This window comes from Homarus americanus, unplaced genomic scaffold (assembly GCF_018991925.1).
Source record: "Homarus americanus isolate GMGI-L3 unplaced genomic scaffold, GMGI_Hamer_2.0 scaffold7626, whole genome shotgun sequence".
Lineage (NCBI taxonomy): Eukaryota > Metazoa > Arthropoda > Malacostraca > Decapoda > Nephropidae > Homarus > Homarus americanus.
Genome location: NW_024718273.1, coordinates 16,601,584 through 16,745,762, shown reverse-complemented (window position 1 = coordinate 16,745,762; position 144,179 = coordinate 16,601,584). Strand labels below are relative to the sequence as shown.

General features: G+C 38.9%; 7 protein-coding genes across 15 annotated transcripts in view; 3 read left to right on the top strand and 4 right to left on the bottom strand.

Annotated features, from left to right (window-relative positions):
* The window catches only part of LOC121859594 (vegetative cell wall protein gp1-like), a 24,138-nt gene extending 20,990 nt beyond the window's left edge, over window positions 1-3,148 (bottom strand). Inside the window, exon 1 of the mRNA XM_042356532.1 lies at window positions 2,389-3,148. Within this exon, the coding sequence (XP_042212466.1) occupies window positions 2,389-3,148 (760 nt within the window). The remainder of the gene's footprint in view (window positions 1-2,388) is intronic.
* Window positions 3,149-24,547: 21,399 nt separating this feature from the next.
* LOC121859628 (protein sym1-like) lies at window positions 24,548-37,976 on the bottom strand. The gene is made up of 6 exons (XM_042356560.1): window positions 37,878-37,976; window positions 32,253-33,184; window positions 31,636-31,855; window positions 30,717-30,848; window positions 28,365-28,618; window positions 24,548-24,864 (listed from the first exon to the last, which is right to left on the bottom strand). The coding sequence occupies exons 2-6, from the start codon at window positions 32,303-32,305 to the stop codon at window positions 24,771-24,773; spliced, it is 753 nt and encodes a 250-aa protein (XP_042212494.1). The 5' UTR covers window positions 32,306-33,184; window positions 37,878-37,976; the 3' UTR covers window positions 24,548-24,770.
* Window positions 37,977-39,849: 1,873 nt separating this feature from the next.
* LOC121859475 (histone deacetylase complex subunit SAP30 homolog) lies at window positions 39,850-57,853 on the bottom strand. Of its 3 annotated transcripts, XM_042356307.1 has the most exons (6): window positions 57,366-57,853; window positions 51,871-51,993; window positions 50,360-50,539; window positions 49,451-49,588; window positions 45,596-45,673; window positions 39,850-44,759 (listed from the first exon to the last, which is right to left on the bottom strand). In XM_042356307.1, the coding sequence occupies exons 2-6, from the start codon at window positions 51,907-51,909 to the stop codon at window positions 44,634-44,636; spliced, it is 561 nt and encodes a 186-aa protein (XP_042212241.1). In that variant the 5' UTR covers window positions 51,910-51,993; window positions 57,366-57,853; the 3' UTR covers window positions 39,850-44,633. The 3 variants fall into 3 exon arrangements, with proteins under 3 accessions (XP_042212241.1, XP_042212240.1, XP_042212242.1); XM_042356306.1 differs by lacking the exons at window positions 39,850-44,759; window positions 45,596-45,673 and adding an exon at window positions 47,341-48,095; XM_042356308.1 differs by lacking the exons at window positions 39,850-44,759; window positions 45,596-45,673; window positions 51,871-51,993 and adding an exon at window positions 47,341-48,095.
* Window positions 57,854-58,370: 517 nt separating this feature from the next.
* LOC121859474 (high mobility group protein DSP1-like) lies at window positions 58,371-67,678 on the top strand. Of its 2 annotated transcripts, none has more exons than XM_042356304.1 (5): window positions 58,371-58,498; window positions 61,679-61,838; window positions 62,926-63,083; window positions 66,273-66,447; window positions 66,581-67,678. In XM_042356304.1, exons 1-5 carry the CDS (start codon window positions 58,428-58,430, stop codon window positions 66,707-66,709), a joined length of 693 nt encoding a protein of 230 aa, XP_042212238.1. In that variant the 5' UTR covers window positions 58,371-58,427; the 3' UTR covers window positions 66,710-67,678. The 2 variants fall into 2 exon arrangements, with proteins under 2 accessions (XP_042212238.1, XP_042212239.1); XM_042356305.1 differs by having other exon boundaries at window positions 58,454-58,582.
* Window positions 67,679-70,580: 2,902 nt separating this feature from the next.
* On the bottom strand, window positions 70,581-83,947 carry LOC121859473 (DNA replication licensing factor mcm7-like). Its single transcript, XM_042356303.1, has 14 exons — window positions 83,820-83,947; window positions 81,224-81,358; window positions 80,502-80,611; window positions 79,018-79,142; window positions 78,585-78,765; window positions 78,051-78,197; window positions 77,082-77,255; window positions 75,888-76,397; window positions 75,542-75,723; window positions 74,808-74,919; window positions 72,487-72,651; window positions 72,111-72,196; window positions 71,635-71,755; window positions 70,581-70,911 (listed from the first exon to the last, which is right to left on the bottom strand). Exons 1-14 carry the CDS (start codon window positions 83,854-83,856, stop codon window positions 70,831-70,833), a joined length of 2,166 nt encoding a protein of 721 aa, XP_042212237.1. The 5' UTR covers window positions 83,857-83,947; the 3' UTR covers window positions 70,581-70,830.
* Window positions 83,948-86,873: 2,926 nt separating this feature from the next.
* Window positions 86,874-99,529, top strand: LOC121859472 (DCN1-like protein 2). Its single transcript, XM_042356302.1, has 5 exons — window positions 86,874-86,944; window positions 87,061-87,274; window positions 91,666-91,834; window positions 94,605-94,818; window positions 95,969-99,529. The coding sequence occupies exons 1-5, from the start codon at window positions 86,942-86,944 to the stop codon at window positions 96,140-96,142; spliced, it is 774 nt and encodes a 257-aa protein (XP_042212236.1). The 5' UTR covers window positions 86,874-86,941; the 3' UTR covers window positions 96,143-99,529.
* Window positions 99,530-103,683: 4,154 nt separating this feature from the next.
* On the top strand, window positions 103,684-143,178 carry LOC121859470 (AMME syndrome candidate gene 1 protein homolog). Of its 6 annotated transcripts, none has more exons than XM_042356297.1 (8): window positions 103,684-103,885; window positions 119,910-120,053; window positions 125,089-125,139; window positions 135,967-136,130; window positions 137,315-137,425; window positions 138,365-138,570; window positions 139,732-139,862; window positions 141,090-143,178. In XM_042356297.1, exons 1-8 carry the CDS (start codon window positions 103,832-103,834, stop codon window positions 141,123-141,125), a joined length of 897 nt encoding a protein of 298 aa, XP_042212231.1. In that variant the 5' UTR covers window positions 103,684-103,831; the 3' UTR covers window positions 141,126-143,178. The 6 variants fall into 6 exon arrangements, with proteins under 6 accessions (XP_042212231.1, XP_042212230.1, XP_042212233.1 ...); XM_042356296.1 differs by having other exon boundaries at window positions 135,964-136,130; XM_042356299.1 differs by lacking the exon at window positions 125,089-125,139.
* Window positions 143,179-144,179: the final 1,001 nt, after the last annotated feature.

Below are 144,179 nucleotides of genomic sequence, written 5' to 3'. Positions count from 1 at the left end.
TCTTCCTGCGCCAACAGTTTAATTACTTAATTACCCCCATAAATATTGAGTATATGAGTGAGAGCTGGCCACTGGTATCACCTGAAGATTCCCCAGTATATTTCACCTGAAAATTAGCCCCCCCAGTCTATTTCACCTGTAGCTCCCTTCCTTTAAATCATGTCTAAAAAATATCTATTGTCGAAGTATTAATACTTTTGTAACACTTACTACATTCACAGTACTGCTTTTATTGTACCAATTAAAACCGTTTTATCGGAAATTATCATTTAAATAAATAAGTAATTACCATTGCAATAAAGATAATTGCCAACTAGATATAATCCTGAAAGCTCTGTCCTCTTGTTCAACCTTATTACTGACAACGCAGGTTGTACTATCCATTATACTTATGTTTTTAAATTCCACTTTAATTTATATATATATATATATATATATTTGTGTGTGTGTGTGTATGTGTATATGTATGTATAAATAAATAAATAAACAAAATAATAAAAAAATAAGATAAAATAAAATAAAATAAAAAATAATAAATAATAATATTGAAGTGATAGCGTGGTAACATTATGAGATGTACTAACCACTATGCTATTGTACTATTCCACATGATACTAAATGTTTCATAATATTTCCTTGAGATAAATGTATAGTATATATCAGGTGCCTAAAAGAGAGCTCAGGTTCTCTATTGGCTCAGCCATGTTAATATTGTTATTATCCACTCCGTATCTGTGTTTTTCTGGCCAAATAAACTGTCTCAATCCAATTCAATTCAATTCAATGTCCACTCCTACCTGGCACGAGATCTACCATGGTTAATTAATAACCTCGCCAGGTAATCATCATATATAACAAACTCAGGCTTGGTTAGGTTAGGTCAGATTAGGTCAGGTTAGGTCAGGTTAGGTTAGATTCATTGGTTATCTAGATATTATTGAAGGATCATTACTGGAGTCCATAAGTTGAACGATAGTACGTAGTAGACAGCTACCAAACAGGGAGGTACTACCGCCTGGGAAGATATTGGAAGCATAATGTGTTGTCTAATGGTAGACCCTGCTGCCATATGGCATCACGAAAGTTGTGACCAAGTCCCAGGTTGCTGATGTGTTTTTCTGCCTCATTTACACACAATTGCAGGGTCTCAATTGTTCCTCTTACTTTGACAACACAACATACATATATTGTTTCTCAATTTTTATCTTTTTTTTTTCATTTTCGCAATTCTTTATTGTTATTATTATTATTATATTTTCGCCCCCAGGCCCCGATGTGGGTCGGTGACCTGTGTCCGGGTGGGCTGGTCTCTGTAAAAAAATATATATGTATATACTGCTGTTAGTGCCTCTTAATATTTCATTCCGGATAATGTTAGCGATTAATGAGAGCCATCACTACCTGTCACTGAATCTCTCGCTCTCTCTCTCTCTCTCTTTCTACGTCTGTCTCTCTCTCGCTCTCTCTTTATCTTTCTCTCTCTCTCTCCGTCTGTCTCTCTCGCTCTCTATCTCTCTCGTTCTTTCTCTCTCTCACACACATATAATGCCTGGTAGCGTTGTCAGGATGCCACTAATGCCCCCAACAAGCTCCGGGAGAGAGCATACAGCCGACCCACGCCCCTGGCCACTTTCCTGGAGGCCATGACGGTGGGGGGATAGCCCTTGCCAGCCTTCACATTGGCCACTCTAGACTGACCTGACACATGGCCGCCTCATAGACCCAGAAGCTCCATTATTAACCACTTGTTGGTGAATGACCTAATATGAGGGGGGGGGGGAGGTAGGAGGAGGGCAACTATCCAAGAATCAAGATGGTTACTACTTCCTGTCCTTCGTTCCAGAGGTGTCACTTCCAGATGTCTCACTGAAGGACAAAATCTCACTAATTGGTCATTTAGTTATCGCCCGACAGGTGAGGTGGCCAGCGGTAAAGGATTAAATATCTATTAAGTTCAGTTGGTCGACAAAAATCAGTTGGTCGACAGAATTTGCGACTATTTGGCTGTTGTCTGTCACTTTCCATTTGTTTAATATGACATACTATAATAATATTCCTGTATGAGTTAGTTGTTATAACCTAACCTAACCTAACTCTAACCCACCTAACCTAACCTCACCTCACCCTCACCTCACCACCTCACCTAACCTAACCTAACCTAACCTAACCTAACCTAACCTAACCTCACCACCTCACCTAAACATATCTTAACTAACTTAACCTAAACTAACTTAATCTCTCTTTCACACACACACGGTAAGTAAAGCATGGGAGACTACACAACCAGGGAGAGAGAGAGAAAGAGAGAGAGAGAGAGAGAGAGAGAAGAGAGAGAGAGAGAGAGGGGGCTGTCAAGAATCAGGTGACAGAAAGTGACAGGAGACAGACAGCAGAGGAAGCTGTCTCGCTGATTGTGTATATCTGTCTCTTCTCTGCTCACCACAAAGGCGGGTCGAGGAGGGCTGGAGGGCAGGGGCTGTGAGGGCAGGGGCTGTGAGGGCTGGAGGGCAGGGGTCTGAGGGCAGGGGTCTGAGGGTTGGAGGGCAGGCTGTGAGAGGGTGGGCCAGAAGGTTGGAGGGCAGGGGCTGTGAGGGCTGGAGGGCAGGGGCTGTGAGGGCAGGGGCTGTGAGGTTGGAGGGCAGGGGCTGAGGGCTGGAGGGCAGGGGCTGTAGGGCTGGAGGGCAGGCTGTGAGGGCAGGGCTGTGGGAGGTTGGAGGGCAGGGGCTGGAGGCAGGGGCTGTGAAGGTTGGAGGGCAGGGGCTGTGAGGGCTGGAGGGCAGGGGCTGTGGAGGGCAGGGGCGGAAGGTTGGAGGGCAGGGGCTGTGAGGGCTGGAGGGCAGGCTGTGAGGGCAGGGGCTGTGAGGTTGGAGGGCAGGGGCTGTGGAGGGCTGGAGGGCAGGGGCTGTGAGGGCAGGGGCTGTGAAGGTTGGAGGGCAGGGGCTGTGAGGGCTGGAGGGCAGGGGCTGTGAGGTTGGAGGGCAGGGGCTGTGAGGGCTGGTGGGCAGGGGCTGTGAGGGCTGGAGGGCAGGGCTGTGAGGGTTGGAGGGCAGGGGCTGTGAGGGCTGGGGCTGGAGGCTGAATGACGCACTAAGTGGCATATGAATGAACTCTCATTTGTCGTCGATTGAGAGGATGATGATGTGACCATAATAGCCTCTCCGCCTCACGCCACCAGGAACCTCTTATCTACAACCTAACCTAACATAACATAACAGCAACCTAACATAACACAACATCAACACAACACAACATACAAACATAGCCTGACATAACATACAACCAACACAACACAACCAACATAACAGCACCTAACCTAACATAACATACAACCTAACCTAACATGAGACTTCCCAACCAAAAAAACAACCCAACCTACACAACATGGCAACTAACAGCAACCCAACACAGCAACCTAACACAACACAACACAACATGCAACCCAACAATCAACCAACACTTAACCTAACTCTACAAATGTAACCTAACCTAACATAACAACCTAACCTACCTATCTCTGCCTATGTAACCTAACCTAACCTTCTACCTAACTCTAACTAATACATACTAGCATATATAAGGCTATTCGTGTCTCAGTGAAGCATCGGGTTGATTCGTGTCTCAGTGAAGCATCGGGTTGATTCGTGTCCCAGTGAAGCATCGGGTTCATTCGACTCTCGGTGAAGCATCGGGTTGATTCGTGTCCCAGTGAAACATCGGGTTGATTCGTGTCCCAGTGAAACATCAGGTTGATTCGTGTCCCAGTGAAACATCGGGTTGATTCGTGTCCCAGTGAAACATCAGGTTGATTCGTGTCCCAGTGAAGCATCGGGTTGATTCGACTCCCAGTGAAGCATCGGGTTGATTCGAGTCCCAGTGAAGCATCGGGTTGATTCGTGTCCCAGTGAAGCATCGGGTTGATTCGACTCTCGGTGAAGCAGCATCATTCACCCCTTGGCTCACGTCTTTCACTACAGCTATTCACTTCATCAAAGCCACCCAGAAGACGGCACCTCAATCACCACAGTCGAATCACATTAGAACCAAACTACCACACAGTCTCGATCTGAGGAAATTGTTGACATGACCGATCGGACAAATTGGGCAATTATTACTGGCTGTCTGTGACCTCACTCCACTGACCTTACTCCTCTGACTTCATCCCCACTGACCTCATTCCTCTGACTTCACCACCACTGACCTTTCTCCTTTGACTTCACTGACTTCATTCCTCTGACCTCAAGGCAAGGTGAAATTAGCTGGGGGTGTCTAATCTTCATATGAAATTAGGTTTTTACAGGTTCAGAAGTACACTAAAAGCATTAGTAGTGTGTGGTTATAAGTGAAATATCTCTCTCTCTCTCTCTCTCTCTCTCTCCTTGTATTCATCTCTATCTCTCTCTCCTTGTAGTCATCTCTCTCTCTCTCTCCTTGTATTCATCTCTCTCTCTCTCTCTCTCTCTCTCTCTCTCTCTCTCTCTCTCTCTCTCTCTCTTCTCCTTGTATTCCTCTCTCTCTCTCTCCTTGTAGTCATCTCTCTCTCTCTCTCCTTGTAGTCATCTCTCTCTCTCTCTCCCCTTGTAGTTCTCTCTCTCCTTGTAGTCATCTCTCTCTCTCTCTCTCTCTCTCAATAAGTAAATAACTCACGTCACATCTTGTTCTCTGACCATTAATATCAACCCTTTGTTCATCCATTACTTTTAGTGGGTTAGGTTAGGTTAGGTTTCACCGTCGTGATGAGGTCGCCCCCTCTCTCCCTTTCCTTGTTAACTTACTAGGTGTTTGTTTTTCAGTGTTGCAGTGTGTTGGAGAGTGAGGGACTGTGTTGCAGAGTGAGAGACTGTGTGTGTTGCAGAGTGAGGGACTGTGGTGTGTTGCAGAGTGAGAGCCTGTGTTGCAAAGTGAGGGACTGTGGTGCGTTGCAAAGTGAGGGACTGTGGTGTGTTGCAGAGTGAGAGCCTGTGTTGCAAAAGTGAGGGACTGTGGTGTGTTGCAAAGTGAGGGACTGTGGTGTGTTACAGAGTGAGGGACTGTGTGCAAAGTGAGGGACTGTGGTGTGTTGCAAAGAGTGAGGACTGTGGTGTGTTGCAAAGTGAGGGACTGGTGTGTTACAGAGTGAGGCCTGTGTTTACAAAGTGAGGGACTGTGGTGTGTTAGAGTGAGAGCCTGTGTTGCAAAGTGAGGGACTGTGGTGTGTTACAGAGTGAGAGCCTGTGTTGCAAAGTGAGGGACTGTGGTGTGTTACAGAGTGAGAGCCTGTGTTGCAAGTGAGGACAGTGGTGTGTTACAGAGTGAGAGCCTGTGTTGCAAAGTGAGGGACTTGGTGTGTTGCAGAGTGAGAGCCTGTGTTGCAAAGTGAGGGACTGTGGTGTGTTGCAGAGTGATAAATTCTGTTGTAAAGTGAGAAGAAAAAACTAATGATAAAAAAAATAAACGCCTGTGATCAGTAGATAAGACAACATATAATGATCACATCTTCCATTCTGAGAGGCTAAAACATGACCTTTGCTGGTAAGCATGGCCTGACATAAGAGCGACAGGCAGAAACTGTATGGATACTGACCTGAGAGGCTAGTGCAGGCTGTGTGGCATGGCCTGGTGACAAAGGAGCTTGACTGGCTGAGGCAGTGTGGCCTGACAGGAGCAGCGCTTTGGGTGTGGTGTGGGCTGCGGGTGGGGTGGCCTGGCCTGGGGTGGGGCAGTGGGCGTTGGGGTGGAGTGGGCTGGGTGGGGTGTGGCCTGGGCTGGGGGTTTGGGCTGTGGTGTGCTACCAAGGCAACGTGGCTGTGTGGATACCTGGGCACAAAGGCCGGCTTGTGTCTGTGGCTGGGCCGCAGTGTGTGCAAAGCAACAACCTTTAGCTGTATAACATAACCTAACCTAAAATAACCTAACCTAACCTGCCAAGTCAAAATTAATTATAAAATGTGAACAAAATTGAATGTAAAGTGTGCACAATAAACTAACTACTGTTCGTCGTAATCACACACACACACACACACACGTGCTAGGGTGCACACTAAACTAGCTGCTATCCGGCAAACACACACACACACACATGCTGGGTGCACACTAAACTAGCTGCTATCCCTGGCAAACACACACACACACACACACACACACACACACACACACACACACACACACACACACACACACACACACACACACAACCAGAACAAGAGGTAACATAACGCTGTACAAACCTTTAGTGCTCATATTCACCTAATAAAAAGAAGAATGACCGTTACACTTGTTTTATTGTTCATAAACTGATCCTTGTGTGTGTGTGTGTGTGAGAGTCGAGCTTACTCATTGTTATAGAGGCGTGTTGCAATGGTAAGGTAGTGTTGCAATGACGGGAGTGTTGCAGGGGCCGGAGTCTTGAGAGGCGGCTGGGGAGAGTTGAGAGGGAAGACAAGAGGTTGTGGTGTGTAGTAGACGGAGAGAGGGAGGGACGGAGAGGGGAGGGATGGAGGGAGGGGATGGAGGGGGAGGAGGAGAGGGGGAAGGGAAAGAGGTGGAGAGGCCCTAAGGGGTAGTATAGTGGACTAGAGATGTGTATATGAAGGTGAGGCAGAGTGTGTGTTGAAAGGCCAAGGTGTGTGAGAGAGAGAGAGAGAGGGTAACAGCAGCGAGAGATCAGGGTGACCTTTAACCTTCAGAATGGGTGAAGGAAGGAGGTGTGATGAGGTGGGTTAGGTAAGAGGTGGGTGAGGTGAGAGGTGGATGAAGTGAGAGGTGGGTGAGGTGAGAGGTGGATGAGTGAGAGGTGGGTGAGGGGTGAGGTGGGTGAGGGGAGGTGGATGATGGGGTGGGTGAGGTGAGGTGGGTGAGGGTGGAGAGGTGGGTGGGGTGAGAGGTGGGTGAGGGGAGAGGTGGGTGGGGTGAGGTGGGTGGGTGAGGTGGGTGGGGGTGAGGTGGGTGAGATGAGGAGGGTGGATGAAGTGAGAGGTGGGTGGGGGTGGGGAGGTGGGTGGGGTGGGGGTGGATGAAGTGGGGTGGGTGGGGTGAGAGGTGGGTGGGGTGGGAGGTGGGTGAGGTGAGAAGTGGATGAAGTGAGAGGTGGGTGAGGTGAGGAGGTGGGTGAGGTAAGAGGTGGATGGTGGGGTGGGTGGGGTGAGGGGTGGGTGGGGTGAGAGGTGGATGAGTGAGGTGGGGTGAGGTGGTGGGTGTGGGGTGAGAGGTGGATGAAGTGAGAGTGGGTGAGGGTGAGGAGGTGGGTGGGGTGGAGGTGGGTGGGGTGGGGAGGGTGGATGAAGTGAGGTGGGTGAGGGTGAGGGAGGTGGGTGAGGTGGGGGTGGGTGGGGTGAGAGGTGGATGAAGTGAGGGAGGTGGGTGAGGTGAGGTGGATGAAGTGGGAGGTGGGTGTGGTGAGGAGGTGGGTGGGGTGAGGTGGGTGAGGTGAGGTGGGTGAGGTGGGGGAGGTGGGTGGGGCAAGAGGTGGATGGAAGTGGGGAGGTGGGTGTGGTGGGAGAGGTGGGTGAGGTGGGGTGGGTGAGGGTGAGGTGGATGGAGTGAGGAGGTGGGTGTGGTGAGGGGTGGGTGGGGTGAAGGTGGGTGAGGGTGGGGGTGGGTGGGGGTGGGGGTGGGTGGTGGGGTGGATGAAGTGAGAGGTGGGTGTGGTGGGGGTGGGTGAGGGTAGAGGTGGGTGAGGTGAGAGGAGGATGGAGTGAGAGGTGGGTGGGGTGAGAGTGGGTGAGGTAAGAGGTGGGTGAGGTGAGAGGTGGATGAGTGAGAGGTGGGTGAGGTGAGAGGTGGATGGAAGTGAGGTGGGTGTGGTGAGGGAGTGGGTGAGGTGAGAGGTGGGTGGGGTGAGGTGGTGGGGTGGGGGTGGGTGGAGTGGGGGGGTGGGTGGGGTGAGGTGGGTGTGTGAGAGGGTGGGTGGGGTGGGGTGGGTGAGGTGGAAGTGGATGAAGTGAGAGGTGGATTAAGTGAGGTGGGTGGGGTGAGGTGGGTGTGATGGGGGTGGGTGGGGTGAGGAGGTGGGTGAGGTGGGGAGGATGATGGGGTGGGTGTGATGGGAGGTGGGTGAGGTGAGGTGGGTGAGGGTGAGGGAGGTGGGTGGGGTGGGGAGGAGGATGAAGTGGGGTGGGTGTGATGGGGAGGTGGGTGGGGTGAGGGAGGTGGGTGGGGTGAGAGGTGGGTGGGGTGAGAGGTTGGGTGAGGTGAGGAGGAGGGATGAAGTGGGGTGGGTGGGGAATAGGGGGTGGGTGAGGTGGGGAGGGGAGGGATGAAGTGGGGTGGGTGTGATGAGAGGTGGGTGAGGGTAGAGGTGGGTGGGGTGGGGAGGGTGGGTGGGGGGAGTGGGGGGTGAGGGTGGGGAGGGATGATGGGGTGGGTGTGAGGGAGGTGGGTGAGGTGAGGAGTTGGGTGGGGTGGGAGGTGGGTGAGGGTAGGAGGTGGGTGTGGTGGGGGTGGGTGTGGTGAGGGTGGGTGGGGTGAGGGGAGGTGGGTGTGGTGGGGAGGTGGGTGAGGTGGGGAGGTGGGTGGGGTGAGAGGAGGGATGAAGTGGGGTGGGTGTGATGGGGGTGGGTGGGGTGGGGAGGTGGGGGAGGGGTGGGGAGGTGGTGGGGTGGGTTGTGGGGGGGTGGGGTGGGGTGGGAGGGGGTGGGGGAGGATGAAGTGGGGTGGGTGTGATGAGAGGTGGGTGGGGTGGGGGTGGGTGGGGTGGGGAGGATGAAGTGGGGTGGGTGTGATGGGAGGTGGGTGAGGGTGGGGGAGGTGGGTGGGGTTGGGGAGGTGGGTGGGGTGAGGGAGGTGGGTGAGGTGAGAGGTGGGTGGGGTGGGGTGGGTGTGATGAGGAGGTGGGTGGGGTGGGGAGGTGGGTGAGGGTGAGGTGGGTGAGGTGGGGGGTGGGTGGTGGGGAGGATGGAGTGAGAGGTGGGTGAGGGTGAGAGGTGGGTGAGGTAGAGGAGGGATGGAAGTGGGGGAGGTGGGTGGGTGGGGGTGGGTGGGGTGGGGTGGGTGTGTGTGGTGAGGTGGGTGGGGTGAGGGTGGGTGGGGTGAGGGGTGGATGGGGTGGGAGGTGGGTGGGGTGAGGGTGGATGAGGGGTGAGAGGTGGGTGAAGTAGAGGTGGGTGTTGTGAGAGGTGGATGAGGTGAGGGAGGTGGGTGGGGTAAGAGGTGGGTGGGGTAGAGGTGGGTGTGGTAAGAGGTGGGTGGTGGGGAGGTGGGTGAGGTGAGAGGTGGGTGGGGTAAGAGGTGGGTGGGGTAAGGAGGATGAAGTGGAGGTGGGTGGGGTGAGAGGTGGGTGGGGGTGAGAGGTGGGTGAGGTGAGAGGAGGATGAAGTAAGAGGTGGGTGAGGGCAAGAATTGGGTGGGGTAAGAGAGGTGGGGTGAGGTGAAGGGTGGGGGGGTCTAGTGTTCTGCCTCTGAGCAACTCAAAACAGAAACAATATCTTACCGACTCGCCTAGTAATACAAGTGATCTTTAGTTTGGCTGTCCTTGATCAAGTTGCATTATTTTACCTTTGTTTATATACCTGCAGTGTTTACCATTGTTTATATACCTGCAGTGTTTACATACATGCGGATCTGTGTACCTGTGTTGCCTATGTACTGTACATGCTGAAATAATTGTGAACTTGTATGGTGATGTTTTGAATGTTTATATAAAGCTATGGTGATGGTGAGGTGATGATGTTGAGGTTGTGGTGAGGTGATGATGGTGAGGTTGTGGGAGGTGATGTGGTGGTGATGAGGGTGTAGTGATGATGAGAGTGGGAGATGAGGTGATGGTGGTGAGGATGGTGGAGGTAGCAGTGTGGGTATGGGTGAGGTTTGTTGTCACCACACCCTCCACCCCACCCCTCACCATCACCCCACACCACCACCCTCACCACCACCCTCACCACCACCCTCACCCCTCACCACCACCCCACCCCCACCCCCAACCTCACCACCACCCCTACCACCACCCTCACCCTCACCACCACCCCTCACCACCACCCCTCACCACCACCCCTCACCCCCACCACCCTCACCACCACCCTCACCCCTCACCACCACCTCACCACCACCCCTCACCACCACCCTTCACCACCACCTTCACCACCACCCTCACCACCACCCTCACCACCACCCCTCACCACCACCCTCACCACCACCCTCACCACCCCTCACCACCACCCCCACCCTCACACCTCACCTCACCACCCTTCACCACCACCCCTCACCATCACCCCTCACCCCTCACCACCTCCTCACCACCACCTCTCACCACCACCCTTCACCACCACCCTCACCACCACCCTCACCACCACCTCACCCTCACCACCACCACCTCACCACCCCACCTCACCCCTACCACCACCCCTCACCACCACCCTCACCACCACCCCTCACCACCACCCTCACCACCACCCTCACCCCTACCACCCCTCACCCCACCCCTCACCCCTCACCACCACCCTCACCACCACCCCCACCCTCACCACCACCCTCACCACCACCTCACCCTCCCCCTCACCACCACCCTCACCACCACCCCCACCACCACCCCCTCACCACCACCCTTCACCCCTCACCACCACCACCCCCCACCACTCTTCACCTCACCACCACCCTCTTCACCCCCACCACCACCCTCACCACCACCTCACCACCACCCCTCACCTCCACCCCTCACCACCACCCTTCACCCTCACCACCACCCCTCACCACCACCCTTCACCCTCACCACCACCCCTCACCCACCACCCCTCACCACCACTCCTTCACCACCACCTCACCCTCACCACCACCCTCACCATGGTCTCTCAGGCCTTGACACCGATGCCTCCAGTGCCTACCACACCCCCAGCACCTACCACCACTGCCACCATCCTCCCACCCCCAACACCTCCGCCCTACACCATCCCCCACCACACACCAACACCTACCACCACTACCATCTTCACCACCCCCCATCACCTACCACTCCACCTCCCCACCACACCCCCAACACCTATCACCACTACCACCATCCTCACCACACCCCAACACCTTCACCCTCCACCTCCTCACCACACCCCCAACACCTTCATCACCCTACCACCATCTTCACACCCCAACACCTACCACAACCACCATCCTCACCACATCCCCAACACACCACCATCCTCACCCCCCCTCACTCAGGTCACGACATAATGGTGCTTCAGTTCTGTCTTACATAGTTAATGGGTCACCTGAAGTCACCTAAGATTAGCCACCTTGGTTAATTCACCTTCTAGTTAACCACCCTAACTTAACTAACTCTAACCTTAATGTAACATGGCACTGGTTCAGGTGCATTAAAAACAGTACCTTCTCTGACTCTGTAAGGTGCGTGTGTGTGTGTTCGTGCAGGTGTGTATGTGTGTGTGGGTGTGTGTCGTGCAGATGTGTGTATGTGTGTGTGTGTGTGTGTGTGTGTGTGTGTGTGTCGTGGTAGCGTGTATGTGTGTGTGTGTCGTGCAGGTGTGTATGTGTGTGTGTGTGTGTGTGTGTGTGTGTGTGTGTGTGTGTGTGTGTGTCGTGCAGGTGTGTATGTATATGTGTGTGTGTGTGTGTGGTGTGCAGGTGTGTGATATTTGGTGGAACAACCTCAGGTGGTTGGTTGGGTCAAGTTCAGGGCAATGCGACCACCTCCATCACACACGACTATTTGCGCCACTTAACTTTAAGAGGGACAAGTTATGTTGTTATGGTCATTGAGTACTTTGATGACTTACTTGGGTTACTTCACCAGCAGGCAGGGGGAAGGAGTTGTCCTTAACTGTGGCATTTACCCACCTATTAATCTCTATGTCCTCTTGTGGGAGAGAGAGAGAGACTACCTTCCTCCATCTGTTCTCTACAAGATAACTCGGGGTACAAGGCGTCACCAGGCTGTCCATGACTCTGTACAGGTATTGGTCCATGCATGACGCCACCATCGTTGCCGAAGGTCACTGCAGGGTTTCACAAGCCCTGGCCACCTGCTGCTCTGGTAAACTGTTGTCCCACACGTCGACGACACACGACACACACACACTATGAACTTATTGTGTCCAAACTTGTGTATGTGGTGTGAAGGTGTGTGTGTGTGGGTTACTGGCTAGTGTCTTACGAGGTCTATAACTTTACACTATTTTCATTGTCTTCACTATATCCTCACGCCTTTTACTCTTAACACCACGAATGGTCTTTTATACACCAAGATACAACAGTTCGTGAGTCAGTTTTAGTGTTGGTCTCTCTTATACATGATGTGGTTTTGTTTTATCATGTGAGGATGACATATTGCCTAAGTCACCGAACCAGAGCACTTGTACCGCCATCCTTACCTTCTACAGTGTCTCGGGAAGATGTACCCTACACGCTTTTTCGGGGTCATTTTGAAAGTCAGTGTGTATATAATTTTTTTTTTTTCTGAGACATCCTGTATACCCGAGTGCTAGGGTGTGTGGGAGGGGGGGATGGGAGGGCGAGGAGTAAACCCATCAGCCGGTTAGTCTGTTAACTTCATCGATCATATAATCATCAAACACTCACTCACCCCATCCACCTGCCCTTCCTTCCCAACTCAATTAATTAACTTCATCTCTTATACAACACGCCCCGTGGTGGCTTTCTTTCCCACACTGCCCAGAAGCTTCCATCAGCACTTCTAGCACTTAACCTATACGCGAGACAGTGGAGTAAACGACGTATATTTGAACATTTCTCGAGGCTGTATGGGACTAGGTGGTGGTGGTGGTGGTACCGTCAATAAAGAACCGAGAATTAAGTTTTAAAAATACCGTCAGGAAAGTTAATTTACGTAGACCACAGATGAGAGAACACACACACACACACACACACACACACACACACACACACTAGACACCAAATAAGTGTTAACCTTTAATGACCAATGCAAATGAAGAACCTAATTGGATGTTTTAATTAAGATAATTAATACGTAGCTACAGGGTCCCTCAAAAAAATTACCTTCAATCAACAAGTGAGGAGGACAATGTAGTTATAGGCAGTGTGTGTGTGTACATTTTTCTGAGACACTGTATTTTTCTGAGACACTGTATTTTTCTGATTCACTGTATTTTTCTGAAACACTTTATATTTTTCACTGAGACAATGTATTTTTCTGACTTTTTCTGACACTATTTTTCTGAGACACTGTATTTTTCCTGGACGCACTATATTCTTCTGCGACACACTATATTGTTTCTGAGACTGTATTTTTTCTAGACACACTATATTCTTCTGAGACACACTATTTTTTCTGAGACACTGCAATTTTCTGCGACACACTGTATTGTTTTGAGACACTATATTTTCCTAAACACACTATATTCTTCTGAGACACACTATATTTTTTCTGAGACACACTATATTTTCCTAGACACACTATATTCTTCTGAGACACTATATTTTTTTCTGAGACACACTATATTTAATGTACTTCTTAAAACCATGATCTCCGTCCACACGTCACACACACCTTCAGTTCCAACACCCAGCTCACTAACCTTGGGTCTTGGCTGTCTTGTTTATAAATATTTCTCCGGACTGACCCAGCGAGATGTTTTGTTTCTCTCTCTCTCTCTCTCTCTCTCTCTCTCTCTCTCTCTCTCTCTCTCTCTCTCTCTCTCTCTAAACCTGCTCGTCCGATATTATGTTTTATATTGTTTGTTTAGAGAGAGGGAGAGACAGAGAAAAGAGACAGACAGAGAAGAGAGAGACAGACAGACAGAGAGAGAGAAAATACACAGGCAGAAAAAAAGAGAGAGAAGAGAGATAAACAAGGCAGAGAGAGATGAAAGAATATTAGTTATGGTAGAAGAGTAAGTAAAAGGTATGGTAGTTGAGATATTAAAGACATGGGGGAAGAAGAGGGGAGAAGAGGGGGAGAAGAGGGGGGGAAGGGGGGGGGAGAGGGGGAAGAGGTGAGGGTAGGCTTGGGTCTGTCTTCCTCCTCCTCCTCCTCCTCCTCCTCCTCCTCCAGTAGCACCAGCGGTAGTAGCCCGGCCATCAACACACACCTGAGACTATAGTTTTGGATCACCTTCGCCTTCCTTATTAGTCCCGTCCACAACACGAGCCCTTGTAATATATACTTTATAATACTTCAATAACGCAAAACACTCACAAGTTGCCTCTCTCTCTCACACGCACACACACACACACACACACCCATTCCCCAAGTCCCTCTCCCCGACCCATCCTCCCCACCGGGATATCAACATAATCAAAAGTGACAATTTCGTTTCGGAAAGAAATAGGATCAGTGTTGAACAGTGATGAACAGTGTTTAAGCCAGTGAATTCAGCACCAGACAGTACCAGTGAGAGCAGTGACTCACCACTGAGATAAGCACCCCTGGGAACTGACCACCATCTTCTGACTAGGAGGTGCTAATCCGTCCACCATGGGAACAACAGTGGGTCGGTTTCACACCTGACTACGAGACAACACAACGCCACCCAGCAGAGTGAGGTACTGTGACACCACCCCACACCACACGGTGTCCCCATGACCACGTGAGGTCCTTCATATCAACACCCGAGGACGAGTTACTACACCACGTGAACACCACACCACCCGGTGTCCCATGACCACGTGAGGTCCTTCATATCAACACCCGAGGACGAGTTACTACACCACACACGGTGTCCCCATGACCACGTGAGGTCCTTCATATCACCACCCGAGGACGAGTTACTACACCACGTGAACACCACACCACACGGTGTCCCCATGACCACGTGAGGTCCTTCATATCAACACCCGAGGACGAGTTATTACACCACGTGAACACCACACCACACGGTGTCCCCATGACCACGTGAGGTCCTTCATATCAACACCTGAGGACGAGTTACTACACCACGTGAACACCACACCACACGGTGTCCCCATGACCACGTGAGGTCCTTCATATCAACACCTGAGGACGAGCATTACACCACGTGAACACCACACCACACGGTGTCCCCATGACCACGTGAGGTCCTTCATATCAACACCCGAGGACGAGTTACTACACCACGTGAACACCACACCACACGGTGTCCCCATGACCACGTGAGGTCCTTCATATCAACACCCGAGGACGAGTTACTACACCACGTGAACACCACACCCTACGGTGTCCCCATGACCACGTGAGGTCCTTCATATCAACACCCGAGGACGAGTTACTACACCACGTGAACACCACACCACCTGGTGTCTCCATGACCAGCCCAGGCCCGGGCCATCAACTGTAAACTATAATAATTAGTATGTTCAATCATTGTTCCTTCTTCTTTCAGTGATGAAAGCTTTTGTTAAACGACCCAGGTCAGGTTTGGTCATTGGTTAGGTCAGATCCTTCCATCCAGGCTTGATCATATGAAGATCCTCCCCCCCCCCCAGGCTAGATCATATGGATCCTAGATTATGAAGATAAGTAGGGGGAGGATCTTCATATGATCCTATTTTTTGTCCAATTTATATTTTCAGCCTTCGGACTGGAGAACCTTTTCAATAAACCGTTATTTATTATTATTACACACACACACACTGCCATCGTCCAGCAGTACAACACCACAGCTGCTGCATCAGGAGACGCCAACAGTGTGTCTATATGTATCCACGAGACGTCAATACTATTGACATACATAAGTGATGACGTAGACACAATAAACCATGACGTAAACATAATAAACGATGGCGTAAACATAATAAACGATGACGCAAACAGTAAATGTATGCGTAAACAGGTGACGTACACAAAAGTAAACAAACAGAACAGTGAGATGGTCGGTGATACGTTTATGGGATAGGAGGGGGGGGGGGGTAGGCCTAGCCTGACCATAACTCCCAAAATAATGTTATCAATTACTTGCTTAGAGGAAGATGTTTAAAACTTTCGCTTCTGTTAATGGTCGACCCTTGTGACGTAATGCTGAGGCCACAGGCGCCGTTCTGACCCGGGCTGGCTCTGTGTGTGTGTGTGTGTGTGTGTGTGTGTGTGTGTGTGTGTGTGTGTGTCGTGACGTTCCTTATCTCTTACGTTACTGACTCTACTGTTTTAGGGGTCAAGAGAACCTTTGTCGACTGGCTGAAATGCTCCGTGACGTCAGAACTTTACTTCGATGTCACATTAGATGTAACCTCAGATTGGATAAGGTAAGCCGTGACGTCACAAGATCCCGAAAACTGGTGTAAATGAACCACATACAGCTATTAATCACCGCCTATCCACTGCACCAGGTGTTCTCGCTGCGATGATCAAGTAAACACCTAAAGTGAGCCATCACGTCTGGCTCCTCTGCTCACGGTCTGAGATAATTAAGACATTAGAGGCAGCAGGTGACTGACTCTCCCTCACTACTGCCTGCACGAACGCTTCTGTTGACGTCACATTATTGGACATTTCAAGCGCCGGAGCAACAGACACACACACTGTATTTTTTATGTTACCTGTGATGATATATTGTTAATACCAAGCTTACTGATGATGTAATGGTAGAGAGAGAGAGAGAGAGAGAGAGAGAGAGAGAGAGAGAGAGAGAGAGAGAGAGAGAGAGAGAGAGAGAGCTTATTTATGTGTGTGAACAACATTTTTCAGCCCAAATGGACAGTTGGTGACGTCTGAAGGTCAATAAGTGGCATTTTGGAATTTGAATTGACAGTTGTAAAACCTGAACTGACAGACATAGCAACAAATGACGTAAGGGACATAAACTATGAATTGGAACATTCACTCGGACACCCAACACAGTGAATGATCCAGTTCAAAGTCTCCCACGTCATAGGATGAACGAGTAGACCCACGCTAACGGAGCTTTGATTAATTCTCGACCAATTTATAACCCTAACCTATCCTATCCTAACCTAACCTAACCTAACCTAACCTAACCTAACATAACCCAACGTAACGTAATATAACCAATCCTCTTTGCATTTACAAACTTTATCTTTATTTTTTTCTTCAACTAATTCCTCCTCTTTCTACCCCCTTCTGCCTCCTCTTTCTACCCCTTTCTGCCTCCTCTTTCTACCCCCTTCTGCCTCCTCTTTCTACCCCCTTCTGCCTCTTCTTTCTTTCTTCCCACGACTTTACCCCCATCTCAACTCTCTCTTCCTCCCGGCCAGCAGCAGCAGGACGCCGGCGCTATAATATATCCGGCCCCTCCCTACCCCCCTTCCCCATCCGGCACAGAGACCAGAGCCGCTGCCGGATGCTTTACTCTCTTATTTCACCCCGGGCGCCTGGCACTAGTCCAAGTTGCTCCAGGCTCCAGATGCACAAAGGGTTACAATGATGAATATTGCCCGTAAATGAAAATGAAGCAACGGTGCCCAAAACTGGTTCCTCTAAATGGGGAGATGAGGTTAGGTTAGGTTAGGTTAGGTTAGGTTAGGTTAGGTTAGGTTGGTTAGGTTAGGTTAGGTTAAGTTAAGTTAAGTTAAGTTAGGTTAGGTTAGGTTAGGTTGGGCTGGGTTGGATTGGGTTGGGTTGGTGTTGAGTTGGGTTGGAAGGAATCACACGGGCGGGGAAAGGATGAGTCGAGGACGAGATAAACTAGAGGAATACGAGAGAGAGAGAGAGAGAGAGAGAGAGAGAGAGAGAGAGAGAGAGAGAGAGTTTCCAAAAACAAAACCTCACGAGCTTTGAAGCCTAAAACACATTAGTAAAATTGTCAACATTTTAATTGGTCTGACAAATTGACTTCGATTCGGTTGGATGAATACTATTCCTTCTACAAAATCCCTATATACAATGGTGAGTGTCTATTAAAGCCCGGTTCACACTTTCCCGTTTTGACAGCCTTCTCTGACGTCACATAGCAATCGCTGACGTCATACCGGCCCGTTTGGTGCAAGGACTAAAAAAGGTATTTTATCCTTGGTTTGGTGGACGTCGTGTGTGAGTCTGGGAACGTCCGCCGCCCGTTTCTAACGTCTGTCGACACGGAAAAGATAAACTATTTTCATCTTTCCCATCTAAACGGAAAGTGCTGATGCCCGACTGTAAGTTCTTGAAGTTAGTCAAAGATTCACGTTATAACTTTAGTCAAATAACAATGAAATTCAGCTTAACTAATACAATCACTCTTAAATATATACGGAGTAAACATTCATATTGGAAATTAAATTATTCAATACAGCTGAAGGTAGGGCAGCACTACACAGAAGGCCTGTTTTCTGAAGTTAGTTTTATTCCTCTTATCAAAGGTGATGCTCATATTATGTGGAGATGAGTTTTAACCTAACCTAACCTTAATGAAGAATATATAAATAATAAACAATAACTAGATAAATAAATAATAACAATGAAACAGGCACAATGTCTCTCCCTCTCCATAAAGCTGTCTATATTTACCAACTCAAGCTGTGGAATTAACACAACACTAGACTGAATTATCAAGAACAATGGAGGGATGGGAGCCTACACGTCACTGGCCTCTTTCCCTCCCATGACCCCCTCTAGTGGATGGTCAGTAGGTAAATAAGAAAAAAATTCAACAAAGTGGCCTCTCACTTAGTAATTGCCGTGACCATTATCTCCTAGCTGGGGCCCCTGTAGGTAGCTGCGAGGAAGGCAGAGCGAAGGTTATCATCGTCCATGTTTGTTTACATAACTCCCCCATCTGAGCGGACCATCGTTTTCATGACATCAGAGACGGCGGTCTAAACAGGCTAGTGTGAACCGGGCAAACACAGGCACTCATGATCCACGGTACCTCGTTGGCAATGGTCCGCTGAGCGAAAAAACGTGGTTTTGATGATGTCAAGATGTATTACTGCGCTTCGAACAACTAAGATTTTTAAGCACGTAATTAAAAGTATTTCTACACACTAGACGACAACTACGAAAAATAACGTAGTGTGTTAAGATAGTGGTATTACACGTTGTGGTTTACGAATGAAAAAGTAGCAACAAGCTGGCGGCGACAGTAACAAATACATCGTTCACATTAATCATAACAGTCCTTGACCCAACCACCTGTTCTTAAACAGTACACCTTTTTTACAGTTTTCTGTAAAAGTTAGGTTTCTTTAGGTTTAGTTTTGCTAGTTTTTAGGTCAGGTTTAATTAGGTTTGGTTAGATCGGGTTTCATGAGGTACAGTTTGGTCTTGTTATTTTCTTTTTTACACCACAATTGTCACTTTACTCCAGAGCCCTGCCCACTTTGTGCAATCAAAATTATTGGTACAGTACTGTAATTGGGGGGGGGGACGCAGCATATCGTCATAACTACTCCTTTTCGACTAATATATACAGTACATGCTAAGCCAATGTGACTGCATGACGATTTTTACCTGAATACTGTAGCTATCTATCTATCTATCTATCTAGACAATTACTAGCAGCAGACTACCTCCATTGCATTAAGCATAAAATATTGAGCAAAATGAGACCAAAATTTTCCCCAAAACTATTATCCAAAATACAAAATATATTCTATCGGTTAACGAAAATGGTTTACAACATTCATCACATTGGTAAAGTGCATTAGTATTGCCTAAATATTTGGGGACTACTTACCTTCAACGTTTGATTCCTCGCAAATGTCACAGTTCCTCCTCTATAATTTTCATCACTCATTTCACCATACACTTCATTATCAAAGACGTCATCACCATAGTCCCTCTCCTCATCAGTAAAAACACAGGTATTTTCCATAAATTCATTTTAAGGGGTCATGACACTTCTTCACTACACTGGTCCAACTGACGTCATCACAAAACTACATTAAAAAGAACAAATTCAAGAGTTTCATGCACTCATAACCCTTCATGTATATTTCTTATTATAATTCTTAAAACACTATTGCCTCATCACACCTCTAGTCTGTTATTCAACGCCATAAATCAACGGAAAACGAACTGTACCGCCGGTGGCCACCTGAACAAGACACTTTGTTGATATCACCAGCCTTGCCGCCTACACCTATAGCAAGGCGCTCGTTCATTGGCTGTTATCCGGGATTGAGAGAATATTCAGCCAATAGCAGTGGTTGATATGAAGACCTGCTGTGTGGAGTTATTACCGAGCTGCAGCTGGATAATGATATTCACCAGTACAAAAATCTACAGAACGCGTTAATAGACCTTCGATGATGAAGCACAATAGCGTATTATAATACCAACAAGGAGTACAACGTGACACGGGGAATAATTTGAACTTACAAACCTCGTGTGAACATGAAGGAGGTAACCTCTGTGTACGTGTGTGCGTAAAGATGTCCAAGCCTAGCTTGTTCATGGCCTAAAACTCAGTGTCAATTTAACTTTAATTTCACAAATGTTCGTATAGTTATAAGTTCAGAGGTTCAAAGTTGACATAACACTTATTTTTCGCCCAAGACTCACTATATGAACGTCATCTTTACACAAACAACATGACAACGTAGAACTCGTAATATGGTTCCTTAAACTTTGTGTAAAGGGGTTTGAAAGCTACCACCTGATAGAAAATATCAGCCGGGGGTTGCCACTATTCACGGGGTCGCTTCGAAATAAATTTCCTGCCTCAGTGACCTTCCTATGAGAACAGTAGAAACTGATCTCTTAAAAAATGCAGAGAAGCATGTTGTCAACATGGCCACCACGCTCGCTCACCACACCTTGTTCATGATATCTTGAAGTTTGTCTCATTTGGGAATTGGAAACAAGTAGAAAAAAGAAACATCTGAAGCTCCTTGACTTGTAAGTGAAGGTGTCAGACATAAAGTTCACCATTCGAACACTAGAAAGCACGATGACCGCCTTTCCTGACTGAGTGAGCAACAATGTTTTTCCCCGTGAGGATTTTTTTTTCTTCAATTGCATCTCCCAAAGGATTTTTTTTTTCTTACGGGAATTAGCCCACCCGGACACAGGTCAAACAACCCACAACGGTCCTGGGGGCTGTGAAGAGCCCCGCACCAACCCACCTTTGATCAAACTCTTGTCCCCCGGAAATACGAAAATGAGCTACTTTTCTTACATGCGTATTATGAAGTTTAAAAAGTTTTCATTGTGGAGAGAGAAAGATAGACTCATTTTTCACCATGAATATGAAATACAGTTCTTGTGATGAATAGTTTTTGTCATTATAATAAAGAAAATTTATAACTTGATAATTGATATGAAACTTCAAACTACTTATGCTAGACTTGTCCCCTCAAAGCATGAATAATGAAACTCTTAATTAGGCTTGGCCATCTCAGTAAACATCCCTTCGCTGCCGGGGAAATAATAATACGAGTTTTACGGTAACATTTTATTTTGGAATTCTAACATTCTTATGACCAATCTTTCAGAGCATATATAAACATTACATTATTTTAGATTAAATTTGTCGTGAATATTACAAAATGTATATAAAAAGTTGGAAGATGGAAGGAATAAGATACTAAAATGACTGATATAAGAATGTGAATCACCATTTTTCTCTAAGATGATAATATTGCACTACATAATTATATACATAAATAAAATATACAACCCGTACGTAATGGCGAATATTACTAAACTCCCGCCCAAGCTTTAAACAAAAGTTATATCTGGTAAATAAAATTGGAAAAAGCTAATCATGGAACTTAGTCAAGATATTCATAATACATATATATTCTTAAAGCGTAGACTTATATGGCCGCTCTTTATATTACATAGACATGCAATATAGGTCAAGGTTAGAGAAGGACAGCGAGTGTATCACTATATCTCCCGGCAACTCGATTTCCCTAAATATTATTATAAAATATTCAACGTATTTATGTACGAGGGTTTCCATGTCAGCCTCAGGCAAGCTCAGGGGAATTTTTCTGAATTTTTATACAATCCTCCTTCGATACAATTTTTTAACCTTGCGAAGCTTAAAGCTGATGTGTCAACTTGACGGCTTCCCTGTTCTGTCCTGTCCCAATAAGTGCCGGACTGGCGGGGCACCAGAATTAGCTCGCTTACTAGGCTGTCATCATTATATCTCTGCTTAACGAAACTTTTAATAGAAAATATTTAGCATTTATGCGAATACTATTAAGATATATTACTTTACGTACAAACACTTTGTTCTTTTACTCAATTTGGTAAGAAAATATTTCTCAACAAGCAGAGTAAAAATATTATAGTGAAATTAATTACCAACAATGACGTTCTTACCTTTTACTGAACATTATATCAAATAATGATGATAATAACAAAAATACTACTACCAATAATAATAATCTATTTTGTAAACACAATAACGAAAATACAAAAATACTCGATGTAATAAAGAAGATGCTTCTCAGATACAGGAAGCATTTTACTTAACAATTATATATACTGTATATTTTATTTACTTTCGACTGTGTCATCAAATCAGTGATCTAACAGTAACTGTGACATGATTAACTGACGATAACACATGTACATTTAATTGCCAGATTGTAACTGAGGGCGATTGACTAATATTCTATAATGTACTACTAGTTTGAGGTTCGCGATGCTTATTTTCCTTTGTAAACTCCGATAAATTATTCATAATATCAAACATTATCTTAACCCATGAAAAAATGAATAATACAATATGATGCTGTTAAATATGATAAATAAAAAAGTAAGTGTTGTCCACGTAACAGCTGTAGTCAAAGGGTACTGTATTATTTACATACGAACTGATCCACTCAAACAAGGATTATAATCTCAATGCAAACACCCTCCTTCACACTAAACGAAGCAGAGATAAAATACTGATATAAGGATAATTCTTTGTGCAATCTTTTTATTCATTATTCTTCATCTCAAATCTTAAAAAAAAAATTACGTAATTATCTAGTCCGGGCAAGTTGATTTTGGTTAAGGCTGTGATATGTTGTATTAATTTCGCACTGTATAATTATAATAGATTCAGTTAGGCCTGGATAATACAGTTCAGCTTACAGTAGAGTTTTGAGTTTCCGGATATGGATTTCAATGAATCGCGTTAACTGCAGAATTTTTCTTCTTTTGTTTGATTAAATAATGAACATACGAGTTTGTTAAAGGTAATTTCATTAGAGATTTATGCTTCTACCTGAGAAAGTACAGCCAAACCTCTTGTACAATATTAATAACTGACAAAGATTATAAATTATTTTGCCATACAGTAATTTAGCGGGTTTTCATTTTGACAGAATTATGCAACGTCCATCAGTCGTGACGTCAAAACCAAGCTATCCCAGAATTTATAAACAAAATGCAACAGCTAAATCATATACCTAGTATACGTGAAAAGCTTTACTTGTCGGTTATAACAGTTTGTCAGTTATTACGTACAGAGTATATACTAGGGGTACTACAGTAAATGCAATAGTTGTGTTATGGGAGAAGTTAATAATGACACATCACTCGGCTGTCTCACCGTATTTCTCTGCTTTTCTTAACAACTTAGGTTTATCCATAAACAACCTTACATAAATAAAGAAATTTCATTATTCCTTACCTTCGGTGTATAGTGTAGATATTTAGCCTAAACACCATCAACGGAGGTGTAACATTGCCAACAATTACTGAGCACAACTTAAAATTAGACGTTAATCCAGTTGGCCTACGATAACACCAGTGACCCATCACATATTTTTGGGGGGTAGGAATAATTGACAACGACGGAACTGTTTTCATTAATAATTATGAGTGTGACTTATTATTCACTTTATTGTAAATAGTTTAAAACTCGATAATGATATTTAATTCGTAGATTAAATAAATAACTAGTAATAAAAAAGGAATACACTAATCGGGTTTTAATACAAGGAAAATGAATAATTTTAAAATAACACCAACACCGAATTTTACCAAACCAGTATTCCAACCTAACCAAAACTACCATAGGAGTGTTGTGTAGACTAGACTAGGATCTGGCCGCCTGGTATAAAATAAAGGGACGATTTTTGCCTTCCCTCTCGTGGTATTATACGACTGACCATCTTGTCTGATACAGAATACATGATACTGTAAAAATAAAAAAATAAATGGCGTAATACTGGAAACATTAACTTGAAACTACAGGGATATAATGCTCTGCATTTATAATTTCTAAAAAATACAAAATAAAATATATACAGTATTGTAGTTTGTAACGCACGGGAAATGTTTATGACATACCAAACAAGAAAAACTAAACTAAATTGTCATTAACAAATAAAAATTATGTAAATCATGCAATAGTTTTTTAGTGAATTTTTTTTTATTGTATAATGAGAGTATAATCAGGCAATGTACTCTTTAACACAGCACATATTCTACCAGTGTTGAATTCCTACAGGTTATTCGTAGTCAAAAAATTTAAAATTTAGTCACACGAGTTTTTAAAAATTTTGTGCATGGGTTATATCTCCCTGTGCGCGAATTTTATATTTTATTTTCACTGGTTTTTTATTACATATTGAAGTGCTCTGGACCTCCTGCACAAGAGGGGTTCTCGTGAATGGGTGTGGGTGTTGGTGAGGGAGGGTAGGTGTTGGTGAGGGAGGGTAGGTGTTGGTGAGGGATGGTAGGTGTTGGTGAGGGATGGTAGGTGTTGGTGAGGGAGGGTAGGTGTTGGTGAGGGATGGTAGGTGTTGGTGAGGGATGGTAGGTGAGGGAGGGTGGTGTTGGTGAGGGATGGTAGGCGTTTGTGAGGGATGGTAGGTGTTGGTGAGGGAGGGTAGGTGTTGGTGAGGGAGGGTGCCGGTGAGGGTAGATGGTTGTTAATGAGAGTGGGCGGATAATAGTGAGGGTAGGTGGGTGTTGGTGAAGGTGGGTACTGTTGGAGTGAGAGTGTTGGTAAGGGTGAGGTGGCTGGGTGTTTGTGTCGTGGCGGAGGGGAATAAGGAAGAGGCCGGGGTCACTGAGTTTTCTTGACGACCTCTTCGCCCTGGGGCTGAGTGTTGCTGGGGCTGCAGTGGGCCGTCACGGGGAACACGGACCCGCTCCACACCCTGCAGAAGAAGACTGAGAGTAAGTTAAGTAAGTTACACGTAGTACCTTCAGGAGAGCTACCTTCAGGAGAGCTATTAAGGGGATCCACTCTTTGGGTTAACCTAAGCTAACCGATCCTAACCAAACCTAACCTAGTCTAAATTAACCTAATCTAAATTAACCTAATCTAACTTATTCTACCCTAACTTAACCAAACCTAATCTAATCTAACAACATAACCTATCCTACCTAAACTTGAACTAACCTAACCTATCCTACCCCAATATAACGTAACCTATCCTATCCTAATTTAGCCTAACCTAACCTTCCCAACCCAGTTAGGTTTAGGCTGGCTCATATTTAGGTAATGCACAATATTGGATCCAACGAACTGTGAAAATAAATGTAATGCAAGAAAACACACAAAGGAATATTAAAATTGGTTATAATCCGACAAATTACCATTGCAGAGTTTTAAAATGGTTTTCCCTCAGACAACTAAAACAAAAGCACCGAGACACTATGCTTAAATTAGATTGGATATTTAATCCGCAAAATCATCATTTAAATTTACATTAATATAAGGATAATGTTGATACATATATAGACAGTGCAGATATACAAACAATGTCCATAAACAGTACTGTACAAGTATACAAACAATATATACAGTACTGTATATATTGCAGGTATATAATGTACAACGACAATATACGTATACAAACAATATACATAGACAATACAGGTATACAAACAATATAGAGACAGTACAAACGATATACACAGACAGTGGAGGTACGCAAACAATGGTAAACAGTAAAGTAGTATCAACTAAGGATTACCAACAAAGCAACATGCTTATTTTCCAGGAAGGTAAATTCTCCCGGGTGAAATAAACAGTTCCGCCTTTCGCAAATACCACACGAAATTCTGCCCGTTCACTACAGTATTCCTCTTATCCTATGCAGCAGCTTCATGTAAATACCGCTAATCTACAAAACAGACTGCAGTCAAACTCTCTTTCAATATTTTGCCGCTTTGCTTCAGATGGAATGGCCCCTGATAACGTGCACCATGTGTGTTCGACGAGTGAGTGAAAATGTCCGATGGAGATGAATTGTCACATATTATTCAGAACACAGGCTATATTATATTTCATTTATTACATTCTGGAATATTGGTTGTGTTTTCTGGGTTAAACTGTAAAACATTATGTACTTATTTCATCACTGTGTTAATAACATACACAATGAGAGATGTATTAACACCACATATTGTACTGGTCAAGTTATTGAGGTATTTTGAATCCTGATTTTTTGTTTATCTCGATTAACTCATTATTTGTTGGCGACTGTTGTATTTACTAACCTAGAATAAACGCTTAAATATCTTAGTTGTTAAAGCGTAGTAATACATTATAACATCAACAAGACCTTAGATATTAAACGTAGTAATACATTATATCAACATGGTCCAAATTTACAGAATCATTTTATAAATATTTCTCGTAATTGAAGACGTAAAGATCCAACAAACTAACTTAAACGTAAAAATATCATTAAAATACCACAGAAATGTAATAATACTGCAGTAATTTAAACTAGATTAAACGTTCACGGAACCCCAGACAATATTAAAGTAGTAGCGCTCAACAAGGGCTTTTTAATTTCTCATAAAAGAATTAATGAGACTTAGCTAATGGGAATACTTAATCTCGAATATATTCTCAAAAAATATATCGCCTACGCTTCCACTTTTGTAACAGAAGGAAAAGGAAAGAAAATCAACTTTATAACAGCACAACACTCACACGTCAACATACAACACAGTACATTTGACAGCATCTACACACAACACAGCGTCAACACAACACAACACACGATCAACCAACAGATATTGATTTATCTCTCTCAAAAGCCTTCTGTTCCCACACACACAATCCAACACCAACCTTATTGAGTTGAGTTCTTCTCCTCCGACACACACACACAACATTACCGTAACTTCACCAGTCACATCATTCCACCACAGGATTTTAAAACTCACACTATATAGTAAACTTCTCTGGTTCTTTATTTAACCAAAACTTTTATTTTTATCGAGACCAATACCTTCCCCCACATTCCAATCCCGCCATTTATTTCTTTACGTCTGTTTTTAAATTCTATGTCGGGAACATTGTAGCTGTTCCCCCGCCTGCCTCTCTCTGTCTCTCTTGGCATATAGACTATACAACTCAAACCTTAAATTTATACTATATATTGTTTCAGAGTCATATAATATAAAGATGATATAATTATAACTTATTTATTTATCTTGGAACTAAAATATTAATCATGTTTTTCGGATCACCTGAAGATTAACCATAATAACTTTAAACTAACCTCACAATTTAACCTGACCTAACCTAACTTGATCTAACCTAACCTAAGCTAACTCACCCAAACCTAATCCAAGATAACCTAACCTAACCTAACTCCACCAGGTCAACATTAAGATAAAATAAACTAAAGGAACGTGGTCCTAATCTTCAGGTGACTCAAATATTGGTAAACAAGACGGTAGTTTCCTCCTCCAGTAAATCTCTCTCACGTGAACTAATCCCACGTGAGAAGTAAGAGAGGATTGTATACCTACCTACCTCACCTCACCCTACACACACCCTACCTCCCTCACCCTACACACACCCTACCTCCCTCACCCTAGAGACAAACCTATAACACACCCTCTTCGTCACTCCTTCCTCCTCCTTCCTAATATCCATAAATTATCATCTTTATCTTCCTTTATTCCTACTGTTATTCTAATCATTAATGGCTGGATAATATTCAGTCTATGGTCACCTGGAGTACGCCTCTTTCACACCTAAACCCGACAGTTTCCTATTTAGTATTCCCTTCCTGTTCATAATTAAACTGTCGGAATGCCGTCCATGCAGACTTCATCATCTCTCTCTCTCTCTCTCTCTCTCATCTTGTATTCCTCTCGCCTCCCCCATAATTGAATTTTCTTCTCCCTGAACTTGCTTTCCATAATGCGTCATATAATCTCAAAATGATGGTGGACTGCCTGGGGTGGGACAACTGCATATTGTTACCCAGGTGTACATTGAATGGTTTAGTTTAGCCTAATATAATCTAAGGATCACCTGAACATTAGACGTCCTTGCTTATTTCACCGGATGATTTTAACCACTCTAACGCTACCTGGAGGTTAGGTTAGGTTAGGTTACTGTTAAGGTGAAACAAGTTGGCGGTAAATCTTCAGGTGATCCTTGATCTAACTTAACCTACATTGTATATATATACATACTGAACTGTGTATACTGTATCTGCAATGTTTATATAGTACCGTACAGTATATGCATGCTGAACCAATTGTAAACTTGTATGGCGATCTATCTATCTATCTATTTATCTATCTATCTATCTATCTATCTATCTATTTATCTATTTATCTATTTATCTATTTATCTATCTATCTATCTATCTATTTATCTTCACAAGCCAGCCAGACTTACTTGGCAGCAGCGGTGTGATCAAACTTGTGCCCGGCCACTAGAAACTCCAACACCTCTCTCTGACCGTGTTTGTAGTCATAATGAACCCGACGCGTGGTAAGTTCTTCAGGCAGCTCCTCCGCCTTGGTGTGGTGCATGTAAGAGAGGAAGATCATCCACAGGAAGGACCCACACGATATGGCCATCACGCGGTTCTTCTCTGGCACCATGCTAAAGTTGAGAGTCTGGATGACGGGCCAGATGGAGAGACTTATCTGTTGGGGGACGTCTTGTGTGAGTGTTGATACTGACTGGTGAGTAATGTATAACAGTATTTGTTATGGTTCACTCTGATGAATCGGACAACTGATGATTATATACCCTAACGTTATACCTAGAGGGGTTTAGGTTAAGTTAGGTTAGGTTAGGTCAGCGTTCAGTTAGGTTAGGTCAGCGTTAAGTTAGATTAGGTCAGCGTTCAGTTAGGTTAGGTCAGCGTTAAGTTAGATTAGGTCAGCGTTCAGTTAGGTTAGGTCAGCGTTAAGTTAGATTTGGTCAGCGTTCAGTTAGGTTAGGTCAGCGCTAATGTTAGTTAATCTTAAGGTGAAATAAACTGAGCTGGGATGTCTAATCTTCATGTGATGCCGTAAGCGTGGCACACACAGAAACACAAACAAGAATTCTAAACTTAGATATGTGGGTCAATGTCGCTGAGGAAGGAAGGGGGGTGGGAGGAGGAAGAGGGAGGGAGGGAGGGAGGGGAGGAGGGTAGAGGAGGGAGAGAAGGAAGTAGGTGGGAAGGAGAAAGGAAGACAGGTAGGGGAGGGACAAAGAAAGGGAAGATGGGGGAGGGGGGAAGGTTGGGGAGGGAAGGGAGGATTGGGAAAAGAAGGGAGGAAGGAGGGATGGAGGGGAAGGGAGGTAGGGGGGAGGGGGGGAAGGGGGGCAATGGTGGGGGTGCTCTACCACGGGTCATTGAATCGCTGCCAAGAATTCCACCATCACCTGGGAACGCTGCTTGTGTCACTTGTACCGTACTGTACTATCTGCAGCTGATGGTCTAACCTAACCTAACCTAACCTAACCTAACCAAACCTAACCAAACCTAACCTAACCTAACCTAACCTAACCTAACCTAACCTAACCTAACCAAACCTAACCAAACCTAACCTAACCTAACCTAACCTAACCAAACCTAACCTAACCTAACCTAACCAAGCCTAACCTAAAGCCTAGCAAGCCTAACCAAACCTAACCAAACCTAACCTAACCTAACCTAACCAACCAAACCTAACCTAACCTAACCTAACCTAACCTAACCAAACCTAACCAAACCAAACCTAACCTAACCTAACCTAACCTAACCTAACCTAACCTAAAGAAACTTAAAGAAACTTAATCTAACCTAAATAAGTAAATAAATAAACAGACTTATCAAAAACAGATTACTAGCTTGTTTATATAATAGTGTTAGAGATGTGTTAGAGATGTGTTAGGTTTATTAGTAGTGTTAGATATGTTTTAGAGATGTGTTAGGTTTATTAGTAGTGTTAGAGATGTGTTAGGTTTATTAGTACTGTTAGAGATGTGTTAGAGATGTGTTAGGTTTATTAGTACTGTTAGAGATGTGTTTACAGTGTACAAGAGATGCCCTGTTCACTTCAGCTCACCTCCCCGCCTATCCGCCAACACAGTCAAGTTTACCCTGTGAATATTTTACGGTGTTTCCCACTCATTCTGTCTTCCTCCTCCTCCTCTCTCTTCCTCCTCTTACTCTTCTCTCTCTCTCTTCCTCCTTTCCCTCCTCCACCTCCTCCTCCTCCTCTTCCTCCTTCTCCTCCTCCTCCACCACCTCCTCCTCCTCTCTCTTCCTCCTCTTACTCTTCTCTCTCTCTCTTCCTCCTTTCCCTCCTCCACCTCCTCCTCCTCCTCTTCCTCCTTCTCCTCCTCCTCCACCACCTCCTCCTCCTCTTCCTCCACCTCCTCTTCCTCCCTCCCCTCTTCCAAACACTGATGTAAGCTTGTATCGTGTTGTCATATATATAGTGTCTTGAGGTGGAACAAAGGCGTCTGACTCCAGGTATGTGTGTGTGTGTGTATGGATGTATCTGTGTGTGTATGTGTATGTGTGTGTGTGTGTATGTATTGTCACAACACGGACACTAACCCTTGGCACTCTACCACCACCTGCCTCTGATCTGTGACGTCATACCAAACTACACGTGACGTCATCCCTGCCCCCCCCCACACAAACACTCCATGAAACGAGAACGAACACACACACACACACACACACACACACACACACACACACTCCAGAGAATTTGTCAAGGGCACCACAAGACAGAGAAAGAGGGTGGGGGGGGAACTGACCATCCAGGTAGGTAACATCTTGTCCTGCCATTCCTGTACGGTCTCCTCTAGCGGGCGGCCCTCCAACAGCGACATGCCCAGGTAGAACTGAGAGATGTTCAAGGGAGCGAACACCAGCTGGTCCACGTAACCCTGTGTGTGTGTGAACAGTTTGTGTATGGTGAACACTTTTGATGAACACTTTATGGCTGGTGAACACTTTTGATGAATACTTTATGGCTGGTGAACACTTTATTGATGGTGAATATTGTTGGTGAGCTCTTTATGTATGGTGAACACTTTATATATGGTGAACATTGTGAACTCTATGTATGGTGAAAATTTTTTGGTGAACACTTTATGTATGGTGAACAATTTTAGTGAACGCTTTATGTATGGTGAACAGTTTGAGTGAACACTTTATGCATGGTGAACAATTTTAGTGAAAACTTTATGTATGGAGAACAATTTTGGTGAACACTTTACGTATGGTGAAAAAATTAAGTGAACATTTTATGTATGGTGAACATTTTCGTGAACACTGTGAATACTTTATGATGAAAATTTGAATATGATAATTATATGAGGGACAACAGAAAAAAAATAGAGAAAGAGAGATAAAGAAAGAGAGACAGAGAGAGAGAGAACAGCGGATAAAGTAAGAACAAAATTGAGATAAAGAGAGAGATAGAGAGAACACAGAGAGAGAACAGCGGATAAAGTAAGAACAAAATTGAGATAAAAAGAGAGAGAGAGAGAGAGAGAACACAGAGAGAGAACAGCGGATAAAGTAAGAACAAAATTGAGATAAAGAAAGAGAGAGAGAGAGAGAACACACAGAGAGAGAACAGCGGCTAAAGTAACTAAGAACAAAACTGAGACAAAGAAACATAGAGAGAGAGAGAGAGAGAGAGAGAGAGAGAGAGAGAGAGAGACTCACCTTCGCAATGGCGTGACGGAGTGTTGTACCAGGTATGAAGTAACACAACACCTTGATCCACTTGTACAGCAGAGGGGCGGTGAGGCAGGAGCCGTAAACACCGTAGCGTAGGGCCTCCAGCAGGTCATAAGAGGTGCGGGACCCATCCACTGCCTGCTGGAGGAGGTTCCCCGCCGGCCACAACACGGCATAAGTGACCATCCCGCGGGTTACTGGGTACCTGTGAAGAATATAGGGCTTCAATTATTAGGCGCCAGCTTAACCTAACCTAACTTTAATTTAACCTGATCTAACCTAACTTAATTTAACCCGACCTAACCAGGCCTAACCTAACTTTAATTTAACCTAACTTAATTTAACCCGACCTAACCAGGCCTAACCTAACTTTAATTTAACCTAACTTAACTAACCCAACCTAACCTAATCTAACTAACCCAACCTAACCTACCCAGCCTACTGTAACTTTAATCTAACCTAACTTAAACCTAACCTAGCACTAACTTTAACCAGCTTGACAATAACTTTATCCATTTCGTAAAGAGAAAAATATAATCTGCATCTAAAAATAATATCAGTATATGAACAACACAAGAAAGACACTAGCGTTTATTTCTTACTTGTCAAGCACCTTCCAGAACCCCTTGGCGAGCGTTGACAGACAGCCAGCCATGTCTGTCTAGGGTCCTCTTGTTGTTGTTTTTTGTTTGTTTTATATAAATATGTATTTCTTTTAGTTTAATAAATTTGTTATGTATTACTTAAATAATTATATACGGTTTAGTATTAATAGTCCTTGAGGATTCTTTAACAGTTTTTGTGTGTGAAATTGAGTAAGTTCCTGTTGTAGGATTATAGGATGCAGTGGCTGAGTGGATGTAGTTCTTGTTTTTTTGTCCTAAGGGTCACTGGTTCGATCCCGGGACACTCTCAAGCCACCCAGGTGTAAATGGTGTACCTGAATTCACAAGCTGGAGAAGTGGAGAAGGTCGAGTGCAGTACCGACCAGGTTGACTCCTTGTGTACTGAAGGTTTAGGTGTGCAGTATGCTACATCCACACTGTCCTTAACGGGTAGCCAGGTTTATGTGACCCACTTTCAGTTTCGGTGTTAATATAATGATAAGTACGTAATAAATACAATCTGGTGGAATGCCTTAGTTCTGTGTGTGGATGAGTGGAATGACCAACAGACCTAATGTGTGTGGAAGTCAGTAACCGTATTCTGGTGCCACTGAAAATTCTACTCAGTATTTATGATCTTCTGAGCATTATTCTAACAATACCACTACGAGTAATGCAAGAGAGATTTATGATGACGAATATGAGGCATTTTTAAGTTTAATTGACAAGGATATGTATTGTTTAGCAGTATAATAACGTGTGATGGATGTTAATCGTCAAGAGTAATATAATAATGATGTTTAAGATACTGTGTTTATATGAGAAGAACACAGCTATGGTGCTTCCTTAGGCGTGATAAATAATACTAATGATCCAGTTCTGTTCTTGGTTGGGAGTCAGGAGTGGTGAATTGAGGTCGTTCGGAGGTTCTGTAACAAATGAAAATCACATCATTAGAGCTTGTTATTGTTGATGATATATGGTTAGGTTAGGTTAGGTTAGGTTAGGTTAGGTAAAGTTAGGTTAGGTTATATTAACCTAACACTAACCTAACACTAACCTCATCAAACCAAACGCTTACCCAAACTATCACTTAACCTAACCTAACACTAGCCCAACCTATCACTAACTTAACGCTACCACAAACCTAACCTAACCTAACTTAATCTTGCCATGTAGGGATAAACTAACTAATCAGACTGTGTATGTATGAGTAAACAAGACATAATAATAATAATAATAATAATAATAATAATAATAATAATAATAATAATAATAATAATAATAATAATAATAATAATAATAATAATAATAATAATAATAATAATAATAATAATAATAATAATAATAATAATAATAATAATAATAATAACAATAACAATAACAATGTAATAATAATAATAATAATAATAATAGCAATAATAATAATAATAATAATAATAATAATAATAATAATAATAATAATAATAACAATAGCAATAATAATAATAATAATAATAATAATAATACAATAACAATAATGGATACCTAATAACTAATGACCTGCCAATGGATACCTCTTGTCTACATATATAAGTACGACAGCAAGGCACCAGTTTACCCCCCCCCCCACATAACCACGCACACACGCACGCACACACACTGGTAATCCACGCAAGATGGCCGTCGTATTTCACTGTATTATTAACATGGGGGGGAGAGTGTTCCAAGATATTACGTGGCCTCATAATGTCCACAAAAAAATAGATAATTAGATAGATAGATAGATAGATAGATCGATAGACAGTTATATTGTGTATATAGATAGATGAGGTCAGATATTAGGTTAGGTTAGGTTAGGTTAGGTTAGGTTAGGTTAGGTTAGGTTAGATTAGGTTAGGTTAGGTTAATCTGCGGGTGAAATAAGTTAGGTGGGCTAATCTTCAGGTGATCCCAAAATAAAAGGCACAACTCATGGTAAGAAAGAAACACATAATTATCTAGTGAAATACAGTAGTGTGGCGTAGACAACCTTCACAGCTGCCATGTGTAGACTTAATAGTATACTAGTGTGGAAATAAACATCTGACAGCTTTGTTGTTTCTCCTTGGTCGATTTGTCTGACTGTTTATCATTGTTTGTATACCTCCACTGTCTACCATCATTTGTATACCTCCGCTGTCTACCATCATTTGTATACCTCCACTGTCTACCATCATTTGTATACCTCCACTGTCTACCATCATTTGTATACCTCCACTGTCTACCATCATTTGTATACCTCCACTGTCTACCATCATTTGTATACCTCCACTGTCTACCATCATTTGTATACCTCCACTGTCTACCATCATTTGTATACCTATGTACATTGTAGACCTACGTTGTTTTTATATATACTGAATCAACTGTAAATTTATATGACAATTTTACTGAATATTTATCAATCTATTTACGAGTATTTATCTAGGTTCAATATTGCTTGTTCGTCTGGCAGGCCGGGTAAGACACCTACCTCCCGCCAGGCTGTCTAGCACTATTTCTAAGAAGGGCTATGTCACTCTAAATAGCTGATGATATGAATGAAGAATTATATAACTGTGTGTGTGTGTGTGTGTGTGTGTGTGTGTATGTCTTAGTTAGAATGATCGCAAGAAGAACAACGCCAACATAACCATGACTAATGCTGAATCAATGTATACTTGCATGACGACGTTATTGAAGAAATCTATTTATCTATGTGTATCTAAAACTTGCCCAGGTGTAAAAAAAGTGAGTAAGAAACAAATAGAAAATCCAACATCATATACAGGTATATATAATCCTACTTGGCAACACAAATAATGAATAGGCAGTTATGGCCAAAAGTCCAGGACACTTGGCAGCATACACTATCTTGTTTGTGGGTTTTATAATTCTATTCCTAGTAAACGGTATTAGTTATTTATTGTAACTATTCAAATTAAAAAAAAAATAATAATAAATAATACATCCTGAAAATTAGACACAAATTTAAATCAACTAAAGATTATCCACCCTTATATTTCTTAGGGTTTTAAATTAGGTTGTCAGGTTAGATTAAGATAGTTTAAACAGATTTTGTTAGGTTAACTTAGGTTAGATTAGGTTAGGTTTGCATTAAGTTAGGTTAGGTAAAGTTAAGTTTGGTTAGGTTATCATTAGGTTAGGTCTGCTTTGGTAGGGTAGCGTTAAGTTAGGTTGAGTTAGGTTAGGTTAACGTTAGGGTGGTTATGCTTCAGGTGATCCAAAAAGGGCAGAAATAAGAAGCTGTAGAAAGATAAAATGTAAACCTCTTACTAACATGACCCTCAAAATAGTGCCAAACGTTACCGGAAATATCCTAATTTTGTCAACAAGTGAATCTAAAATTATTATTATACGCTGAGCCAGAGATCCCGACAGCTCACACACACACACACGTTATTTTCAGCATTTACATTTTAATTTACGTCACCGCATGCTAAGGCTACACGGGTTTGGTGGCAGGGTATTCCAGGATACAGTGATCATATTTATCAAAGTTAACATAATTTCTGTAACATCTTTAAGCAGTGTTTGGTATAAAAGGTAGGGTATAATGGGTCATGGTACAGGTATATAAAGAACGCAGTAGACTATACCCATGTAAACTGAGAATACAAAATGTGGAGGTGAGGTGAGGTGGTTACGAGGCATAACAACAAACTGTACCCTTGAAATCTGAAATAAAGTCACACTCTGTAATGTAGTGTTGTAAGGCAGGCTAAAATGAGAATATTTTATCATAACGTAACCTGCAAGTTGCATCAGCAGGTGTACGTGTTGGTTTACCTCCCCCAACACTGCCAGACACGCCTTGGCAACATTCCAAGAACTCCCTCTCTTTGTGGTTTTCTTATAGTATATTAAAATCTAAAAACTCGTGGTCATGTTTTTCATTAATAATGACCAATAAAATAAATTAATTACAGAAAATTATTCTATTTGTATTTAATGAAGGGTTCTCATACTGATAGATCTCAAAGTAGCGCGATGACCAAAATAATGTATTGTACAATAAGGTTGTTGGTAAAACTGACTCTGACGTGAGCTTTCCTGTGACGTCACTCAGGACAGCCAAGCAGTCAGCTGAGGGAGGAATGCGGCGTGACTCATCTAACTAACGTAACACAGTACATGACTCGGTGACTCCCATAACTTATGTAACACAAAGTAGTTTTAAAACCACAATACTCTTGTACTAAACATTCTGTGAGTGCATCAGTATATTAAGCAGTCAGAAAGATTGGAAGACATTACATCCTAGATAACCTAGTTTGGCTATCCATAAATTCCAGTAATGCTTCGGAGTACAGTGTTGAATGTTGTAATTGCAAGTTGCCGGAAATCTGGGCCTCCTGAACTTTTACTCATCATCTCTAACATTGTAAATAAAATTTCTATGGAACAACGAGAATATATTGGATGTGTAGAAATATTTTATGGTTGGGTATATGTAGAAATATAATCATACGACCGCTGAACTAAAAACTAATTTATTGGAAATTTAATACTACTGTATTGCACTGAGTTCGCTATATTATACTAGGCTTATAATTGAACTATAAATGGTAGAATATCAACCTTTTTCCTATAACGATCCAACACACTGAAGCAGCAACTATTTAAAACCCAAATTTTATGACAGAATATATACAGTACAGGTAAGTATCGTTAACACACTAGACCACAAAACATTCGTATACTGTTGTACAGTACTTGCTTGGCTGTATAAGTTATATTCCTTTTAGAATTGTGATCTGATATTCCTGTTAGACTAAATGAATGTAGGTATAACTTTTTACAATGATAGTAGTTACTGTGTGTACATACTTACCGTCCATTAAACACCATGACTGTTGTTTACTTGTTGGGAGCACCAGAATTATATCACTTTGACTTTCCTTTGTATGTCTGTGCCCCTCAAACAGCGTCAGTAAAATACTATGGTCAATATATGGAGAAAATGTTCTGTTGGTAGTCAATAAACGGTTTAAGCCGCCGCGCGTAGACAAACTCAGCTGATCTATGACGTCACGCACAGCTCCTAGATTACAGGTATATCATACAAGTTTAAAAATTTATCGGCATTAATAGATAATGCAGGAATATAGTTCGGCGTAAAAAATGTACATTAGGTAATAAATTTATGGGAAATTCTTGAAGTCATCATCGCAGTCATTTCAATTCATTTAGTCACGTATTGTCCACAAACATGAGAGAAGAAACGTTTAACGTTTGTAGCCAGGTGCGCCCAAGGGTGAACCACATCAAACTGTCATAATGGATGTTAAAAACAACTATAGCATGGTTCTTACGGGAAAAATATCGCGATTCTGATCTTAAAGTGTGGTCTTGGCTGGCGGTGGAAGTCCACATACAATAATGCAAATTTGGTAATGAGCAAAGAACAACAAACTTAACTTACAGGTGCTGTGTCGCTCAGTAATTAGTTTGGTTAATTTGTAATACTGGTGAAAAACACTTAAGTGCCGTAGAGTACTTCTGTGTAGCGAATTTGTCAATTGTCAGTCATCTTCAAAAGTTATGAGATGTTCGGGAGTCTTTTCTTCAGAACCATATAATATATTAATAATCACTTACTTGACTTGTGTCAAATCGAGTCGCAATGTAGCACTAGAAGTAGAGAGAAGAAACACTCCTCCTTTAGCTATGTCTCGTCTGTAACAGAGCTTCGCCACGACCTTACACCCATAGTTATCAAACTCACCACCTGGGCCACCTGCCAAGCCCCCTCCCCGCCAGCTATGACGGAAGATAGGTATGTGGGGAACGTCTGTGTAGGAGAAAAATATCAACATTGCCTTACTGTTTGGTTTACCATCGTTTCTTTACCAGCGCTGCCGATGCACATTGTATACCTGCACTGTCTAGGTACATTGTTTGTATACCTGCACTGTCTAGGTACATTGTTTGTATATCTGCACTGTCTAGGTACATTGTTTGTATACCTGCACTGTCTAGGTACATTGTTTGTATACCTGCACTGTCTAGGTACATTGTTTGTATACCTGCACTGTCTAGGTACATTGTTTGTATACCTGCACTGTTTAGGTACATTGTTTGTATACCTGCACTGTTTAAGTACATTGTTTGTATACCTGCACTGTCTAGGTACATTGTTTGTATACCTGCACTGTCTAGGTACATTGTTTGTATACCTACTGTCATCCCTGTGGTACATTGTTTATACCTGCACTGTCTAGGTACATTGTTTGTATACCTGCACTGTCTATACCTGTTGTTCATTTGTCCTGCACTGTCTAGGTACATTGTTTGTATACCTGCACTGTCTAGGGGTACATTGTTTGTATACCTGTACTGTCTAGGTACATTGTTTGTATACCTGCACTGTCTAGGTACATTGTTTGTATACCTGCACTGCATTGTATGTACTACATTGTTTGTATACCTGCACTGTCTAGGTACATTGTTTGTATACCTGCACTGTCTAGGTACATTGTTTGTATACCTGCACTGTCTAGGTACATTGTATACCTGCACTGTCTAGGTACATTGTATACCTGCACTGTCTAGGTACATTGTTTGTATACCTGCACTGTCTAGGTACATTGTTTACCTGTACTGTCTAGGTACATTGTTTGTATACCTGCACTGTCTAGGTACATTGTTTGTATACCTGCACTGCCTTGGTACAGTTTTTATACTCAGTCTATTAAATTTTCATGTAGCTAGGAAGGAAATAATTCAGATTAGAGTGCTGTACAGTGCTAAACTTTAAATGTTTCTGAGATATATGTACACAAGACAACAAGAAAATACACTCAAGTTAAAGGGAACAAAATAAGCATTGAGGCTATCCAAGCATTTCTACAGGGAGAGTTAATATAACTTTGCACTAGGCATCTGCATTCTATATTTCTAAAGCTCTGAACTGTCCTGGGTATAGAAGGTGCTGTGCGCTCAAACTTTCCTTATGTTAGTCTATTTCCCACAATGCAGCCAGATGATGTATATGTTTTATTGAGTCAGCTTAACTTTTTCATCTTTTCCCAGAGTACTGTTACCAGGTGGCACCATTTTGTAAACCTCGCGCTTGATCCTTATTGGCCTGAGTCTCCCTATAGAGGGTGCTCCACCAATAACACCAACAGGTATGCTTACCCCAATTTGAAACATTATAAAAAAAAAAGTAGCATAGCCACTTTTTCTTTCTCAATTTTAAACATTATGAAAAACTGCCATAGCCACATTAGCCTCCGCAGTTATGTCATAAATGAAGTTTGTATTCCACTTCATAAAATTTGAAGGAGTGGATATGTGAGACAGTTAACTTAAATATGATACACTACAAAATATACGAAGGGAAACAGAATACCGCTTTGATATCGGCTGAGCCACAAAAGGAATTCCCATTGAACTTCTATAGCTTGTAAATAAAACTTTTTGAGTTGTTCTTTATAATAATATCTTGATTTTTGCTGACGTTTTGTTAGTCTCCCATGAGGTACAAGCACAATACTATACTGTACAGGTAGATGCAAGACAACATGGATGATATAAAATACGTATTAGGAAATACAATACAAGCCAGAATGTTTAACTCTATTATTAACATAGTCTCTGGTACATATATATATTTAATGTAAAATAAATACCTAACCTAACACAAGCATATTTTTTTTACATATAAATGATATTTGTTGCCAAATTGTACCTTACATGAGGTAAACATACAATACATCTGCAGTTATTTGATTTGTTACTGTTGCATCATTACTGAAATACAAATCATCTAATAGGTATGACAATTATGCATAACTCGTCACTGATTAAAGTTTTATCTTGTAGAACATTGAGCTAATATTACAGTGCAGAAGACATGTTGGATAAGATAGTCACAATATAACTCCCAATGATTTAATTTACTGTAGATTCTGTCATATATGTCTTAATAGCTCTTCATATACCAAATACACTCAGATTTTGTAAGTTATGTCTAAATAGCTCCTCTAACATCATATATAATATCACTCACAAGTACAGGGACTTAGAAATCCAATTGAAACTATAAAGGTTTATATAAAAAATTTCAGCGTACTTTTTACAGGCTAATGCACATCAATGTAGAGTCACGGTCATAGGTCCTGTCACCTGCTGCTTCACAAACCCCGAGATTCAGACTCGTGAGTGTGAAGCATCCGCAGACAGAATAATGCCTCGGCGTCGACTGCTTTGGGCTTACAAGTCTGAATCTCTTGAGTTTGTGGAGCAGCAGGAGAGGTGACAGGACTTAGGACCATGACTGTACAATGGGTGGTGGCATCTTTTAACTGTGTATTGTCAGACACTGAACCATTTCAATAGTTCTCTTTCTCTTAAGGGACTATTTCAGGGATTCTTAAGTTGGCCTGATACTAATTTTCACTCCCATGTGTGTACAATACATGTGATATTGTGTCTACAAGAAGCTGTGTGTATGTAGTGTTTACAAGAAGCTGTGTGCATGTATAAGTGTATCTACAAGTAATAGTGTGTGTATGTGTGTCTACAGGTAACATAAGTGTCAACAGGTAACAATAAGTGTCTACAGGTAACAATAAATGTGTCTACAGGTAACAATAAGTGTGTCTACAGGTAACAATAAGTGTGTCTACAGGTAACAATAAGTGTGTCTACAGGTAACAATAAGTGTGTCTACAGGTAACAATAAGTGTGTCTACAGGTAACAATAAGTGTCAATACATAACAATAAGTGTCCACAAGTAACAATAAGTGTCTCTACAGGTAACAGTAACACTCCCAGGACTTTTGTTCACCTGTAGTGTATCAACTTTTCTTTAGCCGCTTGGGTTTTTCGTGCTAGGAGTGTATGAATGTTTTTTGTTGCCATCATCACATTGTGTCTAAATAAAAGGTTTTGGTTTGTTTTATTGAGAAAATTTGTAGAGAATTCATTCAAGATGATTATGGTACCAAACTCATCTCTCTACAACATTTAGAACAGATGCTATGGGTAAAAGTTTCTACACTTTTTTGCTCGCTGTAAATTGGTTTGTTCTCGACCAGATCTATGGGACCCCAAAATTACTAAAACAAAGGAGGGGTTGGGGGACACACCTGAGTGTTAAGTGTTTACAGAAAACAATAAATGTGTCTACAAACTAAAAATTAGCAATGTACATATACTGATAATCTACATGTACAGAAGAGTTGGGATGACCTTGATTTTTGGTCCATAGACAATACCAACTTTTCTTACACACACACGAGAGATCTAAAATAATACTGTCCCAACTATGAATCCCTCAATCACTCCCTCTGTCCCAGTCATCATCCAGTTCTCAGCACACAAACATCACATCTGATAAACCACATTTCATATAATCAACATCGTATACATGTATTAAATATTCCCCTATCAATTTTCATTAAAATTAAAGATCAAGTACATGTACAGGAGTATAAAACAAGGATTACCATATCTAACTTTAGATAACTAAGACTCTAGGATGTATCAGAAGTATAGAATGGTACTGTTTGACTTGGTTTAACCATATTGCTGTTACAGTATCAATGGATGAATAAGACTTTATTGCACTTATATGAATCTCTTGTGTTAACTGTAGCATATTTTCTCAACAGCTCTGAAGTGTACATGCTCTCACAGGTGTATATATATATATATATCAATGAGTATTATCTATGGTCTTCATGAACAGCCAAATGGACCACACTGCCATATACTAATAAACTAAGCAGTGTTATTTAAGTAATTCATACAGCCAGGTGTGTATGTGAAGTGCACCAACACATCACCCACAGCCTTTCTGAGGATTTTGTAATAATGAAAGTTGTCCTGAACATTAAGAGCTAGTGAAAATTAGTTAAGACTGTAACACAGTTTGGCAAACCTCTATAAAATATTTTGCTCTTAACCCATTTGATCAAGATACAGGATCAATGCTCATCTGTCTGTTGTTAGATACTCTCACAAGACTGCCCCAAGATGTTTAATAATCATATATAATAACAAGGAAGACCATAAAGAACATTTCTAGAGTAATCATTATTGTTATGCTGTTCAAAAAATGAAAATCAAGCCACTAAACTACTTGGTCAAGTATTGGTAAAGTGAGAAACTGTAGAAAAAAGATCAACATTGAAAAGGCTTGATGTTGGTGTTAAAATTGGAATGGTAAATCCACTTGAGAATAGCACACAAGTCTAGTTCTTCAACCATCTATTTTCCGAGTTGTAGAATACCAAATGTCAAAGGCTGACAACTGTAGTACTGTTAAGTTGAGGTAGTAGTCTGAAAAGGTGTTAGCCATGAATGTAAAAAGGATCTTTAAGAAACAATACATCCACTCACAATAAAATAAAGACATTCCAGAAAGATATTACCAGAGTTTTGAGAGACAGAAGCACCAGACAACAGTCTCACAGAGACCAAGAGGCAGCTGCCACTGTGACCTATACTCAAACTCATCTTGCTTTACATCTTCTATGATAGAAAATATTGCTTATGGATGGTGGGAGTTTGTTTGTTGTTTAAAGTCAGCAGACAATTATGTTGCAAGGTGTGAAGAATAAAAGATGAAGAGGAGGAGAAAGAGGAAGGTTTTTAGTTTGGCATATCCAAAGTTTATGGATGAGTTGTTGTAGTAGTACTAAAGTGAGTAGAACAACTGCACTTAAACACAAATGAAAGGATTGTTTAAGTCACATTGGAACAGTGAATGGTCATGGGTTGATTCCCAGTAAGAGTGGAGGACTAAATTTCCTCTTTGCACACTTACATTTGTGCTGTCAGTACACTACTGTATCAGCCACACTTGCCTATGGTGAACAACCCTTTAGTAGACTTGTCATTCTACTGAATGATATGAATCAGATCAACACCAGTTCAAGCCAACCTATGTTAAGGTGGGGAAGGGGATGTGTTGTGAGTTGGATGACAAATATCCATAGTTATTATAATGTTCTTATTATACATGTGTGTACCTGTGAGGTGAGAGTGTGTGTGTGTGTGAGGAACATTCAGCACATCACTTATCTGTTTACCAACACTACTACTGTCACACTTAGTACAACTGCCTATCTAAAATAAGCTATATATAAGTTCAGGTTGAGTTCCTGTAAGATGAATATTGGCCAATCTTCACAAGATCTTTACAATACTGTACTGGGAAAGTATAAAAGCTAGGAGAGGATATCCTTGGGGTCTCGTTTTGGCTTGACATTAAACTCTAGCTACATTAAACTAACAACACAGCAAAACCTCTTTAATTCAACAAGCTTCAAGTCAAGGGGAAGTTGAAGTAACCGAAGTGTCGAGTTATTCATAAAATTACCAATATTATAACAGTTTAAATAAAATAGCATTCAAATGTTATTTATAACAACAATATATACAGTAGAGCTGTTTTTTGCATCAAGAGCATAATGAAAATATGAAAACTTTTCATCGTGTTCAGTCATTACTGCTATATAATTCAAAACTTAAAAAAGTGTTACGTCTGGAATTTAAAATAGAGAACATCAAACTAAAGAAGTTTTACTCTCCAAGTATCTACACAAACAAGCCTATGAGGCATATAATTTCATAATTATAAACCTTGTTTCTGTATCATACAAATCTATATGAAGCAACACTGCACCAGAAATTTGAGCACTTAAAAAAATAAAAAGTTCAGTCACAAACACGGAGACAAATGTCAAATTCCAATGTTAAAAAGGTTTGAATAAATTGGCAAATATAATTAGGAACACATTTCACCGGCCATCCAAAATTGGTGACGATTCAAGTGAACACTGACCATAACACAGCTGTTCAATCTGGGGCACTGAAGAGCAACAAGCACTTATACACACATTCATCACAAGCAAACATAAACGATGACCAGGATACTTCCCCAAACTTGTGTGGAATACTACAGTAGTTGCAGTTTTGATTCTAATGATAAAATTACAATTAAAGATTATGGGTAATTTACAATATTGAATATTGTACCATTTTCTGGATTCAGCCATCAGTAACCAATAACTGAACCCATGACCAGATTTCTTCTCCAGTCACAACTGAACAAGACACACAATTATTTTTACACATCCAACAATGGCTCACTAAAGCTCTATTTACAAAAATAGGTATTTGTCATGAGAATTAGAAAGCCAAATCAAAGTGTAAAACAATAGCAGTTTCTGCGCCGATTCTTAAAGCCATATATCCATGGTGAAGACTTTTTAATTGCTCATTCCTTCCTCTGTGGTAACAGGTCACAATAAGCAGTAAAAATTCTCAAAAGGACTAGATTGATCCAATAAATCTCCAGTCCATCTTACTACTTAGAGCACTCGTTTAGACACCAAAGGTCACATGTCAATACTAGATCCATTCCTCTGGTCGAATTTGGATCGGTTGGCTTTGATCATGTAGATGAAGTATGTGAGACACTCTTTCTCAGCTACTGGTACAGTCTTAAAATGTTTCATAAGAATCTGAAAGAAGAAATAGTTGCTTTAGTTGGACTAATACTCCACATGTAGGGTAAGACTGACTATGGGTAAATGTTCATGAAAGAAAAGCAAGAGACAGTTCAGTACCTTACTCCCAAAAAATTATCATTCAAGGATGAATGATCCCATGAAACTGATAATCAAATTGCTTCTGTGATTTACCAACACATTCCCTTAATGAAAATAATAAGTCAACAAAGTTATCAATCTTACTCCTTTATTTATCTAAACTATACTTAACTAACTTCAAAGTAATTTTCATTATTACTGCCTAACAAGAAATTTTTCTAATACATTACCTCCCGCACTATTTCAGTAAACTAGTTACGTATGGATGGGCAAGAGGGGCAAAATCAGATGACAAACTGGATATTCTACATGAGTGACTACTGCTAATTGTCTTTCTGGGCTAACCCATCCATCTGCTGCCTCTCCTGGACAGATGGTCGTCAGCGAAGCATAAAGTACATACTCGTACAAACCATTGGACACCATCTTGCCAACATATATAGTTTCACATTAACATCTGAATATACAGGTTGTCCATAAACCACCAGACCCATTAAAAAAAAAAGGAGAGAGAGAGAGAATATGTTGGCTTTTATTATAACTGACAAACTCAAATGTGTTTTTTTCTTGTTTTAGTAAAAGTTCCACTTGTGTACTGTACTGTTCCATTTATATTTCTGAGGTTATTAACTTTTAAACTGGATCAGATAATATGTAGACACTGTATTCGGTAATTGCACTCCATTACCTCATGAAGCTGAACATCAAGGTATAATAGTTAATGGTTACGTTAGGTTTTGTAAACTTACATCAACCAACTGTGTTTTATTCAGACCTGGGCGGGTTGGTATCTTGTAATGTCTCTTGTATCTTCTCAATGTGTTCACCTGCCGACAAATCATAGGAAATTAGCGGAAGGAACCACTTATTACTCATAATAAAACAGGAACAAGATAACAAACTAACCATCAAACAAACACAGACAAGAACCACCACTGATTTTTACCCTCCTGTTTCATCTTGCATTTAACTATATCTTGAACATTTGATGCTTTCTTATTTTACTTTTCTACAGGGTGATTCACTTGCTGGTCAATTCAAAGTACAGTGGGGTATGCTATAACGAACGGATCCAACTACGAATATTCCTATAACGAACGGTTTTACCTATAAAATTGAGAATGCTATAACGAACGCGGATGAATACCGGACTATTTCGCCTGGCGCATGAATATTGTTGTACCGCGACCCACAACAAGAGCGTCAGGCGCCATCTTTGTCTCATTGTGTAGCCAGTGCACCACTGTTATTGTTGAAATTTCGTCTTTTGATGTGGAAATTCGCGTTATTTGTATAACTATTTTGTTATACAAGTATACAATTGTAACAATGAGTCGTCCAAAGCGAGTGAGAAAGCTAATAACCCTTGAAACTAAGAAAGAAATTATAAAGAAACGTGAGAATGGAAGAAGCATTGCGAAACTTAGTGATGAATATGGGATGGCTAAATCGACTATATGTACGATTTTGAAGAATAAAGAGGAGTTAAAAACTGTGCAAGTGGCTAAGGGAATCTTTAGACTTAGCAAAGCAAGGTGTAATGTGATTGAAGAGATGGAAAATTTACTCTTAGTGTGGATAAAGGAGAAAGAAATGGCAGGTGGTAACATTAGTGAAGCTATAATTTGTGAGAAGGCTAAACAATTGTTTGAGGACCTTAAAGCCAAGACTCCCAGTGGAAGTGATAGTGATGTGCCAGTGTTTAGGGGTACCTGCATGCTGAATAACACTAAGGTAAGATAAAGTACCGTATTTTTTACATTTTCCACAGAATTTTTTCAGTGTTAAGCGGTTGTATTTGGGGGCCTGGAACGGATTAATCCTATAACGAACGAGATTCTGGAACCAATTACGTTCGTTATAGCATACCCCACTGTACTGTATTGCTAATACAGTAAAAGTCAAAAAATCTGGATGCCAGAAATCCGGACCACCCGAGAATCCGCACTTTTCGAAAACTCACTTTTTTTTTTAGCGGGCTTGTGTGTGTATGTGTGCATGCGTGAGCGCCACAGCTGCACAGCGACAACAGGCGACCACGTGGTCGCCACTTTAAAATGAGCAATCAAACTGTGACAACGTATGTAATTTTGAGTCCTACTCTTTCCATTTACACAGTACTGTACAAGCCCATAATAATGGCTCCTAAAGTAGATAAACGTCGTTGTGTGACGAGAAAGAAGAACACGTTGAAATTGAGTGACAAACTTGAAATAATTAAGAAACTAGAACGTGGTGTGAGCAATACTGTTCTAATGGAAACATACGACATTGGAAAATCTACAATTTATGATATAAAAAAGGCACAGAATAAAATTCTAGAATTCACAGCTTTTTCTTTAAAACTGCTCATTTTGATAAATGAAGCATGCTATATATGCTAATGGCTAAACTATCAAAATGTACCTGTTCATCTCTTCTTTATTCCTCCTTAAATTTGAATTTCAAAAGTACTGCCTGAGAATCCGGAAAATCCGAAAATCCAGACCGACCCAATCCCCAAGCAGTCCGGATTTTTGGACTTCTACTGTATATCCATTATTTATGATATACTGTACTGTATTCATGTTTTGTGTATCTTCAGTAAAGTTTTTGATAGCTGTACTATATTCTCAAATGTTTCTTTCTCTCATGTTCATTGTCTCAGAAATAATGGCTATATCAGTGAAAATTCGGGGCTACCAGCGAGTGAATCACCCTGTACCATCTGCATCTATTCTGGAATCATTACTTTCATTATAGTTAAAACAGGGAGAAAGACTTTACCAATGAGATCCAAGCCAGCTGAGGCAGAAGGCAAAAGGTAAGATCTTGTTCCAAAAGGCTTATCATACAAGAATGTTATCATTGAACTTCCAGCTTCTCTCATGGTTACATTCCAGAGAAAACTTACTTACCGCAACACAGGATGGGTAAAACTTGTGCCAGAAACTACTCATGAAACAAATCACCTAAAAATTGTCACTACCCTACAGTGAAAGTGGGTCCCATAGGCATGACTGCCCATTATGGAGATTACGGATACAGCACACTGTATACTAAGCCTTTGGTACACAAGGTGGCAGCATGGCTGGGACTGCACTCGACTGCCTTCACTTCCCCAAGTTGTAAACTTAGGTACCCATTTACAGCTGGGCGAACTGGGAGCACCTGGGAATCGAACCGTCGACCCCCGAAACAGGAGGCGAGTGCTGTATCCGCTTGACCGCCATACTCCACTACCCTACAGTATTTGAGTCTTAAACCTGCCTGTGTGGTAAGGGAATATCTAATTTGAGAATACATGTTGTAAGATTCTTTATAATAAATAACAAGAAAAAGCTGTACAAACATTGTGACTTCTTTGATGGTCCGTTGTGGTCCACAATTATAGAAAAAAGAAGTCTCATCTAAATATCTCAAGACACCTCAATTTATCAAATATCTAGGCTTTTATCCTCATTGTCTACATCATCTCCACTCCATACACAACACACCAGATACCCCCTTGAGTATTTATGTAGACATGACTCATTAGTACACTGGTTGAAGTGTTTTAAAGACATCATCCACATCACAATATATATATATATATATATATATATAAACCTAAACTGGAAAATTTTACTCAGGTACAAAAATTATCAAGAATGCAGTTCTTTAACACGAAAAAGTGGCCGAATACCAAATCTGAATATAAATAGTATAAGAGTCGTTAAGAGGTTGCTTAAAAAACAACGATCCATCAAGACCAGAATAAAATACAAAGCAACAATACTTCATAACACATTCAAACACACCAAATGTAATCTCATGAAAAAAAAGGCCAAATAACATATTCCTCCATTCCAATAAAACAACGAAAGAATGCGTCCAACAAATGTACTGTACCAGCTGTCTAGTTCCATGAGAAAAGCCAAGACTATATACTGTACACATTTAACCCCCTTCACAAGTGAGTAAGTATAAATTGGTCCTTGACCCCCCATGTGTGAGTTCTTCAAATAAAATCAAACAAATACAACAGCTTTAAAGAGGATTAAATATCACATGGTCAACAGCACGAAACCATTGAACATGAAAACACACATCGGGTTCTGTATATCATTCATAAGTTCAACAGGATGTGGTGAGTGAGTCATATCTACAGGCTGAAGGGAGAACTGTTGAGAGGCTAGATGCTGTATACTACTCCAACACCCATGAAAATATAACCCCCTTGTGCATAACCTCACTCCAGGATAAAAGAGGAGAAACATGTGACCTTGACAACATGAATGGCACTTAAGTGTTAAGTCAGGAGAGGTTTAAAAAGATATTAGGATATGCTATTACACAACTTTTATCCTTTTAGCTTTGACGATTACATGAAACCTCACTGCTATGTTTAGTGACAAAAAGAAGAAAACGAAGATGAAGGAAAAAGAATAAGACGATGAAGAATGAGAAGAAGGAAAATGAAGAATAAGATGTACAATGAGAAGAAGGAAAAAGAATAATAATTGTACTGTACTGTAATAATAAATAGAAGAAAGGCAGAATGTTAAGGTAATAGTAAAGTGTGTAGAAGGCATGAAAACAATCCACAAAGGTGAGACACAAGATGAACCACCACCACCACTCACTTGCAAGTTGTATAGCTCCACCTCAGGATGGTCCCCGTCAAATTCACCAGAATCTTCTTCCGACTCTCGTCTTTTACGCTTGACTCGGACGCTCTGGATGACGCTTTTATGGTGTTCACAGATATAGTTGTGGCTCGACTGCAAAAATTTTCACGTTTTTATATGGATTCAACCAATGACATGAGTGGCAGGTGAATGTTTAACCCTCAACCGCTGGCCGAGGATTCCCTACCCCTCCCCCACGTGCACAAAAAAAAACGGAACGCAAGGAAAAAACACGTCCATTGATGATGGCCACCATCCCTAAAGCTTACTTTCACTGATGATGGGTGCCATTTAAGGGTTAACAAATGAGTGTAATCTTCAAATATTAATGAAACTTCGTAACCTTGTCGTGAAAATACATAAAAACAAGACGTGTACTGTACATTCTTTATATCATATCTAACATCCCTACCCCAAAGGTCCACAGTCTCGACAGGAGGCAGCCCCTCGGAGACAACTTACCTTAGCTTAGGACTCTCACGCACCACTGAATGTCTCCGTGTCTACCACAAAGAGTGCCTCATACCCTGCTCAGCCAGAGGTTCCAATTCATGTCCTGTGGTTGGGCATTCAAGGAGATTACCAAATGAACTATATAATCCTCCATAAAACTGATGAGTCTGGTGTTAAGCATTCAAGGAGATGACCAACTGTGGCACCAGACAACACTACTTCATTTTTTCTTTTCTTAATTCATCAGCTTACTGTACTAGCTGTTTGAGCAGTTGGAGGAAACTGGAGTGCCCGGAGGAAACCTGCCATGTTTGGTTGGGTCACACTTTTGGAGAGATTTCAGACAATCTTCAGAACAAGATTCACCAGTAGAACAAACCTAATTGTCACACAATATCAGCATCAACTAACCGTTGAATCCATGTGGAGTCTCAGTTTTCTCTGTGCTACTGTTTTTTGTATCCGCTTGTTGTATGCAGCATTCCCCGCTGACTGTGTGCATCGCTCCCCGGCGTCCACCAAGCAACACACTTGGTCATGTTGTGATCCAGAGTCTTCCTCCGTGCTCAACCCATTCATTTTGACCGTAATCTAAACCAGACAATGATGTTCATAAGATATATTCGAGGCCATGAACCTTACAAATGTAAATTGTATAACTTCAACAATGTTTAAACAAAGTATCACTGTGGTTATAGATACTTCCTATAGTTACAGAATGTCTCCTGGTAGTGAATGAACACCCCACAAAGAGCAGCCTCATTGGGTAATGCTAAATACTGTATACTCCCAGATGGAGTACTGTACTGTATACATAAAACTCTTTGACGTCAAGAGACTCCTATGACTTCAAGTTCACTAATTTACTACATGATTAACATGTTTTCTAATTTATGTTAAGTTCATTCATAAAAAAGCATGCAAATTTATACACAGTGATATGACAAGTTAATTTATTCTAATTCATCATTTTTGTGTTTGTGTTTGGGAGGGAAGGGGTTAGCTAGGAATTTCTAGGCCCCTAACTTGTTAACTTAAAATATTAAGTACAATATGACATGAAGTGATACTTTGAAGGATGAATTGACCTTTTCTAGTGATATATACTGTACATTATATGAACCTTTGACTCAGTAATAAACCCTTAACTGGCTGTCATGATTTGCAGGAGCCCCCTCACCTTCAGGCCACTCTACTAACACCAACAAGAGTGAAATACAAGTGTAATTTTCTTGGTGTAAAGCCCAGCAAAATTTTTTGTGTTCTTTTCTATGTATTAACACTAATTAATAAATTTACCACAAGTACTTTTTTTTTGCTCTAGCAAGTCCTTTCCCACAGTCATGCAGGGTGGCCTTTAACAGTAGCAACACAGAGTCGCATTCATTCAACCTTTCTTGCTGTCTTACCAGATGTGTTCTGCCATTGTCTCCTCATTTACTATATAGCTACCAAGGTGTCCATCTGACAAAGATACGTAGAGGTAATAACCTGACCCCTTAGCTTTTGACACAGTATGCAAAGTCGAGTGAACACAACAAGACTGTTGGTGAAATTGGGTTGTGTGATGGGGAGTGATGTGAAGCTAAGGCAGAACAACAAACACATATATAGCTAACACTGGGTTATGTGTTGGATTACACATACAACCAACATCAACAGTGACAACCAACACTATGGTGGAGCAGGGCAGGTGAGATCAACACAAGACACTGAATTATAGTCCACAAATGGTTCAGTTAATGGAGCTGCCAGCATTGCATTGCTAAGTGAACTTCCTGCAGTCACTTGGCCACTTGAGAAGTCTCCATCCTTAAACACATCTCAAAACAAGGAGCTCCATCTCAGCCATCCCAAGTATTAGGTAACATGTCCCACTTACTGTGCTACATACATTAAGGTGAACTGGTTTTCTAACTTACCGGTCCCTTAAAGTGGAGATCTTGATTAACCGCACTCATATTAGGCGGGGATAATGGTATGTCTGGCAGTGCTTATGTGTCCAGCCTGATCATATATCACTTTCTCAGCCTGAGATAAGAGTCCTTTTGTCCACGCAGTTATCGAACACAATAATAATAATATTAATAATGACATCAGAGAGTTATATCCACATATGGAACACAAATATAAAAGTATATAAATGAAATAACAAAGGATAATAACAGTGAGAGACAGTGGTAAACCTTGGGATCACCCTCCTAGAGCTTAGCCACAGCACCTGAAGTGGAATTTTCTAAAATATTTTAACTTGCTGCATTTGACCACAATTCAAGTGCTTTTAAGTATTAAAAAACTGCCATGTTGTTTTACAGCAGGTAGTGATAGTGAATATGTTTAGAACAGAAGCTTAACCCTTAACTGGTAGCTAATGATTCTTTTCTCCCCCATTTGCACAAAACAGCACAAGGAACAAGAAACATCCACTGATTATGGCTGCCATCCCTACAGCTATTTTCCACCAGTAAAGGTCACCGTTTAAGGGTTAAAATCCCACACGGTAAAATTAAAACTCATGTGCAAGAATAGAATGGATGGAAGGAGCTACAGCCAGGAAGACAATATGAAACAGCAGGATAAACCAAGTAGTACAGTACTACTGTACTATACATTACTGTACAGATGTACTACAGTTAGAGTAAGGCTTCACTACTACAGGGAGCTTAAGGCAGCCCATATTAATACCTGTACTGTATAGCAGTTGAAAGGCAGCGAGTGATTGCAAATGTCAAGCAATTTTAAGATCTGTGATATCTATGCTTGAATACTATAGCTAATTTTTATTTATGATTTATGATATATGATGTCTGTAAAGACTGAAGGTTGTAGCTAGTTCTGTAGTTCAATAAAAAATCAGCAATAGCAAATACAGTAGATACAAGCTTTCAAATTACTGTTGAAACAAGTACAGAATACAGATCAGTAGTACTAAGTGTGATTCTTGACTACAGCAAAACCATCATTGCAAAAGAACATATCCAAAGAAGAAACCATCAGTGGGTGAAATAAGGAGAGGTTCCTACTCTTTACAAGACCTCTTCATTCTTACAACTGCAGCTATAGATGTTCCATTAGCTACCTATAGTACTGCACTGCACTGTACTGTACTGCACTGTGCTCCCCTTCTCCCATGGAGCCTCAGATTTGGTGTTCATGGTGCTTCACATAAGCTAACATCTCCCATCAGCAATACTGTACTGTCTTCTCAAACATTAACTTAACATGTTGACACACTCTCAACTCACACACACACTCGCCTCTGGATATCCATAAGATAACTGTCTTTAGTAGGAAATTACATGAAAATTTCCTTCAAGTATGCCCATTGCTGGAACCCTTAGAAGAAAGGCATGAACTGATGTTAACAACTAAATATACGATGTTTAAATACCATATAATTAACAATGACAAACCACAAAACATAGCTAAAAAATAAATAAAAATAAACAGACCTTTCAATACACAACTGTATGGTAAGGTCTAAGGAAATTAAATACCGATACTAATGACTAAGAATTTCAAATTGCTGTAAAAGGTTGTGAAACTCCTGAAATACCTGAAGAGTAACGTAATTAATAAAAACACATAAATATCCTTGAGAGGAACACCTACATCGTTAAAGAGAGCAAGAACTATCTCTTGATGGCGATACTAGCTGGAAAAAAAAGATGGAAGACATTACAAGGTGGAGAGAGGGTGAGTAGATGCAGTACTTACCTCCTGTCCTAAATATCACTAGTTTGTGTCTGTCCCTCCACCCAGCTGTGAATGGCTACCAGTACATAACTTTACAGTATGAGAAGTGAAGGTGACAGTGCAGTGCTGGTCACACTGCATCCTTGTGTACTGAAGGCTCAGTGTTCAGTACGTACAGTACAGGTATATACAGTACGTACTGTATATAATTATGCACTGCCTTTTAATGGATCATCTGGCTTTAGGAGTCCCACTTTCACTTATTCACGGGAAATAAGTGGAAGTTAGATTAGATTAAGATACAAATGGTTTCTCATGAAGATTAGGAAACCTACTTATTTCATCTGATGATCATAACCAAAAGCTAAATGGAGGGGTTAGGTTAGAGTTAGCTAAGTTAGGATTACGGTAGTATTTAATCATAAGGTGAAATAAGCAGGAGATCCGACCAATGGGTATCGAGTTCCGATAGACTGATGGCATACCTACAGTATGTACAGGCACAGGTAATTGCAACCACAATTACACAGGTGGTGCCTCTTGTAGGGCACAACCATGTAGCTAAGTGAGAAAGAAAAAAGTGCAAAAATAAGAATCTAAAGTTGAAGTTTTCCACATAAAGTGATCCAAACAGGGAGGCCACCACACCTAGTAAATATAATACAAGACCGTGTTTGACATGAACCACTAAGCACCTTATGGTCAGAAGTTATGTTTGTGCTGCCTGCTGTCACGCATGACTTACCTTGAACCTTTTATGTCTTAATAGTGTTGATACAATTGGAACACTTTGAATGGAGAACTTCAATTTAGCTTTGAAATCTAGTTTACCTGGTCTAACCATCCTCAAGCAGTTTTGTTTGGTTCTTGTATACACTGTAGTATATTGTACCCGTACAGTACAGTACAGGTACTGTAGTTCTGCTTCATAAGTGGTCCATGCATTAAAATAAACAGATCAATGAAGGTAAATTGAAATATTATTAATTTTTTTAAGTACAGTACATATAACGTACACTGATTTTTCTTTTTATTCGCAGCCAAATATGAATCTTATTCTTATGCCTTACAGGTAACACATCAGTAGAAAGTACTGAAGTATATCATGTAAAATAAACAAGAAAGGATGAGACAGTGCTGAACCAGGTACAGGTGCCATACAGTATTTACAGGTGTTTCATAATAAATCATGCATCTTGGGTAAAAGACTATGGCAGGGACTCTCCCTGACTTAACCTCTCTGTCGACAAGATATACTGTACAGTATATCTTATCTTGCTGAACTTATTTACTGTATAAAAGGTTTAGGGTAATAGTTATGGACACTTGAACAAACTTATGGATGGTTCACTATACTGTACTGTAATTTTGTACTGTACAAAGTACTGTATGAAAATAAAGATTATTGAAGTTTTCTCCTCTCCCCAGCATATTTCACCTAAAGAATAACCACCCAATGGCACCCTAACCTACTCCCCCTATAGTGTTAGGTTGGTTAATCTAAAAATGAATAATCTTCAATTGATCCATTAATCTTTATTTCTCATACAGTACCGGCACAGTGCACTACACAGTGTTTACAAGTGAGACTTCATCATCAACCTTTCAATATGCAGATGCCGTTTTTAATATTTTATTTGTTTAATGTCACATGATTGTATTCAGCTCAGAATGAACCCCATACACAAGGAGTTAAAACATTTAAGAAAGATGAAAAGAAAGGGATTAAATGAATTACAGCATAAATATAAGCAAAGGTCATTCACCTCCAGTCATCTTTCATAAATGATTTAATGCTAGCCTCACAGGCCACCATTTGCAAACAACACTTTACCATTGTGTTCCTCGTATGTACCCTTATTCTACTGTATGTATTGTTAAGTTCACAAATACTGTATATATATATTTTTTTTTGGGGGGGGATCACTTCAAAATTAGCCCCCAGCTTATGTCACCCAAAGATTAACCACCTTCATGATAACCTAATATAAACACCCAGGTGGTGATCATTTTTTTTATTACCAACAAAAATAGCTCAAAATTTTAAAATGTTTGTTATTCAATATCCAGCCTAGCTATATCATTAATACAATATGGCAGTAACAAGTGGTACGATACTTTACACAAAGCCTGTCAAACACAAAAGACTACACAACCTAATACAGTATTGGCACCAAATTGATGCAGAAATTTGACTGGTATTTCCTCACCCTGCCAAAGAATTGGAATCTATACCTAGGATGTCAACCGTCTTTATTTTGTAAGGTTATTATTCGTTTTGTACAGGTAGAATATTTACCCAACTTCTTTTCATAATAAGACAGTGTATACCTGCATTGTCCATATACATGTTGAACTGTATACTTGCATTGAATACACCTAATGGGCTGTATACCTGCATTACCTATATACATGTTGAACTGTATACCTGCTTTATCTATATACAGTACATGTTGAACTGTATACCAGTATACCTGCATTGTATATACATGTTGAACTGTATACCTGCATTGTATATACATGTTGAACTGTATACCTGCATTGTATATACATGTTGAACTGTATACCTGCATTGAATATACATGTTCAACTGTATACCTGTATTGTATATACATGTTCAACTGTATACCTGCATTGTATATACATGTTGAACTGTATACCTGCATTGTATATACATGTTGAACTGTATACCTGTATTGTATATACATGTTGAACTGTATACCTGCATTGTATATACATGTTGAACTGTATACCTGCATTGTATATACATGTTGAACTGTATACCTGTATTGTATATACATGTTCAACTGTATACCTGCATTGTATATACATGTTGAACTGTATACCTGCATTGTATATACATGTTGAACTGTATACCTGCATTGTATATACATGTTGAACTGTATACCTGCATTGTATATACATGTTCAACTGTATACCTGCATTGTATATACATGTTGAACTGTATACCTGCATTGTATATACATGTTCAACTGTATACCTGCATTGTATATACATGTTGAACTGTATACCTGCATTGTATATACATGTTGAACTGTATACCTGCATTGTATATACATGTTGAACTGTATACCTGCATTGTATATACATGTTCAACTGTATACCTGCATTGTATATACATGTTCAACTGTATACCTGCATTGTATATACATGTTGAACTGTATACCTGTATTGTATATACATGTTGAACTGTATACCTGCATTGTATATACATGTTGAACTGTATACCTGCATTGTATATACATGTTCAACTGTATACCTGCATTGTATATACAAGTTGAACTATACCTGCATTGTATATACATGTTGAACTGTATACCTGCATTGTCTATACAGTATACATGCTGACCTGTATACCTACATTATATACATACAGGTACATGATGAGCTGTATAGGCTTCCTGCATTATCTATATAGATGGTGAACCAACTGTAAACCTGTATGGTGATTTTACTGAATAAAGGTCTATTTATCTCTCCAGTCCACAACTACCACCCTACAACCTCACCAATGAAACATAACTTACAATATACACTACAGGATTTTGGTTCACTCAGGGGTGTCACATCATAACTCTTTAAAGTAAGATAATCAACCCCTAATAGAGAGGTGTTATAAATAATGCTCTGAGTTAAGACGTTGGGTGTGTCAGGCTCGACCAAACAAAACTATAAGACATAACCAAGTATTTCCTCTCACCTTGAAACAAATGGTTGAGGACGATGATGTGTGTACTCTGGGTGTAATAACCACACTTTTAAACACGGTACATACAGTGTTATACCTCTATTTAACACTTATTGTATTAAATGATCCTATGTAGCGATTTTCAAAAATTTTGTTGGTCTCAATATATAATACTTTTCACCTTATTTAGTATATATTTCAAACGATTACAGTGCAGTTTATAGCTGTTTATTTCTAATGCCATAACCTGTACAGCAGTTTGAAAAATGAATTATTATAAAAATGATCAGAGACATTCAAAGTGTTTGTCTTAATTTAATGTTATTTTTCACCTCATTTAATATATAGTTCAAACAATCATCGTTCACCATCTAGTTCTTCTTCATGATTCATAAAACCGGTCCAATATTCACCGACAGGACACAGCAGGACACAGGACACAGCAGGACACTCAGCACCAGGGAACAAGTCTGACACAACCTGCCTCCTCCGCTTTCCCTTTCACATCTGTTTACACCAAGTTCCAATAACAATAAATCAGGTGGCTTTGTAATATATATCAACAGAAATTAAATATATACTCAATATAAATACTAAATAATAATTTCATTGAGATATTTATTTTTTATATATTTCATATTTACTAATAACTTGAAGATATTACCATTAATTTAATTTTCTTAAGTCTTTGGTGTCACAGTATATCCTAGACGGTATAGAGGAAGCGTGTTGATTGGTTGGCACACCCGAGAGAGTAAGCAGCTTATTAATTTATTGTATGCATTAATCGTGTTAATTTTGACAATTCTTTCATATGTGATAATAATAAATTAGTTTATTTATAATTTATGTGCACCTTAAGTAAGCGCCATAACACAAGAGACCGTGTACTCTTATCAGACAATTAAATATCAGCTTCACAAGTCGGAAAAACCCAGTTTGTCAACTCTTTAAGAATTTCTAAATTTTCATTGGTTGGTTTTTCTACATACCGGTTGACTAACCTGAAATATGATTGGGCAATTTTTGCGGGAAACACAAAATGAACCAATCAGCAGCTGAGATTGCCTTCCTATGCTTTCTCTATGGAAGAACGCCGTCGACTCGCCCGTGGATCCTTTACGTCGAAGTGTACCCATCCACAGGTGAAGTATTTTTAGCAATATCTCAGTGTGTTCTGCTGTTATATGGTGACCTACTCCCCCTCCTGGGCCACACGCACCTAAAAAGTAATTATTTATCCACTAATTACTTTCATCGTGACCGGAAAATTATAAAACTTAAGAGCGTCCTCCTTAAACCTTGCAATGGCAGCCATAAAACAAAGTGCGTGCCCTTGTGAGTAAAGTTATTTTTAATTACCAGGAGAATCACTGAGTTTAGATGGCAGATGTAAAGTTCCTAGGTTGGGTATTTGTACGGCGGAGGGCCTCGAGTGACACATTGAAGGGGAAGGTTTAGAGAAACTTCAGTATTTGCTGAATCAGAATGAAGAAGTTATGGTGTTCATTGGGCAAAGATGTTCGAATGTGTAGACGAGGAGGCGGCCAGGTGATCTTTAATTAAAATATCACCTTTATCTAATCATCTACCATCGTTTAGACCAATGCACAATAGTCTGATTTATTCATACATAAAAATTAGAGCAGATAAAGGGAGAATTATTTTTAATTTTATTAGTATTTAGGAGATATAAGAAGACTAAGTGGAAGCATTGGAACGAGTGATACCATTTCAGATTTTTGTGGTCGTCCCAGAATGTGATGGACACCTACACTCTACTGTTAACTTGGTCCCCACACTCTACACCACACTTTACACTTACTGGATATGATAACAGCACTTATATTCCTGGGTTATGATGTCACTCAGTATGGTAGTGCAGCAGATGTAACAGTTGAAAGAATAATTACTGATGGGGGGGTGAGGGTAGGCGAGACAAAGGATTTTCTGTTGCAGTTAACTGATTGAATATGGGATTTATTATTGATTTTTTAAATATATATATAATTAAAAAAAAAAATGCTGAATACGTGAGGTTGGTCTCACTTGGAATATGATGCTGGAGTGTGGTTACAGTGGATTCATAAATTTTTATTGAATCTTAAAATAGGGGATAGGAAATGTTCTTTATACGGATTATGTATCTCGTAACTAGCTCTTAAGGGGATTACGTCATTATTTATACATTGCTTTTCTAGCTGGTATCTGTGACTTGACTAGTGTACAATATATTTTCTCAGATTAAGAGCTACTATATCCATCAACAGTTTGACAGTATTATCAGAGATGCCGTGATGGAACATCTACTATGAAACAACCTTGTAAAGGATTGCCAACACAGTTTTATGCCGGGGCGCTCCTGCTTAACACAATTGCTCAAGGTATTGGATATTTGGAGCCATAATCTGGAACAGGGTGGTAATATTGAAAAAATTTTACCTAGATTTTGCCAAGGCTTTCGACAGTGTACCCCACGAAAGGCTGAAAATCAAACTGGAAGGTTACAGAATTCGGGGAAATGTCCTAGCGTGGATAGAAGACTTTCTACATGACCGCAAGCAGTGTGTGGTGATTAATGGCACAAAATCATCATCCGTATCTGTCACAAGCGGGGTACCACAGGGCAGTGTATTGGGCCCGCTGTTGTTTGTTTCATAAATTATATGCCTGACGTTATACACTCCTCCATACAAATGTTTACCGATGACGCCAAGTTATTTCGGGAATTCAAGAACCAAGCAGACTGTGAAGAGCTGCAGAAGGACCTCTGTGGGCTCCAAGAATGGTCAAAGAAATGGCTGCTGAGATTCAATGTCACGAAGTGTAAGAGGATGCACCTGGGGCGTACCATCGGTAAGGAGGCCTATCATATGTCCCAACGGGATGAATAAACTGCTCTATTTGAGACTGGATGTGAGAAGGACCTAGGTGTGTATGTTGACAATGAGCTGAAGTTCTCGGGCCACTGGGAGAAGAAGGTAAATCACGCAAATAAATTATTGGGTCTTATAAGAAGGTCGTTCAGATATCTAGACGGCCCGTCCCTCGTAACGATCTTCAAGAGTGAAGTGCTTCCCCATCTGGAGTACTGTCACCCCGTCTGGTCCTCGAGATATGCTAGGGACTGTCAGTTGAAAATGTTCAAAGGAGGGCCACCAGACTGGTGCCTGCACTTCGGCACCTCAGCTACCCTGAGAGAGTGGCGCGCCTGAACTTGCCTAGCTTATACTACAGACGGGCAAGGGGCGACCTAATTGAGGTGTATTAGCATCTCAAGGGGCACTACTCAGTCGAGTGTCCTTACTTGGAGCTGGCGGACGCTCGCCCCACAAGGGGTCACAGCTCAAGATTGAAGAAGCCGCAAGTCCAGAAAACTGTGAGGGCAAACTTTTTCGGAGTGAGAGTTGCGAACTCTTGGAACAATCTACCAGAAAGTGTTGTGACGGCACCGAGTGTGACCAACCAGACTTGACCAACACTGTAGCGGGTTCAGGGGCATGCCCAGTACTTGCCAACAGTGCGTAACAGAGACGTGACCAATCGCCCAAGCAGCTAACGAGCCGAGCATTTGGTGAAGAGGATAAAAGAAAAGTAACAGAGATATGACCAATCGTCCAAGCGGCTAACGAGCCGATCAGTGGTGAAGAGGATAAAGGTAAAAAAAAAAAAAAAACTAAATTAGAATCTCATGAATATTGGGTATAATATATGTTGTAACCTGTGTGGGATGAAACTGATGCCTGTATGAAAATATACTAAAATGTAAGTCAAGCTCCCAGTTTATTTCACCTAACTTAAACACCCTAATGGTGTTATTTATTATTTTTTTAGAAGCTTCTTGTGTATGGACTGTTAGTGGTTTATGGTCTTCAGTGAGCCTTCTTTAGGAACACTTTTCATGATTATTTTTTACTGATTTTATATATATATTTTTTTTTTGCCAATGGACATGGCAGAATAGAAAGGTACTGCCAATGAGAACTTTAATTTCTTTCACTTTACCTTGGAGTCACTCACCTTATAAATGGAATCAACTGGATTAGTGAGGATTAGGAAGTACAGTACTGTGGTATTATGAGAATGTAGTATTTTATTGTTTTGAAAATTCTCTTTAATTCCTAACCCCAGTCAACTCTAACCTAAAGACCGTGTATACATCAAGCGATTTCTCTTATTTCTAGCTAAGTGACCGGGAAAACTATCACAAGAAAAATAGTAAATGTGTCGTTTCTGCTAACAATTTAATTATCTGAAATCTTAAGAGCCTTGGGTTTGATAGTTCCATTCTTTTTACTAATAATATAATTTTCTCTCCCTGACAGCATCATGCCACGTGCCAAATTAGTGGACACCAAACCCCGTGGGCGGATGTCTGCCTACGCATTTTTTGTACAGACATGTCGTGAGGAACACAAAAAGAAACATCCAGATGAGAACGTGATATTTTCTGAATTTTCTCGCAAGTGTGCTGATCGTTGGAAGGTGAGAAATTAATTCTTAAATGTACTGTATTTATATTCAGCCTAGGCCTACACTTTTAATTATTAATTGTATCCTAAACCCAGGCCTGGACAACTAAGAAATACATATAACCTCCAATCCTCCATCCCACACACACCAAAAAAAAAAAAAATATGAACAAACAAATCACTTATAATACACATTCTAGTTTTATGAAATACACTACAAAGTATATATGGAGAGCAATGAATAGTGAATAAAAAACAAACAAGTATTATTTAACTTGGTTTGGTGGTGAAATAAGGGCTACTCTTCAGGTATTTTATGTGATTATGATAGCTAGTCTCCAGGTGAGTAACAGTACCACACTAATCAGTTTATAGTACATTCTGTCAGTATGGGTTGTACAAATAGCTCTGAAATCAGTCTATATGAACTAAATACATTATGATTGTGTTTATTTTCATGGTATTTTGGTTGCATTGATTTTTGATAGGTATTATTGGCAGTCTGATTTCTTGACCCACTTATGAACTCTTTAATACTTGGCAGCTATTACTGAAACACATTTAATAGTATTGAAACCTGATGTTTTTGTATACTTTGTAGCATTCATTCTGTATTATTTATGACACATTACCCACAGATAGCAAATTGTCCACAAATTCACCAGGACTCGGGAGATATTGGTGTTGATACAATACCTTCAGGAATTGAGCAGCCAATATCTTTCAAGTTCTGGCTTATTTCTATAAATGTGTCAAGATACTGTATCAGGGAATCCAGGTATCATTAATTACGAGGAATGACTCCTGTATTTTCATGAAGGGTTTGCCGTAGTTGTGGTCACAAGACCTATGGAATGGTGTTATGTCTTACGTTTAAAATAATATATCAAATTTTATTGTAAGAAAATGTCTTTAGTCACTTATAAATTAAATGGAAGAGAGACAGTTTAGGGACTCAAACAAAGTTGGCAACTTTGTTTATACTGTATTATACCATTTTGAAATGTGTTAAGTTTCTCATATCTTTTGATAAGCAAAGTTTACAGTAGTCTTGATTTTTTTCAGTTGTCTAGCCCCAAACAATAATAATTTTATTCTAGACAATGACTGACAAGGAGAAGCATCGCTTCTATGACATGGCAGAGAAGGACAAAACGCGCTATGACACAGAGATGCGAGGATACAGGGGACCACGCCAAGCTCGTGCCACACGTAAAAGACGTAACCGTAAGGACCCTAACGCCCCAAAGAGAGCTCTGTAAGTATCAGTATAGACCTTTGCACAGTTAACCTTATATATCCTCTCATGCATGAGATAAGTTTTAAGTTATCCAGTTCCAAGATCACATCTCTGAGGCCCCCAGGGCAGGCGAGACAGCGCACGGTGAATATATACAGTATATATATTTATTTAATTTTGTGCTTTTGTCAATTTCCCTCCAAAACTTGTTTTTATTAGCACAATTCATATATCTTTGACTTTGTAACTGATTGCTCTGCAACATAAGCAAAAATAAATAAAAAATACAAGTACATGTATAATGCTATTTTTTGTCGCTTCTAATAAACATGAGAAAAAATACACACCAATACGTTCAAAACCTCCTAGCTCAAAATTATCTGAGCAAACGTTTTAAGTACTATACAGTACACTGCTAGAAGCAGAATTTTATGGGTCTTCCAATGCAGTAATCAGGTTTCTTATGACTAATAGTTTTTGAGAAAATAGCAAAAAATATTGATTCACAAATGGTAAAATATATATATATATATATATATATATATATATATATATATATATATATCATATATATATAGATTAGTTTTGTGCCCATGTTTTATATTGATATAAATCATATTGCATCTTGTAGCCAACACTATAATGAAGAGAATGATACTAATAAAATTCATGGTTTTTCTGGCTTTTGGGGTGCCCACCGGGCACATGTCATTTTATGACCCCACATCAGGGCCGGGGAGGGGGGGATATAATAAAATAAGAATGATGATGATGATAATTATAATGAGCCATAAATAAATACAAACATTAAAAAAGGATCAATACAGGTAGTTAGAAGTTTTGTTTGTATGTTGCGTTGTCAAAGTAAAAGAAACAATTGAGACCCTGCAATTGTGTGTACATGAGGCAGAAAGTCAGATCAGCAACCTGGGACTAATGTACGAGAAAAGCACAGATTATAACAACACCGTATACCATAATAACATAAATGTTATAATAGTATAATATAAAATAAGATAATGAGATCATATACAATACAGATGGATGAGCGTTCAACCACATCACATGATTGTCATCTGGTAAAAGAAAGTAACACAATATCTAACAATAAAATGCAATATAAAATAACAGAAAATATATTAGTATAAAATAAATTAATTCTGTACTAATATAAAATAAGATCATTCTGTACTCACATCCTTCAGCGAGGTGGAAGACTTCTGGAACTTGTAGATGGACTTTGGGGAGGAAGTGAGTGAATGAGTATGAGTAAAATGTAAGAGTGAGCGAAGTAGGTGAGTATAGGCGTGTGGATGAGGGTGTGTGAGTTTGGAGTAGAGGAGGGATTCCAATGTAGCATTGCTGATAAGTGGAGTGTAGGAGGTGATGGTGACCGTGGGAGGCATGTGGTGAGGAAGGGAGGGAGTGGGTGGTATGAGGCTTGCATAATGCAGGCGATATGAAGGAGGTGCTTGGGATGTGGAAGGTTGTGGTGAAGAAGAGCGGCACGTTGTTGTGTTGCAGAGGTGGTAGTCTCTGGTGGCGAGGCGCGTGATAACGTGGATGCAACCGACAGTTTCTCCCTCAGATTCATAATTTTCTTTTTTTATCACGATCATTTTCACTACCAGGCCAGGCTCTTTATTATCACTATCCACTTGATTCTCACTGTTCCAAAACAGGAGTTAAAGAAAAACATCCTCTTTCAGAGACTTTAGAGACATTATCACTATAACAAGGTTGTATAGCCTGATACGGTAACGGCTTTTGAAAACTAAACACTTTCCCTGTAAATATGAAGAAAGAAATTACATTATACAACCATCACTTCACTTCTCTAATGCTAAATAGAAATTATTTCAGGGAGTTTAGGCAGCCCACATGGAGTTACGGAAATTTAAATGGTTGCGGTTCACATTCACGGTCTGACTGCTGAGATAATACTGTGCATTTATCTTCCCCTTCTTCCCTTCCTATGGGCCTTGAGAGTTACCAATTACTTTATTTGTCAGAACATATTGTTACTATGACACATCAAAATTTGACGCAATTCTGTTGAAAACTTAACTATGGGCGAATTTTTTTTAAGTTTGGTGACTCGGTTTTTGTCAATGAAGTTTGTCTTATGAATATGACGCAAATTGCGTCATCATGAGCAAGAGAGTTAAGATTAAGAGATAGAACTAATGAACAGTTTCAAGTGTTTCTCTGTGCTGTTAAGTAGTCTGCTTAAAAACTTGAGATTATCAAACATTCCAGTTTATTGCAGTTTGAGTTGATGAATTTTCAATAACAAGTCCATGTTGATAAATGACAGTTTGTCTTGCTATCTATATGTATTCATGAACCTTAAGTCTAGATCATAAACCTGTACATTGTTACTTTCTACTGATGTTCAATTTTTCACTGACCCATTGGCTGACACATCCACTCCCAAATATCTGTAACACCTCACTACTTCTATTCTGTAACTGCTTCAAATGTAATAATGGCTCCCATCCTAACTATTATTTGGTAAATTACTTTTATTGACATTCAGTACTGGACACATTAAAGTTTTTCATTTCTCTATACACATATAGGGTGAGTAACTTTCTGGTAGCCCCAGAGTTTTGCTAAAAGTTATATACTGTATGAGATTAAATGTGAGATAAACAATTGAGAATATGACATCAAAAACTTTACTGTAAATACACAACACACGGATATATGCGGTATACTCCAGGACTACCAGTGAGTGAATTGCCCTATACTTCTCACATTGTATATTGTACAGTATTGACTCTTATGCTACTGTACACACTTTACCAAACTTCTACAATTACACTTGCAACTTTACTTCAGAATCTCTCACTACTGGAGGTTTATTTGCATTGCCTCTCATTACATCTCTCTATTACTCTTGCTTTCCTCCCTCTCAATATATGTGAAATATTGAATAACTGTGAATAATTATGCAGAATAAAACTTTAAAGAATTTCATTGGAAAAGGCGTAGCTTACATTTGTATCCATTTAAGCTCTCGTGAAGGTTAGGAATCACTACCTATTTCACTTGATTAAGCTAACCTAACATAACCCAATTCCCCATTTAGAATTAAGGTGTTTAATCATCAGGTGAAATATACTGGGGTTCCTTATCCTTATGAAATCCAGCAAATAACTTTTAAGGTAGTGGAACATCATTAACATTTATATTCTCTTACAGGTCAGCATTCTTTTGGTTTTGCAATGATGAAAGACCAAAAGTGCGAGCAGTCAACCCTGATATGGGTGTTGGAGAAGTTGCCAAGCAACTTGGTGGACTCTGGAGCAACACACCACCTGAAGTTAAATCCAAGTATGAAGTTATGGCAGAGAATGACAAAGCCAGATATGAGAGGGTTAGTGTTGTGTTACTTTCTTCACTTTATGCATAACAGTACTGAATTTCTGAGAGGTTTTTTGAGCACAGAAGAAAATTTCACAACTTGTAGCCACAATCACAAAATTCTGAAAGTAACAATGTTTTTGCAGGAAATGAAGGCCTATAAAGAAGGGAACTTTGGAGCTAAGAAAATCAAGACAGCAGTACCCAATGAGGAGGAAGATGATGATGATGAGAGTGAAAGTGAAGAGGAGGAGGATGATGATGATGATGAATGAGCTTCTCTTCTATCATAAGGATGACCTGAAGTATTATAGGATTTTGTTTGTTTTAGTTGTTTGGTGTTTGACAGGTAGGAGAGTCAGTCCTTTGAGAATGGAGGTGCAAGTTTCATAGAGCACGTGTAAGTGACTTATACCGGTAATGACAATCCCAATTTTCTTTTCCCCCCTGCCGGAAAATGTCTCATGATTTTAAAGGCCAGTGGTTGGTCCTTTTGAGTATTTTCATAAATGCCAAAGAAAATGGTATATACTGTAAATTTTTTTCTCTTATAAAGTATCAAAAGAAATTCGGTTTGTAATTGATATTTATTTCTCTTCTGAGTGACTAATTTATTTTATTTGATAGTTTTAGTATCTTGGTATTACATTCTTAAGTTGAAAACTAATGAATGTTCCACATGCATACTTGTATATACAACATTTTTGTATGATTGGTGGACATTAGGAGGTCCTTGAGGAGTCTTGATCATTACATGCAAATGATCTCTTGGTTTAAATAGTTCGTCTATCATTGTTGTAGATGTACTTCACCCTCATAGCTATTATTTGTACATCATGTCATAATAGGCTCCTAAAATGGTCAGGCTAATTCATTTACAACTCAATAATGTATTTATCATGAAATAAATATTAAAATTCAAGATATAAAGTTTACGAAAAAATCCCAGTTTTGATTATGATTAAGAAGAATAGCTTCTTTGTACAGGTCACAATTTTCTAAATACAACAGTACATTGTAAATTGTAAAGTGTTTTATGTGATACTATTGGATGTAATATGGGAAGGGCCTAATAGTTAGATTTTGGATGCTGTTCTAAAACGTAGATATGTAGATTACTTTTTTGAGGCCTGAGTGAAGATGAATTGAGCTTTACTATTTATTGTAAAGTCTTTCTACACCACACCATTTTGTTGTTGTGACCTTTTGTATGAAGAGTACAATAAAAGCCCAGTTTGTAATTAGTTATTTTTTGTTCATTTGTCATCCTTCCAAAAGAGCCAAAAACCTGTGCAGTTTTATAGACATTTGGGCTTTATTTTCCTCATATACAATGTAGTGTATTATTGTTTTCCATATAGTAATGGGAAGTTTCTAAGTGTTTGCAAGATCAGTAGTATACAGTAGATATGAGGATGGATATACATATACATGTTATACACAGGCTGGTATAAATTTCAGCCACATGATCTTTGTCGTATTTTTGTTGTTGGTATACGAGCCACAGGATGAATGAGAGCCAGAACAAGGGTCACTTTCTGTTGGGTTATACAAGAACCATTTTCTTGAAAGTTGAATAATAAATGTCTTGGTAATTAAGATTGCTGTGATAAGTGATCCTTACAGCTTGCAAAAAAAAATCCACCTGGCAAAATCTAACAGACTCTACACTCACATAAATCATTACTGTACCCCTTACACAATGATACAATAGTTCACCTGGGAGCAGTAGAAGAAATAACTCCCAACATTATTTTACTGCTGGAGGGGATAATATTTGTGGCATGTGGCAAAAAAAAGTATAAAGTAGTTATCTGAGAGACAAGTAAAGTTTACTTTACACAGCACATTTCTTATTATCCTATAGTTGTGTACAGTGCTAAGATGATGCACTTTTGTTGATTAGTTTGTAGAATGTATTTCCTTGACCCACATTAAATGATTTCTGATATCCCCACAATTCTAATTTATCTAGTCTTTAATTAACATAAATGACATATGGATTGATAGAATGGAAAGGGGAAAAACTAAATAAATCCTGCTGTAGAAAATGGCAAGAGCATATAGTGTTATCCTTGGCTCTTCATCCATCCCTGGGATATAGGGCTTTCTTTCAAACTTTAGAAAAGCTCTTCAGTTTAAAATAAACCAAGAGGCAGCTTCACACCATGAGTACTGTCTGTGTGTGATATAATTTAGATTTGTGTTTATGTAGTCCTCTGACTTTTTTTTTTCCCAACTTTAATTTACTGGGCATAAAAGAAAAATTGTAGCAAGGTCAATGCACTTTTGGTAAGTGTTAGTATGAATGAGCTCAGTGTATTTCATGAGCAAGTGAAACCTTAAACACATTTTCTCCTTCATTTATCATCATTATCCCTAAAATGGCAGCCATTAGTGATGGGAACAGCAGCCAACGATAAGGGATGTTTCATGTTCAATGTTTTTCATTTATTGTGCTTTTGAGGAATCCTTAGTTGCCAATTAAGGATTAATACATTCTTAATTTGTGAAGATATTAGCGCAAGACAATTAGGCGGAAACGCAAGCCAATTAGGTGGAAACTGTATGTTTTGTCTTCGCGAGATGCTCTAGAAAAATTGACAAATTTGTGCCTCATCACATATTTTGGATGCCGTCATAACAGCAACGAATATAAATTTTCTGGCTGCATGCATATGAGGGTTGTGGACCCCTGCTCTACACCCTTACAGGACTGCCTGCATAATTCCCCTACAGATCCTTACCGGGACCTCTTCCAACAAGCTCGTCTTCCCATTTACTGTACCGTAGTTCTCGCATTGTTTTTTTCCCAAAAGCTAATCTGATTGAATTCATAATGCCATTCGATGAAACAAACTCAGATGCTAAAAATACTTCTTATGCCATAGTTTTCAAATATTTTTCTTAGTTCTCTTCTCTGGTTAGTTATCTATTATACCAAGAACTTGTTCCACTCTTCCTGTTATAAAATAGCATATGCTTCACTCAAAACTTCAGATAGCTTTGAACAATCTCATTTATTTCTTGCATCAATATTTTGTCAACTATGGCATATACTTTTCTTGTATTGAAATCAAAGATGCAAACTTTTACTTTTGCACTCTTATTGATTAATCCCTTCACTGCATGAACGCCACTTGTGATATTTTATTTGGCTAATGCAAGAGGTTAACTCATACGCAAAGGGATTAATGCCAGCTCCAGATTACGAAATACAGTATTTCTTTCTCTTCTCAACTAATACTATTTTTTACTCTTTACAGTACTGTACACTGTTGAAGCTGGGTTTTTTTAACGGCAGTAATTTACACATTTAGGGTTTTGATTTGTTCATTGTCAAGTCTGGGAAATGCCACATTTTCATATAAATTTTTACTTGTAAGAACAAAATGGCCACCTGTGGAACACTTACAACTTGCATACCATCACTTTAGTTTCTGATTAAATATACAGGGAGTCCACAAATTGTCTGACCTATTTTAAAACTTAACCCCAAAAGTATTATAGATATAACAATGCACATGTGGTCATGTTCTAAGACAAGAAGTGTACTTAAGAGCTCTATCTATAATGTTTGTGAGGTTATCAAGTTGTAAAATGGGCCAGATTATTTACCCCATATTTCCTTCTTTGAAGCACTTACATCATCTGGTAAAAATAAAAACAACTGCAGTGCAAACAGGGCAATGATGGATTATCCCACTAAGGCCCAATACCTGTTTCCTCCTTGATCTCAAGTAAACTGTAAGTGTATAACTAAGTTTTGTTGAAGCTTAAGTGCATAAAAACAAAATTTCCCAGGTCTGTCACAAGATAATACAATATAATCCCCAAAATCAATAGACTTCTTCCCCAATGGACACTCGCTTAAAAGAAGGATCTTTACAGTTTGGTGTAAGACAGACACAACAGATGAACGATTTTGACAACCCTACTGAGGCAACGAGTTGTGGCATTCGTTTTGAAACTCATCAGAGCCTCCATAATGATACTTTTTGGTGTGAGTGAACATCCATTGTAGAGCCAAATGGACAGAAATTTATAAGAGATGGACATCAACCTGACCCTCTCATATCAGGATGGAAGTGAATACTGTACATAGACCTACAAGTACTCAAAAAAATGTGTAATAAATATAAAATAAAAATGTATAAATTTTATTATATCTCTTACATATTATACACAATGAAAAATTTACCATTTATTATATAGTACTGTATATCATTTTGAGAAACACTTACAAAATATAGTTTTGTTACATTCATTGGTTTGAAATATGAAATAAAGAACAGAGGCACATGTATTGGACCTTTTTTTTTGTATCCAGTTTGGTTATTACTACATACTGTATACTGTAGGGTTAGAGAAGTACAGTAGTACAACAATGTTACCTTCACACAAATGTAAGTTTGGTGCGAGCTTGGTTCAACTGCCACACATTCAACTCTTCATATTCTTCAATACACTCATTCACCTGAGAAGAAAGAAAATACACTGAACAACTTAAAATATTAAGATATAAAGGTCTCCCATCTCTATAACTGTTCAATATTAAAAGTCTGATGCATATATTTGGATCACGTAAAGGTACCCGTTGGTATATCTAAGTGTTATGATAAGAGCCGAGCGAATGAGTTTTAAGAGTTTTTGTAATAGCTCACTGGTGTCCAGTATAATGTATTAAAACTGTTGGCAGACATATTACAACTGGTGTAAAATATATTAAAACTAGTGAAACAAATTATTTTAAGTCTGGCAGTGGGAAATGGATGTAAAATACAGTACAGTTACTATGAAAATTATTTTTAAGTTACACAAGACAAAAATAAGATCCTGTCTAGTACAAAACAAAATACAAATAACAGAGTAGTTGTACTGTCCAAATGAAAATATAACCATTTCATTATTACAGTACTTAACAACTTTCTTAACTATGGTAACTTATTAGTTTTAACAAAATTATCCAAAAATTTATTGTTTAGTATTGATAATTTCTCCCCTCTTTACTTCAAACCTGTCCTTCTATATGCCCAACTTGTAATAATACTGTACTTGTCTTTTTACAATCTGAATTTAAATCATTGGTACACAATTCAACTAAAAGGATATGATATGAGCAATTCTCTCCCAGGAATACTTATCAATATTGGTAATCATATATTAATAAAAAAATTAAAAAATTATCATGATCACTAACCTGGTCTGGCTTGTAACCCTTGCTGGTGCATCGCTCAATCACATCTCCAAGCTTCACCACGCGACTCTCTCCGGCAACTTCCCGAATGAGGGTGAAGATCTTGTCGGTAACAGTCTGAGCCCTGTTGAGGAGATGAGGTCAAATTATAGAGGGGAGACAAAGGTTGAAACCCCGGTCATTAATGATTTAGGATCTGATGAGGACTACGAACCTCCGCTTCATCTCACTATTAAACACCGACACACTAAATGGAGGGGGAGGGGGCAGGTTAGTATTAGAATGTGTAATCACTTGGTGCAATAAGAGGGGGTTCCTTATCTTCATGAGACTCCTGATTAATTAAAAATAAAAAGTGACAGGAGGCTTGTTGAGAATAGGAGTTCCATAGAACATATCCTGTACTGCAGTATAAAAGAATGAAAGGAGAAATATTGTGTTACCGTACAATAATTAGCACAAATTACTGGTTCACTCACTTTCCAGTTCTCTCATCACTGTGGTTGAGGGAATCTTTGCTCATCTCCATCAGCCGCATCGCCTCGTTAACATCCTCTTTCTCTACCTGTAATGTTCGTCTTTTAATAAATGTGGGTCTTTACCTTTACTTGTCTTAAATACTGTACATAAAAAAGTAACTTTCTCATCCCCCAAAATACTCTAGAACAATAAATGTAAGCCAACTCCATCTGCCATTAAAATTCAAAATAGAGCGGTTAAACTTTTTTCACATCTGGGTATTAGCCCACATGATGTTCAGATGTGAGTGTACAATTATCATCAACTATCACTAATCATAATTCACATTTTATGGCCATTTTCCACATCTGCTCTTTCATAATAAAATGCACGTACTGAATCAACGAGCCTGAGTCGCGCTAATGCCGTGGAGAGACGCAAGACAGCAAGAAGAGTACGTGCTGAGGTGAAGGTCATGTCCTTACTGTTGCGAGCTTCTTTACGCATCTCTACATAAGCCGATACAATGTAGTCGGTGAGATTTTCAGGGATGGTTGGTAGCTGAAATAAACGTCACATTAAAAGCTATTCTACTAATAAATAATCTTGAAGCATTATGTAAGACTGTTTGACATCCTCTCTAAATCACAGGTTGTAGCATGAAGAAGACAAGAGAGGGAGAGAGAGAGAGTAAATACACATTAGTCTAGACCAGCGGTTCCCAACCTCAGGTCGCGACCCAAATCAGGGTCGCGGGGTGTCCTCAGTAGGGTCGTGAGGGGCCTTAAGACAATTTAAAAAATGAGTACTTATCATAGTCAAACAAATTTTTGCTTAACATTCAAGCTGTACAATATACAGTACAGTCGACCCTCGTTAATTCGGACTAATAGGGGAGGAAGGGTGTCCGTTTTACCCGATTGTCCGAATTAACCGATTTAGGGGTTAATATTGCATTATATTTCTAAGTCATTGTTTTCGTCACGATTTTATCCCACTTTCCACTGTAATATGTACGTAATTTCAGCAAAAATATTACATTTCCGTGAATGTATTATATCAAGCACAGTATGAATAGAATATCATTGTAATATAACAGTATTTTAACCGAAAACTATTAAAAAAACGAGTAACTTCTCTTGAACATCGGAAGGTTAGGTAAAATCTTTTGTTTTCGTCATGTATTTTATCCTATTTTACATTAAAATACATCACATTTCAGCAAAACTACTATTTATTTCCGAGAATATATTCATTCAGGCGCAGTTTAGGTAAAATATACGTGTGATGTAACAGTTTTTTAACTGAAAACGATTCGAAAAACGCGTACCCTCTAGCCCTGTTCAAGGAGAGGACTGGGATAAGCTGTTTGGTGCTGCAGACAATGACAAGGGAAATGATTTGGTTGGATTTTAATGAAAATATTCAGAAATATGGTATTTCGTAGTATTTATTCAAGTCAATTAGGATAAAATATTATTGTAATACAACAGTTTTTTAACTGAAAACCAATCGAAAAGCGATTACGGTAACATCTTTTGAACAAAAGAAAGCGAGTCATTGTTTTCGTCACGATTTTATCCCACTTTCCACTGTAATACGTACGTCATTTCAGCAAATATATTACATTTCCGTGAATGCATTATATCAAGCACAGTATGAATAGAATACCATTGTAATATAACAGTATTTTAACCAAAAACTATTAAAAAAACGAGTAACTTCTCTTGAACATCGGAAGGTTAGGTAAAATCTTTTGTTTTCGTCATGTATTTTATCCTATTTTACATTGAAATACATCACGTTTCAGCAAAACTACTATTTATTTCCGAGAATATACTCATTTAGGTGCAGTTTAGGTAAAATATACGTGTGATGTAACAGTTTTTTAACTGAAAACGATTCGAAAAACACGTGTACCGTCTAGCTGATACTCAACAGCTGGTGGTGCGTCATGTTTCGTTGGAAACAATAGGAGGTTGAAGTAGATTACCGGGTATTATATTAAGTGTGAAATATCGAAAAGGTTTTTATTACCGGTATTTTTTGTAGATCAATGAGAACTGTGATACCGTATATGATATGATAAGTTAGCCTGTGCTAAGAACTTCAACATAGACTACTGAAAACACGTTGTAAGGTAATTTAACCTATTGTAAGTTGGTGAGCTTCATTTGCTGAAGGAACTGCACAACTTTTCATTACTAATTGGTACATATTTTACGTTTACATTGTTTACTGGCAGTAAATGGTAAATATTTTTCATGTCTGAAGCTAAAAGTTGCATCCCCCCCCACACTAGTGGTGGAGATGTTACATTTAACCAAAAAGAAGCTGGTGTTTTATCCCAGCAGTGGCTGGACCAGCATTTCAGCTTAAGGTCCGCATAGGTAATATTCCTACAAAAAAAAAAAAAGTCCAGATTTTGTCCGAATTATCCGAAATCCGGATTAAAGGGGTCCGAATTAACGAGGGTGAACTGTATATGCCTAAGGGATCACGACACCGTAATGTTGGGAAATTTAGGGTCGCAGCCAAAAAAGGTTGGGAACCACTGGTCTAGACCCATGTAACTCCTCATGTGAATCCTCTTACCCTGTTAATCTATGCCAAAAATTTACACTGGTCACATATTATGCCCTGAGGTCCAGTTATGAAATATAACTTCAAGAAATACCAAAGACAATAACCTCCAGTGTCAAATACAGTTTCATTACCTTCTTCTTACAAAGAGCAATGTAACGCCTCATCAGTTTCATGTCCAGTGGCTTGAACTGTGTGGGTGGCTGGGCACTATGTTGGTGAACGTACGTGATATGTTGAGCCAGTCTGAAAAATATCAAGTTTCATTTATCCAACATTCTTATCCCTGCTAACAAACAACTCGTAACAGTTAATTTGCATATACAGTTTACTCTTCCTCCAAGTTACCTCAGTGCAAACATACACTCACTTCCCTCATTTGCTGTCATTCATTTACTCTTACAGTAACAGAAGTGTTCAGTTAAGATGTTCCCTTCCACAAGGTCCAAAGGCCTTATAAGGGCTATGAGCACCAATTAATACTCTCCCAAGTATTTCTTACTGACAGTCAATACCCTGTACCTAGAGACTTCTGTCCATCAACAGTCTTTGATTTAATTTATCTTCTCTTCACCCTTCACATATTTCCTGCCTGTTGAATCAAGTACAATACCCTGTGCATGTATTTCCAATTATCAATTCTTTCTGAATAATAATAATAATAATAATAATAATAATAATAATAAAAAAAGCCCACACAGGCAAAAACACTTGAGCAGATTACAAATTTTCATCTACCAATTAAAACATTGCACAAAAAGTCAATAAAGTAAATATAAAGCCAACCAATTCTCGGGGACACATTATGGTGAATACGTCACCTCATACTGTTCTTGGTGACACAATGTACCTCACATACTAGTCTTACCTTAAATCATTCTCTCGATCAGGTTTGTCTTGAATAAGCCAGAGAATATCAAAACGTGAGAGAAGTGCAGCGGGCAACTGAATGTTCTGCTCAACAGTCTTCTTGGGATTATAACGACCATACGCAGGGTTGGCCGCAGCGAGGATGCTAACACGAGCATTGAGACTTGTCATGATACCAGCCTGGAAAAAATATAGTCTGTATAATTTTAAATTTCGCACTCCACAGGACAGGTATATACAGTACAGTACTGTATACCAGTATATAAAAGTGAGGGGTGGGAGATTTTGTTCACACTAAGGGCAATTTCATTACCTGAATAGTCTCAAGTTGTGAAGCTAAATACCTTAGCAATTGAAATAGTCTGTTGTTCCATCACTTCATGGATAGCAGTACGGTCAGCATCAGCCATTTTATCAAACTCATCAATGCAGCAGATGCCCTGGTCAGCCAATACCAGAGCTCCTCCTTCAAGTGTCATCTCTCCTGTTAGTGGATCCTTCATCACTGCTGCAGTCAGACCGACTCCTGTGGAACCTCGACCAGTGGTGTACTGGCTGCGTGGGGCAAGGCGGTCAATATATGAGAGGAGCTGGGACTTGGCCACACCGGGGTCACCCATTAAGCAGATGTTGATGGTACCACGAATTTTCATGCCGTTGGGGTTACAATCTACGCCACTGACGAGCAGAAGCAAAAGAGCTTTCTTAACATCCTCATGACCGTAGATTTCAGGTGCAATGGAGGTTGCCAGTTTATCATAAAAATCTTCTTCAGCAATTAATTTTATTTCTGCTTCAGTTAATTCTTCTGCTCCCAGCTCATCATCTTCTGTTTTGTTCATTTTAACAACCCGCTGAAAGAAAGGAATGTGTCGTGACATGTACAGGGTGTCCCATAGGCATTGCACACATGTATAGGGTGTACCATAGGTCATGCACACATGTACAGGGTGTCCCATAGGTCTCTCACTACAGGAAAATTATTCTTCTCTTTTTCTTTTTCTTTTCCTTTTTCAGGTGATGGAATCTTTAACAATTAAACCAAAATTGAATAGAAATTAACACTAAAGGAAAAAGTCAATTTAAGATTCATGTAAGGAGAGGCAGATGCTATACACAGATCAAAAGCAGTTAATCGACATCAGGCATATGGGTGTAGTCAATTAAATTCTAGTGATCGGTGTGTAACATTTGGTTCACAGTACACGAATGGAGAGCCAGATAAAATCAAAACATGAGAGAAGTGCAGCGGGCAACTGAATATTCTGACATCTTGTTTACAAAGATTCCTTCAAATGAAAAGAAAAAAGAAAGGAAAAAATAAGAGAAAGAGAGAGGAGCATTAATATTCTCTGGTGTAGCATCTATGAGACACTATATTATGATACAAAATAAACAAGCAAGTAATTATCACACTACTGAGCTTGATATGAAAATCTCAAGTGAATTTTAGTTAAAGTACTGTATGTATTTTGGTTTTCCACAACTTCAAGCTTCCTTCCACACTGAAATGTCACTACAGTATTGATAACACCTACATGAGCCTCCAGGAAAGTGTCGGAGAGAAGTCCCTGCATCATGGCACGGAAACCTTGGCGTAACAGAGGCATGAACACACCAGCGATAGCAACATGATCACCAGGTTGACAAAGCCTCGTCTGTTCTCCACGACACATGACAGTTAAGGAGCGTGGGATATTACCAATAGGAACCTGAAAAAGATTTAAAGGATAATTACAAATTTATAACAAAAATAATTTAAAAAGGACAGTAACTGCTAGTTCAATGGGATGATACTCATAGCACATAAAAGAAAAGGTCAAAGTTTACTCAGTTGCATGAATTAAGACAAAACACCATAACTCAACTTGAAAATCATCGGTGACACCATTCTTACACGTACTCATCACCCTCCCACATAATCCATTTACAGTTATGCATTTCTAAATGCTAACAAGTTTAAGAATTTGGGAAGAATGCCTACTATATACTTCTAGTCAATGTCTATTCATGTTCTCAAGATACACATAGGTCAAATAATGGAACTTTTTGTCCCATTGACCTATGACCTCCAAAAGTTAAGCAGGTTTAGTGTTTTGTAAGTACTGTCTGTGCTTTATGGTATCAGAGCCATGATTTAATGTGCTCACTTGTATAGTTCTTTACTTTGCCTCCTCCTTTTAACACTCGCCTCAAGATTTGTGCTGAACTGAAGCTCAAGCTTATGTGAGTCCCAGCACCCCCAGCACATAGAACCAACTGCACTCATTCTCTTGCAATGATCTGAGTCAGTCATCAAATTATATTAGCAAAAATAATTATAATTAAGAATTAATAACGATAATACTGATCAAGATGGATGGAATGACACAGGGTAAGAGATCACATGATGTTTCAACACCCTAACACTGCCTGGGGGAGGGGGTTAGGTTAGCATTAGAGTGTTCAATCAGTTTAAGTATACCTTGGGATGTCAAATCTTTATGTGATCTGGGGTAACGTCTTACCTGGTCTGAATGCTCCTGAATCTTTATTTCCTGGAACTTAACGAACTTAGATCCTCTTGTCTGCAAGTACAGCCGACCACCAGACTTGTTTACACGACAATCTTCACTTGGACACAATAACTGGGGCATGAAGCTGGTCGACAGAATCTGTTTCAAAACAATAAATTATGGGTACAAAGTGAATGAAAAATTAAATTATAAAGTAACTTATAAAAGGAAAAATTTGTATACTGTTTAGAGGAAAATTTAATGAGATGGCAGTAATCATGATAGGTGAAAGAAGACCTCATTGGGGAATATATATATATGGAAATGATTTAATAACAATATAGCATACAGGTGGGAGGAAAAGACCGACGAGATTGTGGTAATTTATGCACATTTTCACTTTCTTTCAGCAGGCAGCAACAACAGCAAAAATATATTAGGTATTGGTTCATGAAATGGCAAAGATTTTTCTAACAAACCAAACTTCTCAAAATTCTGGGGTCTACTTACACAATCATATACAGTATTAATTGATTAAACACTTACAGGTTGATAGGTCTCAGCACCGCACTGATCACAGGTGTATGTGGCCACCTGCAACACAGGCTTCACTTCTGTACATCGTGTTACAATACCGCGCACCATCACCAGCTTCCCAACGTGTTCAGCTTTAACATTGCGAACAGACAAATGCTTCTGGGTACTTGGAGTCTTGAAGTATACCTCACTGGAATCATAAACATTAACAGAATAAAATTTTAGGATGTGAAAGCTGTCTTAGGATCTACAACTATGAAATTAAAGGAAAAAGCAATTTTGAAATGGAGAAACTTTCATTTTACATTGTTTCTTTTCACAGGGATTACCTTAGGCTACATCTCTATGGGAACTCAATATTATTTTAGGTACAGGTAATGCCACATAAAGACTATTGAGAGAAGGACTGGTGTTATGCTTCAATATTTAAGGGGAGACTTACAATCTCCTCATGAGTTCTGGTGGATATCTGTTATGGAGCTCACGAGTGTCGCCAGGCTGGCGCAGCCTCTGCTCCATCATAAGACGATGCTCAATGTACACATCCAGAGCATCACGTGCCACAGTCTTTAAGGAACAAAGTAACATAAGTACTGTACTTAAAAATAATTTGTATGGTAATAAATGATTAACAAATCCTCCTAATTTTGATTTTTTTTTTGTAAATTAACCCCTTCAAAACTTTTTTTTTTAAGGGAGCTGACCCTAAGAGTGGACTTTAAAAAATATTTTTAGTAAAAAAATAAAATATACTTCATCAAAGGCAAATACAGTACTTCCCAAAAATACTGTACTTCTCCCTGCAAGTTAATTTCCAGTCACTCAATGGTGAGTACTGTACAAAGTTGAGGCATGTCTCCCACTCCTCCCAGTCACACCACAAACTATGTAAAGGCTGGTTGCTGCCACCTATATTGTCACTGCTACTTTTGCTTCTTTATCACTGAAAGAATCTCCCCTAATTTCTGAAATGTTTTCTTCCTAAGGCTCAGGACTTTTAGAATATAATTTAAAGTATTATTCTGGGAGGACAACATGGATATCCTGGTTAGAGGGAAGGCAGCAGCTGCCTCTATCCCTTGCCATTTTGCTAAACTTCATCTTTTGGCCAAGTTGTGAGGTGAGGAGTCTATGGGGTCCTGTATCTGAGCTACACATTGGGGTCCTATCTAAGAGTCATATAGTAAAATTACATATAAGAATTCTAAAAACAATATACATGTATTGTACAACGTTAGGTTTCATTAGTGACAAGAAAAATGTAATTATGTGGACATTATCACCAACGAGGGGATTAATCCCATAACTATGGGGACACCTATTTTAATATACTGTACATATATTTTTGGGGGGCCAAAGCCAGACAATTTTATTCAACTAAAAGGCAGCACCATACACAACATAAGAACATACCAATAAAGGAAACTGTAGCAGGAATATTGGCCCATACTAAGCAGCCCCATTTATACCCAACCCCTATCACTTACACAATATATCTGTCCAAACTATATGTCAAGCTTTCCAGTGAGCTTGCATTAATGGTGGTGTTTGGTAATTTGTTCCACTCATCCACAATATTATTTGCAAACCAGTGTTTTCCTATCTCACACCTAATTCTAAATTTGTCTTAATTTAAAAAAATTGCTATATGTTCACTCCTGGTTAAATAGTTTAAGTATCTGTGTTTAACCCTGACTTCCATTTATACACTTTGATCATATCGCCTCTCACTCCACATCTCTCAAGGGAGTGCAAACCCAGACATTTTAATGTTAACATACTCAAGGTTCTTAATGCCTGGGATTGCTTAGTCATCCTCCTCTGAATGTTCTCTAGGGATGTGATATCCATTCTGTAGTATGGTGACCAGAAATGGTTAATGGTAAAGATTTAATAACTGCTAAGGTAGCATTTACTATACTGTACCTCCTTTTGTTTGTAATCAGGCAGAAGTTCATAAATAGCATCAGAGAAGAGGTTAATGTATCGACGGCTGTTCTGGACCATCGCTTCTGCCATGTCGGGATCAAACTCAGCTGAAAGATTAAGAGTATTTAACAACCTTAATCATAATGAACTTTTTAATTATTCCACCAAATCTCATCTAAATGTGGTAATAAGAGTAACGTAACGTATAGATTTCCTTGAAAATTCATGAGTTGTGAGGAGATAACAGCTAATTAATTTTTATGTCAGATGTAAATGTACTGTACAAGTATCCCATGAAAATTAGGAATCCCTGTTTATTTCAACCGTATGATTGAACACTTTAATGCTAACCTAACCAAACCTAACTCCCACATTTAGCACTAGGATGTTTAATTATCAGGTGGAATAAACAGGGTTTCCCAATTTTCATATACCGGTATACATTTACACTCCCAACAACACAAAGTACTATTATAGAAAATCACAGGGGCTGGATATAAATGGTAAAGTATACACTGACCATGAGGAATCTTGTTGTGTTAAATGTGAAGCTAAGAACAAAACAATTTTGAGCCTTAGGATTAGCCACCCCCTTCCCAAATTTATTTCACCTCAAGATTAATCCCCCAGGTAGCATTAGGAAAATTAATCATCAGGTGAAATAAGTTGGGGGTGACTAATCTTCAGGTGAGCTCTAAGGTCTGTTAGTCTGTACTTACCCACATCATCAATCTCAATGATCAGGCTCACTTGTTCTCGGTGTGCAAGGTCGACAAGTTGGGTGGCATACTTGAAGTGTTTTCGACCATCGTCACCGACATCGTGAAATTCTGCCAGGAACCTCTTGATAGCTTCTGTGGATAGAAAATGGTTAATGGATAAAAGATTCTACTGTATTGTAAATGTAATATATTAGTGAGTGAATGAGTGTGTGTGTGTGTAAATAATATTAATTAACAGTTTATTGAAAAGTACAGCAGCCAGAGGTTGATAATATAAATTGGACAAAAATTAACCTACAGTATTAGGTATGGTGACATTGAGGAGTAAATTGTTTAACAAGCACTTTCAATATAAAAAGGATCTTTCAGTACATTTTTTTTCAACATTTACCGGTACTATACAGTATATGAAAATATTACCCGGTTTATTATCTCCAGCTAGGCTTACTGAGGCTTATATGAAAGAAAATTTAGGTATCATACCATATATTCTTAAGAAAGAGGTATCCATGTAACGACATAAAACTGATAAATTATAACACTTGATTACAGCCTACCAATATCTCAATTAATCAAGGACATAATTAGTCATAGAAACGTCAAATAAATCTGATCAAACTTGTCTGTGAAGATGATGAATATGTGAGACAAATGACGTAAATTTGTTAGTCACTCTGATTTAAGTAGAATCAAATCATAACAACTCTGGTGTCAGTCTGAAAATATCCTGAAGCAATAATTTAAATCTTGAACATATGCCTTAACATCTGCACTTCCAATACAGGGTATTATTATCGGTTCAGTCATGCAACGAATTTTAGGATTTTAAGTTTAGGTTAGGTTGAAATTATGGTTTTCCCATGTATTTTGAACAACTTCCAAATAGGTGCATGACCAAAACGATAATCTTACCCAAAACAGTACCTAAATTATATGCTGATTAAGTTTCAGTAAGTGTCGACCTCTGAACTACAAACATTTATTCATCACCCACACACAGAGGGCATTTATATTTTCACTATTTGTCAGTTTATTAGACATTTGAGTTCTGTTCTTTTACTACGACCTTCATTGCCCAGGAGGAAACTACACTCCCTACCCATCAAAGAGCATCACCTCACACACATGATTCTCACCTGGCTAACAGCCTGTTTATTGCAATTTCTGCCATCCCACTACACAATTAGGTTGGTTAGGTTAGGTTATGCCATCACCCATCCATCTGGGAATTGTCTAAGTTGACATATAATCAACCAAACATCATCTGAGGGGCCACATAGCCCTGTGACCCGAAGATGACCTATAGACTGAGGGTAGACACTTAGCCTCATCCAAGGTAGATACATAGGAGAGGAAGCACCACTCACATAAGGCACAAGTACAGCAGCTGTATGTGAAATGATGTTTTTTGGTACGGCACCTAATGTGCACGCATGGTGGACAGACTATACGAAGTTAGTTACTAAGATGACATTTCTAACCTAACCATTAACACAGACCTTCAATGCAGCTGCCGTACCTATATCTAGTGTGATTTTTGGCATACGGCTGCAGTACCCATATCCACTAAGTATTTACTAAGCATAACATCAGAAATTCTAAGTTTATGAAATAACAATACATCGCGCTACCAAATTATTCAAATCAGTCATTCAACAGCAGGGGTGCTGACAACTGTGTAATGTTTCATATACATCCCACTTGGAGGACCGTCCGTTTTATGCGATTTAACCTAACCTGATCATTTAACTGCGATGGTAAAAATCGCTTAAAAATAGACGATCGTCCAAGTGGGATAACACCAGTCGAGGCACCACCAGCCCCCCCCCCCCACAGTCATTGCTAATCCGTCCCTACACCTCACACGAGCGGTCCGACTAATTACCCAAATGTACCCAAATGTAGCCAAATATAGCCGCAATGAAGTCAAATAATCGGACTGCTAATCACTTCTCGACTAGTATTTGGTGTCAGAAAGTCACAAAAAATTGGAAAACTTACTTTAATCTGAGTTAATAGATCGCGTGCATGTACCGACGGAGTGAGGAATTACCCAAATGTAGCCGCAATGAAGTCAAATGATGGTCGTACAAGCGTAATTCGGGCTGTGAATCACTTCTCGATTATTATTTGGTGTCATAAAGTAAAAAAAAATTGGTAAACTTAATTTAATCTGAGTTGTGTTGTGTTAGGTTAGATTAGGTTAGGTACATGCACTTGATCTATTAACTCAGATTAAATTAAGTTTACCAATAATTTGTGACTTTATGACACCAAATACTAGTCGAGAAGTGATTAGCAGTCCGATTTATTCATGTAGGACCATTATTTGACTTCATTCCGGCTACATTTGGGTACATTTGGGTAATTAGTCAGACCCCACACGAGGCCTAGAAAAACCTGCTGCTCATATCATAGTAACAAGACAATACTCATAACAATATTAGTAACATTTGAACTAATCATCACAACCAAACTTTACCAAACAGTTCTAAGCATCATGACGGTAAAAAATCACACGACGAAACTTTAACCATATATTCTAAATAAACTTGTAAATCTGACATTACTAAAATTACAAAGCTTAACTTACCCTTTTCCTGTTCATAGTCACGTGCTTTAGTCGCCATTTTATGTGATTAATGGAAAGGTTTAGAGGAATTTATGGAAGAAACAGCCACCTGGAGCCGATCTTTGTTGTTGGTCGCCGCCGCCTCTCAACTTTTGGCGCCAAACTCATAGTGAACCCTAATAACGAACCCCCATAACGAACCCTCATAACACGAACCCTCATAACACGAACCCTCAAATCCTCGAACCTCTAAACCGGATAATTCGATGTCTACAAATTATCTAACTGACTGTAAAACTCAATAGATGTTCAGAAAATATCATAGGGGCTGTTACTTGGAACTGATCTCTGTAGCCAAACGTCAGTCGACCATAAATTAACGAACCCACAATGGATCCATTTATTCGACGCCCAAAGGACCCGTATACAATGTGTCCATAAATTATTTCACCCATTTGATAACCCCGAAATTATCATAGCCAGAACAGGGTGCATATATGGATATACACTAAGAAAAGAGAAAACTTATGAGTATAGTTAAACCGGCGTAATTATATCTATAATATTATATTTTGGGCCATTTTAAGTGTCAAATTGGTTCAGATAACATATGGATACCCTGTAATATCTAACAAGGCAAATATAGATAAATAGCATAATCCGTAGAATAATAATAATAATAATAATAATAATAATAATAATAATAATAATAATAATAATAATAATAATAATAATAATAATAATAATAATGTGTTTGGTTGGATCAGGACATTAACGCGGTCATTTTTCAAAATCAAACAACTTTTATCCTATTCACCATTGATCGAGCAGTTGAAGCAGGTGCAGTATGTGTGGTCCGGGTAGACAAGCAGGTGCAGTGAGGTGTGGGTAGACAAGCAGGTGCAGTGAGGTGAGGGTGCAGTGAGGTGAGGTTGAGGTCAGGGTGCAACAAGCAGGTGCAATTTTTGGGTAGACAAGAGATTAGCCCACCCAGACACAGGTTACTGACCCACATCGGGGCCTGGGGGCGAAAATGTAATAATAATAATAATAATAATAATAATAATAATAATAATAATAATAATAATAATAATAATAATAATAATATTAATAATAATTAATAATAATAATAATAATAATAATAATAATAATAATAATAATAATAATAATAATAATAATAATAATAATAATAATAATAATAATAATAAAGAACCACAAATAAATACAAAATGAAAAAAATCAAAAGTGAGGAACAATATATGTATGTTGTGTTGTCAATAGTAAGAGGAACAATTGAGACCCTGCAATTGTGTGTAAATGAGGCAGAAAGTCAGATCAGCAACCTGGGACTTGGTCACAATTTTCGTGATGCCATATGGCAGCAGAGTCTACCATTAGACAACACATTATGCTTCCAATATCTTCCCCGGCGGTAGTACCTCCCTGTTTGGTAGCTGCCTAATACCTACTACCTACTGCAAGACTCCTGATCCTAGGCTCAGCGGTTTTACTTATACAATACCGGTAAAATTAGATCAGGTCATTACAGAACTACTTTAGTTTTGTACAAGACGCCACCGTGACACTGTCCGCCTCTGTTTTGGAGTTAGATTTATACCTTATTTACCTAGGCTAATGGCCAAGCGAAGGACTCCATTGACCTGTGTAGGAGCCCTCCATTGTTCTTGATAATTTTGTCAAGGGCTATTTTGAGCAGAATACTGTTCTTTATTCCACAGCTTGTGCTGGTTGACCGTTCCATATGTCTACCAGCGTCTCTGTCAAAAAAAAGTATTTCCTTATGCTCGTTCTGCATGATAGCTTGGCGAGTTTGTAGTTATGTCCCCTCATGTTGGTGGTGCGTGACATCACAAATGGTCCAGGATCACAGCTTATATGTTTAGAAAGGGTTATTATATTTGTAATGTAGTCTATGTAAACCAGGGATAAGTTTTAAACATGTGCACCTCTTTGCTGTTATTGGATTGTGTTAATCTGTATGTTTGTGTCTTCAGAGCAAAGATGTTTATAATTATTGTACAAAATAAAAGATATTGCAATGTAATTGTTTCATGTAACCCTATCTTAACGAATTCACATAAGCTTGATGCATTAAGATCATTAAATAATATTGTATAGTAGTAAGTCTCTTATGAGCAAGAAAAAACCCTAAAATATTAAGTCTACCAAAACCGACTGTCGCAGCTAGCATATCCACTTGCCAAGTGTAGGAAAATTTCCTTCAGGCAAGAAATCAAAAGAACAAAATCCTTCTAGGATAAAAACTTAGTCAGACCATACCTAACTTAACCTAACTTTGAAAAGCACCAAGAAAAAATGGGGATTTGTTCTATCATACACTTTAACTGTGGAGGTTTTGTCCAGGGAGTTATTTCTCCCCCGAGGAAAAGGTCCAGCGGACATTCAAGCCACCAAGTGTAAATATTGTTAGTTTTCTAAATATAGGTGATGATAGTCATAGCTAATAAAATGTTGTATCATGGAGTTTGGGAATGTCAGCTTTCATTATTCAGTGATTAGTTCCATAATCTGAATAAGGGTGTGAGTTTGTGGTGTTTGAGACTGACCGCGAAATATCCTCAGATGGAAAAGCATTCATACTTAAGATAATGCATATTTATATCAAATTTCTCTTCAGGTACATGAGTAAATTATACTTAGGCATTTCCTGTAAATTATCTGATCATTTTCATACTATATACTGTAGTGTTTATGTGCAAGTTAAAAAAAAATTGCTATCACATTAATTTAGCCATATTAGGCATTTTTTGAATTATACGAAATTAGACAGTCTTGTTAGATATATATAGATAGATATTCACCCAGTTAAATTATCATACAAATTTACATTGATTCAGCATGTATATATAGACAATGTAGACAGTGCATGTATATAATGTTTATCAAATTTTACCTGTAACTCAAAGTATAAAAAGATCCACACACTTGAATATTGAATTAGTGAGGAAATAAAGCCACTAATTGTAATATGAGGAAATAAATATAACCCTCTTGTAAACAAAATATAAAGGAAGTTTCGTTTTTTGTGAGTATGCCTGACATCTTGCCAGCTGCGCATGCGCTTTATCTTTGTTTAGTTTCCAATCTGATCAGCTGTAGCAATGGTGAGTCAGGGAATATTGTGAAATGTATGATGATTATACACTACCTAGCCATATTCTGATGATAATAGGAGAATCATGTTATGTAGGGTTAATATCCATATGACCTTTCTTTGCAGCACAAGCTTAAATCAGCCCAGAAAGAAAAAGTGAAGCAGTTTATTTCCTTCACCCAAGCGGGCGAGAAAACAGCAATCTATTGCCTGGCTCAGAATGACTGGAAACTCGAACTTGCATCAGATAACTTCTTCCAAAATCCTGATTTATACTACAGAGAACAACGGCCGTCAGTTGACAAGAAAAAGTTAGAACATCTATATAACAGATATAAAGGTAGACATTCTTCGTGTTACACCTTAGTTACCAATAACATGTGACGTTATCAATCACTCACATACCTACACTTAAAACATTCTTTGAATATTAAATTTTATGTTTTTAGTCAAAATCAGATGAGAGACATGACATGTGACAGTTGGGTTATTTAGGATCATATTATAGTCATACCTTCACCTTATCCTTGGGTCAGCATACAAATATTGGCGTCTGTCATAGGTGCATGAGACTGTGATCTTATATACAAGGTGTCATGAACCACACCAACCTGACCTTACAGGACTAATGATCGTAAGTAAATTTATAATTATTGTTGTTAGTTTGGTTCATGTCATCATTCATAAGAGTTTCATTATCATCTCCCTTGTAGCTAATTGTAAACAACAGTCTGACACTCATATTCTCATGCATGATTAACTTTATTTAACGTAACTTATGAGTTCAGTTATTATGTCTGTCACCTGATTGTTTAAAATATTAAAATCAATAATCGTGGAAATTTTTATGTTGAAATTCAAACTGCTGAGGATTGGCTCCATTTACTTTTATGTTCATCAAATCCGTTTTTGTAAGTAGTTATTATGATATAAGTAGAAGCTTTTATTATGATACTAGTGAACTATATTCTGGCAGTGTGTACATGGGGTCACACTTCCTGAATGTGATTTGGAAAGATAAAAAATCCATAGTGATAGAAATTCTCTGCTTGTGGGATCTAGTTCTTTATTTTTTAAATGAATAAAGGAGAGGGGGGGGGGAGGTAGCTATGCACAACATCAGTTCACACCAAGTGACTCAACAGGAAGTTTAGACTTTTATCAAATGTTTGAGCCAAGATGAACTCAATCACGGTTCTCAGATCTCATGAAGATCAACTTCCATTTATTTCACTAAATGGTTAGCCATCCCAGTGCTAACCTAGATTAACCTAACCCTATCTGAACCCTCCATTTAGTATTAGGGTATTCAATCATCTGAAATAAATGGGGAACCTAACCTTCATAAGATCCTAATCCTCTTAAGCAACCTTTATACAGTAGTCCTCATCATACACTTACAACTTCTCCTTAAGGCAAGTTGAAATACCTTCTCACAGCCCCAAAACCTTACAACTCACAATATAAGATGTCTTGTGGTGCTATAATAGACTGATCTTATTTAAAGTCAACAGGACTGTGGGTGTTTCCAATAAGGGATTTTTATGGTTAATTAAAATTACATTATTTTGTGTAGTACAGTAGATAGAAACCTGTAGAAATATATTCTGTAAAAACATTCTACAAGTTTACATTGATTTACAAACTGTACAGTCCCCTTCACTAGTGCGTTTACAGGGTCTCGTCAGGTTTTGTGCAGTGTGGCAACCCTGTGTTTGTTTACATTCTACAGAAGGAAACTCACAATAGTAAACATACTATGGATTAAAAGTAAAACAATATTAAAACTAATATCTCAGTGTAGTGAATTGTGGAATGTTTATATGACGAGCCGCTGTAAGTGCACTAGTGAAGGGGACTGTACCTAGACAGTGTGGGTATACAAACAGTGGTAAACATTTCATCCGTGCAGATAGACAAATAATATATCCAAACTGTGTGTGTACAAACAGTGGTAAACAATTGATCTGTGCACATACTGTATACAAACAATATATCCAGACAGTGTGCATAGTGGTTAACAATTCATCCATGCAGATATACTGTACAAACAATATACCCAGACAGTGTGCATACAAACAGTGGTAAACAATTCATCCTGCCAGTAATCGTTAATACAGTGAACCTGGTCTAGTATTGTACTGTATTGTACTTACTGTACATTATATACAAAGAAGAATTTCCTTAGTGAGGGGTTAGGTTTCCATCCATAGTCAGTCCTCCTCGTCATCTACATTTTTTGACTGCTATTTGTTTTTAGTCTTCGGTGTTATACTGTATAATATGTTAATCAAGCTAGTGAGTATTATTATTAACATCAACATTAGAAATTGTAAAAATGGTGGACAAAGCATTACTGTTTAAGGAGATGTGTACAGACACTGTTCTGGTGCGGTTCGTGGCTGGTAATATTATGGTGGTCGTGTTTAGGGGTTCTTCTTATAGTGTAAATACGATAATTGGCCAGTTCATATCGCATGAAGATTAGGCACCCCAGTTTATATCGTTTGACATGGGTATGAGGGAGAAGGAACAAGTCTTGTTCACTACCCAGAAGGTTTGCAGGTGACCATCCAACTTGATGTTGTCCTTTTGGTTGGTTTTAGGAAGGGCATCTAACTGTAAAACTTTATTTCATCTTGCCTGATGGTAACCAGGTCACCAGAGCTGTGACCATCCTTTGGTCTCTGCTGCATTTTCTTAGCTGGCTCCCAGGTTTTGTGGTGGTGAGGGGGGGGTAGGACATCCCATTGTGGTTTTACTGAACAGCTACCACCAAGTAACTGTGGCTAACCCATGCAAGCGTGGAAAATGATCATAAAACATTGATGATGATGATTAAATGCCCTAATCCTACCTGAAGGGTGTTAGGTTACCATTAGGGTGTTAACCCCTTCACAATGGGGACAGCACTTTTAATATTTTATTTTGCTAACACCAGATGATTAATCATTAGGTGAAATAAGCTGGGATGCCTAATTTTCATGTGATCTGCCAGTTCATATTATAATTATCACAAATATTCAGAATACAGTATACTGTATATGAGTGAAGCAAACAAATGAAAATAGAAAAAACTAATTTGAAATACTGTAACAGTTTTGTCTGCATTAATGTTTCGGGTGCAACATCAGTAAATGGAACCGTTTATTAGAACATAATACAGGACAGTATTGACAAGATAGTTTTTGTTCCTAAGTGATAACACTTCATGTTTGTGTGACTTTTGTAATAAAATATACCCATAACATGTTATTTTATCCTAAACAAGTCTGTCCAGCAATATGAAATTTCCTTTGAAAACAACTTGTAAATTTCACGAACACAGTACCTGCTATATGCGATACTTCCCCTCATCATTGTGGTTTTATTGATTAATGTATGACATATTCAGTATTCTGTAATGTAAATAAGGACTTTTATGAAACTACGAAAAGTTTTCTAACTTCATTGCCTGACAAAACTATATAAAGAAAAGGTATGGGCTGTACTCATTTGTGGCGCCAGGCTGATGGTAACACCACTGTGGCCTCTGCGGTATAACTACTGTATATATTCAGTAGCATGAATACAGATAACTTGTTATAGAATTAGACCATTTACATTAAACTATATCACAAATACATTGAGATACTGTACTGTAGTAGGCAGCTATCATACAGGGTACTGCCGGGGAAGATATTGGAAGCATAATGTTTTGTCTAATGGTAGACCCTGCTGCCATATGGCATCACAAAAATTTTGACCAAGTCCCAGGTTACTGTTATGACTTTCTGCCTCATTTACACACAATTGCAGGGTCTCAATTGTTTCTCTTACTTTGACAACACAACATACATCGTTTTTCACTATTGATCTTTCTTTTTCTTTTAATTATGTATGGTCCTTTTTTATTATTATTGAATTATACAGTACTGTATTATATGTTTATTTAATATTTTTTAAATTTATTATTATTATTATTATTATTATTATTATTATTATTATTATTATTATTATTATATTTTCGCCCCAGGCCCTGATGTTGGTTATTGACCTGCGCCCTGGTGGATTAATTCTGTAAAAAATAAAGTGGAAACAGGATTAAAAAAAAAAACTAGTGTTGTCTGCTTTTATTTATAGTGTTAAGAGTGTGGCATGAATAAAGCCGACAGTTTATAGGAACAGAATTTTGGCTTTAGCAAACAGATATTAACACCATAGAAATAGTGTAGCCCTTGATTATTTAAGCCTTAAATGGCAGTCTTCATCTGTGAGAGTTTCATGTTCCTTGCATTCCATTTTTGTGTATATATAGGGAAGGGGGGGGGGATCCTTAGCTGACAGTTAAGGGTACTGTATTATAGCCATGTAATTCTTGGCTAGAAATAAGGGAATTCGGAGATGATCATCGTTCGGCAAATACTTTACAGTACAGCACTAGCAATGGTGTTTTACTATATTTACTGTTGTTAATAACCACAATCACCAGCATCCATGATAATTGTACAACAACACCTAGAATCAGCTATTATTGGGTAATATTATGACAGTACAGTCCAGTACTAAACACACCCTGAAACTTTTGTTTTATTGATGTGCAATACAGTACAGTAATTTGATTTTAAAAGGTGTAATTGTCGCCACTATTCATTTTATTTTGTTTAGTTATCTCAAGTGTAAAGTATGATGGTTGTACCACAATATGTAGCCTCTTTTTTTAATTGACTTTATTTTTAATTTTATTCACAGATGCGAGCGAACCAAATAAAATTCTCGTGGATGGGGTCATGCGACTATTGGATGACCTCGACCTATCTCCAGACTCACGTCTTGTGCTCATCTTGGCGTGGAAGTTACGGGCTGCCACACAATGCGAATTTACTCGAGATGAATTTATGAATGGATTTACTGAACTAGGGTCAGTTAATAATTATTTATTAATGTTAATATGTACTGTATATACTGTGTATGTATATATGGGATCTCATGAAGATTAGGCCCCTTTTCATATTTCACCTGAGAATTGAACACCCTAATGCCCCCCCCCCCCCCACAAATTGGGTCAAGAAGTGCCTGAGCCTAAATGTGGAGGGAAGGAGGGCCAGGGGTAGGCCAAAAATAACATGGGGAGAGGCTGTAAGAAAAGATATAAAGAGTTAGGAACCTGATAGGAGAGACTGCAAGAGACCCAGCAGCATGGAGAGCTGCCATCAGGTAACCATGGCTAACCCATACAAATGTGGAAAATGACCAAACACAATGATGATGATGTGTTTAGTCATTATGTGAAATAAGTGGGGGTTCATAACCTTAATGAGATCCCAGTAATGTGTTTGCACATATTGTAATTGTAGAATATATGTGTACATAGTGCACTTGCATACATTCATAGACAAACCTAATTGACCTATGTATTACCGGGATGCTTCACATTAATAAAAGTATAATGTATGCTTTGTGCAACCCCCCCCCCTCATCTGAACTCAAATTGTGTGGGGGACATCTATAACATTTTTTCAGGTCAATCAAAGGGATTTCATGAAGATTAATTATTAAGCTCCCTAATGCTAACCTAACCCCTTCAGGTATTATTAGGGTGTTTAATCATCAGGTGAAATAGTGGGGAGTCCTAATCTTCATGTGATCCTTTCTTAGTAAGTTTACAGGGCATCAGTAGTAAGGAAGTTGGTGGGATTCATGCTTCTCAATTCTTGTTCACATTCACAGTAACTTAAGTTCAGGTTTAGTTTGCATTGTTGAGTAGTTATCTCCATACTATGCACAGAAGCAAGGAGCTTCGTGTATGAGGTGCATCGTGACTGTCTCCACACCCCAGATACAGTGAAAGATAATGGTGGCTTTCTGTTATGTCTGATCGGCCACAAACTCTTAGCTACTGTATATGAAAATATGGACAAATTTATAAATAGAAAAGTACTATGCAATGTATTCTAAGATTGTATGGCAGTGGTTGGAACTGACACTCCCTCACCAAATACATTAAGAATAATTTCAAATTAATAAAATTCTTTATTGGGTTACCTGTGTGTTAAGGAAATATTTTAAGTGATGTTCTTACTAAAAGCAACATTCATTTTGATATGCAGGAATTACACTTAAATACGGGTTGGACCTCGCTAATCCAGGAGGCTTGGCACCAGACCAGTTCTGGACTAGCAAAAATTCCGAACCATCGAAGCCGAGGTTTAAAAAGGCAAAATACAGTAATGCAGAAAATGTACTATTACTGTCTAATTTCTTCTGTATACTAGACATCTTTTCTAAAATAGTTAATGTCTCATGCTTATGTTTGCCACATTACAACCACTTCCACTGCTTGCTGGTCTCTTAGGAGGCATATTTAAGGAAAAATGATAAGAATTTAAAGGTAAAATAGTGGCAACAGCTACTAGAAGTGAGCCATGACACCGTCCCGAACCATCGAAGCGGCCTGACTATTGGGTCTCGGATTAGCGGGGTCCAACCTGTAGCATGTTGCTGTATATACGTACATCAGTAAATTGTTGATGACAGATGGTTAAGTGGGGCTGACACATCGTAAATTATTGATGACAGGTGGTTAACACTTCACTGCATCAAATATCTTTATTCCAACTCCTTAAACCTTTATCACCTCTCACAATACTTAATGATATGGCAGATCCCAACTTTTGGAGTGTTTGTGTTCCAAAAAACTTTAGAAAAAAAATCATAAATCATAGTAAATATTCCAAGTGTGTGTGGAAGAAATTGAAACAAACCATAGGAGTAGGTCAACTTTGGTCTCTTATGGGTCAGTACTGTACTGTATTGTATTACTTTACAAGCCTTATTTCCCTCACCCTCTCAGTTACTCAACAACCATACTCTATACTTCCCCAGGTAATGTACACTTATTATACTAATTCTTCTGTTACCTTTAACCTTTTATAAAGGTACCATTATAGTCTCCTAATTACCTGGCTATCACAAAGGCCAGAAGTTGTAAGAGATTATAAATTGAATTATAACCATTTAGTGCAAACCAACAGGAATATGTTTATTGTAGTCTTATTTCAATTTGTTGGCAGAGATGATGTTCCCATGTTGCCTGTTTATTTTGATGTAATACACTAAAGTAGTTGCAATAGTCTGTGCTTGCTTGAATCAGGTCCTCACTCCTTTGAAGTAAATCTTCAATGAAAACAGTAGAAGATTTAGGAATAGGAGTAACTAACTCAGTACTGTATTGTACTCTAATGTATACCCTGTTCTTAATAATTATTTATTTTTTCTATTGATAAAGATTTATTTGGTATTTTTTAACTTCAAAAACCATGTAAGAGGTAATCTTTGTCTACTCTGTACCATATTATTAGTCAGGGTTATTTTTGTCATATCCCACTGCATGTTTATATCCACTCATGTGCGTACAGTTTATGATGAGCTAAGGTTAGTTTTTGTTGTTTTTTGACATTAGTGACCCAGTGTGTAACTAAGAGCACTGTATGTTGGTATATTTGTGTCAAGTTATTCATAATGTATGGAAAATCACCTGAAGATTAGACACCCACTTCGCCCAAAGATTACCCAGCAGAATGCTAACCTAACCCCTTCAGGTAACATTTGAGTAATTAATCTTCAGGTAAAATGAGGGCTGTTTAATGTTGAGGTGGTCCTGTATGAGTAAACTATGTATTCTACCACAGATGTGACAGCATAGATAAACTCAAAGCTAAGCTACCAACATTGGAACACGAGTTGAGAGATACAGCAAAATTCAAGGATTTCTATCAGTTCACATTTAATTATGCACGGAATCCTGGACAGAAGGGTTTGGACTTGGATATGGCGCTAGCTTACTGGAATATTGTCCTTCAAGGAAGATTCCGCTTACTCAATTTATGGTGTCAATTTCTCCAGGTAAGTTGATGGTGGTGTAGTTTTTAGTCAGTTAATGTATGATGTAAGAGAATTTCCCTCGGGAAGTTATGACTACAGTATTGTTTCCTGTGTTTGAGTCATTGGTTTGTGTAAGTGTGTGGATGTTAGGGCCATTGTGTGTGTGGGCGGGCGTTGGAGCCATTGTTTTAGGTGTGTGTGTGATTGGGGATGTTAGGGCGACCTGTGGTGTAATGGTTAGCATGCTCGCCTCACAGCAATAATTGGGAACCTGGACATTAATCGATTTGTTCATCATGTTCCGGGGTAATGGTTAGCCAGTGCAGTTGGCGAGTTGTCCGGTCTTCTTGGACTATTCCTTGACATTGGGTCATGCGGCTCATTAACTAAGGGAGCGGTTGTTGTGTTGACGACAGCTTCTACATGTTCAATAAATTCATGTTTATGTGGGTCTAGGGCTGGCCGTCCTTGAACATGAGGGCAAGAGTTATTATTTATTATTACGGATGTTAGGTCCTTTGCTTTGTGTGTGTGTGTGTGTGTGGATGTTAGGGCCACTGTTTTGTGTGTGTGTGTGCATGCATGCGTGCGTGTGTGTGCATGCGTGCGTGTGTGTTAGGGCCATAGTTTTATGTGTGTGTGGATGCTATCAATGGCACAGTTTTTAATACACACTCCAGAAGACCTTTACTGTGAATACTCTTCAAAGAGACAATTCTGCATGTGTGATTTGTGAGAAATAATTTGACACAGCACTTTGATAAATATACAGGGGGGTATTCAGCTCTTGCAGGTCTCACTAATGCTTTCAGATATGATAATAAATCGTTAATGAAAATTTTATTTGGATAATCTTTGTGTAAATGTAGGAAATTACATTTTGGGATGTTTATTTTTATAAATATATTTTTCACTGACCCTCATTTTTTACTATGTGATTTTCTTTTTCCTCCTTGAAATGGTACACGCACTCCATAAAATATTCTTAACAATTTTGTGCTGGACAATATTACACAACGTTGGATGAATTTTAACAATTCTTCCGAGACAACCGGAGTCGCAGTGTACATTTTTAAATTCATCGGAGCTCTCCATAAAGATACTTTTTTGGAGTGTGTGTACGTAGTCCTTCACTGAGGATGAGTAACTGTTAGACACTTTTTTTTTGCAGGAACACCACAAACGCTCCATACCAAAGGATACTTGGAATCTCCTTCTGGACTTTGCCTTGATGATTAACGAAGATTTGTCAAACTATGATGAGGAGGGAGCGTGGCCTGTATTAATTGACGATTTTGTCGAGTACGCAAGACCGATCATCACGGGGCAACCAACTCAAGTCTAGGGGCTGGGTAGATGTGCTGCTAGAACTTATAACAGCTCAAGAACTTTAATTTCATTTTTTTTTTTTCAAGACCAATGTGTGGAATTTTAATATATAAGAAGTGACTATTAAAAAAGACAAAGACTCATTATCTGTGTTGCCATCATCAGTAAATATCACGTTTCCAGACATATGGTGTTTTTTCAGTTACATTAAATGATCAAGAAGCCTACCAGTTGTTAGTGCACGTGGTTACTATATACCGGCGCGAGGAAAGCTATCATTGGAGGTGAAGAAAAACTTGGTAAAAAAAAAAACTATAAAAAAGCCAAAAGAACTATTATGCAAATAGATAAGTTATCCATCATTGTCAGCTTCATAGAATATATTACAAAGAAAACAAAAAACACTTTAATAATGGAATGCAGTTGGGAGTACCTATGTACAGTATGACCTGTTGGCTGTAACTGGTCATATAATAATTACAAAGCTGAAATATTGTTTTGAAGTTTCATATATGTTGTGGAAGTCCATTAAAAAGAAAACAATAGAAAGTGACACAGGCTACAGTCAGTTTGCTTGTCTTTATCGTGAGAGAAGAGAAGCCATTGTACGTTTGTGAGTCTGTAGCTGTAGAAGACCAGCGTTATTTTTTATCTTCAGGCAACAAAAGATGTCATCATCACAATTACCCTTTAGAGACTTTAAATTTCCTCATATTCAAGATTTTTGTTTTGTTTTTTTAAATTATGTTAAAATTAAGTTTCCTATGTTTGTCAGGAGCTTATTGAGTAATGTGATCACTAACTGCAGTAAACCATAGTGTGTATAAACTTTAGATTGGAAATTAGCTAACAGTTTTTATGTTCTCTCCCGCTTATTTCAAAGTTAACTATTCATCGACAACTAACGGGCATTTTCGTACGACAACCTTAAGTTATCCCATAGGTAAGGCCGTGTTCAATATGTTCTCTTTCAGTTCGTTTGAGGACTTTTCGTTGTGTTTTGGAGTTGACCACAGTTTATAATCCCACGATGAGTTTGTAAAAAAAATATATTAGAGTTGTAATTAATTATGAAATAGCTACTACTGGAACTATAATGACAGGAAAGAATTGTAAATCAAATACTGTGTGCATACCTGCGTCCACTAAGATATAGGTGCATTTTACCAGTCTCCAGAATATTTTTTTACACTTGCCAAGGGGATGAGTAGATTTGTGCTATATATTACCTGGTATAATTTTTACTTTTACTATGGTTAAATTTGTCAAAAATAAAATATATGAGACTTTTTACATTAGTACATGGCAAAGTTTACAAGTCAGTTTAGTACTAGTGGAGGAAATATTTATGTTTATGACAATTTGAATTTTCGTTTGATTTTTTCTTTTGGATTTCTTTTGGTTATATGCAATATTAGTCTAAATCATTAAATCAGAACAAGTTCCAAGCACTGTTTACACACACACACACACACACACACATGTACATACACTTCTCCTGGTATGTGTGCTGTACAAAGTAGATTAAACATGCCAATTAAGTTTTCATTAACTCCTGAATTTGCCATTTAAATTCTTTTCTTTTTCATTTCACAACCTTCTTAGTTGACACTCCTTGTAGCCTTTTGTTGATAGTATTAATTGTATACTGTAATTCAAGATAGATATACTGTACAGTAAACGTATCATAACTAACATGAGGGAAGGTTAGTGTGGTCAACTTTGTTAGGTTAGCACTGGTATAAATTGACTTAGGATTACTAAATTGAACTGGGTGACTGCTGCTATGTACACACAAGTTTGAACTCTGATAACAAGTAAGATATTTTAAATTTATGCTCTTTGGCAAGTTGCCTATTTAGTACAGTGCATATATATATTCAGTATATATTTATATACTGTGTATGTATATATATATTGGGAGGAAACAAAATATAGTTGGCATTTTAGTCATCTCTGCTCTGTTCCCAGCTTATTTACAAACTCTACCATAATTATTTCCTGGTCCATGTGCTTGGATAACGCTGTACAAGTGGGAAATAACGTTATAAACTTCGAGTTTCCTGCTGTGATACGTGAGGCGATGATATGTAATATGAAAATGTCGGTTCACTGTGTTTCAAGTCTACCACCTTCTAAAGCTGAATTGATATATTTCAGTGTATCTGTACTGTATTTCTTGATGATACTAATAGTCGGCACAACATGATTATTCTTTATGTTATATTTTTTGTGAGAAACCTCCACTGTTCAGAGTTATTCAGGCTTATGGTTACAAGATAATAGTGTACCTGTATACACCATGGGCATGCAATACAGCTTTCTATACTGGCCTTGGAAAAACCTGAAAACCTTTAAAGAAACAGATGGTAACCCAGGCAGTAGAGGACTTGTCAAGGTGTGAGGAAATGGTACTTCTTCAGAGGGGATTGTTCCTAAGTTTACTACCAACCGATCTGATGATCTTTGTCACTTTTGGATCCTTGCCTTGTCATTCATTATGTGCAAAATTTTATGGTTTTGACATAATCCTAACAATATTGAAGCATACACTAACATTCACATTTTTCCATACCCCAATTTTATAGGAGCTTGTTGTGTAGGAGGTCAGAAACTGTGTTATTTAACCAACTGTTTTCCTCTGTGAGATAAACCGAAGAGAAAATAAATAGTATTCTTGTGTACCAAACATTACATACAGTATAACAATCCGTAGATAAATTAACATACAACTCTTACTGTCATACCAAAAAATTTATGACACTTGAGTATTGGTAAAGTCTAACTTCTGTATATGTTTTTTGTCGATTGTTTAAAACTGATATTGTATATTAAGTTGTAAAGACAGCCTTAACGAATTATATGAACTACTGTATATCATTTACTTAAAAAACCCGGTTTAAAAGTAATTTGTTTTATGACTGGTTAAAGTAATTAACCCTGAAATATAGTGGTTGCAAGTCATCATCAAGATCCAAACTGACAATTAATATACCCGTACGTACTACAAATATTTTAAAGAACCATAAATTAAATTATGAGAACCTCAAGAGGCTTAGAGTGAAACTACTAAGTCATGTCAGATACAAAATATTCATGATTGTGATTTGTACATTAGGTCTGCCCACTTCATATTGAATTGAGGCTTTTCATTTTTAGGTTATTTTGATAGTTTAACATTTACCATATCTGTTGTAGGGATTTTTTTCTGTAAAGAAAGAATTTTGTTACAACAGTCAATTCACTTTTTTAACTATTTCAATTTAGCTCAAGCATCATAGCACTATAACATGCCTCCTCGTATCAGTCCCCTCCAAGCCTGTGTGAAGTTGACTTAACAGGTAAATACTGACTGTTCTGTAATACTTTCTACACTTGTAAATAAAAAATTTTGATTACTGGATTTTTTTTGTTTTATCTTGACCAATAGGATTGTTTGACGAGGAGTACTACAGCAGAATGTCTTTTATAGTACTGTACTGTACTGTACTATAACAGGATGGAATGCAGTGGCCAATTGGATACAGCACTCACTCCATTCCATGGATCGGTGGTTTATCATCAGGCACTCCCAGTTCACCCGGCTGTAAATGGGTACCTAAGTTTACAACTTGGGGAAGTGAATGCAGTAGAGTGTGCAGTACCGGCCATGCCTCTTTATGTACCGAAGGTTTAGTATACAGTGTACTGTACTGTATCCACACTGTACCTATAGGACCCACTTTCAATATACTGTAGTAGGAATGAGTGAATACCTTTGAATATAGGAAAATATGTGTGTGTCTGTTCTGTATTCTCTTGTTACTAACCTCATTGCATTAAGTAGAAAAAGATCAAAGTATAAATGGGGATATATAATTGAGTCTTGTAATGGGTGGGGATGTAAAATTGGTCAGTAGCTGTTGTTAAAGGTTCATTGAGCAGAACAGTCTCTTAAGGATCAATAGGGCATGAGGACAGAAAATACTGGATATTTGATGATAAGGGAGGTGTTAAAAGAGTAACAGTTTCTTACTATTTACCAACAGTGATTTTATTTGATGGTCTTGCATTGTTCTAAAGTGACTTGTGATTCATCCATTAAGTCCATTAGGGACATACAGTAATGGCTAGCACTGATATAAGTACTAAGTATAACTTCCATGGCTGTTTAAGGGCAGTTATATTTAATACATTTTTAGTACTGTATTTCCTCTCTAAAAACTCAACAAGTGTTGTAATTACTGTATTATCATCCTGTGAGCTTTAACCAGTGTAAACAGTCATTGTACTACACACTGGCTGGTCCACAAAGAACCCAGATACAGGCAGTCCCCGGGTTACGAACACCCGCCAGTACAAATGAGGTTAAACTTTAAATTTATAGTATTTTATTTACCTAATGACTTATTTTTTACTTTCATTTACTGTATTTTGTCATTATATTTATTCTTTTCTCTTAATTTAAGTGAATTTAGATGTACATAATGACTTAGGTTATGATATAGTTGGAATTTAAGCATTGTTCTGTAAGTATGGTATATGGGCATAGCATGTAATACTATTATTTCAACTTTCGTACATTTTCGACTTAAGAACGTCCCCAGGAACGGAACTCGTTCGTAACCCGGGGACTGCCTATAGAACATGGATGTTATGTTGTATATAGGTACAATAAGTGTAAATATTTACTGGTAATAACCATATACTGTAACATTGTAGTGTTTTTTAGAGAAAGTGGGTTAAAGAAGAGGATTTTTTTCAAATAGGTTCCTAATACAGTACAGTACTGTATAGTGTATGAAAACAAGGTATATCTCCCCAGAACTAAAAATGGCTGCCGTACAGTAAATTGGCCTGAACTCAAGCGCCAGCTGAGATAGAGACCTAGAATTGATACTCAATGGGTTTGAATCCTTGCTCTATTCACCAAACACTTTAAAAATCCTGCATTATGTCAGCATTGTCTCTAGGTTAATTGTCAGTGCAGCACCATTAATGGACTGTAGAAGTAAAGCATATCCTTTTTCAGGCAATTGTTTCCTCCAACTGTCTAAAAAATTTGCACTTTAACATACTGTACAAAGTGTAAGACTTGTTGGTTTCATCTACTTATGTCTGCTGCATAGGGGCTGAGATTCATAACTAAGCTTGTTTACCAGATTCTTAAAGTATTGTATGTGAAAAGTTAAGTGAAAGTACCTGAATGTTCTGAAGTACATTTCATCAAGTGCAAGTACAAACTATTGTATTGTGAAATTTTAAGTGCAAGTAAAGAATAAGTACTTAAAATTGGTATTTGACTACCAAGTACAGTACTTGAGCCGAAGCCTGGCACACGGATAGTGCAGGTACAGTATAAGAACAATGGTAAACATTAAGTTGATTCAACCAAGTACTGTATAGTCTAAGAAGTTGCTAAAAACTTTGACCACTTAGGCCCTGAAGTAGAGATTAACCATTACCACAGATAAGCACTGTAGCTGTAATAGTATATAAAAACTTGTCCCATGTATTGGTTGTAAGTTTCCATATACTGTACAGTAGTATTTGGTGACCCCATCATCGTCCTCTGAAAAATTCCTGGATCCTCCCCCGTTAACAATTCTTCATGTACAAGGATACATCAGCCATAACAAAGACCCTGCTGGAAATAAGCATCTGATGACTTTGTTGACTGTTCTTGGTTAATTACTGTAAACAGGCATGGAAACCCTACATCCAGAAAGACCTAACCTCCTTAGAAAAGGTGCAACATGGAGTGACTAAGATGATTTCAGACCGATTTCTTCTCGATTATCCAAGTAGAATGAGGGCCTTAGGACTAACAACCCTTTAGACAAGGCACAACAGGACAGACCTCATAGAAATTTTCAAAATCCTGAAAGGGGTGGAAAATGTGAACCTGAGCCACTTCTTCATGGTGTTATGCACCGCCAGCATCAGGGAACATAATTACAAGCTTGAAAAGTTGTTATGTAGAACGAACACAGGGAAATACTTCGTCACACACAGGGTGGTAGACCTATGGAACAGTTGAGAACCGTACTGGGCTTCAAAATAGCCCTTGATAAAACTATCAAGAACAGTGTATGGATCCTATACAGTCCACTGGCCTCCTTCCCTTGGCCTTACCACCTCACCGTTAGGTAAATGGGTGAAAGCGAAATTACTTTACTTTATTCTCTTTGCCACTGATTAGTTTGTTAACTGCATGGGAGATTGGTCACATTTCTGTTATGCACCATTGGCAAGCACTGGCTCCAGAATGGTTGTTTAGATTCAATGTCACGAAATGCAAAAGAATGCACCTAGGTCGTACCAACAGTAAGAAGGTATATCACATGTCCCAATGGGACAAAGAAACACCATTAACAAAGACCAAATGTGAAAAGGACCTAGGTGTGTATGTCGAAAATGAACTTAAGTTCTCAGACCATTGTAGAAAGAAAGTGAATCAATTAAATAAGCTAGTAGGTCTTACAAGAAGAGACTTCAGATACCTAGACGGTCCTTCAAAGTGAGGTGCTTCCATATTTGGAGTACTGTCACCCCTTCTGGTCCCAGAGATGTGCTATAGTCTGTCAGTTGATTGAAAACTGGTGCTTGCACTACGGCACCTCAGATACCCAGAGACTAGAATACCTGTAATTGCCTAGCCTATACTACTGTATAGGCGGGCAAGGGGTGACTTAATAAAAGTTTATAAACACCCCAGAGGACATTAATCAGTTCAGTCAGTCGAATATTCATACCTGGAGCTGGCGGATGCCTGCTCCGCTAGCGGTCACAACTTACAGTTGAAGCCACAAGTTCAGAGAATTTTCAGGACAAACTTTTTTGGAGTGAAAGTTGTGAGCTAGATATATAGCGTGTATACCTGCACTGTCTATGTATATTGTCAGTATACCTGCACTACCTATGTATATTGTCAGTATACCTGCACTGTCCATATTGTCGGTATACCTACACTGTATGTGTATATTGTCTCGGTACCTGCATTATCTATGTATATTATCTGTATACTTGCATTGTCTATAAACATGCAGGACCAAATGTAAACTTGTATATGAGTGACGATATTACTGAATAAATATCCACCAATGTCTCTACTTAACAAATACATGAGGACTCCCTGAAAAACTCTATAAAAGAAAATAGATTATAAATTCCTTCAAAGAAAATTGTTTACACTGCAGAGTCACAGGTTTTCGATTATTGTTTTACTTTGAAACAGATGGAAATGATGTGTCTTGCCATTAAGGTTAGAGAGAGAGTATTATTGAACTAATGATTAATGAAGTGGTAAGAGAGGTTAATAATAAGCCACCAACCTACTTGACCTATTTTCCTATTAAAATGAAAGGTGGCAGAAACAAAGGGGCCGCGTTTAACAACTTAGAAACTGTAATGCTTTTTCTCACTTATCTCTATCTTAACCATCTATAATACCAATTTTATATTACTTAAATTAGATATATTATAATATTACACACAAAAAGTATTATATAGAGTGGATAAATAGGTATAATATGAGAGAAAAAGGGCAATATTTTTAATTTGAGGTTTGAACGTGGCCGGATCAGCTGTGAGTGAGTCTTGGTGGTGTGAGAGACGAGTCAGTCTGGCCGACCACCACACAAACTACTTCACCCATCCCTTAAAACTTATCCACCAGCTCTCAGCCACATCTCATCCACCTAGGAGCCACCCACCATCCACCACCATGTCCGCTGGGTGTTGTGGGACCAAGAAACCGAAGCTCAATGGCGGCCCTCAGGTACAATTCACACTAGACATGGAGATGATCATTTACCAGGGAATTACCTTATTTGTAGTGGAGTTGTATTTATTAGAGGGAAATATATCATAAGTATACAGTTCAGGACGTGGAGAAAATTGTATGATGTACTGTGTTTATTATTGATGTTGTATAGTGAAATATGAAGGTGAGGATGAAGGAAGTTATGCCAATGAAAACAGGTCAAGAACATTACCAAGGTTAACCCTAGCAACAGTGGCTACATAAACAAACTTCGATATATATGACCTTAAATATTAATAATGGTTGTATTTATGGTGATTTAGTTTTGTATATTTTGATATTTAAAGGACATGAAGTATGTATTGGGAGTAAGACAGGCAGAGGTTATTATTAAGTTGTAAGAGCCTAGGCAGTACTCTAAGGCTTAATGCTTCATCCTCTCATCACTGAACAATCTACAATAAACAAAAGAAAATATTGTAAAATCCAATGAGAAGAATTTGTGTTAATTGGGATATAATTCTTTCATGTGAATCTCAACCAAAAGTTTCCTCTGTTACATTATATATGACCCCAGGGAGAACAATGGGGAAGAAAGTTACTTGACCTGGCTACAGCCTCATGATCCTTGGATAGTGTTGGTCAGGTTAGTTATTGGGTTCAACATATCAATCCATCTCTAAGTATATTTTCCTTTGTTCTTCTTTACCTTCATATATTATGCATTTGAATAAATATTTTGGTGACAATTTCCATAAAAAATACATACAAATACAAAATCTTCTCTTGTTTCATCACCAGAAAAATTTGACAACCGCAACACTGAAAAAATATTAATCTATAACGTCTCTCGTGTCGCTGTTCTCTTCAGTATCATGCGTGTTATTGTGTCTTGTTTGTTGACAGTCAAACTTCTTTAATTTTGCACGTTAATGTTTTAAAACTTAACGTGTATTCTCCTCCTTCTCCCCTTACTGAGATGATGTGGCTATGTCAGGCTGCATGTTGAGTGATGTGCATGAACTATGTATTGGGGAAGGTAAGGTAAGGTTAAGTTAGATTAGATTAGGTTAGTTTAGATTAGGTTAGGTTAAGTATGGATGTATTGTCTGGGATCACCATTAATGATGACTGACATAATATAGATCACCTGAAGATTAGCCCAGAATTTATATCACCTGATAATTAAACACCCTATAGCTACCTGGGGGTGGGGTTGGATTAGGTTTAGTGATTGGGTGGTTAATCTTAGGGTGAAATAATGTAGGTTAGTGTTAGGGTGATTAATCTTACGGTGAAATTAAGTGGGGGGGGTTAATCCTCAGTTACATAAAATCCAAAATAATCCTCTTACTTTGTAGAATCCATTTTTCGATACTATCTAATTGCTATTTCCATTAATGTACGTTCACTTTACTGTAACACTATTAAGCACCAAGTAGCTTTGGCCTCCATGTCTCCAGCAGTCAGGGAATTAACAGAAACCAGCTCTAAACAGTGATTATAGCAGGAATGAACCCCTGAGATGTGTCAAATTTAGTCATTGGTTTGTTGCATCTAAAATCAGGCAAAGTTGTGATATTTTGGTACATATATCCAATCACTTGAAGATGAGGCTCCCCAGTTAATTTTACCTGAAGATTAATCACCCTAATTTTACCTGGGAGGGGTTAGGGTAGGGTGATTAATCTTCCGGTGAAATAAGCTCGGGTGTCTAATCTTCAGATAGTAGCATATTTCACTGTAGAATACTGTATAGGTTAGGTTCACCTGATTCATTTTGACTTGCATTGGTTTTGGTGACTGAACCAACTTAAACTTAACAAATGTAACTAAAGGCTATTATAAGTTATGTGTGGTGGCTTAAGTTTGTCTGCATTCATTAAGGGTTTACTCAGATCAAGCCCCACAGACTATAGCTGTGGCAATAATTCGTTGGGTAATATAAGTTAATGAATGTATGGATTTTGTGGTAAGTACAGTGAGGGTGAATGAAGGTCAGTGGGTGGTGCTGACGTACATGAAGGTTGGGGAGTGAGTATTGGCTCAAGGTTATACAGTACAGTATTCTGCATGTAACTGTATTTTAATGTATCTTCATATACATTTTTTTTTCCATTTAAATCTTTGGGTAAAGTGAAAAAGCAGAGAAGACAGACATCAGTTGAATGTTGAAGAATTTGTAACAAGTAACATACACTGTACTAGTTGAATGTTGAAGAATTTGTAACAAGTAACATAATGTACTATATATGGCAAATGATTCTCAGTTATATTTGGTGGACGGAATCTTTTCTTTGTTTTCTTGGACACTGGAATCTGATATTTTTAAGTCACTTGTCAAAAGATGATCAGTGCTTCGTTATTAACCCCTATGTGTGTGTGTGTGTATGTGTGTGCTGTGATGGACCTATGTCTTGGCTCCTTGTGCAGGGGATACAAGCCTGTACGTTATGTATTCTCAGTCGAATGTTATCAAACGCTACCGTACCAGTTTTGTCAGTTAGCAAGAGTCGACCTGGTTCATCTATCATTAAGTACACCTCTTGTTTGAGCAATGTTTAGGCAAGGTTCTTAGACCTTTTCTGTTTTAACTGGTTATTTGTTCAGGTTTCCACCCAATTAATGCAACTCAGTTATTATTATTATTTTTTTTATTTCTGCGGTGGTGTACAGCATAAACAATCAGTAGTCCTGCATATTTATTATTTCAGAAAAGAGTTAGGTATTGTATTAAAAACATAAAAGATTATGTAACTATACTGTACTCTACTAGTACAAAGAGAAAATTATATAATGGTACAGTACTGTATTCAAGGTTACACTGGTACAGGACAGTACATAGCTATAAGGTTATCCCATATAGTATGTTAGTTTTGTTGTGTTCATCTAAATATGGCCACAGAATTGTCACTCAATCTGCTATTTGTGATCAGTGTTACTGATTTCAAGGATAGGAAGATATGTATTCATCTAAATCATCATACAAATTTACAGTAGATTCAGTATGTATATAGACAGTATGGGTATACAGTTCAACTTGCTTCGAGACAATGGAGATGTAACTAGTAATCGGCATTGTATGGTACAATGCAGGTATACAAACACTGGTAACCACTAAGGCCGTCAGTACTGTATATTGAACTTGTTAGGTTTACATAATGAAGAACCCAAATTTTACGAGAATGAGTATGGTGTGGTTAAGGATAATTAAGAATAAATGATTAGATAGAATGATGGAAGTGAGTCATTTGGTATGGATTCTGACTAAGGTGGGATATTGTTAGCCAAAATTCATCTCGGTTTTCTCAAGGTAAGTCTTCTTTGAGATGTAAATACAGTATTGTACTAGAATTGAATTTGTGAATGTCTCTTTTTATCATACTGTAATTGGATCATATGAACGTTAATTACTCGAGCTTATTTCACCTAATTATTAAACACCCTGATGCTAACCTAGCTTAATATAACCCTCCCAGATGAAATAAGTTAGGGTGCCTAATCTTCATGTGATGTGAAGGTTAAGTTTCGCGAGAATACTGGAATTTCGGTTCGGTTTAGTTTAGTTAAGAGTAAATCAAAGTTAGGGTATATGTTTTTATGTGGGTGGATTAAAGTTAATGTTAGGTTAAGATCAGTTAGGGTAGAATGAAGATTAGATTAAGTTCAGTGAGGGTTAGATGAGAGTAGATCAATCTTCAGGTTGGTTAACTTTGATTAGGATGAATTTGAGGAAAGTTGGGTTAAGTTTAATTAGGATATACTGTATTAAAGTTAGGTTAAGTTTGTTAGGATACATGAAGTTAGGTTAGGGAAGATTGAAGTTTGGTGAGTTGGTAATTTATTTTTGTAAATTAAGATTAGATAAGGTTAATATAGGAGTGGAGATGGTTCAGTGGGTACAATGCTCACTTTCTGATTTAAGGATCAGTGGTTTGCATCCCTTAGTCTACTCAGCTGTGAATGGGTACATAAGTTTTCAGTTGGGGAAGTGAAGGCAGTTAGGTGTAGTGCCAGCCATGATGCCTCATATTGTACAGAAAACAGGCATAGTCATTGGTGTTCTGTGTCTGTACTGCCCTTAATGAACTACCTGGCCTCTGGGACCCACTTTTAGCTTTAAGTTGTATGCAGGGAAATTTGTTCAGTTTTGAAACATGCTGCTTGGCCCTGGTCCAGAGGTTGTCAGATAAGAGAGTGTCAGCCTGTACGTGGGTGCCTCTCCTCCCGCACCCTCAACCATCCACACATACAGTGCCTCGTACAGTATCTGCTGTCTCGTGGGTTACTTTGAGGTTTGTGATCCCAAGTGAAGTGTTCTTCTTGTGTGGTTCTACTTTACAGTAAATAAACTCAAGTCACTGTCTTGAAATTGGTAAATACAGTACAGTACAGTATGCAGGGTGTTGAATTTTATGAATTACAGTAGCTGTAAAAAAATGATGCATTCTGTAAGCACAACCTTCATTTGTTTACTTCTGTTCAACAGGGTTATTTTGGGATGAATCTTCCTTGGACCAGTGACATAATTCTTCACTTGTTTCCAGATACAGTAATATTGAATATTTTTGTGTCTACACTGTGGAACCTTAATTTGTATTGTATATTGTATTGTTGAATGTACCAATGTGCAACCTTTGATTCTACCTTGGTGGATGAGGAGCATCTTGTTAGTAAGGTCTTGCAAGTTGTGTGCATGTTTTTATGGTGTCACAAGTTCTTTAGGTAGAAGGCATGCAGGTGGACTATTATGGTACAGTACAGTACTTGTAACCTGTGACTGAAGATGAGATATTTTTCTTCTTAAGTTTGGGATATCTTATTAGAGTTTATGTACAGTACTGTATGTTGAGTTTGGGTTGTTGGTGTAAAAGTCGACTATTGTATTACCAAATTACATAATAGTGTACAGTATAACAGCCACTGAACCATTAGTCTGATTAAGAATTGATTTCAAGCACAAATGGTCAAATCTTAAGCTATTTATTAAATCAGATCTTGTTGAAAATCAGTGAACACCCAAACTAAATACTGAACTGAACTGAACTGAACTGGATAATGTTCCTTAGTGCTGAATTATGTTCTTTTAGTGCTGAATTATGTTCTTTAGTGTTGGATTATGTTCTTTAGTGCTGAATTATATTCTTTTAGTGTTGAATTATGTTCTTTTAGTGCTGAATTATGTTCTTTTAATGCTGAATTATGTTCTTTTGGTGCTGAATTATGTTCTTTTAGTGCTGAATTATGTTCTTTTAATGCTGAATTATGTTCTTTTAGTGCTGAATTATGTACTTTTAGTGCTGAATTATGTTCATTTAGTGCTGAATTATGTACTTTTAGTGCTGAATTATGTTCATTTAGTGTTGAATTATGTTCTTTAGTGCTGAATTATGTTCTTTTAGTGCTGAATTATGTTCTTTTAGTGCTGAATTATGTTCTTTTAGTGCTGAATTATGTTCTTTTAGTGCTGAATTATGTTCTTTTAGTGCTGAATTATGTTCATTTAGTGTTGAATTATGTTCTTTAGTGCTGAATTATGTTCTTTTAGTGTTGAATTATGTTCTTTAGTGCTGAATTATGTTCTTTTAGTGCTGAATTATGTTCTTTTAGTGCTGAATTATGTTCTTTTAGTGCTGAATTATGTTCTTTTAGTGCTGAATTATGTTCTTTTAGTGCTGAATTATGTTCTTTTAGTGCTGAATTATGTTATTTATTGCTGAATTCAAGTCTGTTCCCTCATTGAACGTTTATTGTTGCATCCTGTAGCTGTACCCTGTTTGTCTTCAATTAAAAAAGATGTCAACTAAAAAAAACCAGAAATGAGTTGTTGTTCTGTGCTTCAGCCATAAGAACAGGTGCAGCCAGTCACTTTAAAATAATGCATAGCGACTGTCAGTGTTGGTGGATGTAGAGTATTCATCTATTTGTTCATTATGGCCATATCTTTTTGTGACGGGAACATGATATTTTATTTTTTGGGAAGGGAGGATTTTTTATATTTTTTTTAAGGTGAATTTATTTGATTTTTATTTTCAATTTTTTTTTATTTTTTTTTTATTTTTTTTTTAAGGGAGAATTTTGTCTGTTTTTGATGGGAAACTCAAAAGAAGTTAGAGACGGGAATGTACACTCACTTAAGAGATTATTCTGCACCTTTGCCGGACCAAGAAATCTGGTAACACTCATCACGGCTTCTGTCGCGGTGGTCGTAGCGGATGATGTGAGAGCCAAGGGTGCAGAATATTTTATTTTAGTGAGTGTACGGTAGTGTGTGTTGCTTTAACCCCTTGTGTTTCATGTGTGCTCCCTGCTGTATACTGTATGATATGTGAGTGACCATATTATTGTTTTTATTATTGTTATTATTATTATTATTATTATTATTGTGTATTATTATTACATGATTCTTTTTATTGTTATTTTTGTTGTTATTATTGTTATTTTTATTATTATTTTGTGTAATATTATTATTATTATTAATATTATTACTTGTATTATTATTATTAACTACAGGTATAAAAGTGAATGGTGACATTAGTAGACTATGATGGAACTTAAATGAAATGTCTTTTTTGATCTGAGAATGCCTTAGGTTTTGGTACAGTATATACAGTACAGTAACCTTGGGTGTGTTCAGAAAAATATTAAGTGTGATAGATATTCATAAACATCTAAAATATAGTAGACATTCTGAAAAAAACCCAGTAAGTGAGGCATGGGGTAATTAACGTTCAAATTTAACTAGTTAAATTAATTAATTGCCCCACCCCTGTTAGCTATGAGTATGTACTTGTACTGTACAGGAAAGCCAACAGTATGGATGCTCACTCACTGGGCACAAGGTGTTTGGTGTATTATATATTGCACTACATACTGTACATGTTATTTTTACTAAGGTGTTAATTAATAATTAATTGGAGTTAATCGATTAATTTGATAAAACTTTGATTAAGTTAACCCATATTTTAAAAGCTATCCAGTGAAGTTAATTGCCCCATGTTTGCAGTAAGTAGCAACTGTATAATAGGTATTGAGAAAAATCTGAATTATAATACATATTTTTTACTTTATGTTGCTGTGTCTCAAAGATTTATAATGAAAGAAGAAATCCCTACCAATCAACCCCCAAATTAGGGACCATGCAACCAAAACAACAACCTTCTTATATATATATATATATATATACAGTCATTCAACAACAGTTTTGATTATGTGAAGAGAGGCAGTAATACAGTTAACCCTCACTTTACTCGGTTAATGTAGCCCGCAGGGTCCCGCGTAAAGTGAGAAACGCGTAAAGTGAATAACATAACATATGGGATTAATTGAAATAGAGTCCGGGCCGACCCCCAAACTCCACTTTTTGACGACACACAACTATGTTGTTGTAAAAATTTCATCTTAACTTTATGATGGTATGAAAAAACAAGTAATATAGAAGAGGTTAGGTTAGGAAAACTAAAAGTTATGTGGAACACTTACGTTAGTAGAAGAGATGGGTCGGCATACGGGGATGGAGGCTGGTTCCGAGGCAGAGGGCAGATTACTGGCCCTCAGGTGAATCACCATTACTAGGTGAATCACCATCACTGTCACTTACAGTTGTCAGGGCTTCCCTGACAAATCCCTCAAAGTCATCTTCACTGTCACTATCACTGGCTTGGGCTGGCTGTGGTGGGTTGCGGGCGAAGAACTCGGTTATGCTTTTTTGACTTGGCTGGTGTTTATGTTGTCTTGATACACCGTGATGTACGGCTCCATAGCCTGCACCAGCTGGGTATGGAAGACTTCATAGCGGTCATCGTCATTGTCGCGGGAAAGGAAGGACTTCATTTTCTCTGCACACTCCATGGCACCCTTAATATCACTATGAGTTAAACTGTGTTCTTCGGAGAATGACGCACCTTCTTCCTCCTCTTCACTGACGTGATCTTCTTCCAACATCTCGTCGGCAGTCACTTCAGGATCTCTGATCACCTCCAGGATGTCGTCGTTGGTGGTCTCGGAGAAGCCTGGAACTGTAACAGTCTGCGCAGCTTCTCTGGCAAGGTCCACTGCTACTGCAACATTCTGAACCTCACCAGTCACAGATTGACTCCTCCTCTCACCTGGTATTCCATGCAACACATGTCTCCATGCGTGACGAATTGTAGCAATAGACAGCTGATCCCATGACTCCACCAAGAAGTCCACAGCTTTCTTGATGTTAAATACTCTCCAGAATTGTTTGAACAGTATTTTTTGCTGTGCCAACTGTTGATCCTCATCTTCTTCGCTCTTGCTATCGGTGGTGGTGTCACTCAGGTTACGCAACTCTTCCCTGGTGTTGGTGTAGTCGTTCAGGAGTTTGAATTTTTTTGTTGAGAATGCAGCTTTTACATTACAGATTAACTCTTGGTCCATGGGCTGTAATATAGACGTAGTGTTGGGAGGAAGGAAGACCACTTTTACGTTGGGGTGACGATCTAACAGTAGGGGCGAGTGTCCTGGTGCGTTGTCCAGCAGCAACAAAATATTGAATGGCACATTCTGTCGCTCACAGAATTTCTTTACATCGGGAACAAAACAGTCATCAAACCAGGAGAGGGACAGTGTAGAGAACATCCACGCCTTACGTGCGGTCAGCCAGTGGACATTTAGCTTGGTCATGTCCATGGTTTTGTAGGCGTGCGGCTTGCGTGCTGTGTGGATCACCGATAACTTGAGCTTACAGGTACCGGAGGCATTGGTGGTAAACAGGACGGTGATGCGTTCCTTCTGCATCTTCCGGCCCCGAATCCTGCTGGCATTCTTTACAACGAAGGACTTGGAAGGTAGCTTTTTCCAGAAAAGACCAGATTCGTCCATGTTAAACACCTGGTCGTCACTGTACTGTCCTTCCTCCATAATCTCACGTAAAAACGGAGGAAATTCCCTAGCCGCAGCATGGTCAGCACTCGCTTCTTCACCACCAATGTTTATATTGGTGATCTTGTTCCGGATCTTAAACCTCTGTAACCACCCAGAGGAAGCAGTAAAGGGTTTGGGCTCTGTAATTCCCATCTTTCGTGCCACTGCCATGTACAGTTCACGTGCGTAGTCCTTAACAGAGCGCGTGTCGACCGCCATGTTCCGTCGCGCCTGACGCACCAAGTACCTCACAAGTAATTTTTCTGTCTTGAGAAGCACCTGGTTGTGAAAATACTTGATCATAGAAGCACCTGTAGACTTTGTGATCTTCATGTCCTCCTTTATCTTGGCTGCATCCTTCTTTATTGTTCGAATCGTAGATTCATTCACACCATGCTGGCGCGCCAAATCAACCTGCCTTGTTCCTTTCTCCAACTCTTGGATGATGGTATACTTCACCTCGTAGCTTAAGGAACGTCGTGTCTTCTTTGGCTTAGTGCCGCTGGGTCCAGGTAAGGAAAGGTTTCTCTCTGGGGGTGGTGGTCCGGCGGAAGCCATTTTACTGAACAATGGATGCACGATTACACGGTGTGGCCTTGAGGGATGAAACTGCCGCAGCTAGGTCAAGCGTCGTCTTTCCTCCCTCCCTCCCTCCCCCGGGTGGACACGTCATAATACTTTAAGCCAATTACAGCTAGCAGCAGAGGGGGGTAGGGATGCATGGCCAATCACAGTCGGATACTTCATATGACGTCAGTGATAACGCAACAAAGACACACACTGCGCAACCTTACCGCGCGGCTTGCCCAAGCGGAGGGAGGAGGAGGGAGAGGCGAGGAGCACAGGCAGGCAGGCGGGCGGGTGGCGGGTGGGGCGAATCTAAAAATAGCGTCGCGCCGGACACACTCCGCGTAATGGGGTTCACGTACCGCGTAATGTGAGCACGTTAGGTTCTGGCAAGGCACCGCGTAAACGCGGAGTATGGGACCGCGTAAAGTGAGGGTTAACTGTAGTAACAATTAAGTTAGAGTATTTTGAAATAAATTAATTTAAGTGGATATAGAGTGTCTTATATAATGTGTAATATTTTGCCTAAGTCAGTAAGAATTTTGTCATTTGTTTTTGAACCATGTGACAGTAGAGCTGAGTGTTGTATTAGGGCAACACATATACTGTACTGTACTGTAAAGTGTTATGCTCTGATTACTACAATAGATGATGTGACAGGCCTCATTTTACTTGCCGTGTACAGTACAGTACCAATATACTGTACAGGGTTTAAAATGTTTTCACCTGTGCGTGCCGGAATTCGAACCTGGACCACCAAGGTTGGCAGTCCCAGCATGCATGTAGATGAAAACTTGTTTCCATTGACTTACCTGTTTATATTGCAGGTTGTCATATATAGCGTGTCTCATAGGTTGGTGCACTGTGAAGAGAGAGAGAGAGAGATTAATTTTCCCACAGGGCATGAGCTATGAGACTTCCTGTCCAGTACAGTATAGGGTGCCTGAGTGATAGATAACCCCCTTAGAACAACATATTCTGCCCGGCAGGATGATTGCGCTGCTGTTGTCACCTTTGGCGAGACATTAGTACAGTACAGGCTTTAGGTGCATACAGGAACAAAGTGTACAACATTCAGAGAGATAGGACGGAGGTAAGCAACAAATTTGGAAATGAATATCAATAGTTAACTAAAAAGAAGAAATAGATTTAACTGACAATGAATTATTCTTGATATTATTATTATTATTTTATTGAATTAATTGTTGATGGTAAAGAATTTGATTATTATTAGTCCTTTTTCCTCATTCTTTTTTCTTGATTTGTTTTACCTATTTTGTAGCTATGCACTTTATCACCCAACATTTGTATATCTCTATAGTGTGTGTTTATGGTCCTCCTTCTTTATCCGTATTATCCCTCCTGTGTCATTCACTATTCTTCTGTTTTAAAATTCATTCTTGCTATTCACAATCAATAGGTTTGGGATTACGTAGTTATTAGCTAACGGTAATGTCTGTCTGTTTGTCATCACACGGATGATATTGCGACCCCTGAGAACAAATCCTCAAGTGACGAGTGTTGTTGGGAAATAGAAGCCAAACAAGAGGCAGGTTTGTGAGTGGTGAAGAGTGGTTGTGGGGTGTTGTGAGTGGTGAAGAGTGGTTGTGGGGTGTTGTGAGTGGTGAAGAGTGGTTGTGGGGTGTTGGGAGGGGTCAAGAGTGGTTGTGGGGTGTTGGGAGGGGTCAAGAGTGGTTGTGGGGTGTTGGGAGGGGTCAAGAATGGTGAAGAGAGGTTGTGGGTGTTGTGAGTGGTGAAGAGTGGTTGTGGGGTGTGAGTGGTGTGAGTGGTTGTGGGGTGTTGTGAGTGGTGAAGAGTGGTTGTGGGGTGTTGTGAGTGGTGAGTGGTGGGGTGTTGAGGGTCAAGAGTGGTTGTGGGGTGTTGTGAGTGGTGAAAGAGTGGTTGTGGGGTGTTGTGAGTGGTGAAGAGTGGTTGTGGGGTGGTGGAGTGGTGAAAGAGGTTGTGGGTGTTGTGAGTGGTCAAGAGTGGTTGTGGGGTGTTGAGGAGGTTGTGAGGTGTTGGGAGAGGTTGTGGGGTGTTGGGAGAGGTTGGAGGTGTTGGGAGGTTGTGGGGTGTTGGGAGAGGTTGTGGGGTGTTGGGAGAGGTTGTGGGGTGTTGGGAGAGGTTGTGGGGTGTTGGGAGAGGTTGTGGGGTGTTGGGAGAGGTTGTGGGGTGTTGGGAGAGGTTGTGGGGTGTTGGGAGAAGTGTTGGGAGAGGGTGTTGGGAGAGGTTGTGGGGTGTTGGGAGAAGGTGTTGAGGTGTTGGGAGAGGTTGTGTGTGGGAGAGTTGAGGTGTTGAGGAGGAGTTGAGGTGTTGGGAGAGGAGTGTGAGGTGTTGGGAGAGGTTGTGGGGTGTGGGAGAGGTTGTGAGAGGTGGGGATGTTGGGGTGTTGGGAGAGGTTGTGGGGTGGTGGGAGAGGTTGTGGGGTAGATGAAGAGGGAGTACAGGGGCAGGTGTGTGTAGTAAAGGGAGGGAGGGAGACTCCGCCTACATCACCAGAGGGGAAGGAATGGTGGAACAATACATAAAGGGGAGATTGGGGAGTTGAAAAGGGAAACATAAACGACAAGGGAGGTAAGTGATAAAGAGGAAAAGAGCAAAGGTGGGAGGTATGGGGGGGATGGAGGAAGAAAGAGAGGGAAGGGGAGGAAGGTGAGAGGGTGGAAGGGCATTGTGTCAAGATGTATGAACTTCCTGGTGGGTGGGATCTGATCACATATTCACATCAGCTTAATTTTTTGTGATTTGTAACGAATAAGTAATTTCCTGTACTAGTTGAGAATCCTTTATCTTAAGTCCTTGTGGCCGAACGTGTCGCGAATTCTGGATAAAGAATTCTCAAGCTGTAGTGTTGTATCCTTTATATATGGTGACCTTCTTTTGGGGCTCTATACCATGTGTATGAGAAAGAGAGTTTAATTCTTTTTCTAATAATTCTGCCCTGTGAAGCAGATGTATTCGGGGGTGTTTTAGTTTTAATTTATCTTCGTGGTGGTAATTGGCTTTTTATTCACTGGTAACTTAAACGAACTCGAGCAATATTCATTCTTGTATATGATTGAAAAGTGTCCTCCAGCTTGTCTTATAGGTCACACACTGTAGGGGAATGTGATCTACAACACCCAGGCATATGGATATTGTCAATTAAAAACAAATGATCACTGTGCCGGATCTGGCTTTCTCTACAGTACCTGAATATTAAACCAACTCTTTCCTCTTGTAATAATTTTGACTTCCATCTTTTTTGATTTTGTTATGATTCTCTCGCCTGGTGCATGACTTGCGATGCACCCTGCACAGATACCGTAAGTCTACTCAAGGTACAGTTCTGTAATAAGTTGCTGCTGCTCACCATTTTTACCTGGTACAGTAATCATTGTTAAATGCTTGAAATCTCCTCAAGCCTTAAACCTTGGTGTGAGACAGGCTAAAGAGGAAGCAGAACTGACAGAAACTGGCTTTGTGGTTTTATGGTCCTTTGAGGGTAACATTCACAGTAATCGGTAAGTACTCCTCAGACTTATCGATAGTCCCTATTAATTTCTGTAACAAGGTTCCTCAAGTGATTACCCAAATTTCAGTAAACTAGAGAAACATGTGACTTATTCCTGAAAATATATACAGTCCAAAGGAGTTTTAATTTGTTACATTACCTTAATTTATACTTCTTGTGTTATTCAGCTAAAGTGTCAGAGGTTGTATGTCAGTTTGTTCCTTTAGTCTGTGTTACTGAGGACCTGAATGATATGCATGTGGTTGAACGTCAGTCTCGTTATATTTGTATGGTCAGAAACTCACTGGCTACAGTTGTTATACAGTATACTGTACAGTGTAGTCTCAGTATAGTGCACTAATTCACTACAGTAGAGTGTTACACAGTGAAATTTTAAGTATTTTGCAGTGATGGGTACTGAAGCTATTGTGTTAGTGAGTTTACAGAATAGTGAAAGTAATCCCCCACCCCCCTTGCCAGCCATTACAAATACTGTATTGTGTTATCCATTATCATACAACTGCTTGTATACAGCACCGCTCCTCCCCGACTTACGACGGGGATAGGGACCCAAATCCAGGTCGTAAGTCGAAAATGCTTAAATAATACATAGAAAATCTAAAATGGGTGTCTCTTTTTCTTTTTAGCACCACAAAACTCTCACTTTTAAGCTTGCCAGCCATTTTAAAGTGAATTACAAAATTTTTTTTTGTCTGTGTATTGACGCTGGGAATTGAAAATATGTAATTTGAAAAAAATTTTGGTATGACTGAGGCAGGTCGTAAGGCGGGGAGGAGCTGTATATATAAATATTAGTAAATATGATACCTTAATACAAATACAGTACAATACTGTAATATACTCTACTGTAGTACAGGTCAGGTTAAGGTCTTGTAACAACATGATGTTCTACACCAGGTGGGTGATGACTTACTCTCCTTAACAGTTACTGTATATGAACAAAATTAATTATCTTTATCTTCACCAATACACTTTTTTGCCCCTTATTTACTGTATGTACTGTACAGGTATACTGTATATGTAAGGTCTAGGGTTAAGTAAGTGTTCTGAAACAAACTTTATTAGAATACGTACAGTATTTATTATCAAGTTACGTATGATTCTGTGTTGCCATAATTGTGAAATACTGTATAACAAATTGCAACACAGTATTTTAAGGTGATACATACGGAGACTACCATCCAAAGCAAATAATAATAGATAAATAAATGGAGGAGTATCAGAAGTGAACGTACAGAACACTAGCTTAAGTAAACACCGCTTCCCTTGAATTTTCAAATGCCAAGACAACATTCTATAGACTGAGTTGTTCAAATCAGAACTAATGACAATGGTATACTGTACTGTATAAAGATATGATAGTGTTTGTACAATTGGAGTATATCTTTTCACGGTGAGTTTACGAGTGTTTACCTGTGAGGATCCAGGAGGCAGGTGTAAAGGTTGCCTTAACCCTTAAACAGTGGTTGTTGTTGATGGAAGTTAGGTGTAGGGACGTTGGCCGTCATCAATAGAAGTTAGATGTAGGGACGGTGGCCATCATCAATAGAAGTTAGGTGTAGGGACGTTGGCCGTCATCAATAGAAGTTAGATGTAGGGACGGTGGCCATCATCAATAGAAGTTAGATGTAGGGACGGTGGCCGTCATCAATAGAAGTTAGGTGTAGGGACGGTGGCCATCAATGGAAGTTAGATGTAGGGACGGTGGCCATCATCAGTAGAAGTTAGATGTAGGGACGGTGGCCATCAATGGAAGTTAGATGTAGGGACGGTGGCCGTCAACTGTAGAAGTTTCATGTTCCTTACTTGACTTTTTTTTGCATATAAGGGGGGAGGGGAGAATTTTTAGCTAGCAATTGAGGCTTCATGGCAGGAACATGGAAATTGATGGATAAAGTTATGGTGGCTTTGAGAAAAATTAGAACGAGACATGAAACATCTACTGGCAACTTGCGTAAATTTTGCCTCTATAATTTTGATTTTTTTTAACATTCCAGAACGTCCTCCTATTTACCCGCCATTTTTTTTTTAATTAATTTTGGAAATATTGATTTTTTTCTCGATTTAACCCCGCGTGGGGGGTACTGCCAGCACCCTAACCTGGGGCTTAAGGGTTAATCAAAAAGAAATTTACTACCCCTGGCATCCATGTTCACACTAAAGGCAGGGAAGGTTTATGTTTGCAGGTGAGCTAGGATTATATTGTTAATAATTACCTGTATTGTGTGGGAAATACTAATGGAACTTGAATAAATTGAGGGAAAGTGTGTTAATGTTGTATGTTATTAATACCGTCATATACTTGCCTTACAGTGGAGTTAAATTTACAGTGTATATCTCTGTGATTTAGAGAAGCACTTTGTTAGATGTTCGTGTAGCCATCGTCAGAGACTGAGATGGGCGGTAGAGTTGGTCAAGACTAAGGACACTACTACAGATAACCAACCATTTAGGCTTATATGAAATACAGTAATTGCATTTCTTTATCTTTTTATATTGTAGTGTTATTAGCTGTGTGTCTTGTTTCTCATTATGCAGGCAGGTAACTGATCCACAACCGCTGTACATGGTTGTATATTTACACTTTTTCTTGAACTAACCTCCTTGTGTCATACTACTACCACCACCACTCAGACCTTTAATGCAATCTTTTCCTGCATCTTATTCCACCACTCACTTTTCTCAGATGTCTTTTATTTCACATTAATTCTCCTTCCTGCTCGGACTGCTTCTGCACCCAATGTATTGTGTAATATAACTGATGACTCCCTCTCTCTTGACGTTAGATAATAACCCTAACAAAATAATGCTAAGACAGATTATATTGATCAAAAACTAACCATGTCTGCTCTTTGGTAAACTGTTCATGGGTAGTGTTTGCTTAACCCACCTCACTTACCTCCTGTAGTGTGTAATGGCAGAAATTAATTTACTGTACAGTTTTCTGGTAGAATTTACTTTGCCATAGTTCACTACACCAGGAGGGGGAATAGGAGTCCAGTCTGAAACAGGCAGTGGGTTACTTTACATCTTGCACTCACAAAAGTTCTTTTTCCACACCGTGATCAGATGGCAAGGGAGACACAGTCGGGGATCGAACCACAACCTCTTCGTGCATCAATCAGGCATTGTACCCACTCCACCACGGCCAAGGGACAAAAGTGCGGGTATCCTTATGGACATTTGAACCCCACGCCTGCCCGCAATCGCGCAGTGAGTTGTTACGCATTCAAGACTTGCTCGTTTGTGAGCATCTCCTTAAGTTTCCCTTCCACACTCATTCATTAAATTACTCCATTATTAATCTTAGTTTAAAGGACAAGACAGTTCTTACTTACCTGAGTTGGAAATAAAACTAAATAAACATGACAATAGTGAGATAAACTATGAGATGCTATTCTCATTTACTAGCTAATAAGAGAACCATCATTACTGTTTGGAAACTTATCATCCCTAAGTTTGCTGAGAAACTGTTCCTATTTGGAGCTTAGTGCCCCTGGCAGCCTTTTATCCCTTTAACTACAGCTTCACTTGGCCAAATGCTTTATTCTCAAAATCTTTGCTGTCAGTCTGTTTATTAAAGGTCCATGAGGAGATCATAACTCAGATTACCCAAATCTTCATACTTTTACAGTATCTGTGAATTAAGGTGTGTAACATTCATAGATGCTGTAGCCAGTTACTTGTGTTAAATGCTTTACTAAAACTGCTTCCATCTTATAGCCAAGTTCAGCTATACACAGTTTGCTTTGGTTCACTTGCAGTACCGTATCATCTTGTCTCTCTCAGCAAATTTTCTGGTCAATGTAGTTTTGAAGAAAATGTTGAACTTCATGTTTTAAATAAGAGGTTAATACTTACTTTAGCAAGCTGTTAGTGTGCATGGTTGTTGTACAGTAGATTATACTGAAGATATTATCATATTTTTCTATACATTGCTTTTGCTGGAAGTGACAACAATTATGCCGTTATACTTCTAATAGTAGATAAAGTGTTCTTTACAACTTTTATACTGTACTACTTAATTCTGAACTATAACAGAGGGACAATATTTATGGCTATTTCTAACAAAACTTCAATTCACACTGAAGTTAATATATCTAACTAATTACTACTTGCATTTGACCTTGGAATATCATAATATTCTCAATGGTTGAATGAATGCATAATATTGTTTTGCTTTGACAGAATTAGCGGTAGTCAAAATCGTAGGGAAATATATTTATTTATATATTTATTTTTTATGTGATTATTGGGTATTGTATTGGCCTTGTTAGTGGCCTGAGTCTGGTGAACATTACTGGGTAGATTCTTGTAACTTGTACTGTACTTACAGTTCTCTTTACTCTCCTAGTACAGTACAGTACAGCTATCCCGCTAGTTATGGGATTTCGTGTTGTTAAATTTTGAGTTACGGTTAAGGACAACTTTTCTGGAACGTAGCCCTTTCCTTAACTCGAGGGATGCCAGTACAGTATTATGTTGTCAGTGACATATTTTGAAAGGATCAAATTTTGTTTTTTGTTTTTCATAATATTTTGCTGTAAATGAAATGTTTGCAGTGGCTGTTTTGAAATTCCAAGTACATACTGTACACTGGATCTATTTGGGGGTAAATTTTTCTCAATACTGTACAGTACGTATATCCACCATAACCATTGAAACCTCACACACACACACACACACACACACACACACACACACAAAGCTGTATTCTTAATAATGGGTATTGGTTTTCCCTTCACCTACCTCATGATAAAAGCAGTTAAACCCCTTCCACCATTTTTAACCACAATTGTCTCAAAAAAAATATTAAATAAAAATATTATGTATTGGTCAATGTTTCCTCAGGTGCCACGTTTGTGGTGTTATGCATGACTGTGTTTAATGTTAACAGTAAAATAGTGTGTGATAATAAACACTGAGCTAATCTAGACAAAATTTTTAAATTCTTCTCCCTATGACCAAGAAATCAAGTGTTATTAAAGGTATGAGCTTTGAGACATTACAAAGAATATAGTATACAGTATGTTAGTGTTATCAGTGGACACAGTGTTCTCCTTGTCATAATAGTCAATGGTTCATGCCCAGTTGGCTCAGCTGTGAATGGGTACCTGACTTAAGTAGAGAAAGTGAAGACAGTCAAGTGCAGTGCCAGCCACACTGTCCCTAATGGCCCGTCAGTCCTGTGGAACCTGTTTTTAATTTGGATGATAATGCAATTCTCTAAGAGTTCATTTTACTTTAAAATAAAAAAAACTGAAAGGCTTCTTCTACATTACTGTATTTTGTACTCTGTGGAGCTTGTGTCTACTGAGACATTGGCAGTGTTAAGAGGAAGATTGTTTTGAATTTATGGTTTATTGTGCAAGATTTACTCATGACCTTCCCTATCCATTATAAGAATAGATGTACACACACACACACACACACACACACACAAAAAAGGTGCAAGACAGTTACGGTTTATTCAGTAGTTAAAGTTGTCTTTGTTGTGGAGTGGGGAATAGAGAAAACCAAGGTGTTATGTGTGGTGAATTAGTTCTTAGAAAATTTGTGATTTCGACATGAATGTAAAGACAAATATAGTGGACTCTGATGTGTTCCAAGTACTGTGTACTCTAATACAGTATCCTTCTTCACGTACTCATTTGTAAATGACTGCTGTAACGCTTGATTGTTTACCAGTGGCGCGAGTAATTTTTTGGGGGAAGGACGTGCTTGCTGCAGATGGGTGGTGCCGGTTTATGTGAAGTACTGTGACGAGTATACCAGGTTTGGAGTCTTGTTTTAGAAGGGAGTAGCATAACTGAACTCTTCCTTTACAGCAGTGATAATGGGTGAATAACAATAGATAAATGTAAAATGTGTGTGTGTGTGTGCGTGCGCGCTTGTGTGTGCGTGCGTGCTTGTGTGTGCGTGCGTGCTTGTGTGTGCGTGCGTGCGTGCTTGTGTGCACCACTCGGTTCACTGGATGGCAGGATGGAGTTCAATTATGGCCTGTGCTCTTCACTTGGCAACTTTTGAATTATAGCCATGTGTCCTGTACTATTCTACTGCAAACCTAGGTTAACCGATAGATCTTTAGAAACAATAGTCACCATTAAAAGTTGGAGCGATGAGTCTTGAGTGACGCCACATCAGGTGACAGGGCTTGACCATCCACATCAGCAATACTGGAACTGTCAGGAGTTAGTCCATTTTGATTTATCATATCCACCACTTATTAGATTACTAGTTGTTCAGGTAGTCAGTCTGTTTGTTACAGTTTTCATTGTCCAGAGTTGTGTTACTTCAAGAGAAAACTACGAGTACTGTACTCAGTGACCCCTTCCAGGGATCAGACACAGGATGGACACTTTGCAGTGAGGCATGCATGTTACCATCTCATTCCCACTGTGTCCAGATGACTGCATGGCAGTTGGATTTCCCTCAACATAGTTGGAACACAGAAAAAAGTTGTTTGTTATGAGCACTAGTGAAGTACCGAGTTGATCAACACACTTCTTATTGTTTCTTGTTTTTTATGAGGCTTTGTATTGTCCTGCAAGAGTTGTATAACTTTACAAACATCCTCACTTCTTTTTATATACTTTACTGTGGTTCTCTGTTGCTTGTTAGTTCTTGTGTTTAGTTGCTGAGGGACTGACATTTGATTTTATGTAAGTTTCTTTTATGGATGGATAATGCCATTTAATTTTCAACACTTATCAGCTTACTAGATATTAAGGCAGTCACTCTGTTCCTTATTACAACCCTCCCTTCTCATATCTGACCTGGGTTCAGTGGTTGAATTTAGGACACTTTGGTGAGAGGCAAGCACACTACATCTGGACAACAATATAGGATCTCAGTGTATCAAGTTTGGTTCTTCTCACCCACCATAAGCAAGAGGGAATGTGTTGATGGAATAGTGTTCTGTCTAAGAAACTGTGGGAACTTGTTAGGTATCCAAGAGTTGCTGGATTATTGGGTCAGTGTTCAGTTTAACACTACACACTTGTTTGAATGTTAATATGGGGATTGGTGAGGTTATTTTCCTAGTACTGTACAAATGAATGTACTCCAAGGGTTACTATCCAAACTGAATGTAAACTAATGTACAGTACTGTACTTAGAACAGTTACATACCACCATCTCCCATTTTCTAGCTGGCTTTAGACTAAAAAATTCGCCAAGTGAAGAGCATTGGCCATTGATTTGCTCTGGAGATACTCTTATAGGGCCTAGCCCATGAATTAGGTGATTGAGGTGTCCTACTGTACCGCCCCCTAACCCCCAATCCCCTCCCTCTAACTCTCTACCCCCTTCCCTGCTCCCCATCACACCTACTGGGTACTGGTGGAGGTCTACGTATTGAGATTTAATTAATTGACACGTGACTATTCCAATATGGCTGACCAGGATGAAAAAGGTGTTTTGTATCAGGTGATGTTGTCCTCAGGATGACTCTAGGTGCTCTCTTGTGATGGGGGAGAACTCATATGAGTGGCCCCATGCCATGCCTTGCCAGGCTCAGCCATAACATAGGATTTTGGGATCAATCTTTTGTTTGTTATAAAATTACCTTCTGCATGATCAATTTGCCATTACAGTACAGGTAGCCGAGACTAATTTATTCACTCAGTAAAACAGTCTATTACATGTTGACACTTTTAAGTGATACAGTAGTCATGTTTTTGGTAGACTTCACCCTATGATGACACATGTACAGTACAGTTTTGGAAATAGATTAAACTCATCCTCTGTTAGTGTGTGTCTAACTTAAATGTCATCTATTGTCTTATCCATTACTGTTGTTACATTTAAAGTAGGTTAGTACATAAAGATTATTCTCCACCAATATTTAGTGTGTTGTGTTTTAAAGTAAATAAAAACTGAGGTTTGTCAATTTAATTACTGGAAAAGTCATAATTTTGAACACTAGTTTGTATTATGTTCTTCACTACCCTGAGGATAAGATAACTTTTTCCTGGTTCCTCACTAGCCATTAGTTTGGAACTAACTAAAGAAAAGTGAGCAGAACTTTGGAGCTGAAAACTAATTAAGGAAAGACCAAAATTATGGATGCATTTTTTTCCTTTTCCTATAAGAACATAATCCAAAAGTTGTCCAGTCTGAGTAACTCAGCCTCACAGTTAAATATGTCAGTGTTCACCACCTTAGCTGCTAAATTACATAACCCAATAAACACAGGACAGTCTAACCATTGAAATATTTCATAATTTCTTTCCTCGTGACCTGCAAGAGACGGTCTGCCACTAGACACCTCTGTGCAGAACCTGCTGATGCCCAAAAGGTGTGTATTATTTGGTGGCAAGATACACTATCCTTGTGAACAATAACAGTCAGTGTTTTGATGCAGGTGAGATGCTTGCAGTATAGCCACATAGACAAGTCTGGACCAGGTAGTTGCCTCAGGGAAAACAGGTTGTCAGTGTACTGAAGACTTTTTGAGTTTTACTTGTATCATAACCCAACTGAGTAACTGGTACATCATGCCCCAGTGTACAGCTGCCTACCAACACACAACTCTCTAGGTAGGAGGGAGGAATTTGAGGCCACTCTTATCTTTTGAGTCATAAAATGGGATTTTATGCTTCAATATTTTATGTTTGTGGTCTGTGGAGCCTCACTTGTGACCTGTGTGACCTAAACCAGCTCAGTAAAAGAAAAAGGTCATGTTTCAGGTGAATGATTCCAGTGGTGTAGGTCTGTTCTAGACTTAGTGGTCCTGACTACATCACTGGTGTACCCTATAAAAAGGTCATCCCTTTATGATAAAGGAACAGAAAACTAACAATGCATTCTTCCCGGAGTTGCACAGTCAGGAGATGGAAGCCTTTTATTCAGATATCTTGTGACAAAATCCCTAGGTGAGGGCCGAGAGCCTCAGTCATACATAAACTTTACAGTACAGACATTTCTCTCAAGAACACCTTCAAGAGGCAACACCTCTTACAACATGAACTCCAGCACTGCAGGTAGGTTTGCTATTTTTTAATACTCTTCAGGGGTTAGGTTAAAATCATCTTAAATATCTTGCATAAAGCAACTCTAAATTTCTCTCTTGATGCTCTGTAATAATACTACTTGATACAGTATACCCGGTACCCTTGACATGTGTACAAATTTTTTTATCTTTCATAATGCTTCTGAGCTTTGGAGGAGAATGTCTATTAAATCTTCCCTGAAGTAAATAGTTTTATTGCCAGTCACACTGTATATATCAGGGAACAACTGTTACTCACCTTAACCACTTGGGTATGGGGTCCTCTCTCTGCTGAATAAAATCATCTGGCATCAGCCAAATAGATATTAAAAGTGGCGTCCTCGTAGTGAGGGGGTTAACTTGTCGCTGGTTATATGAAATGACAAACAGTTTGTTGCAGTAGAGCATCACATTGAGTACAGTATTGTTGTGGGGGCGGGGCATCAGTGGCTCCCTGGCCTTCAGTCAGTCTTGGCAAGTCCAGTAACTTCTGGTTACTACCAAGTACCTCATGTAATAAAACATTTTGAAAACCCAAACACAGAGTAAAACTTTAATATTGACTGTTATGGCCTACGGGTTATCAACGAGTGACCTTTAAGATCCATGCTGGTGAAATAACATCCTAGTTGAGTCAGTCTGGCAGAGGACCTTGACTTGTTTAACTGGGTTACACTACCCAGACTGTAAAGAGCTTTAGTTGCTCTGCTGTCCATCTTCTCACCTTGTTGAACAAGGATTGAAGTTTTGATCCATCATGACTACCTGGTTGTCTTAGCACCAGTAAGGGATCATGGCAAAAGTCATGCTCTTCACATCCATGCAATTTGAATCACCATCAGCCATAAAAGGAAATTCTTACTCGTGTCCTCTCATGTCCTGCCATCACACAAAACTGATAAGAAACTCCCAGGTTTGGGAAGGCATTACTGCAGCCAGTTTTTTATGGATCAACTGAGGATTGTTATGCTAACCCTTTTTTTTATTACTAACATATTGTGAATGTTTCCCAGGCACCAGGCTAGCATAGTGTTAAAGAGTGTTAGAAAGAACATGAAGTTATCAGTTTTTGTAAATAACAGTGTACGATATGTGTTACTTGAATTGTTGAGCAAAAGCTATATGGATTCTTGGTTGAAGATCAGTAAGTGGGGGTGACATTCTGCCAAGTATTACTGTACATGTGTTAACAATCCATAACACCTGAAGGCATGTTTCACTACCTGGGTTCGTTTGTCCTCGCCCAATGAAGAAACAGTGTGGAGCAGTTCAGCTTCTTAAGCTTGAAATATGAAGGATTAAAAGTTTTACTTCCAATATTTGCCAGATGCCTTACACAGGAGTGAGTAGATTCTTCAAAAGCACCATAGGTTAGTACAGTATTCTTTTCTTTATACAGAGATGCCATAAAGGTTTACACTATTCTCAATGGTCTACAGAACACACAGTTCATAGTTGGGGTGTTTTTACTGTACATCATCTCCATCCCATTTCTGGCTGTCCTAGAATCTTACAGGTCCCTTTTTGATTCACCATAGGATATATTATATGAAGAAATGAAATATGGTACTGTATATTGTACCATTTACTGACTGAGGGAAAGAAACAAGTGACATGGTAGCCCTCCTTCCCTTGGCCTGAGAGGAACTTGGGTTTCTTGTACATTTGGTTGTGGTACAAGTTGTGTGAATCTTTTCTATGATTCTCACTGGTCTTCGACAATCACTGAATTAAATGGGATGGAAACCTTGACTCCAATTTGACTGGATGAAATGGCCATCTGCAGCAAAGATCATAAACTATATGGATAGTGTTTTTATTGTGCTAGTGGACATTTAAGCAGTATACATTACAGTAGATTTCACACTTCACTTGTCTTTTCCCGTCAGTCAATAAAGTTTTTTTGTTTTGTTTACTTCAATCAGGGTACAGTATTCTCTCATTGCTATAGTCTTGACACCTCTATTGTCATCATCTCTCCATCTCCATGGTCTTCTGATCACTGCCTTGTTTCAGTATCCTGACCCCCAACAGTGCCCTAGCAAATGCTTCCCTCTCAGAACCTCAACATTTGTCACTTCAGTAGGTCAGATCTATAAGCTGCACTCACCAGCTCCCTGGAACCTCACCAATGAAGATTAAAGTAGTGTAGTGTTAAAGCCTCATTGAAAGTGTTATTACGTGATTATATAATTATTTATAACCCATCTTATCCTTTTTTCAGAAAGCTGCATAACATATTCCCTCTCTGTACACAATACTCTAACCAAGTCATTTAATAAGGCATAAATCATGGTAGGCTTTGCTAATCTCAACATTATTCTATTAAAAATCAGTTTCTAACGTTCTACAATCCAAAGCACAATTTCTTAACATATAGTAATCCAAAAACAACTCATTTTGATTTGGATGAAAGGTATTTGCCCATAATTTGTTGCTTTTCACTACGCTATTTTGCATTTCACTTATCCAATGGCTAATCAATAGTTATAAGTAAATTCCATAAACTTGTTTAATGAAAAACTAACAGTAAAGTTAATTGTCATTCTTTATGTGTTGCCTATATTACACTGTTTAATCTGTAGTTGTTATTAAAAATTTTCCTCATGCTGTATACTGTACTCATTTAAAACAGTGATTTGAAATAAATTATTTGATTTAAATCATGATATAAATCGAGGTGATTTAAATCGACCAACCCTGCCAGGAAAGGAGCCATTTATGTAATATACAGTAGAACTAATTTTTGTGTAATATCTCTGTTACTGTATTTTTTTGGTGTGTACTATTTAGTGTTTATTAAGTCTTGTGTTACCAAACTATATTACAAAAAAAAAAAAAGTACAGTATTGTGATAATTTATCCTCACTAAAACTATCAAACTTTTTCATATACTGTACCTGTACTGTATACCAAACATTGTTTGGTATTGGAAAAAATTTTCAGATTCGTTTTATACCAAAAAGCTCCCTATAACGAACTGGCTGCTCACATGCCCACAATGCCCACCTGCCCACAGCACCCACCTGCCCACAACGTACACCTGCACCACAACACCCACCTACCCACAACACCCACCTACCCCCAACACCCACCTACCCACAACACCCTCCTACCCACAACACCCTCCTACCCACAACACACACCCACCCACAACTTTAGCAATAAATTTCCTTAGCAATCCTTGTCAAAAATAACACTTTTTTCACCCATCATTAACATTCTACATCAGACTTACAATAGAAATAGTTGTACAGGGGTTCTCCGGGATACGAACAGGTTCCATTCCTGAGGACGTTCTTAAGTTGAAGTTGTACCTAAGTTGAAACACATGCTATGTGCATACTGTACCTACAGAGCAGTGTTTAAAATCCCACTATATCATAGCCAAAGTCCTTATTTATATCTAAAATCACTTAATTTAAGACAGAAGAAATACAATAACAAATTACAGTAGATGAAAGTACAAAAAATAAGTTATCAGGTAAATAAAATACTGTACTGTAAATTTAAAGTTAACCTTGTTCGTATCGGTGGGCGTTCGTAAGTCGGGGATCTCCTGTATACTGTATCTTTGAATTTTCCAAAAGTATTTGCAGGTTCATAGCCTGGCCCCCAAAAAACAAAAAACCTCAGCTTCCTTGCACAGTACAGTAGACTCATACTGTATCAGCCTTCAATACCAACCATACCTCTGTAATATTTATCTCATGTACTGTACTTGTTATTACTGAAGCTTCATGGTGTTATAGTACTAGGAAGTATATGTGATGGTTTCTGGCTCTACCAACTGCTTTCCATCCCCAGTATTATTATAGGTAGAATAAGGTACAGCAGAATCACTAAGTTAGAGTTCCAGTTGTGTTATACGGTTGTAAGCAAAAGTCCTGACACCTCTTCTGCTGCTTCATGAACCTCGAGATTCGTGAGCGTAAATCCGAAATATTTACAGATTGAATGATGCATTAACATCTACTGCTTCGGGTTAAGAGTTTGGGTTCGTGGAGCAGCAGGAGAGGTGATGGAACTTTTGCTCGCAACTTTGCAACACAACTGGATTATAAAATTACGAAAATAAAATTAATTAAAGTACATAATAGAGAAAATTAAGTTGTACTTGTATAATAAACCATCCAAAATTCACACTCAAATTAAATTTCCAGTATAAACTTTATACAATAAGACATTATTAAAATACAACAATGCAAGTGAAGTAATATAGTTTAAAAGAAAAGAGAGAAGAAGTAGAGTAGAAAAACATGAATAGATGAGGGAAGTGGGGTGAAGAACACTTCATCTCCTTCGGGGTGGGTGAGGGTAGTCCTTGGGGAGCATCTCAAGTCCACCTTCCCTTCCCCTGATGGATCAAAAACTCACTTGTGTCTAGTAACCTTAAAGGCTTTCACAGTTTTGTCTGCAGTAGGTGGAGAACTTAAAAGTCCTTCCTCAACACTGCTTCCATCTTTCTATAGCTACGTACTATACTGCGTATAGACTCATGAATGCCATACTTGTGAACAATGTTGCAAGTAGTACAGTATATGAGTATATTCTCCTCCTTCCATGTGTGGTGAAAACTTGATCTTGAGCTCTGGCATTGGCATTTTTATATCCATACATTGGGATTGAGCAAGTCCATGGCCAGCAAGTGTAGGGAGTTGAATCTCTAGGCCCAAAAGACCTGGTTTGTGTAATTTGGGTCTATAAATCAAATAATTATGCCAACTGGGTAAGAAGTAGAGTTGTTGATGAAGTTACCAAAGGACTTTATTAGTGCTGAGAAGCCTCAAATATTGGTTGTCTGATACATGGGTGATGGTGATTGGGTGTACTGTATATAGGAGCTACCCTACATCAGCCAATAGGGATGCTATTGTGGGATGATGGTGTACTATAACAAAGAAGGTTGTTTCTGCTGCCATATATTCCTGGGTGTTAGTTTTGTATATGCAACTGTTTCAAGAGTGTTTAATTTGTGTAACAATGTAAGTGGCTTTTTAGTAAGTTTGCTGCAGGCTAACACTACCCAGCTCTGTGGTCATGCAATTCCCAGCTTATCTTTTATAGAGTAATTGTTTACTAGTTGTTGAGTGAGATGCAAAGCTGATAAGAAGATACAGTATTTCTGTTCCCTGGGAGGGAGTTATATGGTGTAGAATCTTTGGAAGCTTTCATGTCATAATTACTCTGTGTTTTCTCATCATATCTGCAAGTAAATGTTCTTTCAGGATTTATTACATGGTCCTAAATGTTCCATGGTTGAACATATTTGATTCTTCCAAAGGATATGAAAACTGACCATCTGGTTCAGTACTGGGTTGTTCTATGGTTATGAGGTTACTTTTATTACGGGCTAACCTCTCCACTTCCCATTGCACCAATTGAGTCATGACAATTTGGTTGCTGACATACATTCATAACATGATCTTACTTTCAAGAATTATTTAACAGGTTTCTCGAGTAGGGTCCTCATGTGAGCTAGATGGAGAAAGCTTTGTGGTAACTTGGCCATGAACAGGAAGAACTTAGGTGTCCTGTGGGGTTATGCACCTTTTAAGGCTATGTAGAGTATAAGGCTTTTCTTCAATTTGATATCTCTGAGACAAGGAGGTGATTCCAAGCCTCATGCAAATGTAAGCATCCTCAACCTTAGTTTGGGGATGCTGCCATTAAGCAAGTTTGATAAAAATGAAGGAAGGTCTTTTAATAGACCTTATTTGACCTAAAGTATGCCTTCAGTAACCCTTATAAAATTCCTAAATTGCAATTTAAGTGGAACCTATTATCAGGTCCAGGTACTTCCTAGTGCTTCGAAATGGCTGAGAATCTGTTTTTAGTTTTCAGGAATATGGAAAAATCAGAAAAGAGTTTTCTAGCTTGTCTATTTTGGTGCCATTTCTAAGGGCAGTTAAGGAAATACACAAGGAGTGAGTCACTTGATTTTTAGTGAATAGGGGAAAGTTCTTCTTTAGTCAGTTTCCAATAAGAACAACTCAGTGTGTTGGCTGATGGTTCTGTATCAAGCCAGGAAGGTCCCTCATCACCCCTCTACACGACCTTACTGGAAATAAGCTTCTGATGGCTTTGTTGGCTGTCCATGGTCAAATTGTCTTACTGTTTACCATTGTTTGTATACCTGCACTGTCTGTATACAGTATACATGCTGAATAACTGTAAACTTGTGTGATGAATTTACTGAATATATATCCATGTATCTATCTATCAGGACAATTTCTTGGAACATTGTAAGAAAATAGTGAGAAGTGGGTCATGGCAGCTCCTGGGGTGGTCCTGGCAACTCTATTAGTTATGAGGAAGATCATTGTCTCCATGTCTACCGCAGAAATCTTTAAGAGAAGGTGATTTGGGCAGGTACTGTACTTAGTACAAGATCTACAGTTTTCATTTCTTTGATAGTGGATCTTAAGGGTTCTTGGCCTCTTTTATGTGCAGTCTGCACGACACCGTGAATACTCTTGATTGTTTTACTCTGTTACAAGGGTGATAAGTTACAGAGGAAAAGTTCACAACTCTTGATAACAGATTAGCTGTTGCAGATATAACTGTGGCCACCTTGACACTTTCCCTTATCCTGGAGATGTTTACCTTAGAGTTGAAGTGCACCTGTACTGTAGCTGCTAATCAACCTACATCCAACGTGGGTTAGATGTGACATATGTTAACTTTCACCCTCACCCCATTTTGAAGTTTTCAATTATCTCATTTCTGCAAAACACAGTATGTGCTACACCTACCCCCCACCACCTGATGTGGGATGATGTCGTGTGTCACCAAGACACCTGCCTTGGGCAAGATATGTGTCTTGACCTTGAACTTCACCTCAACCTCTCAAAGTGAGGTCATAGCCTATTTTTCAGTTATAATCCCTCTGTAGAAATGATCTTGAAGTAGAAAATTATTGAATGATAAAACAGAATACAAAACAATATTTGTATATTGGCATACACAGTGAAGCCAGCATTAATAACAAGCAAGTATTGAGTCATTCAAAGTTAACTATTTCTTCTGAGTGAGTTGCTTCTACTGTACTGTATTATGCTGTCAGATAAGAGGATGGCTCAAGCTGAACCTGTCTACATTATAGGAATATCTGCACATCGTCCTCAGTCTCTTTCCTTGTAACACAAATTAACAGCCGTAACAACTACAGCAGTCATAAAACCTTGGTCATTAACTAATGCGTTTATCTTTCACCCCATTTATAATTTTCCTCAATGCCTCCTACCATTCTTCTCTCCAATATACAGTTGACCCTTAAAAGCTGACAGGGTTAATGACTAAACACTACCACAAACACACAAACCTGTTAATTGGTGAAGATATGGCCATGCTTACGGTGAAGTCAGACCAGCCACCAGAAAGCTCATCATTATCATCATCACAAACACTGCCATAAGGGGTTAGTAATGCCAGTAATTTGAGAAGAATATACATGGGACTGTTATATATTTTACGGGTCAAAAGACATCAAACTTGACCTTAACTAAACTTCAATTGTATCTCATCTAACAAATAATATACGTAACTGTCATTTTTCATTCAATAAATTTTTCACTTTTTGGTTGATTTTTCATCATAAATAAACCATTAATATATATATACCACTGTCAGGTCCCTTTCAAGAATACCATGTTTACGCTTTGGGGTTCTATTGTTATACTAACTGAATCTTGACAAAGGGCTCCAGCGACTGAAGCAATAATATTACTGTACCACCTTGTAGTATTTCTGGGTTCAAAAGCAGGTAAAGTACAGGTATTTTGTTGTGTCCAGAAAGAAGCATCTATTAATATTAACCAAATGATCTTGTGATTCCAAAACTTACTTACTCCTAAACAGATAAAGTGACAAATAAGAATATTTCATTCAATACTTTCTTTGTTTAAGTGAATGTTTGAGTTAGTTGAGATATACAGTCGTGCCTCAACTTACATGGTCTTGAACAATATTGGGGATATTGAGGGACTGCTTTACCAACCTTGTACTGTTGATGTAACTTCTACAAAATACAAATAAACTTGCATTGTGTATTTGATGATCTACAGTATAATACCAGTGACCTGCCAACCCATTTACTATTAATGACTGTCTCTGCAATGATCAATGACTGCCTCTGCAATGGACAATGACTTTCTGCAATGATCAATGACTGTCTCTGCAATGGTGATTCAAGCTTATTGGCATTCACTTTTTCTGCTGTTTTCCACTGTATTAATATTTTTCTGTGTTTATTTTATAGTAGCAAGATATTTCTATATACCTGTACAGGTTTGACTTAACTTTTTTTTTTGTTCTTTGTTAAGTTTATCACCAATTTCATGTTTTATTTATTTCAATATGAAGTGGCAGGTATTGTATGTTTCAGTATGAGGTGGCAGGTATAGTATGTTTCAATATGAGGTGGCAGGTATTGTATGTTTCAATATGAGGTGGCAGGTATTGTACATTTCAATATGAGGTGGCAGGTATTGTATGTTTCAATATGAGGTGGCAGGTATTGTATGTTTCAATATGAGGTGGCAGGTATTGTATGTTTCAGTATGAGGTGGCAGGTATTGTATGTTTCAATATGTGGTACAGTACAGTACAGTACAGTATATAGAACACAAAGGGCGAACTCGCCACTTTCCCCATTTTCCATTTTCTGTGGATTCCCCAGGTACAATAGAGGCTACCAGGTGGTGAGAGCTTCCAAGATAAAAGCAACCTTGGAATGCGTTTGGTGAGGGGTGGAAGTTGTGTATTTTGATACGTGATGCTGACGGTGTGGCAGCATTAGGAAAGAAAAGATGTGAAATCCCCGGCCTACATAGCCAATCAGCGGCAACCCTCCAGCTGAGATGAGCTCTGGGCCACAGACGTCCAATGTACAGTACAGTACTGTATATAAAAATTTTTATGGCTTGGTTCAAATTATTTGTGGTAGTTAATTAGTGGGCATTATTTTGATAAATTGGCAAAAATCTAAAAAGGCATATTTTCTTTTTTAATTACATTCATTGAAGTGGGCTTTTCGAGATGAAAAATTTTATGTATGATTCATTGAAATTACCCAATACAGTAATATACAAAAATGAAATTACTTAAACTTGAAATGGAATTATCTCAAAAGTCACTTCTGGTGAATTAGCCCTTTGTGCTCTATATGCAATGACAGGTACTGTATATTTCAATATGTGGTGGCAGGTACTGTATGTTTCAATATGTGATGGCAGATAACACATGTTTTAATATGTAATGGCAGATAACACATGTTTTAATATGTGGTGGCAGATAACACATGTTTTAATATGTGGTGGCTGTATGTTTCAGTATGTGATGGCAGATAACACATGTTTTAATATGTGATGGCAGATAACACATGTTTTAATATGTGATGGCAGATGACATATGTTTCAATGTGATGGCAGATAACACATGTTTCAGAATGTGATGGCAGATAACACATGTTTCAGTATGTGATGGCAGATAACACATGTTTCAGTATGTGATGGCAGATAACACATGTTTCAGTATGTGATGGCAGATAACACATGTTTCAGTATGTGATGGCAGATAACACATGTTTCAGTATGTGATGGCAGATAACACATGTTTCAGTATGTGATGGCAGATAACACATGTTTCAGTATGTGATGGCAGATAACACATGTTTCAGTATGTGATGGCAGATAACACATGTTTTAATATGTGATGGCAGATAACACATGTGTGATGGCAGATAACACAGATAACACATGTTTCAGTATGTGATGGCAGATAACACATGTTTCAGTATGTGATGGCAGATAACACATGTTTCAGTATGTGATGGCAGATAACACATGTTTCAGTATGTGATGGCAGATAACACATGTTTCAGTATGTGATGGCAGATAACACATGTCAACAACAGCCATCAAGTTTAATCAATATCTTCTTTCTTTTTGCTGCATATACTGTACAGTACTAGTGAAATAAATAAATACAAAATATTCAATTGAAAGTTAGGTACTTATGTTGATTTAAACTCAGTCAGGGGTAATGTCTTATTAGTCCAACGAATAATGTCCTTTGGAAGTGATTTAAGTTGGTGTTATACTATATACACTGTTTTTGTCTTTTCCTCAGCAGGTTTGTTGCTACAATGGCACAACACCCACAGCCAACGGAACACTACGTAATGGTCTCATCCCCATAGCCAGCCCTGAGATGTGTTTCTATTGCTTTGACGTCTTATACAGTCACTTGCACAACATGGAACCTCCCAGCACTCCTGACTTTACCAACGAACCCTTGTAAGTTTGGGGTACGGTAATTCCCTACATAACCTCTCTCCTTATAATCCGTTACATGGAGGTTTCACAAATAATGGACCCTCGATATAATGGACTTTGTCGTTTTACAGCATTTTACCGCTCGTGTCCCTTTAAACAGTGATGGAAACCCCTAGTCTGAGACACATTAAGGGTAAATCACAGTACAGTTCCGAAATACTTTTATTTATTTTTAATGTTTTGTGATGAATAGATAGTGGAAGCATTGTTGACTCTTGCTCACAATGTTTTGGGCAATACTTCTGGTTGGTCTGGTTGTGGTGGATTGTGTGTTTGACTGTGGCAAATTGTGTGTTTGGTTGTGGTATATTTTGTGTTTGGTTGTGGTGGATTGTGTGGCTGTGGTGGATTGTGTGTTTGGTTGTGGTAGGTTGTGTGTTTGGTTGTGGCAGATTGTGTGTTTGGCTGTGGCAAATTGTGTGTTTGGTTGTGGTATATTTGTGTTTGGTTGTGGCAGATTGTGTGTTTGGCTGTGGCAGATTGTGTGTTTGGTTGTGGCAGATTGTGTGTTTGGTTGTGGCAGGTTGTGTGGTTGGCTGTGGCAGATTGTGTGTTTGGTTGTGGCAGATTGTGTGTTTGGTTGTGGTGGTTGTGTGGCTGTGGCAGATTGTGTGTTTGGTTGTGGCAGATTGTGTGTTTGGCTGTGGCAGGTTGTGTGTTTGGTTGTGGCAGATTGTGTGTTGGTTATGACATATTTTGTGTTTGGTTGTGGCAGATTGTGTGTTTTGTGGCAGATTGTGTGTTTGGTTGTGGCAGATTGTGTGTTTGGTTGTGGTTTGTGTGGTTGTGGTTTGTGTGTTTGGTTGTGGCTTGTGTGTTTGGTTGTAATTGTGTGGCTGTGGTGGATTGTGTGTTTGGTTGTGGTATCAGATTGTGTGTGTTGGTTGTGCTGTGTGCTGTGGCAGATTATGTGTTTGGCTGTGGCAGATCAGATTGTGTGTTTGGTTGTGGCAGATTGTGTGCAGGTGTGTGCAGATTATGTGTTTGGCTGTGGCAGATCATGTGGCAGATTATGTGTTTGGCTGTGGCAGATTATGTCTTTGGCTGTGGCAGACCCTAAACAGACTAACTCAGTATATCACTGGTATGAGTTAACTTGACGATGATGGCACTGTACTGATATGAATCTTGTTGTCTACTTCCAGCCCTTTATTTGTAACGTGGAAAGTTGGCAAGGACAAGCGATTACGGGGTTGCATGGGAACGTTTAGCCACATCAACCTACACGCAGGGCTGAGAGAGTATGCTGCTACCAGGTACGGTATAGTAGTCATTTTTTTTTTTTTACGGGAAGAGCCCACCGGGCACTGGTCATCGACCTACAACGGGGCCTGGGGGATAAGAGTAAAAGAAGATAAAAATAGAAAAGAAAAAGACCATATTAATCTACACTACAAAGATGCCGTAAAACCAACTTTTTAAAGTGAGACAGATTGTAAGAGTATGGAAGCACAGAAGAAGGCAGAGCATTCCACAGTTTGGCTGTGTGAGGAAAGAAGGATGTACTATAACGGGTTATTCTAGTGTGGCCGACAGCCACAGAGAACCTGTGGGCACCTCGGGCAAGACGAGTGTTATGAGCCCACGGCCTTGCCAGCGGTAAACAGGATGCCAAATCCACTGAACATTGCCCTTTTACATAACCTCGAGTAATTCATTGTTGCCCTAATTCATGTTGTTGGTATTTTTTGTTTTCTTAAGTTTCAGTAACTGTAATGAGATGAAGGTTATAAAAACTCTCTCTCTTTCTTTCCAGGTATTATTAAAGAATTTCATAGTCAGGATTTTATGATGGGAATGTGTCAGTTAAAATCCCCAAATTTCTGAGTTATAGGTCGATTCTTACATGTCATTCCCATCGTTATTTTATGGCCATTTTCCTTGCTTGCCGTGAAATCATGAAGTGTTCTATGCGTGTTCTTCATGTATGTTGGTTATGTTCCGAGAGGTATGTTCTCAGTTTGGAATTAACAATATATTATATGTTTTAAATCTCTCTTGGTTTGAAATATGTACGGTATAGACATCTGCTAAGGTCAGAAAAAACTTGTGTGTTGTTCGTAAATTGTAATAAAACCAGCACATTGTAGCTATGACATTTTTTAGTTTATTAAGCATAAAATGGGTTCAGATAATTTATGAGCATCCTTTATATCAAATTTTTCTTAGTGGAATTTTTATTTTTCACTCACCAGTGCATTTAAGGACTCCCGGTTCCAGCCAATTGGGAGGGATGAGCTACCACGCCTTGGGGTCTCTGTGTCTATCCTTCGACATTTTGAAGAGGGTCGAGACTATAGAGATTGGGATATAAGTGTTCATGGCATAAGAATAGAGTTCCTAAATGAGCGGGGAGCCAAAAGGACAGCTACTTACTTGCCTGAGGTCGCTCCTGAACAAGGTATGCGCCAGTGATGTCTTTTGGAGTATGATATGTTAACTTCCAGCTAATTTGCTCTCTTTTTTTATGTTGTATGTCTGTTATGCACAGTCACTGTTACAGATGTAAAAAAAAATAAAATAAATAAATAAACTTTGCATCACCTGAAGCCTAACCCCCTCCCACCTCCTAGCTTATTTCACCTGATCATTATAGTACACCCTGATGGGGGTTAGGCTAGGTTAAATTAGATTACATTTGGTTAGGTTATACAGTTTAGGTTAGGTTATATTAGGTTATGTTACATTATGTTAGGTTAAATGAAGTCAGGTTGGGTTAGAGTGTTTGAATATCAGGTGAAACTTCTCCATCCCTTGGGGTTCTGGCATTGACTTGTTCCCCAGTTATAAACACTGCCAGACTCATGCTTGTTAGTACACTCGCTCCAAAAAGTATTTTTACGATTTTGTATGAGACATTATGATATAATGGATGAAGTATTTTGACAACCATACCGAAACAACAAGAGTCGCGGTGTTCATTTTGAAATTCTTCAGACCCTTCCATAAAGATACTTTTTGGAGTGAGTGTTGTACAGTACTGTACTGTACATGTTCCTCCACCACCCCATGATATGATGTTCTCTCCATCAGTGTTCATGTTCTCCCACTCATATCTGCCATTATGTCAGTAAAGGAACACCCTGGTTGATGATTGTTTGGAGTCCAACATTACTCTGCCATGAACAAGCCTCTCAGAACTTTACCGGGTGATTGTACAGTTTGTTTATATTGGCTAACACTCGCAGAATGATTATAATTAGGGCACTTGGCAAGTACAGTATATAGTTTTCAGTCCTTCATCACGACACGATTTTGTCCATAAAACATAAATGATGAGGAGGAGGGTGATTGGTGTTAAAATATCACTCTATTGTACAAAACCAGACCAGCTATGCCAAGGGGATGATCTAGTGTGACAATTTCATGTCTCTGCTCTCTGGTTATAAACTGAAGTCTATTATTTCACTTAATTTTTCTCCCATGTGTTATTAAACTTCTATTTATTTGTGCAAAAGAGGTTGATATCTTAACACATTTTGGGACACTTTGACAGTTAGGCAGGAGTTGAGTGACAGATGGCAGTTGCATCTCAGTTTAACACAATTTGGAATACTTTCAGGTTGGGACCATGAGCAAACTATTGATTCACTACTCAGGAAAGGAGGTTACAAGGGGCCGGTGACCAGTGAAGTGCGACGCAACATAAAGTTGACTCGTTACCAGAGTGAAAAGAAATCCGTTACCTTTCAAGTGAGAAAGTACAGTATTTTAGGTGTTATGAATAAGCTGCATGTTGATATTGATTTAATTTATACACATATTTAATACTAATGGCAATGATGGGGGGAGGAGTTTTATTCTTATACACAGTAGTACATGATGTAATTTAATGTATAGTATTTAGGGAAGCAACATATCACCATTTGGCAGAGTTTAAGGTTACACTCTGTTGTGCATTAATATTGACAGAGAATATGGGACAATAAAAAGCAGAGAAAAGAAATGGAGATAGTTTGTACTTGATATCATTCCCTTCCTGTTGCTTAATACACTTGTTGAGCATCACTGTCCTACTCCAGTGTCCCCTTACTTACTTAAGGGGTAAATGTGACAGAGCATAGGTTGATTGTCATGATACAAATTCTATTTTAAACACTTTGGTCATTGTACAAATAGAGATACAGTAGCACACTTGTTGAGGAATGTAAATTACAAATAGAAATAGTACATTTGTTGAATACTACAGCAATTGTTGAGGATTGTAACGTGTGAATGTGAGGGAGATTACTCATGAGTAGTTATTAATGCTTCAGCAGTAACACTTTTACGAGGATAGTACAGTACATCTCACCGTACTATAATGGTAAAGGGGTTACAATCCCTGGTATTAATACAGTATACAGTAATTGACCTTAGACTCATAGTGTTCAGAAAGATAACGAACAGGTGTACTGTATGTCTAGTCTCAGTTAACGTTGATAGTAAAACAGATGCATATTATGTTAGTGATAGATTAGGCAAGTTTTCTTTCTCCTTTTATGGTAACTTGAACTTGAGACAACCTACAAGTGAAATTAATGGATGTAGAGCGAAACAAAACCGTAGATTATCCTTGTTGAGGAAATGATACGCCTATCTCAGATGAGCTGCCTGCCAATAGCTATATCTTATTTGATTAAATTTGTGGAGGAGATAAGGCTATAGCTTTTTGTAGTTTGTGCACTTGCTCCAAAAGTTATCTTTATGATTTTGTGTGAGACAATATGACACAATGGGTCAAGGATTTTGACAACCCTACTGAGACAACATGAGTGTGGTGTTCAATTTGAAAATTATCAGACCCCTCTTTAAAGATACCTTTTGGAGCGAGTGTACACCTTTTACATTTTTGTTGACCTTTTACTCCAGAGATAATGATAATATGTGATGTCAGATGTAATAGATTTTAAGTTTTATTTCACTGTTACTGTATTTCAGGATTACATGAGCTACTGGAGAAACCGTCGTTGCTAGCATTCGCTGAACCTTAGGGATGGAAGATGTGGGAGTGTTGATCTTGGGAGTGTGAGTGGTGGGGGTAGAGGTGGAGTCCTTGCCCGGGGCACTGATGTTTGTGGGGCCCCAGAACCTCATAACAACCACCATGGACAGTATCCTCAACCCCCTTATCACCACTACCACCTTAATAATCAGGTGATGGCCCACCACAACAACAGCCATCAGCTTCTTGCTCACAACAACCATCAACATCTCCACTACCATCATCACCACAATCCCAGGTCCCCATCTCCCCTCCACCTCCACCATTACTCCGCTAGAGGCAGCAGTAGTAGTAGCAGCAGCAGTATCAACAGCAGTGGTAGAGCCTCTGCCACTATCACCACCACAACTACCAATACCAACACTCCACCACTGGGTTTTGACTCGGTGGGTAACTCAGGGCTCGGCGCATCTCTCTTGTGTGTCACCACCTCAGGGCATAATGACTTTGCTCTGTGCGGCCCTCCAGCTCAAGATATTGCATTGATGAATCATGGAGGGTGTCCTGCGTGGTGTTCTCACCGCGGGGGCACACCAGAGGGAGAAGGATGCTTGGACGGCCTACGCAGAGTATCCAACAGGCTGGCAGACTTTCTTAGGGGCCTTTTTAATTCTTGATGGTTGGTTTTAGTTATTTTAGCTTATTATTTGTTTAGTGTTGAGTGTCATCTGTCTTAAGTTTGGTCCAGAACTTAATTTTGCAATTTTATAACAATTTTGTATGGATCCAGGTCTTTCCATTGAACCTGGGAATAATGCTTAAGAAAAAACTATGTATTCATTTGCCCAACACAGAAAGAGTGCCATTACTTCATCTCATGCCTGATCTGAAATCAAATACTCATGCTCAAAATCAAGATGAGCTGGATACTACAAAGATAAAAGAATCAGTGTTATTGATAGTCATAACTGGCTGCAGGCAGAGTTTAGTATTCAAAGTAAGGAATTGTTGGATATGTGACTTAATATTAACAGTGAGATCGTGGGTGTTAAGCCATAGAAGATGAAGCCCTCTAGCGGTCATCAAGATCTATGTGAGTGTGTGGAGTTTGGAAAAGTGGTCAGCTCACTTTGATAATAAGCACATTTGCTTAAACATCGATGGTGATTGTAACTCTGTTTTTCATTTATCATTATTATTATTATTATTATTTATTTTTTATTTTTCTTGTATATTGTTTCTTAAGCAAGTCACCGAGCCCCGGGCTGGCCTTCCCACTCCCGTCCGCGTGTGTTGTGATCATCGGGCATGTTTGTAGCCCATCCCACACCAGTCTTTCACGTTCAGCGGCTGACAAAACTCTCACAAGATTGATGAGCCTCCAGTTTAACTCCATCTAAAATGTCTACATTGGACAGCAAGTACGATGTAAAATATAGATTTTTTATGTTGATGACATATTATATTGCAAACAGTTCAATACTGGTGGTTGATGAACCATATGTGAATGGTGCAACATAGAGCTACTCTTAATACTCATCAAATGAGGTTTGTTCGCCGCTAATTTTTTAATATCAGACTGCCTAGTCGTGAGCAAGGTGTCTTGTGCTGCTCATTCGTTACTTACTATTGAACGATCTCATGTACAGTGTTGTTGACAAAGAAAACTTATTTAACACACATTTTATACAATAATTACAATACAGTTCATATTTGTGTAGATGGGAATGCTGTATCTTGCAAATAATTGTGACAACAAGTGGTTAGAATGATAACTGACCTTTCCCACTACAATTTATAATGCGAACACCTCCTTCTTAGCTAACTTGGCAAGAGGTTACCAAACTTACCAAGTGCATCTCAGTGATAACATGTGATAGACTATACCAAAGGTGGCTTGAAACAACTGTGCAGAGTGCCAAGGAAGAGAGACAGTGGCACCAATCTCACCTCTGTTATCTGAGAGTGATTATGCCTCATTTACCCATTACCATTAAGAGTTGAGGACTACGAGGACAGGTAGTGTATCATTGGTTATCCAATAATTAAAATCTCAGGATGTTTAAGAGTGGGAATCAACATTCCTGAAATATATATATATATATATATATATATATATATATATATATATATATATATATATATATATATATATATATATATATATATATATATATATATATATATATATATATATATATATATATATATATATATATATATATATATATATATATATATATATATATATATATACTTCTCCATGTGGTGTGTTGTGTTCAGTACTTGAAGTTCAGTAGTACAGTACCTTAACACTGAAGACATGAGTCATGGTTCACAATCACTCACATGAGGGGTAACACACAGGTGAGTTTATTATATATCACCTGTAAGAAAATTCAGTTCAGATAGTTGAATTGATCATCTTTTTTTTAAGTTTTCAATTATTAAACCTGATTTGGGAATACTTCATAAAAATTAATAAATAATTGAACTTATAAATTTAGGGCTGTTCCAAAAATAAACAGTTAATTAGATTTGTAAAGCTTACAAAAAAATATAAATATGAAGAAAAATTATAAAGAAAAAAATATAGGTTGCCTGCATGTATGTATAAAGGGATATGACTGTAGGGTAGTGTGGGGGTATACAGGTCTTGTGAGTGTACGAACTGTATGTATATGATATATATGCATAATGTCTTAAACTTGGCATGAATATCTTTTTTTTTCTTCACATCAGTGAGTACTTACGAGGCAGGCAGTATCACAACGTCACGATGGGTATATCTGGTCACAAAAGACAAGTGTATGTACACATTGGTGCTCGAGATGAACTTGTTACTGGCAGCAGGGATCACAAGTGCTGCTATAATTTAATCCCCTGGCTATGGTGACATAAATGTGCAGGCAAAGGTTATAAGGAAACAAGAATGCATGAGGTTGAACACTGTGCACAAGGGTTAATGTGGGACTTAAGCCTTATATCTCTCATTGTCTCGATGCCAACTGTACCTGATGGATAGAGTAAAGGAAAGTGAATTATGAGTCATCAGTTCTTGCTTGCTCACTGCCCAGGTATTGTTC

What these genes read in the sequence shown, in the direction of transcription:
- LOC121859470 (XM_042356296.1), top strand. Translation starts at nt 103,832, where the DNA reads ATGTCCGCTGGGTGTTGTGGGACCAAGAAACCGAAGCTCAATGGCGGC. An exon ending in CGCCTGCCCGCAATCGCGCA is followed by an intron (nt 120,054 to 125,088) that starts GTGAGTTGTTAC and finishes GTGACCTGCAAG; the next exon opens with AGACGGTCTGCCACTAGACA. An exon ending in AGAGAGTATGCTGCTACCAG is followed by an intron (nt 137,426 to 138,364) that starts GTACGGTATAGT and finishes TTCACTCACCAG; the next exon opens with TGCATTTAAGGACTCCCGGT.
- LOC121859472 (XM_042356302.1), top strand. An exon ending in TCTATATAACAGATATAAAG is followed by an intron (nt 87,275 to 91,665) that starts GTAGACATTCTT and finishes TTTTATTCACAG; the next exon opens with ATGCGAGCGAACCAAATAAA. An exon ending in TATGGTGTCAATTTCTCCAG is followed by an intron (nt 94,819 to 95,968) that starts GTAAGTTGATGG and finishes TTTTTTTTGCAG; the next exon opens with GAACACCACAAACGCTCCAT.
- LOC121859473 (XM_042356303.1), bottom strand. Translation starts at nt 83,856, where the DNA reads ATGGCGACTAAAGCACGTGACTATGAACAGGAAAAGG. An exon ending in CATTGAGATTGATGATGTGG is followed by an intron (nt 80,612 to 81,223) that starts GTAAGTACAGAC and finishes TTAATCTTTCAG; the next exon opens with CTGAGTTTGATCCCGACATG. An exon ending in TTGCTCTTTGTAAGAAGAAG is followed by an intron (nt 72,652 to 74,807) that starts GTAATGAAACTG and finishes CGTTTATTTCAG; the next exon opens with CTACCAACCATCCCTGAAAA.
- LOC121859474 (XM_042356304.1), top strand. Translation starts at nt 58,428, where the DNA reads ATGCTTTCTCTATGGAAGAACGCCGTCGACTCGCCCGTGGATCCTTTA. An exon ending in AGTGTGCTGATCGTTGGAAG is followed by an intron (nt 61,839 to 62,925) that starts GTGAGAAATTAA and finishes ATTTTATTCTAG; the next exon opens with ACAATGACTGACAAGGAGAA. An exon ending in ACAAAGCCAGATATGAGAGG is followed by an intron (nt 66,448 to 66,580) that starts GTTAGTGTTGTG and finishes ATGTTTTTGCAG; the next exon opens with GAAATGAAGGCCTATAAAGA.
- LOC121859628 (XM_042356560.1), bottom strand. Translation starts at nt 32,305, where the DNA reads ATGGCTGGCTGTCTGTCAACGCTCGCCAAGGGGTTCTGGAAGGTGCTT. An exon ending in TTCTGGAAGGTGCTTGACAA is followed by an intron (nt 31,856 to 32,252) that starts GTAAGAAATAAA and finishes TATTCTTCACAG; the next exon opens with GTACCCAGTAACCCGCGGGA. An exon ending in TCCGTCACGCCATTGCGAAG is followed by an intron (nt 30,849 to 31,635) that starts GTGAGTCTCTCT and finishes ACACACACACAG; the next exon opens with GGTTACGTGGACCAGCTGGT.
- LOC121859475 (XM_042356306.1), bottom strand. Translation starts at nt 51,909, where the DNA reads ATGAGTGCGGTTAATCAAGATCTCCACTTTAAGGGACCG. An exon ending in GACTCCACATGGATTCAACG is followed by an intron (nt 49,589 to 50,359) that starts GTTAGTTGATGC and finishes AAATTTTTGCAG; the next exon opens with TCGAGCCACAACTATATCTG. An exon ending in TGGAGCTATACAACTTGCAA is followed by an intron (nt 48,096 to 49,450) that starts GTGAGTGGTGGT and finishes CTTACCACACAG; the next exon opens with GCAGGTTTAAGACTCAAATA.